Source organism: Ylistrum balloti, unplaced genomic scaffold, assembly GCF_031769215.1.
Source record: "Ylistrum balloti isolate Yb309-2 unplaced genomic scaffold, AGI_CSIRO_Ybal_v1 Utg369852, whole genome shotgun sequence".
NCBI lineage: Eukaryota > Metazoa > Mollusca > Bivalvia > Pectinida > Pectinidae > Ylistrum > Ylistrum balloti.
Window position 1 is genome coordinate 1,204,106 of NW_026782004.1, and position 120,963 is coordinate 1,325,068.

The 120,963-nt window shown below is 35.6% G+C and overlaps 5 protein-coding genes across 6 annotated transcripts; 3 read left to right on the top strand and 2 right to left on the bottom strand.

Moving 5' to 3' along the window:
• The first annotated feature begins 9,839 nt into the window (after positions 1-9,839).
• LOC132545705 (sodium-coupled monocarboxylate transporter 1-like) lies at positions 9,840-19,418 on the top strand. Its single transcript, XM_060209395.1, has 13 exons — positions 9,840-9,893; positions 10,079-10,159; positions 10,276-10,349; positions 10,729-10,866; positions 11,703-11,838; positions 12,245-12,333; positions 13,649-13,761; positions 13,954-14,024; positions 14,246-14,332; positions 14,436-14,647; positions 15,129-15,229; positions 17,476-17,594; positions 19,185-19,418. The coding sequence occupies exons 1-13, from the start codon at positions 9,840-9,842 to the stop codon at positions 19,416-19,418; spliced, it is 1,509 nt and encodes a 502-aa protein (XP_060065378.1).
• Positions 19,419-23,919: 4,501 nt separating this feature from the next.
• LOC132545688 (mitochondrial uncoupling protein 4-like) lies at positions 23,920-30,817 on the bottom strand. Its single transcript, XM_060209377.1, has 10 exons — positions 30,721-30,817; positions 29,121-29,249; positions 28,235-28,297; positions 27,645-27,729; positions 27,101-27,223; positions 26,500-26,612; positions 25,930-26,014; positions 25,703-25,792; positions 25,125-25,227; positions 23,920-24,557 (listed from the first exon to the last, which is right to left on the bottom strand). The coding sequence occupies exons 1-10, from the start codon at positions 30,815-30,817 to the stop codon at positions 24,486-24,488; spliced, it is 960 nt and encodes a 319-aa protein (XP_060065360.1). The 3' UTR covers positions 23,920-24,485.
• Positions 30,818-44,371: 13,554 nt separating this feature from the next.
• Positions 44,372-78,045, top strand: LOC132545681 (filamin-A-like). Of its 2 annotated transcripts, XM_060209369.1 has the most exons (17): positions 44,372-44,624; positions 56,211-56,349; positions 61,047-61,175; positions 62,986-63,156; positions 66,665-66,823; positions 67,093-67,296; positions 67,404-67,556; positions 68,077-68,205; positions 68,396-68,560; positions 69,646-69,747; positions 70,014-70,151; positions 70,247-70,377; positions 71,744-72,032; positions 72,505-72,720; positions 73,204-73,218; positions 76,803-76,994; positions 77,327-78,045. In XM_060209369.1, the coding sequence occupies exons 2-17, from the start codon at positions 56,217-56,219 to the stop codon at positions 77,512-77,514; spliced, it is 2,514 nt and encodes an 837-aa protein (XP_060065352.1). In that variant the 5' UTR covers positions 44,372-44,624; positions 56,211-56,216; the 3' UTR covers positions 77,515-78,045. The 2 variants fall into 2 exon arrangements, with proteins under 2 accessions (XP_060065352.1, XP_060065353.1); XM_060209370.1 differs by lacking the exon at positions 73,204-73,218 and having other exon boundaries at positions 44,373-44,624.
• Positions 78,046-89,276: 11,231 nt separating this feature from the next.
• On the top strand, positions 89,277-93,973 carry LOC132545720 (synaptotagmin-15-like). Its single transcript, XM_060209411.1, has 7 exons — positions 89,277-89,455; positions 91,599-91,814; positions 91,976-92,109; positions 92,411-92,544; positions 92,656-92,817; positions 93,000-93,120; positions 93,642-93,973. The coding sequence occupies exons 1-7, from the start codon at positions 89,277-89,279 to the stop codon at positions 93,971-93,973; spliced, it is 1,278 nt and encodes a 425-aa protein (XP_060065394.1).
• A 5,506-nt stretch (positions 93,974-99,479) lies between these two features.
• On the bottom strand, positions 99,480-111,119 carry LOC132545706 (cadherin EGF LAG seven-pass G-type receptor 2-like). The gene is made up of 12 exons (XM_060209396.1): positions 111,042-111,119; positions 110,262-110,369; positions 108,761-108,935; positions 108,259-108,353; positions 107,897-108,034; positions 107,582-107,681; positions 105,748-105,884; positions 104,367-104,529; positions 103,181-103,321; positions 102,239-102,375; positions 101,929-102,108; positions 99,480-99,572 (listed from the first exon to the last, which is right to left on the bottom strand). Exons 1-12 carry the CDS (start codon positions 111,117-111,119, stop codon positions 99,480-99,482), a joined length of 1,545 nt encoding a protein of 514 aa, XP_060065379.1.
• Positions 111,120-120,963: the final 9,844 nt, after the last annotated feature.

Genomic DNA, 120,963 nt, shown 5'->3' on the forward strand with positions numbered 1-120,963 from the left:
GTCCTTTAGTAATTTAGTCTATCGTGCTAAATATAGATATGCTTATTAATATCATTTATTCAGATTTGGGTTTTAGACTATATGTAGGTACTTATTTTTCTCTAAACAGTCTATATTTGTCAGATACGTTATCAGCATGTTGTGTATTTTTCTTTCCTGTTTATTTGGCTTAAAGTAAATTTTTACTTAATCAGGCATTATTTCGAATTTTGCTAATTCTTTGAAAAGCGTTATCTTTCTGTTTTATGTAAATTCCAGAAATTCATGCTTGATGGTTTCTGCTGCACCACAGTTCTGACAATTCGAATGTTTAGTTTTACTTGTTTTGTTAATATTGCTGTTTAATTTGGTGTGACCTAATATTAATCTTGAAATGACTTTATCTTCTGATTAAGTATATCCATATAATCTTGTGTTTTAATTCGTTCAGATATAATTGTTTAAAAAAACTGTTCTACAGGATCGCACATTTTCTGCGATTCTGTAAAAAAGGTTTACTAATTTTACGAATTGAAAATCAAACGGAAAGTGTAGTTTTGAACATACACATAATTTAGCGACTATAATCATATTAAATATTGATAAACGAATTTTCAGTTTGACAGTCATCGGAACCTTCCCTAGCACAGTGGACCTCAGATAATCCAGATACCTTCATTTCTTTCCAAATTATCTGGAGTTATCTCCCTTGAATACATGACAATAAAGACGTCACTTTGATGTTGTTAGTTGTTTTCTGAATGCGTATATAGCTTTTACTGTAATTCAGATGGTAGTTTCCCAATGATAAATTAGACGATTTGTTTGTTTGGGTTTTTTTGTCGCCTGGAATCAAGTGTCTCTTTTCAGCTTATACATAAATAGATTTATAATAGAATATTGTAATACAACAATTGAATATATATTTTCCTCTCAATGCACTGTCATGTGCATCACTGATACCACGGAAGTCTGTGTCGCGTTTTTCTACATACACAACTTGTAATGGAACGATGGCTCAATCGTTATTTAAATTTACTTTGTATATCTATGATTTGCATGGATATCAAATGTTTATAGTTTTATTTTTACAAAATGATAGAGGAATGCGAGTAATACCGAAGGAATGGTAATGATATTACCTTTTTGGTGGTGTTAGAGTTTAGATGATTTATTGCCGAGACTAAAAGAGATGTCAATTAAATGTTTACATATTGGTTTTATATGACGAATGTCTTTAAACTTTTATACTTGATCTCGCCTTAGTCGTCAATTTTTTTATCTTCTCAGACGACACTGTTTTGGCAGTGATGTCTATGGAAGACCTGAAGTGAAGATTCAACAGCAGAGGTTAAATTTGATGATCTTTATTCGGCTGCGGTCAGGGTGTTGAGTGACCCTGGCCCACACGACACATACACATAACCTCTCTGTCCGCTTCTCCACCCAGGGGTCCCAATAGGGGAAATTTGATACAAAATTTTATTTTCAATTTACAAAATCCCTATTCGAGGCCTCTTAGCCCTGTAAATAATCATTGCGCATGTTTCGCGTACCTGACACCTACACAGTACCTGTCCAATCTGGTTAATCTGTAAACAAGCGCAGTGTCAACACTCGGGCCCTATTGTGTGGCCTTTCTAACTAATTGCCCTATTGTTCACGAACTTCTGTACAAGACTTCCCATATGTTTGTATGTCTTTATTATTAAAAGAGTTATTGTCCTTGACCTCTAAAAATAGCTAAATGTTCTATTGAACCGGGATTTGTGAGAATTTGCGTTATTTATTCTTTTGTTACCGACTTATTCTAAGCCTAATTTAGCCCTAACAACTGTCACTCATAAAATTTATTTACTTTCTTTCCAATTACATCATGGCAAAATACAGCAAAATAAAACTTTCACTCCAAATTATACAAACTACACATTTGTTGATAAAAATAAAGAAAATTGATAATAAAACATTTATAATACATTTTTCAGCCATTTCTGGCATAATAATACTAACACTGGTCACCTGTAGCACTTAGTAAACAAAACGCTCTTAATTACGTGGGTATATAACTATTCATGTACCTAATGATAACACGTGTCTGAACGTTAAATATATGACTCGGGAAGAACATTAACCTTTTCCCACACCAATTCTTCAGTCATTTTTTAAATAAAAAACAAAAATAGGATGTAAAATCTCAGAATCAGTCCGTCTTGAAAAAAAGAAAGGACTCGGTCTTATCAGGATTAACAATAATTCCCCATTTTGTGTCCCAAATAAAAATTTTCTCATGTCATAACTCTGAGTAACAGCGAATTCTTGCCTCAATCAGACCTCATATTGACGTTTCGTCAGCAAATGATTTCACAATAGCGACTATTGCAGCACCGATATAGTTAATACAGTTATCGGATCGCACAATATTATACAATATACGATTTGCATACAATACATGCACGAAAAGTGCACGATAGAAAATCTGGACGAAATTTGCTATCACGCAACTGTGCGATGTGTGGTTCTATTGCACAGATTCTATCGCGGTATATATATATATATTATAAGTGTAATTGATTAAAACTTCAAGATTTACACGACAGGTTTGTTAATGTGCATGTAGATAAGGCCTTTGACAACCTGTCTGTAAACATTATTACATTTCCTGTACACAAAAAGCACAAGGCTTGCTTGGTAACGAGGGAAACCCCACATATATATTATGCAATCTTTTAAAAGACGAAATACTGCTTAATGATGCTGCGGCAAACCAATCATTTGATATTTTTCGATTGTTGATAAGGATACTGACCTCCACCGTTATATTGGATTCCTTAGCTTCACAAAAATCCATATAAACAAAGTTATATTGCTAGCTTGTCTAGCTTTATTACCTTTGTTAAAACTATATACAACCATTCTTAGTACTATCAAATATGGAATACAGTCTATTGTTTACTCAGGAAGTAGAAATAATATGTCGATTTAAAGAACTCCAAAGAGGTTTTCACTAAATCCTCAACATGTTCTTCCAGAACACATTTCTTCATTAAGAACATTTGATTTTCCACTCTGTACATAAAATACACCATTTTAAACTGAAAGAACAACTTCGTTCTCTTGTTATGAATTGCTGAAATGTATTTCGTAAATGAAACGACTTTGCTAGGTCATTGTGACCTGTTTTGTTTTATTGCTGGCTTGTCTATCGATTCAACTATTGTCAAAACTATTAACCACATCCTTATTAACTATGGGCTTCAGTCTTATTGTGATATTGTACATAAACATAAAACATCTACCAACATTATTCATGTTATTGAGTGTGCTCTGTGTAATTTAATATGTGTTGGTGAAACAAAAGGACAGTATTTTGGGAACAAAATGAACACCATACAAATGACCCGACATTGAACACACCCTGTCAATGATAACGTGAGGACTTGGCACTGCTACGGCATATAGTTGCAATGACAACGTGTCCAATTCTTGATGCAGAAACATCAACGTGATGGCTTTATTTGCTCTTCAAACTAGATGCTACTGACAAAGCATTGTAATAAATCTAGCAGATACACTGACAAGTTTGAAAAATTTAATGGATACTTAATATAAACCACTAGGTGTCCATCATGGTCGAACTACGATAACTATTCGCTCCCTCTCTTCGTGCTACAAAAGCTTCATTTGGATTCAGCTAATACTGCTTCTGGTGACATGTGGAAACTTGCTTGGAGTCTTCATAAAACTATTGATGTAGTGGCACAAATCAGGCATTTTACAGCCACGATCCTCCACTAACTCGACAATTTATGAAAGCTGAATTTGTAAACAAGGAAGTGGATGCGATCAACAGCAATATTTTATTTCGTCTATGTTTTATCTATAAACATCAAGAAAAGCGTCGTTCTCTTGTTATCTTCTCCAAGGAAGGTGAACGGCGGTATAATATATGGCTGAGGACAATACTGAAGCGTATTTCGTAAAAAGAAAGAAAGGAACATGTCCATGTCAAAGAAGAAATATATGGAGGACAAAATCATCAAAATGATCTTCAAGAGGGTATAGATACATTATTTTATATACAAAACACTCTAGGTGGTTGTTGTATACTGTTTGTGGTCTTTATATTATATCTATTCACTTCGGTACTCAGTATGAACGTAAACTGCAATACGTTGAGTTGGATTAAATTCAATTTCACCGTTCATGTAACCCAGCCAATCAGACACTATGAGGTAGTGGATGTGAAGCTTAAATAGCCAAGCCACAAGAAATGTACGCGTTCGGAGATCTAAACGCAAACAAGTCTATTGGTAGATCTAAGAAGGAAGTGTCACCACTAACTGCTAATATCCATTGAGATACCAAGGTAAAGTATACGTTATATATACAAATTATTTGTTTGTACTGTAGAATCACTGATCGACTATTACCATTGTTTTAAACCAATATCTGAACTCGGTTTACATCTTTCTTTTTGCGTTTTAAAGTTCTTATAGCAATTGATACTAATAACCTGTAACAAAATAAGATTTTTAATTAATGGTGGTATTGCCAGCAAAGTAATGTTTTTATCAATTAGACAAATATATTGTAATATCTTTATCAATTACACATGTATAATGTTATGTTATCAATTACAACTATTGTATAATAATGTCTTTATCAATTAAAGAGGAACATTGTAACGTCTTTATCAATTAAACAAGTATATGATAATGTCTTTATCAATTAAACAGGAACATTGTAACGTCTTTATCAATAAAACAAGTATAATATTGTCTTCATCAATTAGACAAATATATTGTAATATCTTTATCCGTTAAACAAGTACATTGTAATGACTTTATACGTTTAACAAGTATTAAACAGGAATATATCGTTTTTTAAAAGAAACAATAAAAGAAATTCAAATTTTCATTTTTGCAATCTTCTCAATTCAGATAGGTATAGAGAATAGCAAATATATATTAATGTAATCCAGTTACCAACTTAAAAGAGTACTGAATCGTTTCAGGACGTTTTTATTGTAATGTTCTTTGGGACAGATGAAAATATAATATACCAACACAAGTCCATTTTTATGCGTGAGAAAGATGCTGCAGAAGGCCAGTCATTAACTTTTCAACATGTATAAAATATCCATCACATGTATAATTATTTGATGTTGAAAAAATTGAATAAAAATTTGAAATTCATTTTGCTTTTAGGTGTGAATTTCTCATCTCATAAATATATTTTGATGTGGTTAAAATATATGAATTGATTGCAAAGATATATGTCCTTTTTATCCATAATTAACCACAGTTAGCGTTAATGCTTTATTATACCTGTGTATATCAGTGAAAAACTTGGCCGAGATATCTACACTTCTCAAAAGTGCAAAAAGCCAAATACCAAGAAACTATAAACGAAATAATTTATCATTTAACAGCTTAATTCTGGGGGAATATGTGTTGTATTGGAATGAATTAGGCATCATTGAAAATTGTTGTCGTATCTTGGGACAGTTTACTATGCAATTCATGTGTCAAACCTGTGAATTGTTTAAATGCTGTGGAAAAAATATGTTAATTATTGATTCAAAACCGTTTTTATATTTCCAAATACACTGCACTTTAAATGACATTTGAATATACAATTCTGACACTAAAAGGGGGAGGCAAACGATTTTATTGAGCTTGTAATTGAGTACTAAAACGCCTATCAAACCTCAGAACGGGTTATATTGACAAATGTATGTTTACGGTGGCATGGAAGGCTTCTATACAAGATAGAAGTTCTGTCAAAGTGACATTTACAGGACAATGTAACTCCTTTTATTTGAAATACTCTCTATAACGTTGGGAGTGGCTGACATTTTTAGTAGGTGCAAACAGTGAAAGGCGTTGGTTGGGATAGATGACAACAAAACTAACAGTATATCATACTTATTTTATAAACGTTTTAGCGAAGCAATACAAAACGTGAAGCAGAAAATGAAATACATGTAACACAATTTGTAAATCTGGGAGCTGAGATTGCAGCGTAGATACCGAGTTAGAGATGGTGAATTAAACTGGTATTGCTGCTCAACAGCTTGATTAACGTAAACTGAGGTTTAAGGTTAAGCTTGGTCTAAACCCACTGGAAAGAGTTTTCTATCCAATTCAAATTACAGCTGTCAGTTGCATTACTCGTCTACAACAAGTACATATCAAACATTTAGTGGTTATATAATTCAAATTCATATGGTCACAATTAGTGGCCCTATCTTACCTTTAAATCTGCCTGGCTTTATTGTCATGACTTACGGCTGGACTTACGTAATAATTCTGACGTATTTGGAATTATCACCGGCTGTCTGGACAAAATCAACTTACAAAAGTTAAATTCGGCTCCATCCCAACCTCTTACAAGCAATGTAAGCTGTCACTATAAGTGGTGCATCTAAATTGTCTGATCTTTTTTACGTTTTAATCGTTAAACTGATCAGTATGTGGAAAATTAGATAGAATCCTTTTTTATTTATATGTAGTCTTATGTTCATTAATAAAAGAAAATATGGCGTATGATATTGACGTGAATAGATTTATCGAAAGTATGTGTATGAAACGATATGACCTTTGTAATAATGGATTTGTTGTACAGTACAGAACATTATCCAATATATTAACATGTTCATTAGTAGTTATAATAACACTGCTCTCACTACTTGTACCTAGATAATTATAATGGTTTGTTAAACGGGCGTATATAAAACCTAGAAATGAAATTAACGTTTCGTCATTACCAACTCTATGTGTATAATTTCGATTTTTTGTCTAATTTGGAAACTATTCATTTTTGATAATCGCTCTATATCTTGTGCTATATTAATTTTATATAAACTATATAATATTATTGATCTATCATTGAATGTCGGGCAAACACTCATGTACACAAAATATGACACGTCGACCAGTTATTGCGTGTTCTTTGTTCCTATCTTCACATGTTTCTACTACTTTTTACTTGGAATTCTGGCATTACTTGTCAATAACTAATTCTAAGGATAAGAAAGTTGATCAAATATTTCGTAATTGAGAGTAATGATTTATCATTGAATTATTGCCTGTCGGACACTGAAACCATAGGTACATACAGGTACTTCAGTTATACCATATTTACTTAATATGACGGGGAACACCGCAAAAAGATGCTTTATTTTGAAAACATCGTAATACATGTGTTCTTGGTATATATCAAAACATCTCCTTAAGACATATACGTAACATTCTTTATCAACTAGTCATGATGTCCCAATACGATGTTCAAGGAATGATTGCTTTAGACTACGTCGTCTTTGTGTCCATCCTACTCGTCTCAGTAGGAATTGGGATATACCAGACTTGCTGTCAACCGAAACAGGACACAATTAAGCAGTATGTACTAGCGGATAGGAAGCTGCGCATCCTACCAGTAGCTCTGTCGATGACCGTCTCCTTCCAGTCATCCATCATGCTCCTTGGTAATCCGGCGGAGATATATGTTTACGGTGCTCCCTTCATGTGGCAAGCCATTGGACTAGTACTCTCTAACCTGTTCGCCATGTGTTCCATCATACCTCTCATCCATCCCCTCAAAATCACGAGCGTGTACGAGGTGAGTTAAAATCCACACTTTAAGGTATACATGATGGGTATATCTTTGTGTCTGCGTCCAATAACAAGAAAAAAGAGCTAGGCTAGCTTAAAAAACCTTACCGATACACTATACAACTTTTCTTTCCAAAGAAGACATACTGGCTTATCATGCTTCGGAATGACCGTCATTTAGATTGCCTATTAGTGATAAAGGAAACTGATCTCCCTCGTTTATAGTGGATTCCCAAAGTTTTTACAAAAGTCCATCTAAATAACGTTTCATTGCTGCTCGTCAAGCTGTTCCATCAAACCTTTCATGGTCAAAGCTACTTACAACCTTTCCAAGCACTAACAAATTTGGTTTACAGTCTTAATGTTATTCAAGATGTGGAATTCATAGTACGTGTCTTTAAAAAAAAACTCAAAGAGCTTTTGCGAAACTACCTTCTAAAAAATCTACATCCTATAAGAACATTTGATTTTGTCACTCTATATACCACAATATCCCATTCTTTACTGAAAGAATACTTTTTATTTTTTGTTATGAGAGAATTATACTGAGGCGTATTTCGTGAAAATCCGCTCAAATCAAAGAGAAAAACATATAAAGGACGAAATCAATGACACGACATACTCTTCTTCATCAGTCGCATATCTCGATCTTTTCCAACAACGAAACCAACATGGACAGCTTTCCACCAAGCTATATAAAAAGCGTGACGATTTCGATTTCCCTATAGTGATTTTTTTCCAGTTATGAATAACAACTTCAACGGGTCCCTAATCTATGATGTTTACGTGTCACAGTTCATTTGATGTTCAAACACCTGCTCCAATTATCATAACTGTCAACTTACTTGGATTGACAAAAATTTACATGGCGAGTGTGAGGCAGAAGATGCTTACTCTTCCGAAACACCAGTTTTTATTCTCTTTTCCCGTTTTTAATTTTTTTCATTTTTTCGAGAGATTCCATAGAATTCTTTCTTTTGTTCAAATCAATGTATTTGAGTTTGAATCATGACTATGTTATTATGTTACTGTTTTCTTGTTATTTGTTAATTTAGTATGAAAAATCCGTAACCGTAATATAATATTACTTTAGTATTTTCAGTTCCGATTCCGAAATAGGGGTCCTCGGATAGTAGCAAGCAGCATTGGAATCATATTTAATGTAAGTATTGTCAATAGACATAACGAAACGTAGAGTTATATACGAGAATGCCAAATGACATCCTACTAAAAAAAAATGCCAGAAACATAGTTATCATACATTTCATGTCCATAATCTTTGAGTACTATTCCTTTGTATATTGAATGTGTTATGGTATTCTTGGTTGCCATTAGAGGACCGAAATTCGATCCCTCATTATCAAAAGGTTAGGCATTAAAAAGGATTTTGAAATATGATATTGCGGATGTGAATTCTATAAAAATATGGAGAAAAGATGATGATGCGGATTTGTATCCTATATCATTATTCCTTTCAGATTGTTTACATGGGAGTTATTCTGTTTGGCCCTGCGACAGCTATCGAGACTGGTAGGTAATAATTTGACAGATAACAGTTTGAGTTGTATATCCTCCTTAAACAAAATTAACATAAATATGCCTTATCTCTTCCGGTGTGTATAGTCTCTATTGATTATTTACTTGGTATTGTCATATTGCCTTGCTTCTGTAACCCATTCTTTCTGACATGTTCTGACATTTCTCGACATACCAATTTCCATACTAGTCACACATTTGATCATATGGCATGACACGCGGATGTTCTCCATAAAACTCCAACTTTATAAATATGATAAGTAAAATAAGTACAAAAAGAATATCTTATAGTGTCTTGAGGAATGACCTAAATGTCTCATGTGTGAGAGAAAATATCTGTAATAGTTGAAATAAATGTAAACTCTCAGACTTAATACATTTTGATTATGTGTGTATTTTGATGTACATTTTTCTGATAGGCCAATTTTATAAGATGTGTGTTCTCTTTTACATCTATGCAAGTCTAAAAAAGTGTTATCGTAACTGGAAAATAACGTATGGGTTATTTATTCATTTTAAAGGAAAATATTAGCTGATTCTCGTTATTACCTTCACTGCGGTGGTGGTATCATCGTTATCATTTGTGAGTTACTATTGGATACCATTTACTTCACATAAAATAGCATAATGACCTATTGGAATTGACTGACAATATCTAAAAAAAAGAACTTGTGCATATATTTTGCTTTTTGTCCAGTCACCGATTTCCCGATGTGGGCCTCAGTCTTAATGGTAGTTACGGTGGCCATTATAAGCACTGCTATGGTGAGTTTTAACGTGTTAAATATATACATTGTATAATGTTACATATGAAATAGCATCAATAAATCAACAGCTGCAAAAATGTTTTTTGTGGTCTGGATAGTAAATATATTGCATTCTACAGGGTTAAAGACCAGCGTATCCCCAAATAGTTTTTTTAATGTTATTGATATAAATATGCATTTCAGGGTGGTATGAGGGCGGTCGTTTGGAGTAATGTGTTCCAGCTCTTGGTAGTCTCTATCGGAACATTCAGCATTATAATACAGGTATGTTATAAAACGGTTGACAGCTAACAGCTACTCCTTTGTTATCACCGTGTCCTTACTATTTTACTAAGTTAACCACTAACATTTGTGATACTTTATTATTTCCGATATAACAGACTACGATAAAGGTTGGCAGTGTGAAGTCAGTGTTTGATACAGCGTATGAAGGGATGAGGTTACGGCTTCCATTGTAAGTATCCAAATGTCTTTCGAAGTAGTGCATCAGTCAAAGATCCCCGTTGAGTTGTTTAACCTTGTGTACAATATATCCAATGAACCGATGTAAAACCCTATGCAAGTCAAGTGCTGATTAGAGATTTGAGGTCATAGGTCAAGTTCAAAGGTCACTGTCCACCACTTTTGAAAATATAATGCTTGTGTACAAGACGCTTTATGAAACCCCTAAATATGTTCAGATCAGAAGAAAAGCTTGAGGTTGGAAATATTACATGTAATAACCAATAGGGCGATATGTTAACTGCTCAATAACGAGCCACCACCAATTCGCTACGAACGGGGTTCGACCTCTGTGTTGCTTACAACGCGTGATATTTTGTTACCTTTTTCAGCACGAGTCCAAGTCCGACAGTACGTCACTCCTACTGGAGTTTGATTATAGGTTCATTTATCTCCCTCACCTGTCAACTTCCTACACAGTCAACCATTCAGAGGATTTGTTCAGTTCCCACTCAGAGGGACGCGCGAAAGTAAGTTTTAACTTTCATATATTAAATTTACAGAACTTAAATCCTCAAGTTATAGGTATAGGCTTCCCAAAAATTAAAGTAAATAGCACAGGCTCCATGTTGAAGTAAAAAGTGAAACACAGACTCAATGCTAAAGTAAATAGCTACACACAGGCTCAATGTTTAAATCAACAGCTACACACAGGCTGATTGTTAAAGTAAATAGCTACACACAGGCTCAATATTAAAATCAATAGCTACACACAGGCTCCAAGTAAAAGTAAACAGCTACACACAGGCTCCATTTAAAAGTAAACAGCTACACACAGGTTCCATTTAAAAGTTAACAGCTACACACAGGTTCAATGTTATCGTAAACAGCTACACACAGGCTCCATGTAAAAGTAAACAGCTACACTCACGTTCCATATTAAAGTAAATAGCTACACACAGGTTCAATGTAAAAGTAAACAGCTTCACACAGACTCCAAGTAAAAGTAAATAGCTACACACAGGCTCATTGTTAATGTAAAAAGGTACACACAGGCTCAATATTAAAATCAATAGCTACACACAGGCTCAAAGTAAAAGTAAACAGCTACACACAGGCTCCATTTAAAAGCAAACAGCTACACACAGGTTCCATTTAAAAGTAAACAGCTTCACACAGACTCCAAGTAAAAGTAAATAGCTACACACAGGCTCATTGTTAATGTAAATAGCTACACACAGGTTCCATTTAAAAGTAAATAGCTATACAAAGGTTCAATATCGAAGTAAATAGCTACACAAAGGTTCCATGTAAAAGCAATTTGTTACTTCCTAATGTCGTTAATAAATTACAAATATCCTTTCAGGGTGGTTATAGTTTCGGCAGGGACGACTGTTGTCAATTTCCTGCTCTCCTGTAGTGTGGGGATTTTCGCCTACTCTTACTTCTATAAAATCCAATGTGACCCCTTGGAGTCTGAAGCTATCGACAATCCAAATCAGGTAGGTTCTGTTTATCAGTCATGTATATGTTAGAAGCGCATATATAAAGTTATCATTATACTGATCCCCCGTAAGATACAGATTGAAACCCTAATAATCAAAGAAATTTCCTTCTTAATATATTATTGAACGTTAATGGGAAGAATAAATATGTTTTGAATTTGGTAAATATGTTTTGTAAAATGGGATTTGCATGAAGACAACCTTATACATCAATATTTACAATTGTGTTATTCTTGATCAATATAGTTAATAGTATTCCTGCTGACTAATATACTGCCAAACGCAAACAAGTTGTGCCTGAGAAAAAAACTTGGTTACTAATTATATTTTACTGCATAAAATATTGTGTCTGTAGAATTTTGCATTAACATGTATGATACATATTTTTTAATGAAATATCAAGATTCTACCCTACTTAGTGGTGATGCTGTTCCGGGACAAGCCGGGGATGGCCGGAGTGTTCATGGCAGCAGTCTTCAGTGCTTCGCTCAGGTAATGCTGTTGAATGTATGAGCTCAACTTGTTCGATATCTTTGTTAAAGATCAAGCCTAATATGAGTATATCTTAATATGCAATTAAAGATAATTACATAGGGTCGCTGCATGCAACAACGGGATAAAATTTATTTTTGTTTGGTATGTTCATATCACTATATATAATATATAGCTTAGATTTAACATGATTAATAAAAAATGAAGGTAGACTAACCACACGTGGTTAAATACATAGCAAAAGTATATTCTTAATGGTTGTTAAAAGTTTCATCACATCCAGGTACACCGATGAGCAAATCTATGAATGATTTTTACCAACACGCCAGTCCAAAAGCATTTCTTTTTGTCACAATTGTTTTCTACTACAGTGTATAGATAGACGTAGTTGTGTGTTTTATAATAGCTGGTGTATATAATTACAGCTTGAGAATTTCTATCAGAAACAGTACATTTGTCTTGGGTATATGTCCTTTAAATTAACTACTTCGAAGTCTTCATGCTGCTATGACAAGTTAGAGCTAATATAAATACATGTAGCATATTAGATAGACAACAACAGGAAAACAATGTAAAAAGTACTTGATAAAGATATATATCATATTAACATCATTAAGCTATTAACATCAATTCTGTGTGATAAACATAAGTTCTATGACGAGCAAAATTCCAAGGATGTGCCTCGGTTGAAAAAAACACATACGATTGCCAAAGATATTACCCGTAACCTTCAGGTGTTAGTTATTTTTACAATTGAGAAAATGACAGTTCTTTTCATTTTTTCCGTGAAACTTTTAAAATTCATTGCTAGAAAGATAAACAATGATGACATGCAGTGCTTATTTTGTCAATCTTACCTGGGTCTTGACTTCTTTTTGAACAAATCATATACGGATTTTCCTCGGCCAACTCCTAGGTTTCAACAAATTAGGCTCTTATTACCACTAATTAGTCCTACAAGGACGAAAACGCCTGTATGGTGCAGTTTTATCCAGTGGCCTGTACGGTGCAGCTTTATCCAGTGGCCTGTATGGTGCAGTTTTATCCAGTGGCCTGTATGGTGCAGTTTTATCCAGTGGCCTGTATGGTGCAGCTTTATCCAGTGGCCTGTATGGTGCAGCTTTATCCAGTGGCCTGTATGGTGCAGTTTTGTCCATTGGCCTGTATGGTGCAGTTTTGTCCAGTGGCCTGTATGGTGCAGTTTTGTCCAGTGGCCTGTATGGTGCAGTTTTATCCAGTGGACTGCATGGTGCAGTTTTATCCAGTGTAAGGTGACATTCACTTATATGTTGATCGTGTGCCTTTGTGTTTATAGTGTCATAGCTTCCATACTGAACGGTCTATCAGCTCAAACAGTAGTGGACATAGTTCGACCAATGGTCAGGGATATCTCCGATGCTAATACCACCCTCATAGCCAAACTGTGTGGTGAGTTTTGTCAGCGACATTAATCTGGTATTTGGTTGTATCAGACTATTACATGTGTTATTCTCCTTGTATTTTACGCATTGAAGTTTGAGTAGTTACAAGTTGTCAAAACTTTTTGGTCAATAAAATGACAAAGTATACCTACTTTGAGGCATTCTCCTGATTGATGCGTTCGTCTGTCTTCCGTTTCAGTACCAGTATACGGAGTCATTGGAATAGGTGTGTCCTTCATGATTGCTGAAATAGAAGGCCCGTTGTCAGAGGTATATCAGAGTGCATGGTAACGACAGAAATTCTGAAATAATGAAACCATATTTAATTATTGTAGGATTACAGCTTGGCAAAATAAAAATAATAACAATGATAAAATATGTTTTCGAGATTTTCAGTAAATAAATAATATAGAAAATAAATTCTGATACCTATTTCGATTTTAATGTGTTTTCTCGATACAAAGTGTTATTGTTTTTATGAATATCAACAGATCGTCTACAGCATGTTGTCCAGTTTCGGTGGAGCTTCAGCCGGTATGTTCTTCTTTGCGGCATACTGTCCTTGGGCCAACAGTAAGGTATATATATATATATATGGTTTAATGAGCACATAGTTACAAAATGCTAAAAGTAGAGTTGGCGAGATGCACACATAATGTATTGTTTACGTTTCTACTCCAGGGAGTTATCACAGGAGGGTTAACAGGTATGGGACTTGTAATGTGGCTAGCCCTTGGACAGAGTTTTTCACCCACCCGTATTAGAGCACAAACGTTACCGCCCGTCTCTACAGATTTGTGCTGGAATAATCACGTCAACCAGAGTCAGTTAGGAGGGAACATCACAGCACATAGCTCAGCTTCCGCCGTCTTTATCGGAGATCAAGAAAACAAGTAATGCTGATATGTTGCTTGTAAAAATAGAAATATATTTTAATTTATAGTTTTATTATAATAATTCATCAATTAACAACTAAAGTTGAAGTATTCTTTCATTATTGACGTCGAATTTATTTTCATTGAAAACCATAAATATACAACTCCGAGCAACTCTTTTGTGAGCAATACATTTTATGGGGGAAATCGTCTAAAGACAAATCACCTTTGATGGCACTATATAGAAAACATGAGACATTGATTTTATATAGCATAAGTAGTTAATGTGAAAAGTTTTACTTCAGTATTGTATTCGATATTGAATAAAAGTATGTTATTTTTTTAACAACATAATTTAACGTGGCGTTTTGTCAACAGTTCCCCATATAACCATATATCGCTTTGTTATTAGAAATTATTTTGACATCTGCTATGTTACTACCAATTGAGAAGCCAAGTGTGCCGACAGTCGTCTTACACTCGGGTTTATCTGTTACAGTGAAGGAATAGACGTGCTGTACTCCATATCGTACTTTTGGTTGATCCCAATATGTATGTTGACTACAGTCATTGTGGGCTCCGTGGTGTCTGTCCTAACAGGTAAACTACGGTCATTGTGGGCTCCGTTGTGTCTATCCTAACAGGTAAACTACAGTCATTGTAGCGTCCGTGGTGTCTGTCCGAACAGGTAAACTACAGTCATTGTCGGGTACGTGGTGTCTGTCCGAACAGGTAAACTACAGTCATTGCAGGGTACGTGGTGTCTGTCCTAACACGTAAACTACAGTCATTGTGGGGTCCGTGGTGTCTGTCCTAACAAGTAAACTACAGTCATTGTAGGGTCCGTGATGTCTGTAGGGTCCGTGATGTCTGTCCGAACAGGTAAGCTATATAAACTGTAAACTACAGTCATTGTAGGGTCCATGGTGTCTGTCCTAACAGGTAAGCTATGTAAACTGTAAACTACGGTAATTGTGGGGTACGTGGTGTCTGTCCTAACAGGTAAATTTTATTAACTATGAACTACAGTCATTGTAGGGTCCTTGGTATCTGTCCTATCAGTTAAGACATATTTGTAAACTGTAAACTAGTCATTTGGGGTCCGTGGAGTCTTATACATACGCAAAAGCATACTGATGTATGTGTTGTAAGCTATAAACTGAAAACTATCGTCATTGCACTGCATAACCCTAGAAACTTTCACACTAGCTTATGCTCTGTTGTACAGGCATAACATATTTGTAAGGTGACAGGAGAAATCATAACGGGCGTAACATACATGTATGGTGACAAGAGACATTAGAACGGGCGTAGCATACATGTATGGTGACAGGAGGCATCATAACGGGCGTAACATACATGTATGGTGACAAGAGACATCATAACGGGCGTAACATACATGTATGGTGACAGGAGACATCATAACGGGCGTAACATACATGTATGGTGACAAGAGACATCATAACGGGCGTAACATACATGTACGGTGACAAGAGACATCATAACAGGCGTAACACACATGTATGGTGACAAGAGACATCATAACGGGCGTAATATACATGTATGGTGACAAGAGACATCATAACGGGCGTAACACACATGTATGGTGACAAGAGACATTATAACGGGCGTAACATACATGTATAGTGACAAGAGACATCATAACGGGCGTAACATACATGTATGGTGACAGGAGACATCATAACGGGCTTAACATACATGTATGGTGACAAGAGACATTATAACGGGCGTAACATACATGTAAGTTGAGGGAGACATCATAACGGGCGTAACATACATGTATGGTGACAAGAGACATCATAACGGGCGTAATATACATGTAAGGTGACAGGAGACATCATAACGGGCGTAACATACATGTAAGGTGACAGGAGACATCATAACGGGCTTAACATACAGGTATGGTGACAAGAGACATCATAACGGGCGTAACACACATGTATGGTGTAAGAGATCATAACGGGCGTAACATAAATGTATAGTGACAAGAGATTATAACGGGCGTAACATAAATGTATAGTGACAAGAGATTATAACGGGCGTAACATACATGTATGGTGACAAGAGACATCATAACGGGGGTAATATACATGTATGGTGACAAGACACATCATAACGGGCGTAATATACATGTAAGGTGACATGAGACATCATAACAGGCGTAACATACATGTAAGGTGACAGGAGACATCATAACGGGCGTAACATACATGTATGGTGACAAGAGACATCATAACGGGCGTAATATACATGTATGGTGACAGGAGACATCATAACGGGCGTAACATACATGTAAGGTGACAGGAGACATCATAACGGGCGTAACATACATGTAAGGTGACAGGAGACATCATAACGGGCTTAACATACAGGTATGGTGACAAGAGACATCATAACGGGCGTAACATAAATGTATAGTGACAAGAGATTATAACGGGCGTAACATACATGTATGGTGACAAGAGACATCATAACGGGGGTAATATACATGTATGGTGACAAGACACATCATAACGGGCGTAATATACATGTAAGGTGACATGAGACATCATAACAGGCGTAACATACATGTAAGGTGACAGGAGACATCATAACGGGCGTAACATACATGTATGGTGAGGGAGATATCTAACGGGCGTAACACACATGTAAGGTGACAGGAGACATCATAATGGACGCAACATGTACAGGGGGTAGACATAACGTTGGGTTCCACTTGCGGTGAAAATACCTTTCTTTTTGTATATGAGTTTGATTTGTTTGATGGTATATACTTTATCTTGTATTAAAATCCGTGTGCCGAGTTTTGCGTTTCTCTTGATCAGGACGACCAGACCCTGTCGATGTTGACGTCCGTTACATCCTCCCATTCTTTGACCACTGTTTTCCTTGTCTTCCTCGGGCAGTTCGCACATTTCTGTACGGAGGAGTAAGATTTGAAGATGTAAGTAAATTGTATATGTTTGATTAAGTTATATTGTGACTAAAACCTCCGCCACTCCAGATCACTTATAGGTAGACTGAAATTTCTTTTTGGTAAATCTATTTGTTCCCAGTCTGTCGATACAAATTTCTTGTAGGCGATGTTGTATTTTTGCGTATATGGTAATACTTCGGTGTTTGTATGTGGTTTTAGTTTATATCCTCTGTAATTTGCCGATGTTTTGCCATCGTGTATGTTGTATTTTTGATTGTTTGTGTTGATGTTACCCTGTTTTCATCTATTCTGTTTGTGTGTTTGAAAACATTCAAATGTTCATTTTACGTTGTTTTAACGTTTTTCTGATTCTGTTTCGATTACTGATCGTTTTTCGTACATACAATGTCCACACTTGATTAAATCAACGTTGAACTTTATACTTGAATTCGAACGACTGGGCGATAATCACCACAGTAACATAATTTTTTTATACATGTTAATTGCTAATCTTTCAGGTTTCCCTAAAAATCAGGACACGTGTCATTCTATGTTTTTGCGCTATTTTACATTTATTTACACTATCCACTGATGACAATTTGATATCTCCTTCAAAACTAGACATGATCCATTACTGCGTATTAGTATATTCCGAACACATGATTAGAGAGTAATGTGCACCAAATATCCCAACTGTTCTGGATAATCGTAAACGACTTGAGTACACTTTTTGCAACGCGCATTCATAAGTTGATTCGATATTTTCCAACAACCAAACCACTATATGGACACCAAGCTGTGATGATTTCAATTTCCTTGTTGTGAATTTTCCATTTCTAGAAAGCGATATCCCTTTGTCCCCAGACTATGGTTTCACTGTTGGTTAGATATCCAGGATATTAAGGAACCTGTTTCCATTAACATGATTTTCGTGCAAGAAGTCGTCATCTGACACACAGACTTGTAACACAGGGTTTCAAAAATGCAGGTTCATGAAAATTATAGGAAAATTTTACGGTCGCCATAGTGATCTCATTTAGAAATACTCTATTTATTTATGCGATATGAAGCTCGGTGTTTGATGCTAGTTAGTTTGCCTGTTAGTACCCATAATGTATACCTTGTTCTCACTGAGAACGTGGCATTACTTACTTGGAATGACAAACATTTACATGCCAGGTGTCGTCGATGAAGCAGCGGACGCTTACACTTTCGGGTCTTATTTTCCTTGTACTTTTTTCAGGAGTCTCCATGAAAAGTATTTTGTTTATAGTTCACCCTAGGTTTATTGAATTTGAGTTTGCATTATGATCATGTTGACATGTTGGTATTTTCTTGTTGTTTATGTCATGTATCCTACGCTTTTCGTAAGATACATAGGAATTATTTGAACAAACAAAATAAACAAATTATGATTTATCTTTATCATGAACAAATTAATACGGAAAAAGATAACAGGTTTAAACAAATTTTTACACTGAAAACTGATATAAAAGAATGAAAATTGATGGGGCTGAAAATATATGAACAAATGAATTTGTTAAGTTATTTAGAAATCACAGCATCATGAAAACTGATTTCTGACGTATATGAAAATATCTAAACTTATTTTATCAGAGGCAAACCTGGTTAAAAGTCCTGGATCATAAATATTTACCGAACGGAGAGCGAGGACAGGCCGTTACCAACGCGGTCCCCTACTTAACAGAGGCATGCGTTAATAAAGAAGAGGCAGGAAATCGTAACCATGGCAACAAACTCGCACAAGCTACAAGAGAACGTGACGATAAGTACAACTCGTCAGTGGAACAACTATGTGTCAAAAAGCATACTCATTCTACCAAACTCTAGTAATTTTTTAATACTCTTGCATTTTAGATACATATATATATTTACTTTTATTACTCAAATAAGAATGTAGTTTGTATGATATCAAAATATAATGGACGATGTCTATATTTTTGAATTATTATTAACAAACATGTAAAGGTCCAGATAATTTAAAGATGAATTTGTATATTTAATACCTGTCAAAATACTGACCACAAGCTGTCGATCTGTTTAGAATATAATATTGCAGCTATGTTTTATGTAATAAACTGTTATATCAGAATATTATCGTTAAGTAGAGCAATTTTAGGGTCCGACCTGTGATAGTATGCATCATTTTTCCAGTGAAACCCCAAGATGGCGAATGCATATCTTTAATGCTTGCTCTTGTGATACAGATTATAATGTTATAGATTCGCCCTGTTCTTGATCTAACATTAAGAAATTGTGTGAATGAATTACACTCTATGACAACAGCCGTTATAATAGTAAATAAATTATTATGAAAATCATTGATAAAACAGAAACACCAGTAACAAAATATAATGCGTTTATTTTCTACATCATCGACAACCATTAATGTCACAGGTGAATGTGGCATGGAAGCAAGGTATATTACTGCAGAGACCACGTGTATCATAGATATAGAGACCAGGTGTATCATAGATATAGATACCAGGTGTATCTCACAGATATAGAGACCAGGTGTATCATAGATATAGATACCAGGTGTATCTCACAGATATAGAGACCAGGTGTATCATAGATATAGAGACCAGGTGTATCATAGATAGAGAGACCAGGTGTATCAATATATAGAGACCAGGTGTATCTCATAGATATAGAGGCCAGGTGTATCTCATAGATAAAGAGACCAGGTGTATCATAGATATAGATACCAGGTGTATCTCATAGATATGTCAAAGAGGCAATTTAGATAAGTATGAACTGATACAACATAGTGCCTGTAAGATTAACCTTATAAATAACTCAAACTAATATTTCCAATATCGACAGATTTTAGGTATTGAGGCTGACCATTAAGGAAGTTCTTATACGTTTAGGAGGCGTTTTACATGTAGTTAACAAAATTGTCTCTTTATATTACATAAAATGTTTACACTTTGCTATAAATCATATCCTTAACAGGTCTTTGGAAGCTACAACAATATCATTGGGATAGACCGGTACATTTTGGCCATTAATATACTAGTATGTATATGTAACCATCAATACAAATGGTAATGAGATTTCCAGACCATGAAGACAAAACCTTCTAGCACACTGCTTACAAAGATGTCAAATATTTGAATCTCTTTGCCTTTAGTAAGTGTATATATATAGCTCCAGTGCAGTCACCCCAAGTTGGTGTTTCTGGGACAAAAACAATATTTTTGTCAATTTTTACTTCAGTTTTTGTCAAAAGTTATTTAATTTCTTTCACCAATGATGATAATACAAAAACTATATAAACATTTCTGGTTATGAGTGATGATAGACAATTCTCCACATTATGAATAAAATTGTCTTTAACTTACATTTTCCCTTCATTTTTAATTTTTTAAATATGTGAAACTAAAATTTAATACACTATAATCAAATAAAAAGTATAAATCTGGTTAAAACAACTGATGTCGTCATCGTGACATAATGGGTACGAAACTATACCATAGTTAATCACCTGAGGTCACAAATCCTTGTCACAACATATCGAAAACTCCCCATTAGGTAATTTTTAAAAATGCTAATGCTATATTGATATAATGCTTTACCCTGAGGGTTATCTAAAATGGATGGAACTGTTCATTAATATTAAAAGACCAGATATTAGAATAATCAGATTTTAACCTACAAACTAGCCTTCCAATTCACACATACATCAGTATGCTTGTACATATGTATTTGAACATATAGTTAAAAATATCTATCATTGAATATACTCCATATTAATATCAAGTATTTTAATATTGATTTATCTGTACTAATGCAGAATGAGTTTTTGATTATTGCCATGTTAATGTGTACTTTATATCAATAATAACCAAGTGTTAGGTAATCAATGTAATTGGTAACAAAAACACAAAATTATTAATAAATTGATGTATTTGAAGGCTGATCACATCATACTATATTACAGTAAAACAAAAGCTGTTTAAATGTGCGTAATAATTTATGGACTCATTACCTAGTTTCTTAAATAGGAAGGAAAACTATTATCGAAGTATTCCAAATCTTGATTGCCATATTATAGGTGTGCAAAATTTAATCAACAGTATGTAAATATGTGGAAATTTTGGCTGCTGAAAAACTTTTTGATAAACTAGTTAAATGCAAATTCTTCATGAATTCAAATGCCTTAAGGGAAAGTAACATGTTTATCTCGGTTTCGCTCCTTCAAAGCAGGAAGACAAAAACTGAATCAATCAATACATTAATTTGTTGGCCATTCTGGACAAACTTATATTTACAGCTCTGCAGGCAACACAAAAATGTCTACAATAGCATCAAACCCTTTTTTCTATGACATTCAGTATCATATACAGAACCAACCAGGGATGTATAATACATAATAATATTATATATCCCTGAAGAGTTTATTTTTTCATAATTGATTTCCTAAGATTGTGTCTGATTACAATTTCTCTGTTATGTTACAGCTATTATATTGTATCAACGTTTGTGACCAGATAACAACACTAATGTTGTATCTTATACATTTGTAATGTGTTACACATCATTTGTAATTCTCTTGTTAAACTTACATGTTTCCATATTCTGCTTACATATCAACATTTAAAATAAAGGAAATTCAATCCAAAAATGTGTGAAGTTTGGCAGGACCTAGGATGATACAAACTATACAAATATATGATCATCCAGCCTCATCACACCTGTAAAGTACAACTCTACATGCATCACATCAAATCTTACATATATCAAAAATTAAACTTCTTGATTTTGATCGTATCATTAGCATCAAAATTTCATACCATAATATCACACAGCAATCTAACATAAAACATAATGATTTGACCCCTTGTACATATTATTGTGTAAAATCTTTATCATCATAATCATACATGTCACACACCAAACACTAATGTCAAGTTGACTGGATTATTCTAAAATTTATATACCTCCTCATTCTCACAAAAACTCCTGTTTTATATCAACACAGACTACTCTAGCCTCTTTATACTCATATATACACAGTATATATAAAACAACATTTCATCTACTCAATAGTGACCCATCTAAAATCTACAAAACTTGCCATACCCATTACAACAGACCAATAGTTCAATAGCAACTACCATCGTTACACTCATCACAACGTCCAGTTAACCAAAACTACTGTCACATTTATACATCGCATCACACTCACTTTTTATACATCCAAGTGTCCCTTGTCACACTCATCACAACGTCCAGTTAACCAAAACTACTGTCACATTTATACATCGCATCACACTCTCTTTTTATACATCCAAGTGTCCCTTGTCACACTCATCACAACGTCCAGTTAACCAAAACTACTGTCACATTTATACATCGCATCACACTCTCTTTTTATACATCCAAGTGTCCCTTGTCACACTCATCACAACGTCCAGTTAACCAAAACTACTGTCACATTTATACATCGCATCACACTCTCTTTATACATCCAAGTGTCCCTTGTCACACTCATCACAACGTCCAGTTAACCAAAACTACTGTCACATTTATACATCGCATCACACTCTCTTTTTATACATCCAAGTGTCCCTTGTCACACTCATCACAACGTCCAGTTAACCAAAACTACTGTCACATTTATACATCGCATCACACTCTCTTTTTATACATCCAAGTGTCCCTTGTCACACTCATCACAACGTCCAGTTAACCAAACTCTCTTTTTATACATCCAAGTGTCCCTTGTCACACTCATCACAACGTCCAGTTAACCAAAACTACTGTCACATTTATACATCGCATCACACTCACTTTTTATACATCCAAGTGTCCCTTGTCACACTCATCACAACGTCCAGTTAACCAAAACTACTGTCACATTTATACATCGCATCACACTCACTTTTTATACATCCAAGTGTCCCTTGTCACACTCATCACAACGTCCAGTTAACCAAAACTACTGTCACATTTATATGTCGCATCACACTCACTTTTTATACATCCAAGTGTCCCTTGTCACACTCATCACAATATCCAGTTAACTGGGACTTTTGCCTCATTTACACAGTGTACCATACTCACAGTTTATAAATCCAAGTGGTCATCAGCACACTCATCATAATTCTTACACTTGGAACAAGACAATATGTACACTTTCTAATGTCTACATTCTCATCAGAATTTTTTATATAAATATCAACCTGGTGTGTTTTTTTCAAATCTTTAAAATACAAATAAAAAAAATTATTGGACCTCTATCAGAATGATTGGGAACTGAATAAAACTGATGGACAATTAACATCAAGTATGTATAGACAAGGAATGATGTCATACTGTCAGCACCAACGATTTTATCAGAGTAGCCCTGATGAGGGTAATGTGTCTACTACTATTACTACTAATTAGGAGAGTATCCCTACTGTATGTTGAAACTTTGCTTACCAGTAAATGAAACTGTTACAAAATGATTTCTTTCTTGAAAAAGCAGGGTCTAGCCCCTATTCATTTGGAATGTCCTCCTCTTGTCAAGAGATTTAATATTAAAGATGAAGTATGTTATGTACCTATACATGCGTATTTGAGACTATATTAGCCTTAAATTATCTTAATGACATTCCATAAAAAAATAAAAATCTCATACAATGAAAAATAACTCTCTTACATCAAAAAACAACGCTCATCATCCTATTTCCATAATCACAATTTATAAATCACACCTACTACACTCCAAGACTGTACACATACCATACCAGAATGTACTTGCATTATGACATCATCCAGTGTCTGCATCACATCTATGGGACTATTTCTCCATAGTTACTAGTAACAGAGAGGATTTTTTTATTTGGCACTTGAACAGATATGTAATGATACTGCCAGATTCCTGAGTTGTATCTGTCAGGACAACTAGAATGAGCCCGCTCCAGTCCATCGTCGTACTTGTTCATACGTTAGCCAGAAAGTGAGGGACCAGGGAGCCTGTAACACAGGTAGTTTACTCAATAGTAGATTTACAACCTTGCATTGTTTCAATTTACAAGATTAACAATGACACATGAAATTAAGTATAATATATCACAAAGCTTCGCCATCAGTTATTGATGAAAATACCTAAAAGAAAAATGGGAGCTGTTGGAATTTTCTACCTGTATCTTCCACATATATCATCACATGAACTGTTTTGAACAAATGTACAACCAACTACTCCTTAATCTCACAAAAGCATTGGAAGTTACAATCCTTCTTTTCTCAAATTTTGAAAAAGGATATGCTATACATGTATACATAGTTTGTACAAAAGACACACAAGTTAATAGCACCTTTTCATAACTTAGAGTGAGATACAGTAGAGCCAAACAATAAATTAAACTGCATCATACAGCTGTAAACTTAGTCATATAGAAAAAGTTCATATCATTTCCTAATGGGGTGGGTGACACTCAATATTATTTCAAACACCTCTGTTTCAGAGAACTTTTACATATATCATTTTAAAAAAATAGTAATTTCATGAGTTTTCATGTCATGGTGAAAAAAGTAGCCTACCATTCGTAGCCATATAGGGACAAATCCGCGATACAGAGCCCAGAATCCCTCCTGCTGCACTGTTGTTACTAAGCAGTCTACAGAGCCTTTGTACTGCAAGCCCCTACAACATACAAAACAGTTCACAATGAGACAAATCATAAAATACATCATTATCTTCATCAAGGAATTCCAGTATTATAATAACTGTACAACTATATTACACAATATCTAGGTCTTGGTTTCAGGAATTATCACAAACACAAACACTTAAGACTCTTTATAGTAACTGCTGCAAATTCTTCCTTAACACTGATATAAATTTGTCCAATTATAATGACCTTATTAGTAAAGGCCTTTAATACATCTCAAAATATACAACAATAAGTATATTATATTCAGAATACAGACCTGTATTTAATATTAGACATGGATCTGCAGTATATAATATATACATGGTGAAACATGTGCTTGCATATAAGATCATTACTACCAGAACTACAGAACATGTAGCTGTGGATTACCACTGTAGTGTGAAGTTCAGTTAGAAAACTACCATAACACTATAGATGGATATGTCTAGTAAAAATTTGCTTCACCTGCCGTTTTCTGTAGGTTGGTTCATGATTCGTGTCTTGACGTTGTCTGCAGGTGTTCCTAGAATAGCTGCTACCAAACCAGATAGGACACTATAGCAAACACACAAAAAAAAAGGGCAAATGAAAAAGTAAAAAAAGTATCAAAATATTACATTCCGCCTAAACCACACACAGTTCTACAGCATAAAGAAAAAAAAAACTGGTGTAAATGAATGGTATACACATACCTGGCTATTGTGTGTGTAATATAATTATCCTTAAGAGTTGTCCACTTCAATAGATTCTGCTTGGCTGTATCATATGTACATAAATCTGGAAAAGAAGATATTTGAAATCTTAAAGTACAAGCACATGTAACTAAGAATATTCTTTATGCAGAAAAAACAAATTAAAAATTGCTGTAAATTGTATCAAAGGTTTACATTGTCTAGGAATGCAACCCGCTTATACTTATGTTCCAAGTGTATTACTCCACATTGTTGCCCTCTTCACTAAAAACTTACCTCCCTTGTTAAACACTGCAGTCTTCTACATTTAAGATTGAATTCTCATGTTGACTAGTGCTGCCCTCTATACCATAAACTTAGCTCCCTTGTTAACTAGTACTGCTCTCTTTACTATAGACTTACCTCCCATGTTGACTGGTACCGCCCTCTACACTAGAGACTTACCTCCCATGGTAACTAGTGCTGCCCTCTACACTAGAGAACTACCTCCCAAGTTAACTAGTGTTGCCCTCTATACTAGAGACTTACCTCCCATGTTAACTAGTGCTGCTCTCCACACTAGAGACTTACCTCCCATATTAACTAGTGCTGCCCTTTGAACGTTTGGAACACATCCACGGTAGAGTCCTTTAAATCCTCCCTCAGCAAAAATCTTTTTAAATGCATGCCAACCACCTTTCACTCTTGAAAACAATAGCAACAGTTATTTGTAAAACTTCTTTGCATGTTATATAGAAATTACCAGGAATATGTCCTGTAATCATTCATTAAGAATTTTGTACCTTTATTAAGAATCACATCTTCTGAATGAAGACAATTATTGCAGAGCTGAGATGACTTCAATTTGGACTTCAAATCAAAGATGGTAGTCTACTGACCGAAATATTTTTTCTGATAACTTCTCAAATCAAGAGGGCTAAATTAGGGACCAAGGGGAACCTACAAAATGTACACACAAAATTTCCGATGATCCATCACGTATTTTTCAAGAAATAGTAATACTAAACTTTCACTATCAAAATCCAAGTTGGCAACCTGACAGAAATTTTGTTTTTGAGATCAATCGCAAAATTAAAAACGGACCATGGATATCTGGCATGAAAAAGCCACCCATCTGAAAACTGTTTGTCACGTATAGAGTCATGTAAATGTTTTTTTAGAGGTAACAAACCTGGGGGGTTTGCCTTCAAGTCTCCGTCTGCCTTCCATCTGCAACTGAACTTTGACTAGATCTGTTGGACTGACGATGAACTGACTCAGGGCCCCAGCTGTTAGGCCACCCAAGGAAGCTTTCCTGAGTTAAAAAAAAATATCAGTTATAGTCTATTGGGCAATGAAGAGAAAGGTCTTTTTCAGTTACTTGTACAGTATTTCAATTGTACACTGAATAGGTCATTGACCAACACTGGTCACATAATGACTATTTACAAACTACAATGTGTCAGTATAACAGAGACAAATGCCCATTTTGGTTCTTACGCTTGACCTGACCTAAGATGGTCCTACAGTTACTTATTTCATTTTGATCAAACTTGCTTTACAATGTCAGAAAAATCCTACCTTCACAATGGACTCAATGACCTACATTTACAGCAATGTGAATTCTTCCTTCACTTTGTGATACAATGTAATGACAATATCACTTAGTAAGATAAAAATAATGACTTTCCCTTAATTCATTTTTTTTTTTATCTCTGGCAGTTTCTGTAACTTACCAGACAGGGTACGATCCATCAGCTTCTTTTTTTAAAATACTTTCTCGTATCACTTCATAGAATGACATACGCAATCCTGTATAAACTAAAAGAAACCATAAATCAATTCCACGTCAGAGTAATATCGGATAATTTGCTTTGTACAAAGATGATCCGCTTAGTCAAATACTATCTTTTTTATCATTAAATTACCATACCTGGTAGACTAGAGTGATCACTGTAATACATGTGGCCAGTTTTGGTTGAATATTCTTTAGAACATAAAACAACTATTGTCTGAATAATTACACGCCAATATGTAGAAATGCAACAGAGGTGAAATTATTTTTTGTTTGGTTCATATTAACAATACAGGGGGCAAACAATAGCAGTCTTCTAGTCGTCAGACATCCTATATACACCCAATTGTGTCAATATTAAGATATCGGGTATAAGTGTGCCTTCATTAATGTATGGCATAGAGATGTAATTGTGCAACCATTAATATATGAGGTGTACCATTATAAGGCACAGTTTTATGATATATGTGACAGCCCTACCAATAAACTTCATAAATGTCTGAAAAAAACATACATGTACAGTGTACTTACAAACATGTCTGGTGAGGGCTGGCATTAATCCCTGATATATACTGCTGAAGCCTTCTTCTCGGACTGTTGGAAAATAATTCAAGATAAAAACTATCACAAGCACAAGTATTAGTGCATGGTATTCACTGCACAATGTTTAGGGCATACGAAACAACTTTCTGCACATATAACAAAATTATTTCTGCTTGTTGTACATAAACATCTTGTATAATACATAATCAAAGTGATTATAAATATGAAAGCTAAGAGTATGTAAATCTGCTAGGGATTGATATGGAAATCTGTGTTTCTGTGTTTAGTCTGTTTATCACGAAGCTAAAGGGTCTAATTCCAGGACCACTAAACAAAGCTGATATTGACATATACAATATAAACAAATCACAGTACACTACGCCATGATGACCCAAGATAAACCATTTCTTAAACAAGCCTTTTAGTTGTATCTATGCCTTGCTATAGTGGCTATCTATGACATGTTACAGTGGCAATGTCTGTGCCCTGTTACATTGGCAATCTATGCCCAGCTTCAGTATCTATTGCTATGCCCTGCTACAATAGGGATATATGCCCTACTACAGTGGCTGTCTATGCCTTACTATGTACACAGTGGCTATCAATTTGTATTAATGCCCTGTCTATGCCCTATTACAGATGCTATCTATGCCCTGCTATGTATACAGTGGCTATCTATAAACTGCTACAGTGGCTATCAATGCTGTATCAATGCCCTGTCTATGCCCTACTACAGTGGCTATCTATGCCTTACCACAGTGGTTATCTATGCCAGCACCTATAGTCATCCCCCTTTAAAATCCCAGGTTTCTGCTCTTGATGTGCCATTCATCATGTGACAGCAGACCAATGCATACACAGTGACTTTTCTTACCAATGCCAACAGCAGTGGCCACCATACCACGTTGTGGCATAAAGGTTCCATGACTTCCATTGCTGCTGGCAAGTACACCCTCCCTTTGTAGTTGTAATCTTGTCTTTGTGATGTCAAATGGATAAGTTGCTGCAAGAAAGTAAACAAAACTTTATCAGATTACATAATAATTACTATACTTATCTTTCAATATCTGCATATTCATTTAATCTGTAGATTTTTATCACTTATCAGCTTGTGAAATAAGTTATTATGGTTTACAGGAAATTTTTTATTATTTATTAAGGCTAGTATGAAAAATATGGATTATACCATATATCAGATTTCTATCTGGGACATTAAATAGAGAGATAAACAAACTAGGTCCACCAGACTTCATTGGCATTAGCTTATCTGATTGCTCATTCATGATCTGTGAATTCAATCATCAAATCCCCATCACAGTTACCTAATCTTATCTACCTGTACCCATACTGAGGTAGGTGTGGACTTTACACTCACTGGCCTGACCAGAGCCATTTTGTTGGAGAAGTTAATCTCATTAATAATAAATATACTCAACTTTTTAAAAGTATTTCATTTAATGATGATTTTCTTCATATTTTAGACTGAAAGTGGTATACAATAAAGGGTTGTATTTCATCAGTTAAATAGCTTAAACATGCGTTATTATTTCATATTGTCAAATTTTCTAAAGTTAAATTATTTGTAACAAAAGTTATCACCATCAAATAAAAATTATTTAGCTTTCTAATGCTGTTTAGTTTGAAAAGATTGGTTTAATTACTTTTGAAGAAAAATGGTTTATAAAAACAGCAAGGACAGTTAAATCAAATTTCTTTGCTATATTGTTAAAAACTGATATAAGCAGTTTCTCCGCACTCTGGTTTTTATTCATTTTGAGTAAGTTCAAGCTAGATACATGTATATGGGAATTTTGTGGATTTCTTTGGCTCGACATTTCACTTGAAAGCTACAGCAACAAATACACTGAGTGAAAGATAATGATGGGTATTCAATTGATTACATTGTCTTACGACATAGAAACATACACAACTATTTTTTACATTTGCAACATAAATGTTTTTCGTTTAGTCTCGGACGTGCGACATATTACATGTCCCTTGTTAAATTTTACATTTATTTACATCATGCCTGTTGTTTATCAAACGTGGAGACAATCTAATCACTATACGGTTTTTGCGTCAGTTGACACAGAAAACAATAGAAAGAACTTCATATAATCAAGTAATAATCCCATCTCAATACAGTCCTCAGCTGTATACTGCATGCCGAATCCCATTACTAGACAAACAAGGTGCCCTTAGGAAATATCAATTCGTCATTGTTCAAGTACAGTACTTTAACATTACAGTAATATAATTTTGATAATCTTAATCAACTGTTGCAAATACGTAACACTGTTCATAATTTTTATTTATAAGGAACTGATTTGCTCCAGGCATTCTATAATCAGCTCCGATCAGCTGTTTGAGAAGGGGAATAACTCCCATTTCTCATTCCGAGATCAAAGTACACAAAATTTAGAACACGCATAATCGTTAATCTGTTCTTTAATGACACCCACAACATTACTCACCTGCTTCTGCCACAACCGCTGAAAATGCTGAAAGTGCAAATTTAAATGCAAACGGTTCTGGATTATCTTGTGTCGTCTGTCTATTGCCACCCGTCATGATGTTGTGGCTTCACCTTGTCGTATAACGACGTCCTTCACGACCTATTTGAAACAGGAAATGCAATCTACAATAGGATTTGTTGTTCTGCATTTTACTCTGTATTTATCTTTATTGTTCAATTAATGACTTATGTGTTATTTATTTCATTTCGTGCTCACGTATAAAGTCAAGTTTCCTATATTTTACAGAACAACAAAAAGAAATATTTACGAAAAATACATAAACAGGAAATGCTTTCCCCTAAAACCGGATATACAAACATTATATTAATAACAGCAACATTTGATCCGGACTGGGGACGAAATAAAACGTAAAGAATTAAGTTGAAAACTGCAAAATTGCTTTTATCTGGTTTACGGACCAAAAGTTGATCATTTAAGTCTGAATTCATTAATCGCGAACTTGAAACAGTGTTTAAAACTCGAATTCATCGGCTCTAATAAACATGTTTTTCTATTACAGTATGCTGTATATGACATGTATCATGTATACACAATTTTGTTGTCTTAATTGCTCTCTCTCTCTCACACACACACGCACACACGCACACACGCACGCAAGCACACATACACACACACGCACGCAAGCACACATACACACACTCACATTTGCACCCCCCCCCCCCCACACACACACAGAGATATTTTGTCAGCAAAAAAGTTGAGAATGCTGCTTTTCTATAACGCATAACCAGTCTAAATAACATCGCTAGGATGATGTTTGAAAGTCAGTAACCCATTCGGAAATCAATCAGTATTGATTTTATGTCGTTGACAAATGAATGATGAAATACATGTGGGTGTCTAACAGAGAACATCATTTATTTCAATGCCTCCGCTAGGCGTTATAGTGTCTATTCTGGAATAGAACATTTATGTTACAGTGATGAAGTTACCGTGTGTGTCTCCCTAATGGAATATGACATATGACACCGCAAATCTTGCTTTTTATTTTTTAGATTCAAGTGTATGATTTTTGTGATATTTTCTGTTGTTCTGTTGTTTTTTTCAAGATTTTTACTAAACTTCAGGTCAACAGCAGTTAAACTGTTGGTTCTGCATATGCGCGTGAGAGCCTACGTCATCATGAGGTCACAGAAAGTGAATGCCTGGGTGTTCGTTTTTTAAATGATATATTATTACACAATGCAATAGTATTTTTGTAAAGAAAACGGATGTTTACCAAGCTGAAATGCAAACGTGGTTGGATGAGTAAGAATGATGGCAATGTCATGGATGAAATCACATCGGCAGGACAAGCAAATCCGAAAATATGTATTTGTAAATCGAAATATACACCAGATTACTCATTCAATGATATCATAAATGTGGAGGACACGTTGTCTTGTGTTAATTTAGTTGTTTATCTACATTTCTAAGAAGCACATGCATTTTTCGTTGATTTCATGATGGTACGCTGTTTCCAGTCGAAGGTTTGTGCAAATTTGACAATATTAGTATAAAAAATTAACGTGTTTAAAAAGCTACGATTTCAATGACCATACCCATCAACCTGTCTTTTTTGCTACTCTACTCTGTGTGTATGTGTACATGTATCCTTTGTATGTCCATGTTGGCCGAAACTCGGAAAAGGCTCACTAATTTTGTCTTTCGTTACCCTCGACAAAATACAGCTTATATGCCACTGACCATGTATTCTCTTTTTATCCTACAACTAGTTCTGCGATCATCGGAATACACCTATTAAGTGGTTTTAGCACGTGCGTTAATTCGACAGAATTACTTCTTAAATTACTTTAAAATTACGTTGAACAATAAAAATATTTGTTGAAATAAGCAATTTTACATGTTGTAATGGACAAGCTTATTTACGAAAATTAACAAAAATCGTTGTCATATCCGTTGAAGTTTAGAATTATATTTCTGCTCTCTCTATATAATTATTTTGGCGTACGCTCTCTCTTTATATATCAGGCAAAATTCAGCTCTCTCTATATAGCAACAAAACTGTTGAAGCTCTCTTCTGAGCTCTCTCTTTATAGCTTATGTTTGATATATTTTATATAGTGCTCTCTCTATATATATAAAAATATTATATGCTGCATATTTTTGCTCTCTCTATATATATACATATTATATGTATACATAGTAAGCTCTCTCTATATATATACCTATATGTTCGCTCTCTCACATATTATTGTTAATATTTTAAGTTCTCTCTATATATATAAATTATACAGCTCTCTCTTTATATATATTTATATGCTCTCTCTCTTATATATACATATTATATGTATACATATTTTAAGCTCTCTCTTTATATATACATATTATATGTATACATATTTTAAGCTCTCTCTATATATATATATTTTTTATGTATATATGTATATCAAGCTCGGGTACAATTACGATAGGTAATTTAAATCTGGAGCCTTCACATCAACAACATAACTGTATATGATGTATTGTGTTAATGTATTGATATTTGTTTGTTTACATGTTACAGTAGGGATATTTGCTTGCTTTGTAACGGATAGCTCTACAGGTCGAGAATTTTTTCGCACAGCAGTTGCTCCCCTTTATGCAGCAACGGCTACATGTATAGCTGTGATTGTCTTTAATTAGATGTGAAAACTGACAATAAGAAACGTTTTACAGCGTAGTCATCTCAATTTACAAAACATTATATATAGGGATTCCAGTGCAACTTTTCACCTTTAAAGTGGTATATGTTGTATGCAATACAGTTGTTTCGACGACGTTATCAACAGATTTGGATTATCATTCCATTAGTTGTGTATCATGGTACGATTTGAGCGCGTATCATAATTTCAATGTGTTACGTAGTTATTTCAATGTGTTACGTCATGATTTCAATGTGTTACGCCATTATTTCAATGTGTTACGTCATGATTTCAATGTGTTACGTCATTATTTCATTGTGTTACGTCATGATTTCAATGTGTTACGCCATTATTTCGAAGTATCATGCTATGCCTTTAATATATATTTTTATGATTTTGATTTATAGCGTCAAGATTTCAATGTTATGTCATGGCGTTGATGCACTCCGCATCCACTATTTTAATTACGTTCTTGTTGGAAGCAACGTACATGCATTTAATTTAAACTCAATAATGTATGTGAAGTTGAACTAATTCTGTTTTTGTGTTCCTATATACGGACGCTGTGAATCTAAACTAAACAAAATTTGAATTGAAGAAAACAGGAAAACAGTTTCAAGAACATTGAATTAATGTTAATTTAAAATAAACTTTCTTAGAAAAAAACATCGATTTTTTTCATTGTGAAACAATCATAATCATGGACACGCCTTGGAAGGGTTTCAGCAAAGTTGGAGACTTGTAACAGGAACTATCGCCCTGGTAAATGTTGGAATTTATACAGCGATGGTCATAAATCAAAAATAGGTCTGCTTATCTGTGACATTGCTAAAAATATGAGGGATTTTCCAGACTAAGTCTTCGCTTTCTTCTTAGGATATGAGATAATAAACGACATAGTTTATGAGTTCTGTAGAATGCGATAACATGAAACTCGGATATCGAAATCTTAAATCACAGATATGCTGTAGACAGCGTGTATTTAAAGGTTGCACCAAACAAGCATAAAAGTTTTACACATTTTGCCTTGCACTTTGCACTGGTATAACATACATGATGCATTTTTGTAAAACGATGTGATTTCTTGTTATCAAATCAGTTATCAAAATAAGTAATGGTTGTAACATTATTCAGCACAAGTTCCTAATAAATATCACAACAGGGATTGAGAATATATTATCGCTTAATGAAATCATCATGGTTATAACATCACAAAGTTGGGGTAAAAGCCATCAGAACCATTAAAATGTAGTATGAATTGTTGAACGCAAACATCACAAATTTGCTGACCAGGGATGTTACTAGTGAGAAATAAGAAATACAAAATAGTGGAAATAATCGTGTACACAAAATATGTAACTTGTCACAAGGCAGAGGCGTATCTAGAAATACTTAATTAAAAATTCACAAGTCGATAACATCAATACATTTTCTTTAATTTGTAAGGTAAGAATGATCAGTTGCAGTGTTTGACAAGTGATAAGACCTATTATCCTTAGCATTGTTCGGTACCGGTCGTCTCTCTCGACCGTTCTGGTAACCTACCGGCATTTTATGTCACTTTCCGACTTTATAACTAAAGAGAGGTCTTGTGTGGGATAAAGATATCTAAATATAAGGAGGAGAATGTTACCTCCGTTCAGCTACAAAGGACATTCATCACCTACTTAATATTAGTATGTTCTGGCCAAACACGTCCAGATAGCAAGCACTGCAACATGTTCGTATAATCCAAAGTGTCGTCAACACTGTGATCGTTATCCGGAAGAAGATGTGTTTGGTAACTGGGCCGGAGTTGGAGAAAGTGCCTATAAGTTATTAATTATAACGAACAGTTTACGAGGTCGTACAGGCGAGAAATGTAATCTCCCTTGGAGAGACCCAAATTAACCCTGATTGGTGATCTCGATGTTTCAAGGTAGTACATTCTTGCTTGCGTTATTTGGCATGCACTGCGTTCATCCTTGGACAAACTAACGATTGATGACTTTTATTAAAAGTGAAAAGGCTTGGTCAGCCCAACTGCAAAGATTACCTAAAGATAAGAGACACTCCCACAATTCCCAGCAATATCCATAAATTGCAAGTTTGCGAAATTTTGTTCATTCTTGTTTCACGGACACGGTTAAGAAAATGGCGAATAATCCAACACTGCCTTGGCCATGGAACACGAACCCATCTCTACTGGCGCAATACCAGACATCCCCGGTAAGTTCACGCACTGTTCGACATGTTGTTGAATGTCGTTAGCATGTTACAAGTAGTTTTCCTGATCTCGTACTACTCATAAATATTATTGTTATCTCCATATTACACAAAGAAAACGATTTAATAGAGTCACACAATGGTCAGAGAATATTTACATGATGTAAAACTACTCTCCGGAAGTTGGCGAATAGCAGTTTCCTTTTCCGCTCAAATAGATCGTGCATTACGGAAGGGAAAAAAGCCATAATTTGGCACAAAATACATTTGACGCTTGTTATTTATGTTTCAAATCAGATTTCCCATTAACTCGGTGTTAATCTGGTGGTCTTCATAGGAGTATAGATACATTTTAGACAATATGACGTCATTATGGCGCCACGTTAACCTATGTTACTTTAACGCTTTGCAAATCGCCCGAGATTAAAACGCATTGTAGATTTACGTAATTACTTTGATAGTTACAATCCTAAAGATCTCTTCTAGTAAATAATCAGATAAGGAAATGTTTTATACACGATACTTGATCAAATAGACACGATGATTTTGTCTTTTACCTTTTGGTTTATTTAATGTTATTTCCTTTGGCTGTGTGTTTTACCGGTTGATGGCCCTAATGACCTTTCATGTGTTGACGGACCGTTAAGAATGTCATAATTATGATAATGATTTAGAATAAAATAAAAATGCATACATAATTCATTTTCTGTCACTAAAATTGCATTTATTTTAACAATAAATACAATCCGACAACCATTCAATTTGTTACTAGTTCCTATACTTGAATGGGCGACAAAACGTCGTTTATGTAACTCTCTACTGTTGGCCAAAGTCATCTACATTGATTAAAAATATTTATACGGCCATAATTGTATATTTCGTTCACTAGGATTTCTACTGTCGTAATTTTAACTCTTCCTACAGCCCGTGTGTTTGTAGATGTCCGTCCCTAGACTGACAACAGTCCGTATGTTTGTAACTGTATGTCTATAGACTGACAACAGTCCGTATGCTGTATGCCCTATATTGACTTCAGTCAGCATGCCTTTAGCTCTGTGTCCCTAAACTGACTATATTCTTAATGTTTGTAACTGAATGTCCATAGACTGACCACAGTCCGTATATTTGTGTATGTCTGTTTACAGACTGACTGCAGTCTGTATGTTTGTCACTGTCTGTCTATAGACTGACCACATTTCCGTATTTTTGTAACTGTCTGTCCCTTGAGTGTCTACAGTCCGTATGTTTGTAACTGTCTGTCTATAGACTGACCACAGTCCGTATTTTTGTAACTGTCTGTCTATAGACTGACAACAGTCCGTATGTTTGTAACTCTCTGTACCTTGAGTGTCTACAGTCCGCATATTTGTGTATATCTGTTTACAGACTGACTGCAGTCTGTATGTTTGTCACTGTCTGTCTATAGACTGACAACACTCCGTATGTTTGTAGTTTGTAGCTGTCTGTCCCTTGACTGTCTACAGTCCTTATATTTGTGTATGTCTGTTTACAGTCTGACTGCACTCTGTATGTTTGTCACTGTCTGTCTTTAGACTGACCACAGTCCGTATTTTTGTAACTGTCTGTCCATTTACTGACAACAGTCTATGCTTGCAATGTTTGCTCCTAGACTGAATAAAGTCAATACACCTTCAGCTCTCTGTCACTAGACTGTCCGTACGTTTTTAAATGTCTGTCCATAGACTGATTAATGTCATTATGATGTAACATTCTGTAGCTGTCTGTCAGTTGGGGTAGCCATATTCTTTTTAGAGCTCCTTAGCTGCAAGGATGTTGTCCAATTCTTTTAACTGTCACGAAATAGACTACAGTTTTAACGTTACCAACTGCTCCCAGACACACTATAGTTCCAATGTTACTAAATGTCCCCAGTAACACTACTGTTCCAATGTTACTAACTGTCCACAGACAGAGTACAGTTCCAATGTTACTAAGTGCTTTCAGACGCACTACAGTTCCATAGTTACTAACTGTCCAAAGACAGAATACAGTGCCAATGTTACTAGCTTTCCCCAGACACACTATAGTTCCAGTGTTACTAACTGTCCCCAGACAAACTATAGTTCCGATGTTACTTACTGTCCCAGACAAACTACAGGTCAATTGTTACTAACTGTTCACAAACACTCTATAGTTACAATGTTACTAACTGTCCCCAGACACACTATAGTTCCAATGCTACTACCTATCCCTCGACATACTATAATTACCATGTTACTAACTGTCCCCAGACACACTATAGTTCCAATGTTACTAACTGTCCCTAGACACACTATCGTTCCAATGTTACTACCTATCCCTCGACATACCATAATTACAATGTTACTAACTGTCCCCAGACACACTATAGTTCCAATGTTACTAACTATCCCTCGACATACTATAGTTACAATGTTACTAACTGTCCCCAGACACACTATAGTTCCAATGTTACTAACTGTCCCTAGACACACTATAGTTCCAATGACACACTATAGTTCCAATGTTACTAACTATCCCTCGACATACTATAGTTACAATGTTACTAACTGTACCAGACACACTATAGTTCCAATATTACTAACTGTCCCCAGACACACTATAATTCCAATGTTACTAACTATCCCCAGACACACTATAATTCCAATGTTACTAACTGTCCCCAGGCACACTATAGTTCCAATGTTACTAACTGTCCCCAAACAGACTACAGTTCCAATGTTACTAACTATCCCCAGACACACTACAGTTCCAGTGTTAGTATTTGTCCCCAGACAGAGTACAGTACCAATGTTACTAACTGACCCCAGACACACTATAGTTCCAATGTTACTAACTGTCCCCAGACACACTATAATTCCAATGTTACTAACTGTCCCCAGGCACACTATAGTTCCAATGTTACTAACTATCCCCAGACACACTACAGTTCCAGTGTTAGTATTTGTCCCCAGACAGAGTACAGTACCAATGTTACTACCTATCCCTCGACATACTATAGTTACAATGTTACTAACTGTCCCCAGACACACTATAGTTCCAATGTTACTAACTATCCCTCGACATACTATAGTTACAATGTTACTAACTGTCCCAGACACACTATAGTTCCAATATTACTAACTGTCCCCAGACAGACTACAGTTCCAATGTTACTAATGTTACAACTATCACCAGGAAGTTTCAATGTTACAGTTCCAATGTTACAATGTTACTAACTGACCCCAGGCACACTATAGTTCCAATGTTACTAACTATCCCCAGACACACTATAGTTCCAATGTTACTAACTGTTCCCAGACACACTACAGTTCAATGTTACTAACTGTTCCAAGACAGAGTACAGTTTCAATGTTACTAACTGTTCCCAGACAGAGTACAGTTTCAATGTTACTAACTATCCCAAGACACACTATAGTTCCAATGTTACTAACTGTTCCCAGACAGTCTACAGTTCCAATGTTACTAACTTTTTCAGGAGGTTATTTTAGTTTCGGAACAATTTCAAAGCGAGGATACCATTTATTTGTTATTGCGGAAAAGATTGAGATATTGCGGTGGTAGACTGTACGAAGTGAACGTGAAGGGATGTTATTGTTACCGACAGACTATGCAGGCATGAAAGGTTTAATGTAGAAAAAATCTAACACACGATATGTATGGTGACCTTCATGTTCATACGATGTAATACTAAAGCCCACCCCTTTTATTTGATCAACAGCTGATGGTTAGACATTGTACACTTGTTTTCTATTTTTCAAACGGGTGGCGGATAAATGTGGATGGTTTCTGGCAACTAGTATTGTAAAATAATATCCCTAATGAAAAACATGATTTTTATTCATGGTAAGGCAGAACCAGGACCCAATTATCTTCGTGACGTGACACGAGCGGAACTCTTGCTTTCCTGCGATGGCCTCGATGATACCAGTTTGATAAAGTATTATAAGATGTGATATATAACTGATGCATACAATTAAGGACAAGATACATTGGAATACGTTTACAGACATAAGAATAACTCCACAGATGTGTACTCAATACTTCCTCAATAAACACAGGCCCTTTGCTGATATACACGATTTGACAGCGATCAGGAACAGCCTTGTAATGCTCGCAGGACAGCATTCCCTGTGTTTGTATGCACTGCAGGTGTGCACATTCCTCTACTGTTGAGGATCAGACTAGACGTGGTAAACTCGACAAGAATTCTCGGAAAGGAACAAGAGTTGTGGTGGGACTGGCAGAACTTCATGTATCGCTCATACGCTAATGAGATATCGGGACGATATGATCTGAAGCATTAGAAATTTGTGTTTATCATTATAGATTATAAACGTAAAAGTTGTAAATGTCAGTGGTTCCATCATGGAATTAAGGAACCCTACACCATGACGTCATTTATTCTTCTTCTAAACAGGCATTTTTGTGCAACAGTTAATAAAGGGTTTCCGGTGTATCCTAGAAATATATCTGTAATACTATTGTGATGTGAAATTACGATGCAATACAGTCACACCAAGCCTTCTTGTACCACGCAGCGGGGTTAACCAACGTGATGATCCACAGGAGATTAGTAGCCTTTCAAATCATTCCGAACCCACGTGTTTGTACCGATGACTCGCGTTTGTGCCGATTACTGAGATGTTTGAAATATACAATGTATATATTCTATATAGCTCACACCTCTGTAGGTCACAGTGCACAGCTGATGCTTACATAAACAAGTACGTCTTGCCTTTAAAGGATGACATTTAAATTTTAAGAACGCTGTTGGTTTGTAGGCACGAAGGTGGAAACTTCGCTTCTACAATTGCTCAAATCGTATACATGTATTGTTCCCTAAATCCTTTAGCATATTTCCACAAAAGTTGGGAGTCGTTACATATCAACACTTTCGGGAAACACTTGATCTAATTAAAATGACTGTCTTTTAAACACGGAGAAACAAAATCCTTATCGTACTGTATGTTGAAAGACTTAGTGCAGGGAAACACCTAAAGTGAAGAAACTTTAAAATAACATGACCCAGACTCTCTAGTTCTTTATATGTTAAAAATAAATGTGTTCACAAAATTGTAACATTAAACGATAAAACTATTGAGATCGGAACATAAACAAAACAACACAGATATATGTATACATGTGAATTACTGGTTTTGTTCCACCTTTTCAATGGTCTCTCATTAAATTCTCATCTGTTCTGATTTTGACCTTGTTTTGTCGAATTCGAGTCTGTAGGAAGATTTTGATGACATTTCTGTACTTTCATTGTTGTATTTGCTACCAGAAGTGTACATATACATGTGTATTACATGTTTATTACGTGTTTGACCGTTTTTTCTCTCTTTTCATACTGTGTTTTTAAACAAAGCCTAAAAGGAGCACCAGGTGAATAGTTCCTTCCATCTTGTTACTAATGTACAATTATTATGGCTAACTTACCTGACGATGTATTGAAATCATAAAGTAAATAACGAAATATTTTTTTATAGTTTTATAGTCAGTGTGGCCTGAATCTGTATTTTGCTACTTCTTCTCAGACTTCTAAACTTTTATAACACTAACGAGTCCTTGAAGGACAGCTGTGATAAAGTTCAGGTCATTAATTGACTAACTCTCAATAACGTACAATCATTTATAATTACCTAACTCGGTAGCATAGGAGGAAATTTTAATTCTACATAGGTGTGGAGAAAGACTGTCGTTGATATCAAATATGAAGTTGTAGGAATACAAAATATGCTTGTAATGTAAGATTGGGTTGGTTAAGTCCTAGTGCCTTTCAACTTTTTTACATTTGTACATGCCGTAAAGAAACGTTTAATTTTCCTAAGACCACTTCCAACTTTGTACAATATTTCAGAAGTCGTTCCAACGGATAAGCTCATTTAAATAAGGTTTGAAACAATGTTTTCATGGTAAATTGAATAAATTAAAACACATGCCCTTTTATAGCAAAATCATTTCAATATTTTCAATTCCAGTACCGACTCCTATCTGCTACCTTTACGACAAAATTACGGACTACGCAATTGTTACAACTAAAATATTCATAGATTGTAAATTAATGTGCGTGCGCATGGATATATTATTTGGAATGCTAATGGGGTTTTGAAAAACAATGATATAAAGCTGGTCAGTTTTTCTAATTTTCTATGCTTACAGATCCTTCTTGGTTTTGCTATGAGGAATATTATCTCAACAAATTTTTATGAACATTTATTACAATATCGTTTCTCAGAATTATTTGATCGAAACGAAAGAAATTGTTTCCCTACATGATTTAAAAAATCTCTTGTTCGGTAGTTATTTCTTTGTTTTCATCTTATCGTAACTGGTTTAAGAAACGAGTTTCGGGTTTTCCCGTTTGTTTGTTTGTAGGAGTGTGTGTTTTGATAGACAGGGAATTACAATATCATGCCAACACGAGGAAGTGTTTATCCCACATCCTTTAAACTGTGTTACACAGTTGTTCTTTTCGATATTAAAGCATCTGGAAATGAATTACATATTTTTCGTATCTTTACTTAAAACTTAAGTAATATGCCAACAGCGCTACAAATACTTTGTCAAAATATTTATTAAGTTGATTACAGACAACATCCCTCCGTTTATAAATTGTACACAATGCAGCAGGTGCATAAACTAACAGATACTACCATTAATTCCACCTGTCGGACATATTGCTGTATAGAGCGATTGTTTAACTGAACATTTCATAAAAAAAAGATCATATCTCTCATGTTCAGAAAATGAGTGGCCATCCCCTTACCAATCTATAAGACTGTAAACGTACCGTGACTCTGCAAACCAGGTTTACAGCTCATTAGGCAGATAACAAATACATCACACCACGAATCTCTCCAGCCCTAATAAACTGTTGTATTGAGTGAGTTTTGTTTATTCTAACCATCATTGCTCCTTGACCGGACCGTCCATAAGCAAAGACCTAATTTCTGTAACGTAAACCATGAACCGCGTGCTGACTTCCCGCCACTCTTGAAGTCAACCGCCGTCTGCATCTTGTTAACGTACATTAGAAATAAAACGAAATCTCTTGAACTGAGTGTTTGCTCTCCCTGTTTGATCTGGGATCTTATCGGGCCGTCCATCAGCACGCGTCGCTTTGGTTACGTAACAATAGTCCATTTGTCTGTTGATTTTTGTATAACAATGTTCTCACAGAGCTAACGATAACTGGATTATGTCTTTCTATAGCAAGCGCCAGATTCTATCTCAGAACGTGCTCTATAATCCAGGATAATACTGTAATCCCTCTCCCTACTGTATGTCCTATCGTCCGTCATACAAAGTCCACAATGAGATGTAATTTGTTATGAATTTATATAAGTTATAAGTATTTACGTGGATTATTAACGAGCCAGTTATTTGCGCGTGAATTTATCTTACGGATAAGTATCACAAACCAAATGTGACAGACCAAATACGGCATCACTATCCCTAGGTAACATAAAGCCAGAATTTCACTTGATAATCAAAACTATTTATTTACGTGGTGACAAGTCTAAATATGGAGGACTCAAGATAGGATGAGAATAACAAGAGGATGACGTCATTTGTACTTTTAAGCGATGTTTCTGTTTCTTTTGAAAAAAAAAAAAAATCCCCCGTCCTTCCGGTCTTGGTGGAGTAAATGTTATCTTGTACACTAGTAGGGAATTTGATGTTGTTACACTAATCCTCAGTGGTGCTATTAAGCTGAAATTTTACGGAGAATTACATTTGGTACATCTATTCATTTATCATGATAGAAAAGCCTATTTATTCACGGCATTCTTTTTTATTTGCCTTACACACAAAGAACAATGATTTAACAACGCTATAATTAGCACTAATTACGAGAGAACAGTGGCATATTGTTTAAAATCTGTACTCAATATCTTGACCACCGATTTAACATGGCAATGGATATAATAAAGTTTCTACAAGTAGTTTTAATTGTTCATTGTGAGCCATGTACTTAAGCGTGGGTTATTTAAATATCATTAAAGATAAACTGTTTTATTGTAGTCGTTAAATAAAAAAAAGAACAAAAACTAAAACGCTCTAGTGATATTAAGTATGGAACAATCAAGGGACTTAAATATATACTCGAATCTGGGGTACTGATTTGGATACAGAGATGTAAACCCATGAGAACTAGTAGATGATGCTGACTATGGTAGAAATATGTGGTCCGTGAAACATTTGTTTAGTATTACATCATTTCATTCTATAATACCTTTAAAATGCTTTCAAAACCTTTTTTATTAGAAAGGCCTGACAAGGTCGTTTTTGCATGCACTTTGGCACGAACGTTACACGTAGAATTCTATTCTAGCCAAGGCACTCTCGTTCACGTCCAAACGAGTTAGTCTCACCCCTCCACAACCGTGTTCCTTTGACTCTGTACAAAGTCTCATTTATTTCTCTTGGCATGCATGTTTTCTAAACAGCTTGCAGTATATGTTTGTACCTTTTTATCGCATCATTCGTATCCAATCACACCAAACCATGGTTCCGCTTGAAAAAGTAGTCCCTCAAAGAAATGCATAACAAGATTTCAATAGACCCCTGATATGTTTAAGTTTAGGGTTAAAGTTTGTAGTGGTCGTGTAAATGATTTGCCAGGAGTTGAGTGGGAGAAGCATTTGAAGATAATGTATGGTATTCCCCCATCTTGATTTATCTAACGCAAGCGAAATTTGGTACAAGGTATCCATGGCAACTTGAAGGATGAGTCGATCGGTAGGGAGGGTAAAGAAGTGCCCGGCAGCTCACCACTGTGTTGGTAAAGGTGTAGGTACTGGTATTGACACTGTGCGGGGGGCGACACAGGCGAAGACCGGGTAGGACCAGTATAACGATATGTTACTTTGATAACTCGCACATTGCCATCATTACAGCTATTAGCATTGAGTGAATACCTGGTAGCCTTAGTAGCTTCTCACAACGTGCACACCAGTGGACGGCGCAGGTACCAGGCAGTAGACTTTAGCCACTCCAAAGGTAAGCGGAATGACCACTTAGGCCTATAAGTTTTTGTAACATCAATTTATTACACTATTATATTAAGCCGACATCTTATAAATTACATACAATATAAAGTATAGCGACGACATCACTTAAGGATTTCAGGAATGGAATTTCTTTTCGGCAAAGTGTCCAGTGATAAATACATATCATTTGAATCTATTGGAGCACGTGACTATTGGTAACTTCTCCAAAAATATGTTTATTGGTATAGCTTTTCTCTGCTTCTGGTAGATAAGGTTGAAGGGGAGTCCAGCATAGATGTTTCGTTACAGAGATAAGCTCACCTTCACGGTTGTATGTATATGATATGGCGTTTTGAAAAAAAATATACGTTTGTGGATATAGAAGGGTTCTGATACGTATATTACAACATACAATGTACAATACTGGCGCCCTAGCCTTAACTACACGGGTCTGCTTCGTGGACATTGTCATGGCTGAAATATCTTATAAAGATAAAAAGTGTTTAAGTTAATTACACTTACATCATGTTAGAGTTACGAGTAACCGGCAAAGACTTGCATAATTAACTCTCGGGAGTATCATCTCCAAATCTTGGCAAATGTGCAAGGCAGTAGTTAAAGGTCAAGGTTTACTTGCATTTAATCATCTTTATACTTCACTGGGGTACCAAAAGGAAATTTAACCTTCAGGTTTATTTTCTGAACATGGTGTACTGAATGAATAGAACAAGGGGTACCATGAGGGTGCTGATGGTGAACGTGAGGGTACTAATGGGCTAGTGGGTAGGAAATTGATTGGTAAACGAGAAAGTACTGATGGAATAAAGAGGCTGTAATGATGTTTGCAAGAGGGCGGTGATGGGTTTTCAAGAGAGGTTCTGATGGGTTATGAAGAGGGCTGTGATGGGTTTTCAAGAAAGGTTCTTATGGGTTAGCAAGAGGGTTGTGATGGGTTTTCAAGAGAGGTTCTGGTGGGTTACTGATATGTAAGCAAGATGATACTGATGGATTAGAAAGTGGACATTGATGAATGAGTGAAAGGATAGTGATGGGTTAGTAAGAAGATAGTGATGGGTTAGTGAGAAGATAGTGATGGGTTAGTGAGAAGATAGTGATGGGTCAGTGAGAAGATAGTGATGGGTTAGTGAGAAGATAGTGGTGGGTTAGTGAGAAGATAGTGATGGGTTAGTGAGAAGATAGTGATGGGTTAGTGAGAAGATAGTGGTGGGTCAGTGAGAAGATAGTGATGGGTTAGTGAGAAGATAGTGATGGGTCAGTGAGAAGATAGTGATGGGTTAGTGAGAAGATAGTGGTGGGTCAGTGAGAAGATAGTGATGGGTTAGCGAAAGGATAGTGATGGGTTAGTGAGAAGATAGTGATGGGTTAGTGAGAAGATAGTGGTGGGTCAGTGAGAAGATAGTGATGGGTTAGTGAGAAGATAGTGATGGGTTAGCGAAAGGATAGTGATGGGTTAGTGAGAAGATAGTGGTGGGTCAGTGAGAAGATAGTGATGGGTTAGTGAGAAGATAGTGGTGGGTCAGTGAGAAGATAGTGATGGGTTAGTGAGAAGATAGTGATGGGTTAGTGAGAAGATAGTGGTGGGTCAGTGAGAAGATAGTGATGGGTTAGTGAGAAGATAGTGATGGGTTAGCGAAAGGATAGTGATGGGTTAGTGAGAAGACAGTGGTGGGTTAATGAGAACGATATTGCCGGGTTAATGAGAGGGCACTAATGGGTTAATGATGTTACCACAGTGCTAGTATACCACTCCAGATAGATACAGAGGGTAACCGCTTACAGCATTGAGTGCAGTACTAGAAAAAATGTGGCCATGCCTTAGTGAAACTCACTGACGCTTTGTAACACGTATAATGTTTTTACTGAGCCATTTTATCAGCGATCTACATTTGGGTAATTAAACTAAACTGAAGCATTCCTCCTCTTCCATATGTGTGACGTCACACACACTGTGCTCATCACTGTGTTCTATCTTTAAAAAAAACTATTTACGCATCAGGAACTTTTAGGGAATGTCTTTATCATCAACAAAATATGATTCAACTTTAACAGTGGACCTGATGTAAGCTCGCTACATAGAACGCCTAGTGACTCGTTTTAAACACATCAAACGGTTTCCCAACATTTGTCTCTATTTGTTTCTCTCTACGTGGTTTTCAATCGGTATCAAGTGATAAGTTCATGCATCCCTTATTTTGTTTTCTCTATATCCAGTTTCTTCTCGTTCTGTCGGTCTGTCTGGTTCATCTCTCGCGGTGTGAATGTATGCGGAAGCAGGTCGGCACCAGTAACAGTAGCTCGGGTTACCGCTACCGCCTTGTGATGATATCTGTAAACTCAAATTGGCACAAGTTCGGTTATTATATTAGTATATAGTTTTAATTCCGACTAAAACCTCTGTAATAAAACAAATATCTCCACTCTACCAGTACATGAAGTTTCTTAGACACTTTACAAAATTCAACTGATGAGGCACGCCCCGACGTGATAGGCGCGTGCCTGTAGCTATAGCTGCCATTTATCATGTGTCTGACGACATAGTTACGGCAACTCGCTTGTACTCCCTGTAAGATTCCCCATGTCAAGAGGGCCCACCCTCAATATCTCATCATATCCACTCATCATTAACATGTCCGTGGTGATGCAGTGAATTAATAAGTAATAATACGGGGCGCGGGGTGAGTGGAATCTTGTTTGTGACAATGGTTATGTCAATAAAAAAAAGTCATTCACGTCATATACCACTCGTCAACACGTGAACACCATGGCGATGTACTGCAACTATGTCGCAATATAGTCATCATGTTAGGTAGTCTTAATGTCAATCAGGACTTCTCGCTATCCTACATGTACTAACTCCTACATACATGAAAGTATCTCTCCAGTGGTATGTCACCAACGTTGTACATCAATCATAACTGTCAATAAGACAACAAGTCCAAATCTGTTCAATTAAACCGAGGAATTTAATACAATATAAGCACGACGGCAAGTAATTACGTAGTCCCTCACTTTCATGTTTGAGGATATATACATATTTCTTCACACGTGACTTGCCAACATAAAGTTGAATCATATTGATATATAAGAATATATAGATAGCGGCATATGTTCCTCCTTTAGATGTGATTCTATTGTAGATAGTATTCCTTTATGAAGGGTGATCCTATTATAGAGAGTGTTCCCTTAATTAAGTGTGATGCTTTTGTGAAGAGTGCTTCTTCGTTAGGGGTGATACTATGATAAATTGTTTTCAACAAACGTAATGTTATGCAAAGATGCGCTGTGGCGTGTGTTCCTTCTATAGACAAGATGCGATTGTGTTGTGTGTAGGTGTGATGCTTTCGTGGAAGATTGTGTGTATTCGGTAGGTGTTATGCCATTTGGCGTGTGTTCCTTCTATAGACAAGATGCGATTGTGTTGTGTGTAGGTGTGATACTTTCATGGAATATAATCTTTCAGTATGTCACTGTACATTGTGTGTATTCTGTAGGTTTTATGCCATTTTGGCGTGTGGTTCTTCCATGAGCACAATGCCATTTTGACATGAGTTCCTTTTGTAGACATGCTGTCATCGTTACGTGCGTTTCTTCAGTTGGCGTGATGCCACTGTGGTATGTGTGCTCCTGCAGCAGGCATGATGCCATTACGGCATGTGTTCCTTCCATGATCACGATGCCATTTTTGCATGCGTTCCTTTAGTAGGCATGATGCCACTGTGGTATGTGTGTTCCTGCAGTAGGCATGATGCCACAGTGGCATGTTTACCTTCCGTAGTCATGCTGTCAGTAATGCGTGCGTTTCTTCACTTGGCTTGATGCCACTGTGGTATGTGTGTTCCTGCAGTAGTAATGATGCCATTATGGCGTGTATTCCTTCCGTAGTCAAAATACCATTGTACAAAATCTACATGTTGGTTGTGTTGCTGTCGTAAGCCTGGTGCCGATGTGGCACGTGTTCCTTCCGTAGGTGTGATGCCATATGGCATTGTGGCACGTCTTCCTTCCTTCTGCATGCATGATGTCATGGTGTTCGTTATGCTAATTTGTAATTTGTTCCTGGCATAGGCGTGTTGTGAGTGAGGAGTGTGTTACGGCTGAAGGCGTTATACTGTTGTGGAATGTATTGTATCGGTAGGCGTGAAACTATTGTGATTTTTTTACATTAAAAATGAACCGAGAAAGAGTAACGCTATTACATAACGCTACAGTACATACCACAGTCATTTATCTTGCTACAGAGTGACGTACAGAAAAAACCAAGTCATTTTCTGCATGTAATGCTTTTGTTGGAACATGTACTTCAAAGTACCTTTCTAGCACTTGGGGTAGAAACTAATTATAAGCCTTAGACGTAAAGCGGAACCATATTCAGTACTTAGTGGTGTGGATGACGGAGCATGACATTAAAGCTTCCCCTAACAAAGTTAGTTCGTGTATTTCACCATCTGTTCAATGATCGCAAGTTTATATCAAACATACACACGTTAGGCAGATCGTCAATAAGTTCGCCGCACCTACCGGCACTAGGTTTGTAAGATACTGGAATGCCAAGTGATCATCGACAGTGTTTGTCTCTATTGATAGACAATACGTAAAATATCATGTAGAGCCTTTTCTTATTTTGTTCTAAACATTGATAATATTTTGATTGTAAAAGTCGTGTTGTATGTTCGTCATCCTATGATTTATCCTGTAAGACTTGTAACATTAAAGAATTACCTCAACCAGTGAGCGTCAGACTAGACAGCCAGAAGTGCAGAGATCGAAATTCCAATGTTTCTAAACTATTTTAATCGAGTCTTTTTGCCATTCTTGGAAATTTCGTGGCCATCTTTGTGATTAGAGACACCTTGGACGTTACTATAGATACTTTGGAGAGACTTGGGTTAATAGCCGTTTGAACGATTAGTACTAAGGATTTTTATTGCCACCATTAGGACCTCTGACTTATTGACAGCCTCTTAACGATCCTGAAATGACCAAGCTATATAACATATGGCAATATCCTAACTGGAAACACGCGATTCTCTACCGTTTGATTACTAGGCGTTCGTGGGGGGATTGTTATAAATTGCATCAATATGATAAAAACTTTTGTTTTACGCTGTAGCAGATGTCTATCATAATTTTGTTTTCAATCTTTTGTCTATGATAAAACAAGTACATTACAGCTTTATACACTTTACCCGACACCACGTTTTCCATTAAGAGTTTGACAGATATCGTTTAATATAGCTTTTGGCATAATAAAAGTCTAAAGCTGGCAATAACCATAGACAGTATTATGCAAACTGGAGATTGCTGAAGGGATGTAAATTACCGGTAGTGAAAGGTGGCAAGTTGAAGTGTGGTTTAAAGTCAAACTGATTTAAGATGATATTCTGTACATAGGGAACTGGTCAGGTATTTCACGATTTCCTCTGGAAAACACTGCACATTCTAGCTTTACGTAAACATAGGCAGCTGATTAGGAACAGTCTTGATTTTAGATGGTTCCTGGCTCCGTCTGGGTATGGTCGATTGAGACAGCAAACGGTTGGCGAAGAGAGAATAACATACAGGGGTCCACTAAGATTCTTGTTTGTACCAACAGATGGGGAGGTCGGTAGTAAGTGTCTGTGGGTAGAGAAAAATGATGAGGGATATTGTGGAAATAGTTATCTTTGAGGACACGAAAGAGTACTTGTAAGGAAATATTGAAACGTGTACATACTAGGTTTAAATGAAGACCCCATGATATTTTGGTACCGACAACTAACTTTTGTTAGTAATTAGGTAGTTAAATTCTTTTCTCCACCTAATTTGAAAGTTACATCCAAGATCCTAACACGAATGAATCTATGCATAATATTAATATTCTAGAAACAGTGTGGTGGACAGTATATAACTGAAGACATTTATCAGACAGGTTTCATTAACTGAGTAAATGTATACGTAATGTGTTACACTAGGGTAGTTAAATCAATATTTGGCTCTGATGAAGACAATACAGCTTAAGTTAACTAATTTCAAAAGGAAAGATTTTTACTTTCTCTACCGGAATTGTCGTCAAGTGTCATGATTTACTAATATACAATGTACATGTAATTAAAGTGCAAATATTGATTGCATTTACTATTGTCAAACAATATTTACCTTAATTCCCATCACCAGGCTTTATTATTTTTACTTTCAGTTTGTTTCACATTTTTATCTGATGCAGTTATTTTTCTGGTTAAAAATGTTTTGATTACGTCATCAGTATGTTTGTGTTTATGCATACCAATGAAGGGATAGGACTTTTAATATCCTCAGGAAACTTTGTGTCTGTAACTTTCGATGTTTTTGTCATTTAGCGAGACGTTTCTGTAGCATGTTTTTTTCTTTATTGCAACTTCTGTCAGCAAGAAAATGTAATTCATAACATTTCTTTGATCTTTTTTTAACTTCTCCCTTTATTTTTGTACTTTTCAATACTTTTGCCAAATTACCTGTATCAATACTTCAGTTAGGAAATCACACAGAAAGATGAGTGTGCATTAGGGTATATTACGTAACGAGAAATAAATATTATGCAGAAATGAATATAGACAAAGGCGCTCGGCTTTGATCAATTATTTCTGTACTCCATAATATCGTTTGTTGGTACAGAGTAGCATCTGTTTTTCCACGAGACCATGTAAATGTTACTCTATCAATTTTGTTTTTTTGTTTTTCGACGCCTTGTTTCCATTTCACGACCACATCAACATTTCGATAGCATATCATAACAGTTAGTAAATGTATTATTGTATTTCTTCAAATAAGCCAGATATGTGTCGGTCGAAAAAGACGTTGTATACCGGTATATTGAAAGTAACAAATGTACACAAGTCCTCCTGTTAAACGTTCATGATCATAAAGAAATCAATACTATTTGATATAAGAGATGATTTCTACTAATTTCTAATTGTAGATGGCAATGTTTGGTAGTTGCAAATGAAAAGTTTCTAATGTAGGCTGACTTTAAAGTTCCCGAGGGAAGTTAGGTATTGGGTACATGGGGTTACATGGGTTTATTTAGTGATGTTGTATGACAGACGGTCCAGCCCAGACAGCAGTTATTTGTGTCTAGTGTAACTGAGAAACTGGCTGTAGTTATGGAGGTAACGTCAAGGTGGAGGATTTAGGACAGGCCATAGACAATATGCATTTGTGTATAGACTCTATAGGGTAGATATTTAGAGCGGGGGAGAGAAACCAGTTGTAGAGGTATTAGGATAGAACACAGGGCAGCTGTTTATGTGTACGGAAGGAGGAACAAACAATGTTTGTGTAGGTTGACGTGTATGTATTCAGAAGTATGAGGGAGATCTTGTCGGTGTTTGTCAGGACGAGCGATAAATCCGACTGACAAGTTCCGTGTGAGATCCCATATATCTGTATAAGGCCAGTGCCTCGGTGTAATACTACACCAGCCTGGGCCTTATACACGCAGTCCTCAATGTCCTCCTCTTTAATACATCAACACTATTTACATATTGTAAGTATATATCGGCTATCACTATGGTATTGGGAATAATATATCAGAAATATTGTAAATTTAATAGTTCTCGAGTTCTCTGTGAAACCCCCATTACTTTATATGATTGTACAATCATCATCATCATCATCATCATCATCATCATTGACACCAAGAAGAGTGAAGTAATTTTAAGAATGACGTAAAGATATACAGTTCAATTAGTTCGGGCAAACATTAGTACACCTTTCTTTTATTTACACGTAAAGTGTACAAATACAGAAGCTATCCGATGTACTTCACATTCTAGTGTGTCGGCAACTGTTTCTTTTTATTGATGCCTATATCAACATATTCCCTACTAAACGATACGCTTCATTGCCAGATTTCTGCAACAGAGATGTGTTTATGACGATTTGACTGTCTCGGTGCTATCGTATGCTTTCCTATAGGTTTATAACACACGCGTGTGTCTGTATGAGTAGGACGTGGCCCAAACGATACTAGTATGATTACGCATGTTCACATATACTGGTTTTAAAAAGTTTGATTATTAAAACTTGGTCCTAACATTTCTCTCCATTCATCGACGTGTTATTAGATGTACAAAGTGTGACCCCACCTCCAAACAATGTCTAATTCTGAATAGGTTGAATAATTAAAAACTGTTCTGGAGACATGCTGTTCTACAACAGAAATTTTACTCTGACTTCATCAAAATGGTCCTGATAAAACACCTTTGTTTTCAGTTTAAAGTTTACCGATAAGATTGTTTGATTCCAAACCTTGTCCTTTTGAAATGTCATGTTTCCGAACATTGTCCTTTTGGAATGTCATATTTTCGGACCACACCCGTGAATCAAAGAAACCAGCATGTATCATTTCCTCTTTGTAATAGATAAAAAAATTTTCCCTATGGTTTTTTTGTTATCAAGCCCAACCTCTGAATGAATGTAAGCCACCTTTGCCTATTAATGCAATATTCTATAGATGTTAATATCAAATATGCATTCGATGTTGCTGTGAAAGTTTTGAATTCGTAAAATGAGGTTGAAACAATTACAGTCTTCTTATAACATATGTTTCTATTATCGGTAATTAGAAGTTACCATTAATTTACTAATAACAAGCAATAACACTTGGGACTGAGATAAGTACGATTTTGGCTACTCTGCACTCGAGCTCTTTAGAAATGGATACTTAGCAGTTTTCACGTTACATTCATTATTTTCTACAATCGTAATAAACATGTTGGAAATGATTCAAACAGCTATATCTTCGGTTTGTAAAAAAGATATATTAGCGTTAGAATGAACATCACATGTCTGATTGGGGAAGTCACGTGTGGTTGATGTGCGCAGACGTATAACCATTGGATATCAATCCCACTAATGAAGGCTTGATTTAAAACTCTATTTTGGGGTAGCCATTTTAGTGAAATACACAAAAACAACTCGTACGAAGTCTGCTATTTATGATTTTAAATTGAAACGACGTTTTCATCTGAGCAGCCACTGGTGATGTTAAAAAGGCGCCGTCAACATGTTGACTAAAGCACTCTGGGTCCTGTCAGACTTGTTAACGTCGTGCCTGTTACCGCCGTCACTCTCAACATTCTGTCTGTTATCATATATAGCACTTCCTTTTCCGTCTTTTCAAAAAAATGCGATTTTTAATGTTATTTGTAATGATATAAATCATTCTAGATCTTCGCATTTGAAGGGAATTACTTACCAGCAACACATAAGGCTTACACTTACTACGACATGGAGATGTTTGATGAGAACATGTTTTACTGCTGAAATTCCTAAAGTCCTGCAAAACATAATCGCCAGTTGCTTATATGGCCAAACAAGTAACACCCAGTAGTCTGTCCATTCCACACATATTTGTGTATAGACAAGATATTAAAATCCTCGATATGATTAACCTTTCTATACTTACTTAGCTGAAAATATTCTAAGCTGTTTGCGTTTATCATAGAAAGGTTTTGCTGCCCAGGTGTTCGTGGGAGCCAGGCAGGGGCGCTGCTAGATTACCCTTAACTATCCGCATATCAATCCCTTGTAATACGTCAAAGTTCTAGCTTTTAACGAATATACACGCTTCCATAGTTACCAACACATACTTGTGCTGACCGAAATAGAATAGTATTTGGCCATCGCGTCTTCCGAGACGTGAGCACAAAATGCATTATGCTATATAATGTGCCCGATGGACATAAATTACGTAGTCGTTTGTAGTGTAAACACCACCCTCTTACAACGACCCGGGCAAAAGTCAAGCTTTTTCAATCCAACAAAATCGTACTGTATACTGGCAATCATCTCATTTCCAGTGATCTGTTGAATCAGTCTTAGATTTGAAACAGTTTCCCACCAACAATGACATAGTTTTTCTTTACAAAGTTTTTTTGAGGGACAAATACGCATATAAACAAATGTTTGAAGAATTGTCTGATATATTTAGGTGCGATTAAGAGAGACAGTAATCGGCACTTCCTTACAATAGGACGCGATTCCATTGATGTTGAAAATGTAGTGGTCGAGTATTTGATAAGATTTCTGTCAAACACTGTAGTTCGAATTGAAGAGGTGTATTTTCTTATTTCAGTCGAAAATCAAAAGAAAACATAGCTATGTCAACAGACTCTTATATCACGATCCTAAATGACGAATTACGGGCAAAATAAGAACAATTTTACACTGAGACATGTGAAAAAGAAAATCCGACCCGGTGTATTGGAAGAGTAAGCGTCTTCTGCTTCATACACGATGCCCAGTATATAAATAACGGTCAATGTAAGTAATTAACGACACGTTCTCATATGAGAACCAGGGTTTTAACAAAGGAACCACGGGATATACTAACGAGCAAATCAAATACACCTAATTTTATATCGCACAAGAATACGGAACAATTATATTTAAGTATAAGAACATGAAAGCGACCATAGAACGTTCTCCTGAAGTCCTTTCATGTATCGTTTTCCTGATTTTTATTTTTTAAACACGCTGGTGCTTTTTTACTTTAAAAAAGGCACGATACACCTGTCTTTAATGTAACTTCATTTTGTCTGAACGGTTTCAATCGAAAATATCTTTACGTCGCTTTCTAGACCCTGTTTCATTTATTAACTGGTATCTATCTCCCTGGACATCATAGTGCAACATGTGGTGAGGGATATTTCGATATAAGGATCAGTTTCTCATAATCACCTAGTCTTTCCTGTAGCCCCCTCTTTTCCGAGTTTCTCTCATTTTCATTTCGTTCCAAAATTTGCTCATACATAAATGTCGTTGAGGCGGAATGCTGTGTTCAATAAAATTTTGTATTAAAAATTCTTTTCATGTGTTATGTGTGAGTATCAGAATATTTCTTCATATGAAGTAGCTATGCCGAGAACCTGGCGACGATAATATTTGACTACCATTTGACAATTGCTTTCGCAACTACATCTAAGTGGTAGATGTATTGCCATACGCATAAACAATATTCCCGCAAACTGAAATACATTTCTAAAACCGCCCACCTACCTAAGTCATTGCTTTGCTCCAAACAGATATACGCATCAACGCGTAATTGAATTATGTAACTCTCATGTGTACGTTTCAGACGTAATACAGTTAACTAATGTCGGGGTATGTTGCAATAACATGAACATGACGGAAACCGTATAAAAACAACGCCTACTATATTGTTAATGAATGAGCTAACAGTAAGATAACGTATATCTAGTTACTAAGATACATGGTGTTGTACTAGATACCAGTCAACATTTTATATTTGCATGGGTTCTACCAGACTCCGACCGGTTTGACAAAGGTACACTGACTCTAAACACAAGGACAAAAAAGTTGTATGAATTAGTTACAGCTGGAAAAGAAGTTTGGAATTCAGAATATCTTGACCGAGTTTTATGTAAGCAGACAGTAATAAATATGCACTAATTAGCATGGTTAATTGCGATTGTTATTTGATATAACGAGAATTTTTAGCATGAACAACACTAATTAGCTATGAATAGAATGTTTAGTATGTAATGTGGTGTATAATTTCTAAATAAGTCGTTAAAGTAATTATTTTTTATTTCAGCACAAAATGGCGACAGTACCTTCAGGTCTAAGACCAGAAATTAAGGACAACGCTGATGGGTCCATCCGTGTGGAGTACAGCCCCGTGGCCGGAGGACGTCACGAGGTCCAGATGTGTTATGAAGGAAACGCTGTGGAAGGTATGTTGAATGTTTCACCACCAATGATGTTTTTATTGGTACGCCATTAGTACGGAAATGCACATGTAGGCGTCGAATGTATAAAACCATCCGATATTCCGAGGTAGTCTTCTTTTTCAATGTTTGTCTTAAAATCATACACTGACACAAAGATTGCAACGAAACCTACAAGTGTATAGATTAAGCTGTACGAACTACTGAGGATTGCATTCTTGAAAGTTGAAATATGAACCCGACCAGAGGAGTCACAAATGCAAATGGTATTCAGTTTATCAACATGGTAAGGGAACATTAGTTTCCGAAGCTTGTGCGTTATTTCATGGATATTATGTCAGGTTTCTAAATGACAGAGAACCTTCTTATTTTGTTTCATTTTTGTCTTTTTTTTTAGATAACAGTTCCCGATACAAAGAAAACATTTCTGTAGTCTTGGTGATTTAGGGTTTTTTTTCTGCAGAATTATAAATTATTGGGAATAAGTAGAAAATAATAGAAAACAACGCATAGGTAATAATCATCTACTCAAGTCCCCTCATAAAAGAATGCCGACTTATAGGAAATAAATCACCGACATTTTTTCACGTATGCACCATAACGCCAATGAGTCGGAAGCAGAAGAAGCTTCCGTAACCCTCCTGATTGAACACAGATGTAGGCCGATTTTGTATAGACCTACGAACGTGTACTACATACAAATAACGTTAATTCAGGGCAGTCTCTATCCCAGCACCGGTTACAAACACGGCAAAAATATTCACTAAGCAATACCACTGTGTTCATCCAATTACCACTGAATTACCATTTGTGAAATGTTTGATGTGATTTTAATGACAGAATTCGACTTATGTCTATTCACGAGATGGCATTGTACATGGCAAACCTTTACTCTGTAAGAAGTAAGGCAACGAGAAAGGAATTCAAAGCCAAGCGAGTATGGCCTTCTGTAATTAGTGCTGCCATCGGTCATCTGTTCAAACAGAGTCGCCTTGTTCATTTCGTCATAAAGACAAAGAGGTATTAAGAAATGAAAAGCACACTACATATGAATTTAGTATTTGCTAAAAACGATGTACGTTACTGGGCAGAATGCCACTTTGCCAATTGCAAGTTGAAGCTCAGCTCACTTCAAACAGTACAGCTGCGCGCTGCTAGCCCTGCAGGGTTGGTACACACAGCTGTGGTAACACTTCACTAATCAGACGAGAGAGGTCTATATCATATATATTAAAGGTGCCCGACGTGTATCACTAGCAAGCACTAACTATACCAAAATTAAACACAAACAAGTTAATTCCCATGAAATCCTGATGATATTCAATAATTCAAAATTACACGGAAGGAAAGTTAACGGTAATGTAATAAGTTGTACATGAAATGGGCTGTTGTTGGGAGGTGATTATCCCTAACCTGGTGTTGGTACGCCTACTCAATTACGGCGGATTTGCTCATCGCCGGAAACATATAACATCACAAAACGAACTGCGATTTTGTTATGATTCATCAACAGCGAGTTAATAGTTGTTTATATCAAAGTGTGTATATTATGGACAAGACAATACGGCAGACAATTTACAGATTCCAAACACTCTATCGACATTTCGCTTTTCATTTAGAACTTACAAAGAAGTATTTTATAGGTCAACGACTTTTATATTTACTAAAAGGCCTCATCCATCATTAATTGATAACTGCAGATATATTCTTTTACCTCCTACCTGATTTCTTTTTCTGTAAACAATTACTACTTGTGAGGTACAAGCGGTGTGAGATATATAAGCTTACACTCCTTTGTATATAATAGTATGTATATTTTACCGCCACAGTTATGTCTTACTCGGATACCAATGCCTCCTTGTAAATAAGGAAAAATTACCCTGCAATTAGGGCTTTAAACTGTACAAGCTGATTCTTTGCATGAACATAAGATGCGATTAAATTTGGGGTCTAATACGTGAAAAGAGACATCAGGACGAAAAATGTTGTTTATTCTATTTTATTCTTTGCGTTTCATTGACAATGACTTTTTTCATTTTTGATTGATCGTTCGCGCCTGTAAGAAAGGCTTGGATTATGTCCCCTGGCAGAGATTCCACCACTTCTGTAACGCTCAGCGATGCCAGTTAGTGTGACTGGTTCACTCAGTATACTTCATTTAGATAACACTATAACAGTGTGGCTTTCACAATGATATCGCACCCTGATCAAAATACACACTCAAAACACGCACACATCGCAAACATAAGGAGGCCGTCTTTCAATGACAGTAGCGGTCAAAAGGACTTTAAACAATAAATAACTATGATATCAAAAACCAAATCACCTTGCAATTAAGGTTTTTATCCTTTTGAATGTCAGAATGCTAGCTCGAAAGGAAATATGCTCACAATTATAATGTCGACGAAATGGATCGCATTTCTCTACATTATCAGTGATTACTTTGGTATGTATCGGTAATCTCTTTGTGACAGTTAATATATGTTTGACCAGGACAGCAGCATCATTGGAAGACCAACCCTAACAACAGAAAACTAACAAGAATTCATAGTGATTTATGGTAGCGATTGATACCAGTGGTACCTAGCATGTTGTTCGTATCCTTACTACTTGTAACAGTTGATGGTGCGGGTGAACTAGGACCTCATCAAACAAAAAGAGGGTTGCCAGTTTACCGGACGAAGTTAGAATTTTGAGTCAATGAAGTTGTTACAACGGATTCCCCGCCCCCTGTCCTATCCTGATAATACACAGGCTAATGGTGGAGTAACCATTTATAGTTTGGCATTATAAACACGGCTGACTCAGCTAGTAGCAATCAACTGGTTTTCGCATCAGGCCAACAAATACACAATACCACAGGTATCTGGGATATACATGTTGGGAATATAACTCACGCCAGTCTACAAGATATACGCAGATATTTGCATACAAAAGAAAGAACGCACCTAAAACATCTTCAACAATTTTGTAAGCCTCCTGGTAGCATTGCCTGGCAGCAATATATATTGGCATCTAGTCCCTATTTCGTGTAAATGATGTAAATATTGGATATCATTATTTTACAGTTCAGCGTTCTCTGATGCATACCGATTTATATATAAACAATTACACGAGTGTCACTAATGGGGTAGTAGGGCGGGGTACTAGCTTACATCTCATGAACAACCAACTTATAATAGATAAGATATCCATATTGGAAAATTCCAGACGAAATAAGAACATATATAACATCTATTATAATGAAGGTTCCAAACTAAACGTATTCCTGAATTGTTTGTAAAAGCAAGATATATGTAAATTGATTTATGATTGTGCACGTCACTAAATCAGCCGAATTACTTCAGTGCTTTCCCATTAAAAAGATATGACAGACTTTTATAAATGTGAAGTCATATCACGGCAACAGTTCAAAAAGTCAGAACAGCCAAGCACTTGAGCCAATGCACTTCCGCCTTTGAGTTTCTCTTCAAAGCACAGACATATGGTTAAATTTGATCATATCATCGCTTCATGTTATGTTATTTTTTGTTACAGGTAATGTGTCCAAATAAAGATCGGTGGGTTTTTAATTTTCAATAATTGCTCTTTGATATGCACTGCAGGGATGCTTGTGACGTTACTTATCATGCTATGTTACTCGTCACTATTTTGACACGTGTTAAGTGACTAATGACCTTTAGTAAACAGTAGCAGGACTTCTCACACTTTCTAAAAAATCTACGTGACACTGATTTTAAGCCGGAGCGCTATGTTTTTCTCTAGTTTAAGGGCATATCGAATGATTACCACTAAATGAATGCATTAATATACTCATTGTGTGCATTGTGTGTGTGTTCTCAGTGTGTGAAGATAACTTCTCTCCGAGATATAACCCGATGTTTGTTGAAGAAATATCCATTCCTGAGCTACATCTGTTTTAATCATCTATGCTGCAAAGTCATGTAATACACCGAATCACATGATCACAGGAGGTGGTACATCTCACGCGCATTGTCACATCATTAAGTAACACTGGTGAAGTGATAAAGAAAATACACCACTCAGGCGATGGCAGGCTCATTAACATCTCGTTGAGGTTGATGTACAGCCTATGAGCGACACTGGCTTTGACATCATTCAGTACATGCCATGAACGCACCATACGTGCCATGTGGATGTACTGCCATTCCATACATTTCAGATAAGACAACGTCAGATGAACGTCAACGTTAGTTAGATTGGAGTACTTATTATATCGATAGACGAACCGGTACAAGGTGCTTCTATCACTGAACTAAGGCATTTATCTCCGGGTGCATCAGTAGCTTTACATGTATAATACTTACAAAACACAAACTTCAACACAAACAAGAAAATACCAATATGCCAATATTATCATATTTCAACTCAAATTCAATAAAACTAGGGTAAAATATAAACAAAAGTCATATTTAGAAGAATAAGATCAGGTGTTCCGGATAGTAAGAGTTCTCTGCTTCATCGACGACACCAAGTATGTCAATCCAAGTAAGCAGTGTCACGTTCTCAAATGAGAACGAGGTATACAACAACGAGACCAAAAAGCAGGCTATCGAACATAAAAAATATCCAGCCTTATATCGCACAAAGAAACAAAACAGGGATATACTTATTATTTCATAAATAAGAATAATTGACATTATCAGAGCCTGCTGCCCGTTATATCAAGTTTTGTGTTACAGGTAGCCCTTTCTCGTGCCTGGTCGACAAGGTCGATGGCGGGTATGTCACAGCCTTCGGAGGTGGTTTGGTAGGAGGAATGAGTGGACAGACGACAACCTTTACCATCACCGCGAAAGCAGGAACCCTTAGTAAGTACACCAATAAATATCCTGTACAGCATCTTTTAGAATTTGTAAATGGATGTTTTATAAAAAAAGATAAATAAACAAATTAACAACTATCATTTATCAACTTTAAATGTTGTTTATATTCTTTGTATTTGCTTGCCATGTTATGATAGTCGATGCATTACTTTCACATTTCTATTGTACATTTCTCCTTAGAAACAATTTATGACACATTTGTTTGGAACAGATCCCCTAGAAACAGCAGACATTACAATTGTTTTGTACAGATCCCCTAGAAACAACAAGTGTCACATTTTCCTGTCTCAAACTACTTTAAGATACTTTAAAACTGTTTGTATCACACTTGTTTGGTATAAATCACCTACAGAAAATTCGATGCCACTCTTTGCATATATCCCTAAATAAGCACCTTTGATAAAGACCCTCATCCTATATAATGTGCAACCAATGATTGACAATTATATTTGTATTATATTTTAGTTTTGATATGATTATCCATTGAAGGAACACCTATTGGTGTGATGTACAAGCATTCATTGTTATTCCTTACATTCAAAAATATTTAAGATACAAAATATAAATATTCTCAACGTCGTCAAAAATATGTTAAAAATGTCACGAAAGAAACAGCAAGAGAAAACCAACATGTCAATATAATCATAATCTAAACTCAAATTCAATCAAATTAGAAATTAGAAAATAGAAGAAAGATTAACACGAAGACTCATGAAAAGTACAAGAAGAATAAGACCAAGTGTTCCGGAAGAGTTACCGTTTTCTGCATCATCGACGAAAAAAATTAAATTGATTTAATTGTAATTAAAGAAAGTTAGAATGTGTAAGTAAAACTGAAATTTATTTCAAGCAATGTCCTAACCATTTTATCAGTCATGACTGCATGTATGTATAATGCTTTGGTATCAGTTATGATGAAGGTAATGATTCTTGAGTGGTACTTGGTATCTGTTATAATGATAGTTGTGATTCTAGAGTGTACCATCTCTCCCCAAAAACAACCCACAAATAATCTCTGACTATTACAATAACAAAGGAATCTCTTTATTGTGTCGGCAATATCACCCTCCCGTATAAACATCATTAGTAGCTGGACATACTGTAATTGTGAGAGGTCATCACAGAAACGTTAACCTGTCTGAGGCCATCGGTCCTATTGACTTTGTCTACATCGAGTACCGTCAATATTCTATTACTTTTGCCTTCTGCAATAAATGCCAGGATGCCATAGTTGTGATACCGTCTGGTAACAATTAAAAGGCATTACTAGTTAACGGATGAGGCTTACAACATTAGACACGATGGGCTGGCTCCCATTCAGCGCGACCTGAAAAGAGAGAAAGCTTAACATCATGGCCTCCTTAACTAATAAAAAAAATACTAGGGAATTTTGATATTCTGCAATTTTTCAGCGAGTTGTTCCTGTATCAGAACTGAAATGATCGTTTAGTCGTTTATTATTTCTGTAATAATAAATATTTTCATTGTCTTATCAATCCAAGCTATGAATGAAGAAATGGACAGTCAATTACACAGACAAGTAACTATATGTTCCTTCTTCCGAATTCTTCCTTTCCAATATTGCTTTAGGTGTGGCGTACATACAACAGGGTTAAAATTACCATTTCAGATTCAGTTTTTTTTTTTACTTTTTCCGCCGAATACTACTCAATTGTTGGTAATTCAAGGTACAGTCTATACCTACACGTCTGTTTTTATCAATTGCCTTTAGAATATGTTTTCCTCGATACAATGTATGTAGGATATGTGTTAAACAGGTTGATTATTTTTGCAGAGGACGTATCTATAGAAATTGACGGACCAACAAAGACGGACTTTAAAAGGAAGGATAACTCGGATAGATGTGATGTGTCCTTCATGCCAATGACGCCCGGATTGTACAACATCATTATCAAATACAAAGGAAAGGAAATCAAGGGTTCACCCTTCCAGTCTAAAGTTTCAGGTAGACAGCTTAACTTCCCTCCTGCACGACGCTGTTTCAGCACTTTATTTTATGCATCAATATATGATATTTCACTGTGTACACTGATTGTGGACATATACAAGTACTTTACTGTTCTATGCGCATGCGCGGAAAGTATTTGGCAATAACAATCCGCAAATATCAAGTTTCCTTTTGATGTACTTGTGTTTTAGTACAGTTCTTTTTACACCTTGCTCGGATATTGTCGACCTGTGGTTTTTTTGCTAGAGTATGAGCGGTATTTGTGGTAGGGATACGTACCTGTCTCCTCTCACTTCCCGTCTTATTTCGTGTAAATACACGTACTACATCTGAATCTCTGTAATCAGTTTACGTTCATTCATATATAATAAGAACTTTGCTCACTAGTAAATTCATTGTGCTGATAAACTTTGTACATAACCCATAACCCCTCTATCCCTGATTTTTTTCTAATAAAAATAAATTATTTTCCTACCCTTGATGTTTTGTACAATGAATTCCTGCCGTTTTTGTTTCATAATTTATCCCATGGTTTGAAGTATTGCTACATTGGAGAGATTGAAGTTTGTTGTTTTTTATAGATATGTCTTGAATTATATACAGTGTGCCAGATTGGTTCAAAACTGTTGTTGTGTAGCTTGTGTATTTATATTGATAGTAAACGATGCTATCGGACGAGATTGAAATCCGAGTCATTATATACAAATCAACATGACCTCTCTAGAATTCTTGTTTGTGTTGGGAATTGTAATAAAATGATAAATATAGACACAACAGGCACATATTCTCACGGTTTTGAGCCAGTCTTTCCCCGTATGAATGTGTTCAACTATTACTATTTATTTCCCACAATCAGTGCAGGCAGACGGGGTTTTCAAAAAGGGTGAGTTTCTTGTCTATTGATCTGGAACTGCAGATAAACTGAAATAGGACAGCATTATTTCATTATCAAGGAATTTTATAAAATGGCTGCGTTTTGAAAACAATCATTTGTCTTCATACTACATCATACGTGGCAAATAGTAGGAAGAATTAAGACGTGCGAATGTAAGGGGGTTGGAAAGGAGCCGACGTAGGGAGTCTGTTGAGGGGTTGATTTAAAAAAGAGCTGATACGTGCGGATGTAGGGAAGTGCAAGATGAGAGGATGTAGGGAGAGTGTGTTGAGGGGATGATATAAGTGACTAAAGGAAGAGTTGAGATGAGCGAATGTAAGAAGATTGGAAATTAGACGATGTAGGGAATGTGTTTAGGGGTTGATTTAAAGAAGAGTTGAGACGTGCGGGTGTAGGGAAGTGTAAGATGAGTGGAGGTAGGGAGTGTGTTGAGGGGATGATAAAAGTGATTAAAGAGAGAATTGAGATGAGCTGATGAAGGAAAGTGTAAGATAAGTGAATGTAGAGAATGTTTTGTGAGTGTGTTATGATCGGGTATGATATGGGTTTGTTCCCGAGAAGTGTTGAGTGTAAGTAGATATAAATTTTAGTATTTCACTGATATGACATGTTTTAACAAAACCTGGCCATTTTGTGAAATGCCTTATTCCTGGAATAGGTATTGTTAACGTAGTGAATGAATTACATTAACGGCAAAGACTAGAGACCTGTGTCGTACATGTTTACCGTCAACGTCACATGTGTGACGTAATTTCGGGCGCCGAATGCTTGTAGACTAACACCCATTTCGGGGCTTTTCTAGTGTATGCTTCTTTTTAACGTCTGTGCTTGGCACATACTTCCATCATTCCGGTGCTAGTGATAACCGTTGTATCAATACATATCTTACAAAGCAATCTTTAGGTGGTAATTTGAATTGTCTCTATAAAAGCATTTTATTTCAATTCAGCGTTTTCAGTTACATGTAGTGCTTACACTAAGCATGTAATAAATATTTTGTTCAGGATGGTAACAACAATGATTATTTGATTTCGATCTTGATGATATATTTGTCGGAAATGAGCAGAGATGATTTATAGAGAATAACTTAGATAGTTAACAACACGTACAGAGTTATCTCCGCTGTAATTTTCCCTCGTTGCCAGAAAGGTGAACGTGGATACTGTCTATAGCTAATGTGTACATTCTAACCATATTCTCTCGTGTAAACCAAATACTAGCATAACTTTGGCGTGCACCTGCATCTCCCAACTCAGAGGAGTTATGTAGACGATAAAACATAGATAACGCTCTGTAGTTCTACATATAGATCCCTAACTTAGTATTGACTGTATGTGTGGGTGGTATCGAAAGTTCGTTAGAAAATGTATATCAAAGCAAAACCAGCTTACAAACTGAACTGAATCGTTAACGTGATGATACGCACGTACACATGGACATATTATATATACTAAGGACTAATATATTTGACAGGACTTGACATATAAAGTCATTATTAGTAATTAATATTAACAACGTAATAGTGCATGCTGTATAGCTGGTCGTATATCTTATAACATTGTTTATTAGTAACAGGTGCTGATACATGTCAATTGTCGGGATGTAATGTAAAATTATGCAAACACCATGACATGCACCCAGAAAAAGAGGTTCGAACAGGCGCATGTGATGTGTTGAACATAGCAGTAAAGGTGTGGTTTACATAGCTACAATGACGATGTAATGATCGTCGTTGATATTCAATGTATGCGATGGAATTATAATATAAATCCCTCCTGTGAAAATTTTGAAACTGATACGACAGGATCAATGAAGACATCGTCATATTGGAACATGTTTTTAATGATTGCTATTTTGTTTCGGATAGTTAATGGCCATTTAGTCTAATTGTTAATTCATATTTTATTCATGGTATATCTTAAAATTACCTTTGCTCATGAATGATGGTAATTAAGAATATATATAAAGAAACTGTTCTAATTAGACCACTTGTAGCGCATTTGGATGTATTCTGTGGAACGTCATTAGTTTGGTCGGCATCGTTCTTAATTGCTCCATGAACCACTGTTCAAGGACACGGATTTGTAGTTCCAGTATTTCAGACTCCTAACAATATATTGCTGGTTTGTTGGACTTCCGAGGACCCGTACTGCTGATGGCTGTATGTTTTCTGTACATTTAAGGTCTAACTCTAAAGCATGTCTAATACATAATGATTTGACACTACTAACTCATCAAGGTATGTGATATCTCCTCAAAACTTTCACTACATTTGAAAACATTTGTGCTCATGGGTGTAATACAATTCTCTCAAATATGTTTTTGTTCTCGAATATTGAAAATAAACCATGATGAATCCTGCATACAAGTGAATCCTGCATACAAGTATATATGACGCAATGTTGAAATTACCATCATGATAATTTTATACATTTATTTTTTATGTATAATGTTGGTAACCCTATTAGTAACAAATAAATCTAATGATGTATTGACTTTTTTATGAAATAATCTTAAACATTAGCACGCTATTTTCTGTGGTATTTTTGCATTTTTCTCTAAACACCACTTGGTTATGGACAATTTGACACCATCTGGACTCTGCTACAGGTGAAGGCCGTAAGCGCTCTCAGTTGTCACTTGCCAATAGCAGTGACTACTCCCTTGATGTACTGGAACCAGAGATCGTAGATTTAGCTGGTCATCTGAAGACTCCTAATAACACCACAGAGCCATGCATCTTGAAGAAACTGGCCGATGGGCATTTAGGTAAAGTTGTTTGTCCTAACAACACATTTATTCATATGTTTTAGGGGTAATTTTGTCTTTTTAAAGTCTCCCGAGTAACTGTCGTCTTAATCCGCCTTATTACCTCTACATTAAATCTTACATATTGCTATATTGACTTATCAAATTCTTGATAGCATAATCCGTTTTCAGGCACAATGCGACATTGCTTAATACACTTCGCCATATTCTAACGCATGCAAATATAATGGGACATAACCTGACTTATCATGAGTCTTCCTGAATTACAGGTTTGGCCTCCTTTACGCCCCGACAGAAGGGAGAATACAAAGTACAGGTATATAGAAACGAGAAACACATCAAAGGAAGTCCCTTCTCCATCAATGTCGGCGACGGCGAGATCGCTCATGCAGCGAAGGTGAAAGTCACTGGACCAACCACAGAAGCCCTTGCAAACCAGTCCAATGTACTCAAAATCGACACCAACAGTGCAGGTAAGTTACAAAAATGTTAGCGATGTTTTAGATTCCCGAAATGGACGGTTCTTTTCACATTTTAAGAAATCAACACGTATTAACTGTGGTTGTGATACCGTTGGCAGGTTATGGAGGCTTGAGCATGGTGATTGAGGGCCCTCACAGGTCAGAGATCGACTGTGTTTCCTCCGAGAACCGCCTGTATGAGATACATTACAGTCCTCATGAGCCTGGAATCTACATCCTCAATCTCCGTTTCGCCGACGAGCATGTCACAGGTATGGCTTGGCATAAGGTAACAGACCTGGAATAATGTAATGGCACTGACCTGGTAGACAATGTCACATATGTACATTTAGTAGTTATTATATCATCGTGGCAGTATCTGAATCTCGTTTAATCTAGAACATCATTTTAAATAAAAGACGGATTTATACGACGACCCTTGAAAATGTATAAGAATAATGCGACCATGTTTTTTGGAAGGGTCAGCCCCATCTGCTTCATCTACGACACTGTCATGTAAATTGTGATGTCAAATTTAGAATTACGTCAAAAGCAACGAGCAAACCATGAGAATATCGATTTAAACATATTTTCCAACGAGATCATATTTTGGTAAGCTGGATTATACTACAATCTTATAATTGTACATATTAACGAAATTGTAGTTCATATAACGATTGACTTTGTCTTAACAATATATGGTTTCAAGTGCGAAAGATGTTGATGTAGATTACATCATGTGTTTAAACTTCATAAACTCATAAACGATACTGAAGACTAAATTTTGTATAGGGAGTCCGTTCCTGTTAAATGTGGTTGGAGACCCATCGGGACGTGTCAGGGAAACTATCACAAAGCAGATGGAACAGGCTGAACCAGTGAAAAAGGGAGACCACTGTGAATTTATGTTAAAGATCCCAGGTAAGTCTGAATTATGATGTCTTTAGATGAGCTTTATGTGAAGTATAACAATTTTCAAAGTCGTAATACAGGTGCGATGCTAATTGATATACAAATACTAAAATTAAAATAATGAAGATTTTATATGTTTTTATACGGTTTCTGTCAAGGCAGTGATTGCCCTAACTTAATCGATCTGTTCTGTAACTAGGTACTAATCCCTTTGATATGGAGGCATCTGTGACTGACGGAGACGGATGTACCGAACTTTGTGAAATTATGGATGAGGATGATTTCCACTACAGGATGAACTTCACCCCTCAGATGACAGGCACTCATATTCTTAGTATCAAGCACAAGGGCATGCATATCTCAGGTACAACGACATAACTGTGCATCTTTATTGGCATCCATACGAGAAATATGATAATATGTAGAGGTTACACAACAATTCGTTGATATAAATGACATTTCTCTCTTTCTAGTTACTTGCTTTGCAAAGAAAGGGTATTGTAACTTTTGAAAAGTTATTAACGAGAGTGAAAGAAATACCCTTTACAAGGCGAGTTCGTGTTACTTGGTTCCATCTTTTCCGAAAATTAATTTATCTGTTCCGTACTCACGTGTATTTATAAACGATATCAGTTAGGAGTAATAATATGACCTGTAGTGAAATGCCGCTTATATGTGGAACTGACAAATTCAGAAATATGCGGAAATATTTTGATTTATTACAAACCATAACAAGTAAGGTTATCTTCAAAGTGAATAAGTAAATAGCAACTTAAAATTAGAGTAATATAAAACAGAACTATGCAATTACCGTCATACAGCAGTCCTTCAAGGACTCCCCAGTGATGCTAAGGACCTAAATTTTGAAGTCTAGGAGGCGACCGAGGAAAACCGGAAGAAAAGTCAAAATATAGACGAGGAGGTGCATTAACCTTATTATTCAATATATCAATAAATCTTCATATTTTTTTATACTCTTAGAAGAACTACATGTACATGGGCATATTCTGAACATTCACATTATTCGAATGAGTTTAGACGTGATATTTAGGATACGACAAAAGTGTTTACTGCTTGCGATATCGAAGATTGTGCAAAATGCCAACAAGTGCATAACGCATTTTAAAACAAATGTAACGGCAGATACAGTAGAGCCAAACAATGATGTAAGCTGCATCAAACTTTAAATGTCAAATCATTGCGCGTGTTAATTTCTGTAATTGCATGAAGAGCCTTTCGGGCCAAGGTTCATGGTATCGGCTATTACATGGTGCTAGGGTTGTTATTAAAAAAAGAAAAATCTGAAAAATTTCGTGATATTTATCCTTACCTGACTATACCAGCAATATCATCATAAACCCTCTTTGGTTACCAAGCTACCAGAGAGTCATCTTATGATGGTAAAATAAAGACATCTTTGACAGATAGTGATGCCTTTTATGTTTTTAGGTAGCCCTTTCATTTACTCCGTTGGACAGCTTTCGTCAGGCGGTACTCACAAGGTCCAAGTAGGAGGTCCAGGCATTGAGCGTGGAGAAGTGGGAATCAGCAGTGAGTATTAGTTCTTTGTTTTACGATTCAGATGTGTCATTCGTTACTTTTCTTCGAGTGCTATTAAGCAACATTGCTACTGAACGAATGTGTATGTATGAAACATTTTTATGACATTACGGCATCACATAATAGTAATGTTTATTCATGACTTTAGATGAATGAAACATGGTCATTCAGAATCACATTTTGACTAATATGACAACATTGATAACGACGGTTTTGACTAGTTGCTTGCGGCAATAACGCAAAACTTTATCTTATAGATGACTTCAACATTTACACACGCGAGGCTGGAGCCGGGGAGCTCGGTGTAGCTGTGGAGGGCCCATCAGACGCCAAGATTAAACTAGAGGAACGACCTCATGGTTTCTTAGGCATTTCATACTTTGTCAAAAAACCAGGTACGTTTGTCTGCTTACGTGATATTGTCTTCGTATCATCGACAATTTAAACGTCAGTTAATTTTTTTCTCAATTTTACTCATTTCTTGTTCCAGGAATGTATGGTATTCACATAAAGTTTAATGATGAACATATTCCCAACTCTCCATTCATGGTGAACATTGCCCCCGATAGTGGTGCCACCAGACAGGTCACGGTACATGCTCTCAAGGACAGGGGACTGGCGGTATGTACCAAACATTGATAGCTCGATACTCGTTCACATCTTATACATTTAGACGTATATATATTTAAAGAAATGTACCATTGAACTCATATACATCCTAGCTTACATTATTGAACACACATAATTATACATTATCGTACATCTCCAAAACAAATGTGTTATACACTGTTGATAACAAGTAACACAATTGTACTCTTTAAAGTTTAAAATAAGCTGTCATCATCAATTGATTAACTGGTAACATAATTCAATAATTTTAGCAGTTCTGTATTTTCGCATAGACGCTAACAATCAAGAATATCTACAGCAAAAGTCATCCACCGCGTGGCCATTTCGATCTAAATCTTGTTTTCGTAAAGACGACGACGGTACACTTACGACATTGTTGATCCATGTGAAGGATCACACTGCCAGGAATGAAATAATTTGGCTTTAGTTTACCAACTGTATTAAGTATTAATATCACCCATTACCGACAAAATACGATCGGTGTGGACATCGTCAGGTGGATTAAAAATAGGTGAATAACAATTTTCAATATAAATGTAGAATCAGACGCAGCCAACAATACACTAAGCTACATAATACACATGTTTTGTCCCTATAGGACGAATTGTCAATGGTGAGTTTACCTACACCATACATCTTTCCAAATGTTCGAACTCATCCTTCAACCGTTTAAGCTTATGTTGTGTAATGACTAGAAGTAACGGTACTAATCATTTACAAAAAGATGTAAGGATTAGCCATGATATTGGATTTTGTTGTTAATAACGATTGATGTCTGAATTTAATTGCGGTTTTTTTTAAAACTCTGACGTTGCGATCGATGCAAACTAAGGATATTTGATTTGATAAGTACAACTTGACATCATAAATAATAAAAAGTTGTAAATAAAACCATTACATAAAGGTAAGAAATTATATACATAAAGGTCAGAAATTACATACATAAAGGTCAGAAATTACACGTAAGTTTCGTTTCCGATACACTTTAGATAAAGTTATTTTCCAACCTTGTGAAACCAACAGTTCAAGGAAAGAATATTGCAATTGCTATGTCAACCGATTCAACTGGCAACCAAGGATCCAACTAGATACAAATGGTAATTGGAATCCATTTATGAATTTCGGCCATGCGTTTGCTTGACATTCCGAACAGATTTAGATGTGAAATCTTCTTATGTGAATGTCTTGAAGAATGACAGCAAACGAAAAAGGCAGTATCAATGGAAATATGGATGATTGGTGTAATATGATAGGTTATTCCTTAAAATATCCATTACCTATTTTAAAACATAGAGTAACTCATACATAACAATGTGCATTTATTACTGCAATGCTTGTTATTTTCAAATATTTACAGGTGGATAAACCAGCTACCTTCACAGTCTCCTACAATGGAGCCACCGGGGCAATCCATTCCTGTGTCAGGACTCCTTCGGGAGCCCACGAGGACTGCTTTCTGCAAGAAATGGACACAGGTCTGTATGCGGTGCGGTTCATCCCAAAGGAAAATGGTGTGCACTATGTGGATGTGAAATTAAACGATCACCATATCCCTGACAGTCCCTTTGCTCTGATGGTCGGGTCTACCGCGGCTGATCCCGCCATGTTGCACGCGCACGGAGAAGGTCTAGAGCACGGCAAATGCGGTAAGTGTAATACCTCAACTTCGGCTTGATATTTTGTTTTTGATTTCCGGGATACGGTGCTGTATCTTCGTTTGATCAATGCTTAGGAACATTATGTCTTAATCGATGGCAATACAAATTCAAAACTCACAACAACAAAAATGTAAAGAAAAAAACAGCATATTCATAAAGTCTTCATTCCTAAGTAAAATCGAGGAGGGGAAACTATGAACAAAAGAAAACTTTACTCAAAGACCATAGAAAATGATATTATGACGAGATGTTGCGAAAGCATTTCCGATTAATAGTTATTGATTTATCGCAATATAATGAAAGTATTATTGTAGGTCTGACTATAACGAAAGTGATGCACCTTAGTCTCCAGTGGGCAATCATACAACTTATTTAGTATATGTAAAACAAATAATTGACACAGTATGTTTATCACTGTTGATAAATTCAAAAGATTTTTATCTTATAACACCCGTTTCAGGTATGAAAAACAAATTTGTGGTAAGGACGGTGGGATCAGGTTCTGGCTTCTTAGCTGTATTCATCGATGGTCCCTCGAAAGCAGCACTCAGCTGTAAAGAAGTTGACGAAGGGTACGAGTTCAGTTACTCCCCCTTCGCTCCAGGAAAATACCTCATCACAATCAAGTACAGTAATATCAACATCGCCGGAAGTCCTTACGCTGCCGTCATCACAGGTAAACTGATACATTGGGTTGTATACACTTGCTTTTACATCACATATCAACACGTGTATATTCAGCAGGGATAGGTCGACAACCATTTAAAGGTTTGTCGTGTTTTAGACTAGACTAGATCTTCACCCACAGAAACCCCTGAATACCAATTAAATAACACAGCTTATGATTAATTGAATATAATAACCATACATTCCTTTTTCACTTGACTACTTGCACGGAGAAATTAAAATTATTCCCCTTGATTCCGAACTACTTTTCACAACTGTTTTCCTGGTGTCTAACCTCAGTATACACGTGTAATAAGATTACTACGCTAAAGTGTGTTATCAGTCACTAATAATTGGTGTCTTACTGACAATTGCAAACAAAACTATATACACCGCATATAATGCATACTTTTCTGTCAAACCTCCAAAAGCAAGTGACTGAGTAGCATTAGTGTGTACATGTCTTACTCTTTGTTTTCTGTTTCTGACACAGCGTCTGGGGGCTCAGGTAGGGTGCTTCTGCCCTTCTCTACCTCCACCGTAGTTCAGTCCTATTTATTTAGTTGCTTATTGCGCTCGCTTAGTTTTTTTGCTGTTTAAAAGCCATGGAGATCTTGTATATTATAACACGAATCAAAAATTGAAAATCCGTCTTCTACATCAAGCATTTGTTTATAAAAATGAAACAAATGACTAAGGCAGAACAATACAGTACAAAACAAACTTAGTTATAACGAGAAGCGTGGTATGATATCATGTAAAAGTTTTCCATGGCTTCTTCAACAATGGTTTAAAGCTATTCCTTTTAGACGTAAGTGATATAGTTAGTTTTGTTGTTTATGGGCAATTTGATGAAATGTTTAAGGACGTGGTTTGACAGTGTGGTATGCCCTTTCATATGATTCCCTGCACGTATGGTTTACGATTATTAAGTCAGAAAATGTAGGCGAGAGGTTGGAAATATTTACCATGATTTTGTGTTGAATTTATATTTCATGAACCAACCTTTGCATGCAACCTGGATTGACATATCGTGTGCTCAAGTACAGCAACCTGGTACACATGTAGCTGAATCCCGAATTCTCGATTCACGCTAACTTTGTAAATGCGTATTCGGACTTTATCTCGCATTTATGAGGTTTACAAAGGTATCCGGTGCCCAGATGTGACAATATCAACTGTGAATAAGTCAACGCGAATGTTACTAACTCGATTTTCGTACGAATATTGTGTGTTTTGATAAATAATTTCACTAACATGTGATTTACCATTATTAAACAATATGAAAATTTCTCCTAATAGATCGTAAGACATCAATGATGCTTCTCAACCATTCTATCAGGTTTAAGGACACGCACCTCCACGTTACTGTGTTATCAAAATAACTATTCACCTAGCAGAACGCACATCATGAAATCTTATATTGACGTACCAGCGAATTATTTCTTAGATGAAGCGACATTCATCTTTCACAAGGCTAGATCCAAACTTTATGTAATATTTAACGGAATTGAAAACTAGGTTGTGAATTATGAGAATGAAAACTGCGTTTAGAATTAGCCTTAAAAGAGCTTTAGTACATCTACATTTATAGATGTATAAATATTTTGCAGATAAGCATAATTTATTGTTTGCCATTCATTTTAACTTCCATATTAAGACTGATAATCCTTTTCTTTAAGATATACAGCAAACTATATTTATACATGAGTTGTTGTCACCCTACCCACCCTTTTAAGGCTGTTGTGCTGCCGTTGCGCCAGTTTCCAATTAATGTCTCATTCTGAGTGCGATTTAATCAATTAAAATATCCTGGTGTGACCCCGTGACCCCGACTAACAACTTACTCCTGACATGTATATTAAGATATATAACCCTTTGTGTTGGTGACGAAACTGATATGTAGCTCACCATCATCAGGCTGCTATAACAATTGTCTTTCGTCCGCAGCTCGTCGTCTATTATCATTAATGTGGTCAGATGACCTTTGGAAGATCTTTCAGATGTTTCCAATCAAGGCGTTTTCTGTTTCCTTGTTCTGCCGTACCAACATTTTAAAATACAGAAACCAGATTATAGTTATACAGAGTTAATCAATATTCGTAGGAAATATTTTTGTATTGATCCACGAATCCATATGTCCACGAACTGTTTAAATAAGTATAGTTGAATTTATTGAGATATGTTTATAAAATCAAGTGTCACTGAAATAGACATTAAAAATGAGCTCAATCAAAAAATACAAATTTACAGTTATTTCAAACTTTAAATTGGTATCGTTTTTACTTGAGAGTTCTTAGATGGGTTGCCATTGTCCTTAGCAATGCCAAACAAATATTAAGTTGATGCGAAACATGAAACGGCCGAAAGGAATGAGATTCCGTATAGTGGCGACCATTGTAAATCCCAGAAAATGTCAAGAAAATTTTGACACCGATCAGTACAAATAATTATCCAGAATCTAAGTAAATTTGCCCCAGACTACACGTATTTCTGGGGATCGAAGAATAATATATTAGCAAGAGGGTTTTATTTTTGCCAAGATCAAATTGCTGAAAAAACAGGGATCACCGGGAAACACAGATCCGTTATTTGGCCTAATGTTTTACCATATTTTACCTATCAGTATAACCAAAAATAATGCTGATGGAACTAAAGAGTGGAAAAACGGAAGTATACATAGTACCAAAAGATCCGGGATCTCTTGATTAAAAGGCAGATATCAGATATTTCAGATATATAAGAATTATGTTCTTTGATTTGGCGATTCAAAATATTTCAACCTTAGATTAATTAATGGAATATGAATAATTTTCATTTTGAATGATATGATAGATGATGGTTCCATTGACTGGTAATGTTTACACACTGGTACGCTGCAGAGCTTCTGCTAATATCGGTTTGTCCTACCCCACTGCTAATATCGGTTTGTCCTGCCCCACCACAGGAATTTTGCAAACTCTTCTGCTAATAGTCTATCTGACCAATCGCCGCTGTCTATATTATTCCGTGTTCGAAACCCTTTTCCAAACCTTGTTCCAAATCTTTCCCAAACCTTGTCGCAAACCTTGTTTTATATTCTTTTCCTTGTTCATATCCATTTTACATGTCCATTTCTATTCCACTCGGTGAATTGACTTTCTTAGCTTGATACCTTTCTTTTAATATGTCTTTGAGTTGCAGATGACGTTATCGAGCACACAAATATATTGTGCATCTTATTCAACAACCAAAGTATACAAGAATATCGTATATGGACTGAACTTGTTCTATTCCAAAATGACAATATGTTTTTTATATGATGAAATACTCGTTTTAGTGTACGAAAGTAACAGTATATTTATCTTAACAAATTCTGGCAATATCTTTGTCTACACCGTTATGTTCACTGTTTCATAACAATTTGAATTTAATATTTCACATAAGTACAGTATATCTAGGATCTTAAATGAGTTTTCAATTCACATGAGATTTTATGCAACAAGTCTTAGAACTTTAAAAAAAACGAGGCTTTTGCGAACTAAAACTAAACTTAAAGACGAGTTTCATGAAATTTCACATGAAACAAAACCAAATAATCATTTTGACATATTTTAAAGTAAAAAAGTGGAAGACATAACGCTGTACATCAGTGGGCATGAAACCACAATCAATTTCTGACGGTATATAAAACTGGTGACACATATGTACTGGATAATAGGCAGATTGTGTAATAAAAGATAATTCTGATATTTTTTGTTAACATTATCATTTTTTTAAACTGATGTATAACATTATAATGTATGTTGCTGATAAGGATTGTATCCATTGATTGATGGAAATTCTATGTTGTATATATTACTGTGAATGTTGTTATATGACGATACATTGTTGTTGTTGCTTACAAGACACTGATGTGTTGATTGTTTGATGATTTAGAGGTAAGCGTGATTAGAGCTTCATTGTCAATATGATTTTATAATTTACTTAGCCTTAACCATATTAATGCTTTCTTAAACGATAAACAAAAATTTTAACCCAAGAATCAGCTTCAACCATTGCTGTCATGTATAGGAAAATATTATATTTGTATATATTTTGACATTTCTTGAGGATCTGGACGGAAACCACTTCCAGTTAACGAACAAACTTCAATGGTTGTGGAAACTATGGAAAAGAAGCATGGCGGCAAATCAGTGAAACGCATGCGTGGTGACGCTAGTAAAGTAACAGCCAGAGGCGCAGGTTTGAAGAAAGTGCGAACGAACACGGTGCAGAGCTTCTCCATCGACACCAAAGAAGCTGGTAATTGTTGTGCTATCCAAAAATATTCTGATGTGATATGAGAAACCAGCTTAGGCTTGCTCATTTTTTATCATATTTATTCAATATCTATCGTTCAGATTAGTTTTTTAAAAATCTAAATAGCGTATGAGATGGACACATAATTAAGAATATATCAAGCTACATGTTTCAAAAAGGTTAGTATTGCGTATCACAGTAACCTAATATTGGCGTTCAGAAGCAATCGTTATAGAGCATTATCTCTTCTCTGAAATGATTATCACAAAGTAATACAAGTATACTTGCTAGACATGCGCTCTGAGTGACCACACTGACATTTTTATCTTTCACAGGCAACGCCATGTTATTTGTGGCAATGTGTGATCCCAAAGGTATTCCCGAACCCGAGCTCACTGTGAAGAAGAATGGTCCTACACAATTTACAATCAGTTATAAATGTCACGAGATCGGCGAGCACACACTCATGGTGAAATGGGGCGATGAGGATATTCCCGGAAGTCCCTTTATCCTATCAACATAAACTAAAACTCCTATCAGTTATAACATTTCGATTTTTCTACACAAATAACGTAAGCGTTATTGATTTATACAAATATTTTGGTGTTGTGCAATCGCTTATCATTACGCGTTGAAGTTTGTTGAAGTGTGATATTCCCGACCCGGACCGTCCTTCAGATGTAGACGCCAACTTCCATCACCACACCTGTACTATACTTTGCTCCAGATACGTTCCGGTTTTTGATTTATTTTATAATAATATATTTATTTCATTGTTTGCTAATTTATTATTCGTAACATTATATATAAAGACGTCGATTGTAGTTTATGTTGTTAATCAAGTATTTCTCTGTAGCTTTTAGAACAAAACTGTACGTGATAAGATTCGTTATCAAGAAAAAAGTGAAGTTGTAAAACTGCAAGGCTTCGGTAAAACGTATACATGAATTAGAATAAGCCATTCATGTTTCCAGTTAAATGTGATGCCAAAAGACAGGGACATTCGACTTCGTATGGACTGTTGAAATAAACACGATGTTTAGATCATTACTGATGTACGTTTCTTTGTGTTCTTTATGCTACATGTATTACGTTACGAGCGATGGTTTGATGACGACTAACCGTGTTGTGTGAACATTAGGAACCGACACACTCATCCTACACCTCTCGATTAGTACCTACAACTATGTTTACTCGCTGTGGACGATAAACAATGCATGTTCAGGATCGTCAATGATTGTGAAAAACTTGTTGCATGGAAAACAAAAAATGCCGATAAAGTGCAAAACAATTTGCAGCAGAAAAAAACATTGCTAGGAAATAACAAATCTTTTGCTGGCCTTAAAAAGAACTTCTCGATAAAATATGATAAAACATGGCTTATGTTACAGAGAAAACGAAATGTTGCAAGCAACGAATATATTTACATATTGTTACATAACTTTTTGATGCTCAAAAATTTGGAACTGTGTGAGAAATAAAATAATGAAGACAAAATATAGCATTACTTTAGACACGCATGACTACTTGTTGCATTTCGGTCAAGAGTAACCATACCATTTTAGAAATATCATAATGCAGTGAAATACAAAGCTACTGTTTACAACGTACAAGTGTTTACTAATACACCTTTGTTGACAATATCAAACGGATAAGAATCTGTGATGCAATTAACAGTCAAATTTTCATCACTATGTATCTTTGACATCGAGTTTTATTTTTTTTAATATCAAGAAAATGGCAACACAATCATAATTTAAACTCGAATTCCATAAAACTAGGGCAAAATATGAACAGAAGAAAGATTTACACGGAGACTCCTGAAAACGCACAAGAGGACCAAGTGTTCCAGAAGAATAAGCGTCTTCTGCTTATTCGACGACACCCGCCATGTAAACCTCCGTCAATCCAAGTAAGTAATGTCGTCACGTTCTCAAATGAAAACAAGGTATACAACAACGGAACCAACTGGCAAACCAACGAGCATCAAATACGTCCGGCATCATGTCGCACAAAGAAAAAGAATATTTCTTGGTGAGATCACTCTGGCGACTATAAAACTTATCCATACTTTTCATCAATCTGCATCTTTTGAACGTTCGTGTTTCGAGTTTGTCAGTCAGTTGACGACTTCTTGCACGAAAATCCTTGAATATCGAATCAGCTGCGACATGTAAATACCATAGAATGGACATGCAGGGATATTGCTATCCAGAATGGAAAATTCACAAAAGAGTGTTGCTTATTTTCTGTACCTGCATCCTAATCGCTCCAAAATAAACAACAATTCTTGTATTTACTTTTCATTATCACGTATTTTCATAACATATTTTTTTAAAATTACATATAAACATATTCAGAACAGCGGTGAGCTCAGCCTTCCACACCGGAACCAAAAGATGATATAATTTGGGAGCCATTGACCACGCGAACATACAAAATAACTCAAAAAGCAATTGAAACTGACAGTTTTGTTTACGTTTTTCATATTAATATCATCTAGATATGTTATCGATAAATGTAAGCAGTAAACATTAGGGGTTAGTAAGCTTCATCGTAAGACTATATAACGTAAGTGTAAATATAGAAATATATATCTTGTTTACATGATTTGCAAAATTGATAATATATTCGCTTCATAGTTCTTTAACGGTTGAACGCCCCAACATGTTGGAAATCTCTCGCCACACTGACAGATATCTGATATCAGATATCTTAAATATAAAATGTATTTCAGCTCCTATTGAAAACACAGAAAGACACTTTTCATTGATAATTTTTAAAATATTTGTACTTAATAAATCTAACCTTGTAGAAAAATGATACTTTCTCAAAAACTTTAGATATATTTTTGTCCGTAATATTTGCATATGTTATGCGTGCAGATTTGTTTTTGAATTCTAATGATGCGGGATTTTACACAGTATGTTCAAAGCTTTGACAGTATAATCAAACACTGATCAGTTGTGTCTTGCTCTTCCGATTTCTTTTGAGTTATTTTGTCTGACTGGTAAATATTGAATTATATTGGAACTGTTATATCTTCTATCTAAACATATACTGATATAAAAGTAGGTAGACTCCTAAAGTAACATACAAATACATAGTTTCGCTGATGGCAGTCACATCCTCATTTTCTTATTTTCAAATGTTTGCTTCATAATCATTTTCTATTTTTAATTTGGGCTGTTTAGTAGAAAAATGGAATATTTGAACGAAAAAACCCAACAAAACAAAAAACAAAACCAAAAAACAAACGCCTAAACGAAAAGCAGAGTAAAAGTGTCCTTTTATTTATTTAAAGGGCATCTGCTTTGAAATAAATAAAACAACAACTAGAAAAGGAAAGTGCATTAAAACACCAAGGTCACTAATTCATTAGGTAGCGCCCAGTTTTTTCTTTGCATGCGAAAAATTGACAAAAACTATGTTTAATACACTATATAACAATGAATGAAGTCAAGAGGTTTTGTACATGTATATTATCAGTGTTGTAGTTAAATATAGGAAAAATCTCCAAAACAGTGAAGTGAAATGAAGTAAAAAACAACCCAAAAGATTACAGGAACATGATTAACAGAAAAAGTAAAGAAAGCAATGTTTCTACTGAAACCTTGTACATTATTTTGCCGTTCACCTACTACATGAATCATAAAATGAAATCGATACATCGATTCACAATAGATCAATGAAAAAGTTAATGAGAAAATATCTGTTGATCAAATAGATCTATGTATTTAATTTTTTAAAAACAACAAAGCTATCAGCAATTATCATATTAGAAATTGATGTATTAGAGCTTTCAATGATGTCATTTTACCCTTATATGAAAAAAACCCTTTTTAATGTTGTATTTTTAACGGGAATCCTTCCTAAATATTGGGCCGAGGGTAACATTATTCCTATTTTCAAAAATAAAGGCTTAGAGCCAGATCCAATCAAAACCAGAATAAGATTTTGGTCAAAAATTACAGAAACTGATGACAAATCAGTAATTTGTTATATAAAGTATGAACTGATTACGTAAAGAAAAAAATGTTGATTTAATTGCATGGACCGAATGTATAAAGATATATTGAATAGTTATGGACTAATGATTAAACCAAACTACTATTAATCATATTGATATACATGTGTACTGTATTACTTATACTGTATATGTATATCTCTGTATAATAACACATGCGCACTGTATTACTTATACTGTATATGTATTGTATATCTCTGTATAGTCACACATGCGCAATGTATTACTTATACTGTATATGTATATCTCTGTATAGTCACACATGCGCAATGTATTACTTATACTGTATATGTATTGTATATCTCTGTATAGTCACACATGCGCAATGTATAACTTATACTGTATATGTATTGTATATCTCTGTATAGTCACACATGCGCAATGTATTACTTATACTGTATATGTATATCTCTGTATAGTCACACATGCGCACTGTATTACTTATACAGTATATGTATTGTATATCTCTGTATAGTCACACATGCGCAATGTATTACTTATACTGTATATGTATATCTCTGTATAGTCACACATGCGCAATGTATTACTTATACTGTATATGTATTGTATATCTCTGTATAGTCACACATGCGCAATGTATTACTTATACTGTATATGTATTGTATATCTCTGTATAGTCACACATGCGCAATGTATTACTTATACTGTATATGTATATCTCTGTATAGTCACACATGCGCAATGTATTACTTATACTGTATATGTATATATTGTATATCTTATACTGTATATCTCTGTCACACATGCGCAATGTATTACTTATACTGTATATGTATATCTCTGTATAGTCACACATGCGCACTGTATTACTTATACTGTATATGTATATATCTGTATAGTCACACATGCGCAATGTATTACTTATACTGTATATGTATATCTCTGTATAGTCACACATGCGCAATGTATTACTTATACTGTATATGTATATACTTATCACACACAATGTATTACTTATATGTATATGTATATCTCTGTATCACACAGTCACACATGCGCAATGTATTACTTATACTGTATATGTATATCTCTGTATAGTCACACATGCGCAATGTATTACTTATACTGTATATGTATATCATCTGTATAATCACACATGCGCTGTATATGTATTGTATATGTATTCACACACTTATACTGTATACTGTATATGTATATCTCTGTATAGTCACACATGCGCAATGTATTACTTATACTGTATATGTATTGTATATCTCTGTATAGTCACACATGCGCAATGTATTACTTACACTGTATATGTATATATCTGTATAGTCACACATGCGCACTGTATATGTATATCTCTGTAATGTATTACTTATACTGTATATGTATATACTGTATATGTATATATCTGTATAGTCACACATGCGCAATGTATTACTTATACTGTATATGTATATATCTGTATAGTCACACATGCGCAATGTATTACTTATACTGTATATGTATATCTCTGTATAGTCACACATGCGCAATGTATTATATACTGTATATATAGTGTATACTGTATGTATATGTATATATCTGTATAGTCACACATGCGAAATGTATTACTTATACTGTATATGTATATATCTGTATATCACACACTTATACTGTATATGTATATATCTCTGTATATCACACATGCGCAATGTATATGTATATCTCTGTATAGTCACACATGTATTACTTATACTGTATATGTATATCTCTGTATACTCACACATGCGCAATGTATTACTTATACTGTATATGTATATATCTGTATAGTCACACAATGTATACTGTATATGTATATATCTGTATAGTCACACATGCTGCAATGTATTACTTATACTGTATATGTATATATCTGTATAGTCACAATGTATTACTTATACTGTATATGTATTGTATAACACTGTATAGTGTCACATGAGCACTGTATTCCTAACACTGTATATGTATATATCTGTATAGTCACACATGCGCAATGTATTACTTATACAGTATATGTATTGTATATCTCTGTATAGTCACACATGCGCAATGTATTACTTATACTGTATATGTATTGTATATCTCTGTATAGTCACACATGCGCAATGTATTACTTACACTGTATATGTATATATCTGTATAGTCACACATGCGCAATGTATTACTTATACTGTATATGTATATATCTGTATAGTCACACATGCGCAATGTATTACTTATACTGTATATGTATATCTCTGTATAGTCACACATGCGCAATGTATTACTTATACTGTATATGTATATCTCTGTATAGTCACACATGCGCAATGTATTACTTATACTTATACTGTATATGTATATATCTGTATAGTCACACATGCGCAATGTATTACTTATACTGTATATGTATATATCTGTATAGTCACACATGCGCAATGTATTACTTATACTGTATATGTATATCTCTGTATAGTCACACATGCGCAATGTATTACTTATACTGTATATGTATATATCTGTATACAGTAACTCATGACAAGTGTATTCAATGTATTACTTATACTGTATATGTATATCTCTGTATAGTCACACATGCGCAATGTATTACTTATACTGTATATGTATTGTATATCTCTGTATAGTCACACATGCGCAATGTATTACTTATACTGTATATGTATATATCTGTATAGTCACACATATGTATTACTTATACTGTATATGTATATCTCTGTATAGTCACACATGCGCAATGTATTACTTATACTGTATATGTATATATCTGTATAGTAACACATGCGCAATGTATTACTTATACTGTATATGTATATATCTGTATAGTCACACATGCGCAATGTATTACTTATACTGTATATGTATATATATGTATGTATTACTTATACTGTATATGTATATATATCTGTATAGTCACACATGCGCAATGTATTACTTACACTGTATATGTATATATCTGTATAGTCACACATGCGCAATGTATTACTTATACTGTATATGTATATATCTGTATAGTCACACATGCGCAATGTATTACTTATACTGTATATGTATATATCTGTATAGTCACACATGCGCAATGTATTACTTATACTGTATATGTATATCTCTGTATAATCACACATGCGCAATGTATTACTTATACAGTATACTTACACTGTATATGTATATATCTGTATAGTCACACATGCGCAATGTATTACTTATACTGTATATGTTTATATCTGTATAGTCACACATGCGCAATGTATTACTTATACTGTATATGTATATATATCTGTATAGTCACACATGCGCAATGTATTACTTATACTGTATATGTATATCTCTGTATAATCACACATGCGCAATGTATTACTTATACTGTATATGTATTGTATATCTCTGTATAGTCACACATGCGCAATGTATTACTTATACTGTATATGTATATCTCTGTATAGTCACACATGCGCAATGTATTACTTATACTGTATATGTATATCTCTGTATAGTCACACATACTGTATATGTATTTTATATATCTGGGTACCATTTGTAAAGGTGTAAATAATAATAAAATTGGATTTTTGACGGGAGGATGATTCTTTAGACAATCAAATGACTAGCCGTATGGAAATAGGTTTTCTTGATTTGTCGTAAGGTCTCCAATAATATTCTCATTTCATTTATCGTCTAAAATTCATTGTAAGGATCTAGCATCCCTACTTAGGATGTTGTTATACATTTAATATAAGATGTCAATAAAACGGAATTTAATCTGAAAAAATGTTGATAAGGCCACAGGGATTAAATGCCAAGTCTCAGCGGAGGATTGGCGTCTCTTTTCCGATATACGAAAAGCAGATTTTAACGAGACACACCAGCAAAAAATGGTTTTGTACTTTACTTCGAACTCAAATGAAAATACGAAAAAGGTGAAAAGGGCCGTCATCAGTGAACACATGAACCAAGTCACAACGGAGTCCGTGATAAATCTTACAGCAGCCCTGACGTCTGACGACGAGCCAAGTAATCAGCGTTTTATGTGGTCCTTACCATTATAGCCACTTATTCGTGTTTAAGTGTGGCGACACCTGGTGACTGTATACGATTAGACAGGCATACGTCGGTTGGCCAGGTATATTGTAGTGGTATATTTTGCCCACACTGACAAGTGGATCGATAAGATAATCCGTTGTAAAGGACAGATGGGAAAACCGAACGTGGACAAACCTGGCCAACACAACATTTGTACCTTTGGGATGTAAAACCATGTATTATCACTGTTCACCCTTACGGCCTGTCTCTGGCCAAATCTACTGACAAGGTCACACTAGAAAATGTAACAATGTCAGGAATAACAGGTAAGTCTTATACTTGCGGAAAAGCATTTTTCAGTTACATTTGTATACTGGATTCAACTTGTGAAAGACTCTTCCCAACCCAAGTGAACTGATCTGTACGAAACAGATGTTTACGTAAATATATCGACGATAGAAGATATACTATTTTCATCACTAAAATTCACATTGATGTCAACAATTTATATCTGAGTATATAAAGACAGCTTTGCTGGCCATTTAGGATTAATCTTCAATAACAAAAGATCCCATGTAATGGTGTTTATTGAATAAGGTTTCTGATACTTCATATCAAACGATTTCGTTTCGTTTTTTCGTGCTATGCTATCACACTATCTAGATCCTAGCGGTGCGATTGGATCACATTGGAACTATATTACTATCGTATGATTACATGAATGCTTGCTTTGGTTGACCATGGCGCGTGCTTTGACCTCTCGAAAAAAATGTTAAAAGGAATGGTTTATTTTGTGAGAAATGAAAAACTTTAGTATGAAGCCAATCCATTTATGTCATCATATTGACACCAGTGTCCCATTTCCAAAGTAATATTATAAAAAAAACAAATCACTTTCAGGTTTTTACATTTTGGTGTGGAAAGTTAGCATTTCAGCTATTTGATATGCATTTGTAACATCGCTATCAGAACATTACCAATTGAGTCTGAAAACATTCTGTGATATTTCATTTCAACACATCATCTGAATTCAAGCTATTGGCTATGAATCATTTTTTCCTGTACCCAGACCTGATCTACAACTGATCCCTAAACAATAATATACTTTATCGTATGCTGAAAGAATGGAGAGAGAAAACAAAAAACAGCAGTCAACCGGTTTTGGAGAGTCTGCTTCATGCACAATTTATGTGGTATTTATAGTTGGGTGTCACCTCAATTATATTTCTGTTCAAAGATTTTCCCGAAGTCGGTATTTAACCGTTCACAGAAAGTGACAGCGACAATTTTTCAAATAATTCATAAGTGACATTAACCCGAAGGAATAGTCACCAGAATCCTTCAGGGATTCTAACTGTGCCTGGCACTTTTGAGGCACGTCACACGATGTAATATATTTAGGCACAGTACCGACAAAAAATAATGCAAATGGACCAGAATATCGGAATTATTTTTAAACGTTTGACGTGGATTTTTAGTGTCCCAGATACATATATAACACCAACAAAAGTACACCTAACAACACTAATTTAATTCCTGTTTTACTATTCTGATTCAAACATACTTTCGGTAGTACTTACATGTACCGGGCTTATATATCAATGACACAGTGCACTAATAATTATCATCTTCCAGAATTATCACGGGTGCTGTGAGTTATAGGTCTATCTAACACACTTCCATCTAGACATACATACACCACACGACAGTGCATTTAAACGCAAATTGTAACTTTTTCGAATGCAAAATACTACTTTTCAGAAAGTGAATTTGTAATGTTTTATTTTGAACTTCAACACATGCAGTAATTGAAATGGGATATTTTGAATGAAAATGAAATATTTATTTTTATCTCCTGGTATACCACGGAAAGGTGATTTTGTTCATTAGTATTAAGTAAATCACAAGTATCCCCTTAAGCAGAACCTGAGCACCCGCCATACCATACAGTAGCGGAGTGATGTGGCAATGTGGCTATGTATACCTATGTACGTATGAGATTCTGAAGGCAATCAGCCGAGCTTAAAGAAATTATAAAGACGGACTCCCCTGGGCGCTGTTACCGTAAATATAGAAATAGTGTTTTGAGATTCGTTCACGCACCATATAAAGATGCAATTTAACAATGAAATATGTTTAATAACACATACGTATCTCAACACTTTATTGACCTAGATCGAACGAAAACTATTAACTTTTATAAAACGTTTGATAAATATAGCTAAAACGCAAAGGAACGTGACAGTCAATCATGTGGAAAGTTTTAATTCATACACATAGTAAATAAAGGTCTACCTTCCTACATTTACTCTGGGATACGTGTATCAGATGTGAAAGGCGGAGAATTATACACAATCTGATCAAAAAAAAAATCCAGAACAAACCTCATCGCCTCTGTTAACACATCCACGTCACTAGAACTTGACCATGTTTTGGAAACAGGAAATGTTGTAGACCACGGGAAACATGAATGGTAAGTTTATCATTGAATGAAGTCAGTTTGAGTATTTGTTATACTGTAGTAGCAACCAAGGTAATCTAGATAAGACTTTAAACACTACTGACAATTAAAATTCGTGACGTTGTGGTCTCACGACCATGTGATAAACGACCATACGCAGCAGAGTACAGACATGGCAAATAAGTGTATGACGTCACCATCACCATTGACAGAAAATCGTGATGTTGACTCAGCAATATGGTATAACTGGACATTTTGAAGGTCATACAAATGTACAACATGAAATAGAGTGACTTATGTAACTGATTGAATAATGAGTTATTGAATCTTCTCGGCTGCTTTTTGACCAATACGAATGTTTTTTTCTGAGTCGCCTCTAAGGTTGTAACAGTATACATGTAAACCCTTAACATGACCGCCGAGTCCTTGGCGTGCCTCACTCTATATATGTAGCGAATGGTGATATTAACTTGTGTATTTTTTTAACAATCTTCTTTGGTAACAAGAGGACTAACGATGTGCCAATTCTAATGAAAACGTCGTTTTAACACCTACTTATGTGCGAGTTTAACTCTTCATATTTTGTCTTAATTTCACCGAATTTTAGTCCGTATTAAGACTTTGTAGAGATGACTTAGTATTTTTGTTTTTTAATTTTACATTTCTCACCAAAAGCATGTGATATTTAGATTCGGACTTTTGATGTCATTACATTCGGACTTTTGATGTCATTATACATCAGTTTCGTTACATTTTCCAGCTGCATCTATACTTACCTATTATCACATAATTACGCAATATGTTCATGACGTCGGGCGTGTCATCACACGAAATAAACTGTTATAGACGTATTATCATATTATGTCTTTTTGGACATTTCCTCATATAAATTACATACTGAGAGATGTGTTACCAAGTAACCTCATCCCGTTTGATACTCAAAATACAAACTACCTTTGGCATTACTTTCACATACACTTGCAGTTGTACAGTTGCTTTTCATCGAACATTTTTAAATATATTGTTAAATTGAGAACTTCCAGAAAAATTAAGAATAAAAAACGCAGATGAAGTTTTCGACCAATGAATACGTATATGACTGCTATTTTGTCTTTTCAAATCGAACGTTCTTCTCAAATGTCAAATCGGTCTCATGTTGCCTTACGGATGAATTTCAAATAAAATTTGATAAGCACCACGAAATGTAATTTAAATCTCTCCCATTATGTCTTACGTTTTCCTAGGTACACAAGAACCTGTCACGAGATACTGGTCTATAGGCCCCTCATAATAAACAGGCCACTTTAATTGATATTAACGGTGTACTTTACTTACGATAAATAAGTTGCTGGCGTTATAATCAGTATAACAGAGGTAAGTTGATGTTGCTAGGTGTAGAGACTTGTGATGGGACAAAGTGTTGACGATCTTCCAACTCCTGGCCAGGATATTACACTGATAACGGGCACATTAATACAAGACATTATAACATATCGACCATCAAGTCAACAACCATGGAAACAGATGTTTTAAAGTAAACATCAACAAGGCAATAAAACAACCTATATGAAACAAGTACCTCTAAGAACGGTATCAACAATCTTCTTAACATCGTCATGTTTACACACATATGGATAACGCCTGTGGGAATTTACCAATAAAACATCTTTAACAATTTGTAATAAAATGTCACCTTTTCAAACCAGGGCACATAAATAACATCTGTGTAAAGTGTGGGTTTGGACGGATCTGAGATCATTGTTCACGTACATAGATATATGTTCTGTCTTCTACTATGTCAGATGAAACGCTGGGTGTCATCATCGGCTGTGTGACAGGAGGAGTGGTCCTCGTTGTCCTCCTCATCATCAGCATTGTTATTTGTCGGAGGTTAAAGCAGAAACGCAGGCCATGGGACTACGACTGGGAAAACTGTGACAAGGCTAAGATCACCAAATCGGCACCTATCTCCAGGTAACCCTGGCGTGTACTGGTAACTAAAACATATAATGTAATCAGTTGCGTGTTCAGGTAACCGTGAAGTGTACTGGTAACTACAACATATCCATGTAACCAGTTGCGTGTTCAGGTAACCGTGACTTGTACTGGTAACTACGATATATCCATGCAATCAGTGACGTGTCCGGTTACCTCGACCTGAGCTGATAACTTCGACGTATCCAAGTTATCAGAGACGTCTCGAGGTATTCGTGACCTTTACTGGTAACTACGATGTATCCATTCAATCAGTGACGTTTTCAGGTAACTACGAAGTATCCATGTAATCAATGACGTGTTCAGGTAACCATGACGTGTACAGGTAACTACGATGTAACCATGTAATCAATGACGTGTTCAGGTGACCGTAACGTGTACGGGTATCTACGATGTAACCATTTAATCAATGACGTGTTCAGGTAACCTTGACGTGTACAGGTAACTACGATGTAACCATGTAATCAATGACGTGTTCAGGTAACCATGACGTGTACTGGTAACTACGATGTAACCATGTAATCAATGACGTGTTCAGGTAACCATGACGTGTACAGGTAACTACGATGTAACCATGTAATCAATGACGTGTTCAGGTGACCGTAACGTGTACGGGTATCTACGATGTAACCATTTAATCAATGACGTGTTCAGGTAACCTTGACGTGTACAGGTAACTACGATGTAACCATGTAATCAATGACGTGTTCAGGTAACCATGACGTGTACTGGTAACTACGATGTAACCATGTAATCAATGACGTGTTCAGGTAACCATGACGTGTACAGGTAACTACGATGTAACCATGTAATCAATGACGTGTTCAGGTGACCGTAACGTGTACGGGTATCTACGATGTAACCATTTAATCAATGACGTGTTCAGGTAACCTTGACGTGTACAGGTAACTACGATGTAACCATGTAATCAATGACGTGTTCAGGTAACCATGACGTGTACTGGTAACTACGATGTAACCATGTAATCGATGACGTGTTCAGGTAACCGTGACGTGTACAGGCAACTACGATGTAACCATGTAATCAATGAAGTGTTCAGGTAACCATGACATGTACTGGTAAAAATGATGTATGGTATACCCACATATCTATATGTACGTCATGTTCTGTATGGTATACCCATGTATCTATATGTACGTCATGTTCTGTATCCATGGTATACAAGTATCTATATGTACGTCATATTCTGTATGGTATACCCACATATCTATATGTACATCACATTCTGTATCAATGGTATACCATGTATGTATATGTACGTCATATTCTGTATCAGTGGTATACCCATGTATCTATATGTACGTCATATTCTGTATGGTATACCCATGTATCTATATGTACGTAATGTTCTGTATCTATGGTATATGTACGTCATATTCTGTATTGTATACCCATGTATCTATATGTACGTCATATTCTGTATGGTATACCCATGTATCTATATGTACGTCATGTTCTGTATCAATGGTATATGTACGTCATATTCTGTATGGTATACCCATGTATCTATATGTACGTCATATTCTGTATGGTATACCCATGTATCTATATGTACGTCATGTTCTGTATCTATGGTATATGTACGTCATATTCTGTATGGTATACCCATGTATCTATATGTACGTCATATTCTGTATGGTATACCCATGTATCTACATGTACGTCATGTTCTGTATGGTATACCCATGTATCTATATGTACGTCATGTTCTGTATCCATGGTATACAAGTATCTATATGTACGTCATATTCTGTATGGTATACCCATGTATCTATATGTACGTCATATTATGTATCAATGGTAGACCCATGTATCTATATGTACGTCATATTCTGTATGGTATACCCATGTATCTATATGTACGTCATATTCTGTATGGTATACCCATGTATCTATATGTACGTCATATTCTGTATGGTATACCCATGTATCTATATGTACATCATATTCTGTATCAGTGGTATACCCATGTATCTCTATGTATGATTTTTGTTTGTTTTGTTTTGTTTTTGTAATCATTGCATATCAATGTATTCATATGTTAATTTTAATGTTGTAATCTGGCCGACTTATATGAATGATCGAGTTGAAACAATTGCAGGAGTTCTTCCCCAAACATAACAAAAAGGAAGTCTTGTCCAGATACGGCGGTGTTTAAGGGAGTTATGGTGCGTTCTATGACAACAGACGGCATTCCTGATTTCTCTCTTCCACCGGAAAGAGTTCAGCCGTATACAACACCCAAGAGGAGTCAGAGTATGGCGCCTCTCCAACATCAGCAGAATCTGCTTGGGGATATAAAACCTGATCTTTACAGGTAACAGGCAATTCAAGTCCTAACTCTTCAGGTTCTAGTGCTTGCCAGCTTCCTTGCAACTTATCTTCCTTGTGTCGTCTTTAACATGTAGTCTATGTAAGCTACGATGTTTGTGTACTGGAATTACATCAGGTATAACCGCCACATTCATTATAACACAGGTCGTACGGCGGATGTGAAGAGGACGATTTTCATCTCCCTCCAAGTGAAAATGGTCGGCTCTGGTTCAGCGTCATTTACGATGCGGCCGTGGAACAGCTGCATGTGACGCTTGTCAAGGTGAAAGAACTTATAGGTTAGTTCACATTTTCAAAAACATATATCAGTGCCAACATTGGTTTTCACATCTTTCGATCATCACATCCATGCTGTGTTACTGTCTTTTAACCTTAAAATAATGTCTTGTGAAACGGGACGAGTAAAACTATTAGGGAAATAAACATATACAAGTTTGCTTTGTATCAAACTGATAACATGGTTCATGTACAGTTGAGTAGTATTAATTATATCCGATATTACTGATAGTTATGCAGTAACAATCTCAAATCTAAAATGCTGTAAATTTGAATTTTTTACTTTGCATTTTCTCTTAAAAGGACGCGGTAGAGAAAACAGAGCCCGAGACCCTTTCGTTAAAATTTTTCTTCTACCTGACGAAAGAAACTGCAGAATTTCCAAAGTTCGAAAGAAAACACTCACTCCTGTCTTTAATGAAAACTTCGTTTTTGAGGTAAGCGACTTTTATCTTAATCATCTGTCATTGCTATACAATGGTAGAAGGTACGCATTAGGAAATCGGACTATACATATAAATGTATAATTATGCTGTATAACCCGTCAGGTTAGCACCGAAGATATCGGCGAGAGCATTCTGAGGTTCTCGGTGTACGACGTGGACAAGCGTCGCGTGCGACACTCACTCGGGCACGTGCTTCTGGCCTTGAGGGACACTGACCTCACCAAAGGCGACACTGTATGGAAGGATCTGGAGCAGAGCCATCAGGTACATATACGGACAAAGAATGACAGATGTTGTGCGAAGAGAAATGTAAATTACTGCTTATTAAATAAATAGATATGGGATATGTGTCTGAAACATGTTTATTCCAAAATGTTATATATATAAGTACATATTGCTTCAAGATATCATCCGAACTTATTACCACATTTCCATTGATTGATCAGTTGTCGGACACTCCAGGAGAATTGTGCTTCAGTCTAAACTACCTTCCCAACTTAGACAAAATCAAGGTGCTTATTCTCAATGCAAGGAAATTACGTCAGCTGTCGTTCGACAAGGATTCGGGTAAGTTTTCAGATCAACAAATTTATTGTCCTTTTTCGACAAGCTCCTCATCTCTCCTTAAACTTCCTTTTTCTAATATTCTCAACTCGTATTGCAATATTTTCAAAATAGCTGGATTGCCAAACAGCATTCCAAACAGCGAATTGTAGATTAAGGCACCAGTTCAAATTGAAATACTGAAGATCTATTGTTATTTTTAGGAGTGTTTACATCCGCTTTGTGACTGAACACTTTATAATTACCTTAAAACCAGATTTTGTAGTAGTATGGCTCAGGTCAATTCAAGGGCAAACGTTCATTTCGAAGTTGTAATCAGATTTGATTACTTTAACTAGGTAAATGTTTATATTGTATTTTTGTATTTCTTTATAATTAAGGAATAATACAATCTTCGTTAAACTCTCATCAATTGCTAGGAACTGACGATAATTAAGGACAAAGTCCTGAATAAACACCGTGTGATATTTAGATGATACGAGACACATGCTACCATTGCTTAGATAAATTCTTTGTTGTCAAAGGAACGTACGTGCGAATACACATGATGCATGGGAGAAAGCTACACAAGGTTAAGAGGACTGCGACCTACCGCGCAACCACTGATCCCACCTTCAATGAGTCCTTCTCTTTTTCACTGGTCGGCAAGGTCCTCGACTCTTGCAGCTTCGAGATCAGCGTCATGACGTCATCTAAATCGCCAAGAAGTCATGATAATGTGTACGGCAGAATTGTGATTGGTTCTTTTATGTTTTCTCGTGGAGATGAACTATTACATTGGCAGGAAATGATGTCCCAGCCACGCACGCCCATTCAGAGGTGGCACACCCTCGCCGGTATCAACAATGGACACTAACAAATTTCTAGAGAGCTACCATTCCAGTATCGAACCAGGCAGGCCCTGGACTTCGCCGTCTGCCTTCCGGAAGTCACAGTAATAACTTTACCGGTGATATGAAAGGGAGGCAGCCCCACTATCAGTGGTATCTTAGGCTAATCTGACTGCGTTATTTAAATCGGTCGTGCAAACATAATTGATAGGTTTTATAAGATGAGAAACTGCCATGATAATGTCACAATTCTACTAAATATGTGTTCATCTGTTCAATGACTGAACGGCTGGTTTACATCGTTGTAGAAAATTTTGTATTTCATCTTTCAAGATATTAAATAAATACTCAAATTTTTTGTATTATTGTGTTGGGAGGAAGTTGATTATCGTGAGATAGGACATGAATTTTAATTGATACACAGATGTCTATCACTTAAACGAGGCATAGCGAAGCGTGATAAATTGATCTACAATGGTAAAGTTATAGTCGCACACATGATTGACCTGATGTGACGCCAATTATCCTGTCTACGTCAATATGAGACCATACAGTGTTTAGATCAAGCTTTATTCAAAATATACACTAGAAATGTCCAATATATCATATTTGTATCACAAGTAATCTACTATATTTTGAAAAACCTAGATACTTGTTGAAAAAATGTATTTTATAATTATTTGACGGACGAAAATTATGAAATTTATTGAATGATAGGACTGGTGTACCTTTCCATCTAGATTATACCATTTATTTCGGTCAGTTTGGATTGTTAAAAAATCTAGGCCCTTAGCATTACTGACGAAGTTAAGGTGGATGGAACAGCTGTAAAATCAGTTTGATGATTTTTTGCTCTACTGTATCCAACTCTAAATTTGTATTAAACGTGTTAACTACTTGTCTTTTATTTTACATTTTATGAGAATCGAGACGAATATTTTTCATCAAATACTAATTCAAGTGTTGAAGGCAAGACTGTTAGTAGTAACCGACCTTACAGATATTTTTCAAATATATATAAGGTGTTTCCCACTACATACGATCGAAATAAAATAATGACGCCATATTTTAAAATAAAAAAATATTTTAATAATCTGATACTACACTTTGATTCAATATTTGATCAAATACTTGTACAAAGAATACAACTTAGAATAAGTAGTGTTAGTTCCATCATTAAGCTTTCCCCTCGGACAGCTTCGCTCTGTTTACGAAGCTTCAATAGTATCCACTGCACGGAATATTTGGTGCATATGAAATGCAATGATAAACTTTTATGACGATGACATGAATTGATAATTGTTTTTACCTTTTTCATATTATTAATTTTAGGCATACGACTGTTGTACAGACAGGAGTACTATAAATACTGCCGAGTGATAAACGTGATGTTATCAATACATTAAGTGACGCGATATTCTCGACTCACGAGGTATCCAGTTACGGCGTGATCAACAATACCTCCAACATCTACACTCTTTTGCACACATCAAAACAACTAATCAGTCAATCGTTAAATTCAAATATTCACAGAAAATGGCAGCATACATTATCAGCATAAAATTATTAAAATGACGTCACCATTTCCTCCTCCGTATTTTCGTCTGGGGATTCGGTGTAGTGGTCATTGCTAGGAGTTTCGCACGAAACTGTATCCGAGTGCACACTTGTGGTCTCAGGCGCTGAGGTGACCAGAGTTTGGTCATTCTCTGACGTCACAACTCTTAATGATTTATCTGATGTTTCGGAGCAGACAAACTGATCAGATATATCCTTGGGTTTTAAGTCTATTTCACTTAAGGAGGAATTTTCCTCATTAGAAATATCTAAGTCATCGTCACTCGTAGCCCCGGTGTCCATGTCAATATTTAACGTTATTCTCTTCTCTTTACCAACACTTGTATTTTGTAGTACTGGTAACGATAAATTGTGCTCTGTAACACCTGAGTCTGACGCATGTTGATGATGCTCCGTTCCTTCCTCCTTTTCCATTGAAGTTTTTTCGGAATATGCCTCGGTAACCGCTGGCTCGTTGTCATCAACGTTACTTGAGCTGGTGGAGTCGTTCTCCACGCCACTGTCAGCACCACTTGCTACGCGAGGCCCATGGACAAACGCCTCATTATCAAAACTCATCGACAGTTCTTGTGATTCGTAAAGTACGGTTCCCTTTTTGTTGGTAGCCAGACTAGAAAATAAATCAACATTGTAAAAAGTAAATAACATATTTTTTCTGTGAACAATAAAGAACATACTGTAATTTAATCACGTGATGAAACAAATCATAAAACAGACCATACAGTATATTATTCACTTGATGAAACGGACCATGCAATGCATTTAATCACTTGATGGAACGGACCATACAATGTATTTAATCACTTGATGAAACGGACCATACAATGTATTTAATCACTTGATGAAACGGACCATACAATGTATCTATTTAATTATTTGATGAAACGGACCACACCATGTATTTAATCACTTGATGAAACGGACCATACAGTGTATCTATTTAATTATTTGATGAAACGGACCACAAAAGGTATTAATCACTTGATAAAACGGACCAATCAGTTGAGACTTTGAAATATTTGATTATGTCATCAAAAGGAAAATATATATGTACATGTATATATACAATATAAGATATATGTATAGCAGTGTCGTTGAAAAATTGTCATATATAAAGTGTACAATAAAGATTATCCTTTCAAAGTTTACATCCTGCACACCAACACTTATACTGTTTAGGAAAGCAACAAGCAAATTCACCTGTATATTATTCTATAGCAAAAACGACTGAAGGCTCATACGACAATCAATAAAAAAATGAAATAATTGCATTAAGCAAAACATTTATGCAAACTAAGGAAAAGAATAAACAAATAGATAAACAATAGACGTACATTTCGTATTGAGATAACTACAATACATAATGCATATTTTAACTAAGCAATATAATAAACGGGTAAAACTGAGAGAATGGACCTGACAACAATAACAACAATTATTAACGGGGTGTTTACCTGCTTCAGTTGTTTGGGACGCTGTAACGATGAGTGGAATCCATAACTTTATAACGTACATTTAACAGGAGAGTTGTAAAGACTGCTGATATTTTTTTCACAGCAGTTATTTGAAACTATTATTGATTTATACAACTGTAAATACTACTTTATAGAACATATGGGATTTACTTGTATGTTACCGATACAGGAACCACTTTGCTCTCACCAAAGACGTGGTTTCAACGAGAAGATGTACCAACAACGCAAAAATATAGGAGGAAGAAGTCGTCTAGGAGTTGTGAAGTTGTCATTACAATAAAACAATCGACTGCACTAGTGATTTTATAACATACAAGGGGCGATTTTCTATAAACATATCGGTATAAATGAAATGATATTGATGCTTTATTTTTATTGATTGAATCATGGGTCGTTTTACTGCATTTCTTCTAAATTGAAATGTGGGGTTTCATGCGAAGCAGTTTTAAAAACAATTTTGCAGACACCCGAATACTGTTTAAAGAAATTCTCAATAAAACTTTATTAGAATTATAAATTGTAGTCGGTTACAGGTATATATTTACTACGAGCCACTGTACAAATTAGATATAACAGAAGATTAATGTATGAATATTCCGATATCCTGTAATAAGGGAACACATGTTAGCATGATACACTAGCGGGTATGAAAACTAAATCTTTATCGTAACGAGTTATATATTCACTGAATTAATATTTAAGAATTGTTTATCTCACTTGTTGTCTAAAGAAGCAAAGGCAGTCTCTTGGTTAGGGTTGACTGCTGTAACAGGAGCTTGACTTCCGCCACCCGAGCCTAAGCTCTCTAGTTCCCACATTTTCACCTCTTGTTCCCTAGCTGCGTGGAATCTGTGGAAGCAAATCATGTTGGCAATGCAATGGTTTGTCGTTCAATGTTGATAGACTCACAATTTGATCAAACCAACTATATTCTCGGTATCAACCATCTTGTACCTGTCTCATACTCTGGACACATCTTTTTGACTTGCCGTGTCACTTTAACAATCACATACATCAAGTTTCATAAATTGTAAAATACTCACTGTTTCCAAAAATGGTTACCGGCGATGATGACCAGCACGCACACAACAAATATCAATACAGCTATAGTAAGAAGTGCTATTTCAGGAGCAGTCATCACATGCGAGGTATGATTGACGGGGGTAGAATAAATATAACAAGTGTCACCATTACATCCAAACAATTTAAAAATGTCAGCAAACTTGGAACTAAGGAGGCTGAAATATAATATAGAAAAGAAATTATGTTTGGTAAAGAAAAGAAAAAATCGAATTCATTTAAGCAATGTTGTGTTATTTTATTAGCCTTACAAACTGTACTGTTATATCATTCACTGCTGTTTAAATATTGACCTGTTTAAGTCTTGACCAGTACATATCATTCACTCCTGTTAAAGTCTTGACCAGTGGGCTACGCAGTCTTATTTAAAGCATTTTCCCTAGAAGCAGTCATGAATAGTGACAGGGTATTGACATACCCTATACGATATGGAGGATATATATTACATGACAAGAAAAACCTTTAATTTTGAATATGAAAGCAGCGTTTTTCCCTAATATTGGCTCGACTTATTGCGAAGTTTTGTGATCATTTTACCTGCTTAGCTGGTCCCGAGAGAGTAGGTGGCCAGTGGTCTGGTTAGTGGCAAAGAGTGAGAGATCTGTCCTGTTACGGAACGTAAATGTAATAATCAATAAAAATATATTACTTAGTGAATAAAAAAATGATAAATTACAGTCCATTTTTAAATTGAGATGACTTAAGAAATTAGTACAAAAAAGTATAATATTCCAATACTGTCCAACTTCATAATGATGCAACTGCATTAAGAAAAGTTTCGTCAAAAGAAGAAATAAAAATAAAATCTGGAAAATGAAAAAGACATATTTTGTAAATGTTATATGTAACTTTGGATGGAAATAATCAATGTATTTGATATTGATAATTGAACATCCTGAAAATCTAGGACACATGTTAAAGGTAAGTAATTTGTGTATACATATTCTTTCTAACATTTTCATTACGGTCCATGCATCGTATTACATACATTATATAGTCATATATTATGAGATAACGAGGTACTGACCAATCTTCTCAAATAGGAAATGTATAAATGTTGCAAATTATCCTAGTATTACCTGGAAATGTTTAATGGAAAATATCAGAATATATAGATTTGTACATATGCATATAAGATACACATATATCATCAAATTACACCTTACTCGTGACGTAATCAAGTATACATACTTGCTTGGCTCTACTTCAGCTGATATGTGCGCTTTGTATCCCTCAATCGTGATGTTAACTCCGAGCACTGAACTCAAGTTCCTGTAAAATTATATATTACACAGTTGATGTATCATTAACTCTACACAGAGAATAGTATAGTATATTCTTTCGCTTGGTGTCTATCTTTGTAACGGAAATGTTGTGATAATTAAAACGTATTAATTTCTTACGCAATCAGCGCCTTTTCCGTTTTTTCAAATTCTTGAGTGCTCATCGGAATCACATAGGTAAGTCTGTCCTCATCAGGTATTGTTATAATCTGCAACCAAAATCGAATATTAAAATCAATACGTATTTCTTGTACCTACACATCTAACCATCAATCCATATACATTTACACACGGTTTTAAATCACTTCCTGCGCATCGTAGTTAAAGTAATTACTTTTTTTATTATGAAATCCTGGTAAATACAAAGAAATCAGAATCTATACCAAGGTATTGAACTATATCATATACTTCCAAATGGAATAGTTACCGATACAATCATGACACCGACCGTAAACTTCCCCCTAATGTTGATAAACCTGGATCTTTAGAAATCGAGCAATCACAACCAAGCTTTAGACTTCAAATCTGAATCGCCTATGACTTATAAACACGAACATTCGGAGATGTAAGATTCACATGTAAAACATATACACACTCTCTATAATTAAAAAAAATAAAACAGTCCCTGGTTTGTGAAGAAAGACAGATGCATTCGTTATATGTAGAAAAGTTTGCCATGTAAAAGCTTTATGGTTCGAGATGTTGTGTCAGATAGAAGTTATCAATATATAGAATAGAAGTTCTCATAACAATACCAAAAGAAGATTCAGATGTATGATTCGATGACTGCACTGTCTCCTTCATCAAACAAAAGACCAGTGTGAAGCGTACTAACACTGATGTACGTAGTGTGTGAGATGGTAGGGAATCGACCGACTTACCATCTTGTACACGACAAACGTCAGCGTTAGTATGCGGCATACTGGTCATTTGTCAAATGAAAGCGACGAAGTAGCCATTGGAACGTCAAGTTTGAATTCTCTTCTGGTTGTGTTATATGACTTTCATTCTATTGACATAATTAATCTGAAGAAAATGTCCCGAAATGATCATTACATGAAATTAAGGTCAATGCCTCTTAAAAGCTTTTATGATACACTTCGGAAATCAAGTTTTGTGAAAGTGGTTACACGGTTGTTGATAATATGTAAGGTTGTTTACAGTATTCTTTGTGTTGTCAAAATACACTTGAAACGTCAAGTACACATTCGGAATAGTTGTAAAATCAGCTGTTAATATTGTCGGGAAATTTGTCTCTATTAAACTATGATTTTACCCAAAAATTCGCTGGAAGATTAATCCGATTTCTGTTGTGAACAACACAAATAATGAGGTCTTGGGAGATGAATCATATTCCAAAAGTAGAATACTAGGGAATGGAGTCGCATTTACTACGTTAACGTCTGACGGGAGATCGTCCTCATAAGTAGCCTTACCGTGATGTTAACGTCTGACGAGAGACCGTCCTCATCAGTTGCCTTACCGTGATGTTAACGTCTGACGTCAGACCGTCCTCATCAGTAGCCCTTACCGTGATGTTAACGTCTGACGAGAGACCGTCCTCATCAGTAGCCTTACCGTGATGTTAACATCTGGCGAGAGACCGTCCTCATCAGTTGCCTTACCGTGATGTTAACATCGTAAGAGAGACCGTCCTCATTAGTAGCCTTACCGGGATGTTAACGTCTACCGACAGATCGTCCTCATCAGTTGCCTTACCGTGATGTTAACATCTGACGAGAGACCGTCCTCATCAGTTGCCTTACCGTGATGTTAACGTCTGACGAGAGACCGACCTCATCAGTTGCCTTACCGTGATGTTAACGTCTGACGTCAGACCGTCCTCATCAGTAGCCTGATCGTGATGTTAATGTCTGACGAGAGACCGTCCTCATCAGTAGCCTTACCGGGATGTTAACGTCTGACGAGAGACCGTCCTCATCAGTTGCCTTACCGTGATGTTAACGTCTGACGTCAGACCGTCCTCATCAGTAGCCTGATCGTGATGTTAATGTCTGACGAGAGACCGTCCTCATCAGTAGCCTTACCGGGATGTTAACGTCTGACGAGAGACCGTTCTCATCAGTAGTCTTACCGTGATGTTAACATCTGACGACAGACCGCCGTCGTCAGTAGCCTTACCGTGATGTTACCGTCTGACGAAAGACCGTCCTCATCAGTTGCCTTACCGTGCTGTTAATGTCAGACGGGAGATCGTCCTCATCAGTTGCCTTACCGTGATGTTAACGTCTGACGTCAGACCGTCCTCATCAGTAGCCTGATCGTGATGTTAATGTCTGACGAGAGACCGTCCTCATCAGTAGCCTTACCGGGATGTTAACGTCTGACGAGAGACCGTCCTCATCAGTATAATTACCGTGCTGTTAATGTCTGACGTCAGACCGTCCTCATCAGTAGCCTGATCGTGATGTTAATGTCTGACGAGAGACCGTCCTCATCAGTATAATTACCGTGATGTTAATGTCTGACGAGAGATCGTTCTCATCAGTTACCTTACCGTGATGTTAATGTCTGAAAAGAGACCGTCCTCATCAGTTACCTTACCGTGATGTTAATGTCTGAAAAGAGACCGTCCTCATCAGTCACTGACACAGTTAGATGGTACGAGTCTGACTCCAATGTGCTTTTCAAGCGTAACCTTGCGTTGCCGTCCAGGAAGAATGGAAGTTTGGAGTTATTTTCAAGACGGTAAGAAATAGTGCTGTTTTCGTCAGGGTCAATGGCCTGTTTACAAAAACAAAATGAAAATGTGAATCTTCTAAACCATCAACAGATATGACCTTTAAAAATGTAGAGATTAACACTAAAATATCAACACATATATTATAAAGACATTGAAAACAACACCACAAACCTGTAGTTCTGCCACTTTCGCTGCTAGTTGCAGACTTTTTGGTACTCTGTACACAGTCTTAGTATCTGTAGGGAAGCGGGGAGGGTTGTCATTCACGTCCCCAACGTTGACAATTACTTCGACCTGACCAAGGGAGTCTGTAACAGAGGATGGACATAATAAAGTGCAACAAGGGATGGAAAGATAAAAACGACTGTATGATCCAAGTAGGTAAAATCTTCTAATTAATATCTTTTGGTACAAGGGAGACAACTCTTTGTTTTCTGTTACAAACGTTAAATATGGCCGACAATACACCTATACAGGCGTCACCATTTCTCAGATACATACCATCAGAAGGACATACTTAACTATTGATGCATAACACCTCTTCCTGTATATCATTTCTTAAAGGTGATTGTATCTACATATGTACATATACGTTTACAGCTGTACATGTCGCGTGTTCAAGTGTTTAGTTTTCAAAAAATTATACTTTCTTTGGAAACATTAGCTCGGAAAAACTTAAATTTTAATCAACATATAAACTATATTTGCCTGTAAACAGTCTTCACATTAGAATATAAATAAACAAGTGAGTTATATATCATAACGAAATGTAGGTGAAATAATACACTTAATTACATATCATAGATAACACAACCTCGCCGATGTATAACGATTCCTTTTATGATTTATATCTTTATGTATGTATTAACGGGCGGTATGCATATTTGCTATACTCCAATGGACAATATATACACGAACACCTTCAATCTTCAACTGATAATCTTTTAAATTGTCATTTCGCTTTAAGTACCTGTTCATAGATCAGTTCACATTTGCACATTTTTATTTCCTTGCGGTTTGACATCCACGTTAACAACGTGTTTGGAAAATGATTTCGCATATTACAAAAGATATCAATATTGAATATCTAAAATAAACATATTAGCATGTTACCATCGATTGATCGTTTTGATCTCTGACCACTGCGTATGACCTCTGCAGACACGTGTAGAGTGTAGGTGTTCTCCCGTTCTCTGTCAAGACTTTCAGAACAGTAAACTTCTCCTGTCATTTCATTCACATTAAATGCCGTCTCTAAAAAGTAAACAGAACCTCGCCATATTTACACAATTACAAGAACTGAAAGCAAACCAAGACAAAAGGGATGACTTTAGAAGCAGACACAAACCTACTAACCAACGTTTGGTGGTATGAATGGGGTCAAAATAAAGATTCTTCTTAATACAGAAACGCTATTACAGTACAGCGGGTAATTTTCGAGGATCAAAATTATCGCGATTTCCATTTTAATACGACTGTATTATACTTTCAGGGATTAAAATCTTATACAAACGTCTCATTATTTCACAGATCAAATTTTCGCGACCACTTAAATGTACCGCAAAATAGCGAAAATATACGGCTATACTGTATTATATATATGATGACTACACATATACTTTATATTACAATATCTTTCCATACCACTACTGCATTTTCTACGGGTGAAAATATCACGGAAAATTTGACACGTATCACTCATTAATCAAACGTTTTAAAATATCACGGAAGAAACATTATTAGCTAATTATGTTTCTTGATGCGATCTGAATAATATACTTTTTTTTTTATAAATCATGCATGTTCATTTCTATATCTAGGCATTTAAAAGGGAATATACAATTCATTAATATTCACACTGTTTCTTCTACGTCGTGCGTTATCACACCGAGTCTAACATAAAAGTGTAATTATGAACAAACTAACCGATAAGACATACTATGCAAATTACTCATGTGTAATCGATAATATTTTCAATCACTCGATATTGAAAATAAAGAGTCCTTTCCTGTTTCTGACCTATATTGATTTTGCTCAGTCACATTCCGAGTCCATTAAAATTACTGACGAATCCAAGAAGAATTAAGTTAGTGTATAATGTAGTTAAATTGTTTCAACATACTGTATCTTATTCTAAACTTTACAAATCTATTGAAGTCGGATATTTTCTTGTGTACCGCTCGAACACAATTCTGTACATATACTGATAGGTAACATACTACAGTAGGATATAGATTATGGACCAGTTGTCAAATTGTGAAGAGAATACATCAATAAGTACGATAATGCTACCCGTTACCTGGTGGTTGAACTGAGATAAGGGTATAGTGGACTGGAATTCCAGACAACTCCTCAGTAGTATTTAGATCTAAGAACATCCCACCAGGACCGTTTTCCATTATATCGGCGCTAAATATATTTTGGCTGAAGCTGGCAGGTTCATTCCTCATCTGAATGACGACCTGAAGAAATAGAATTTGGTATATTATAACTCCTCCTTTAAGTTCCTGATCACTTTTAATTGTATAACACAGCTTAAGTATAATGGCTATTTCTCAGTTAACTCTCTACTCCACGATGTCTCCCTACCACACGATGTATATTTACCACGCAATGTCTGTCTACCACGCAATGTCTCTCTACCACGCAATGTCTGTCTATCACTCAATATCTCTACCACGCAATGTCTGTCTACCACGCAACGTCTGTCTACCACGCAACGTCTGTCTACCACGCAATGTCTGTCTACCACGCAATGTCTGTCTATCACGCAATGTCTCCCTACCACATAATGCTTCTTTACCACGCCATGTCACTCGACCATGTGATGTATCTGTACCACGCGATGTCTCCCTACTACATAATGCTTCTTTACCACGCCATGTCTCTTTACCATGCGATATATCTGTACCATGCGATGTCTCCCTACTACATAATGCTTCTTCACTAGGTCATGTCTCTCTACCATGCGATGTATCTGTACCACGCGATGTCTCCCTACTACATAATGCTTCTTTACCAGGCCATGTCTCTCTACCGTGCGATATATCTGTACCACGCGATGTCTCCCTACTACATAATGCTTCTTTACCAGGCTATGTCTCTCTACCATGCGATGTATTTGTACCACGCGATATATCTGTACCACAGGATGTCTCCATACTACAAAATGCTTCTTTACCACGCCATGTCTCTCTACTGTGCGATATATCTGTACCACCCGATGTCTCCCTACTACATAATGCTTCTTTACCAGGCTATGTCTCTCTACCATGCGATGTATCTGTACCACGCGATGTCTCTCAACCACACGTTTTTTCTCTTCCACACCATGTTTCGCTACCACACGATGTCTTTCTCCCATGTGATATATCTCCACCTTGTCTTCTGCCATACGATATCTCTTTACCACATGGTGTCTTCCTCCAACGCAATTTATCTCTACCGTGCCTCATGACTGTTGTATTCATTATTAAACTACAGTGCGATGATTGGTGTGTTTCGACAGACCGATACCGTTTACCTCTTTGGTATTGTTTTGATTATGGTAGTTACAATATATACATATACATAAGGGTATGACATTTTCAGAAGGTATTATCATTTGCATACTGTATCTATAAGAAAGAAAATGCAAACAATATTGAATTATATATGTCAGTAAAGTATTCTCTACATACTACTGCCGTGTCTGTCAAATTGGCGTCCTCTGCCTTCACCGTCAGCACGTATGTGGGCTTCTGAGAGTCCACCATCGACTTACATAGAGATATCTCACCAGTGTTATTACCAATGCAGAAGGTATTAGTCGGGCCGTCTACAGAAGATAAAAGCCTTGCATTATAGATAAAGGATGTGTCTAGCCACTTAGGAAAAACAATAAAATGAATAAACCACTCGTTGTATCAGTCAAGAATGTATCTGACACTTAATGGTGTCATGTTAACAAAATATTATGTAAATAACGATTTAGAATGCATCTAGTACTTTATGCAGATCACTTATTTCAGTAGATCTTAATACTATGTTCATTATTTATAAGTTTTTAATTCTTTTACGTAGAAATTTCAAATATTTCTAAAATTTCAGTGTTGACGAAATACAACTTAAAACGAAGTTTTTATTTTATTTTTGTTTTGTTAAAACCACACTAGGGCGACACAATTTATGAAGAAACGTTTGTACTACACAAATTCATGAACGAATCGCAAACATAGATATACATTTAATGTATCCAAATAAATTTGAAGAAAACGTAGATTTAAACATGATAGCTCTGGTTTCTGAATATTCATGATGCTTAAGTACATAAATTGCCTAGATACATTGTTACTAGGCAGTATTCTATGGCGTTATAACAAAGGTGACTATACGTCATCATAATTTAATTGGAGATAATTATTCTTTTAAACAATACTGTCTAGTCCCGGCCTGATAAATTAGTGCATTTCACTTCCTTTTCTTTAAATGGGATTTTCCTGAATATAGTTTATATTTAATCGGGAAAAATAAATGCTTTCTTTGCTTTGTCGTACAGATTTTCCGATGTAATAACACTCGCTCCATCCTGGGCATGAAATCCAGTATATAGAATTTTTAGAGTCAAAATACATCTTACATCCATAGTGAATTTGGTACCTCTAAAATAGTGCTATCCCCCTCTTCCACAATATGCATAGACAATTTATGCAGTTAAGCATAACGAAGATTCAGATATAAAAGCACTAATGCTTAACCAACATGTTCTTCAAGTTTATTTTGATATTAAATATAGAATTATAGATATGTATTGATTCATAAATGTGAGGTTATGAAACAGGAAATCGATTCTTACTGGAAATCATGTAAGTGATACCAGTATCTCCGGCTGTCACGTTCAACACTGTGGTATGTAGAGGTATGAAAGGAGACATGTACACGTTGTATAAGCGGCTTGTGAACTTAGGGGCTGTATCAGGCACATCAATTATAGTGATTACCAAGGTCACATTTGAACTTCGCATTGGTGACCCCAAATCACGTGCTTCCAGGGTCAAATTATACGTGTTCTTCGTTTCAAAATCAACAAGTCCGGACTTCCAAATAGTCCCATCTATATTCGGAAAAGGATAATAAAAAACATGAATTTTTGAAGCGCCAACACAAAAAGAAGAAATACCAAAATTGGGATAATTAATAAATGATCAACAGCTAAGCAGCAAGAGAAAGAAACACCAAAAGCGATATCTGCCTGAAAGTATAAAAATTGATAATAGACGCGATAAATACTAATTCATTTATACTTCTTAATATCTTTATAACAGATAAAGGAAGTGCATTCCAAGCATCAAAAAAATTTCAGACAATGCACCAACCGTAACTGATTATGAGATCTCTACATGGTATTGTAAATTTGGACATTTATTATCAACCACTTGTGAAAAAGTCTTGTACTCAAAGTGTAATCTGTTCCAGTACAGGTTATAATATATGCATTAAACTACATGTACCTTATAACTGTAGCAATCAACCTACCGATAGGATCGATGTAGAAGGGAATGTTGCTATCTTGTATACTGTATACAATCGTTCCGTTATCACCCATGTCGTCATCCGTTGCTGTTACGTTACAGATCTGTAAATAATTCAATTAAATGTCACTCCGTTGCTTTCTTATATACCCCTGCCTACAGCAGTGTAAGATGTCTGTTGCTGCGATAACACAATAAACGTCTTTTCAACAACACAAATACCACAACACAACGATTTCATACACTACCAATAAATTAATGTTGTGTCATAATATAAGAAAAATAAGTTCGCTTTGGCAAGGTACTAAGAACGAAATACCTGAAGGTAAGGCGCGTTCTCTTCCACAGAACACATGTAATTGTTCCGTTGGAATTGTGGCGAGTGGTCGTTGGCATCCTGTATCTCCACTCTAACGAAGGCCGTAGCGCTGAGAGGTGGTGTCCCTTCGTCTTCAGCCTGACACAATGTAGTAACATCACAGAGTCATGGCAACTGACCATTTATTTATCTTTTTAACATAGTGAATCAGTATCTTACGTGATGGAATGATTACATTTTAAAATTCAAAATAAACAATGGCAAAAGGCGCCATATGTCAATATACCAGTCCATTCTCACAGAGAGTTAAAGGAAAACATTACGAGTTATTCAAATTAAATTTTATAAACAGTGAACAGTACCTGCACAATCAGGTCGACGTATGAGTTTTCCTCACGATCAAGTGTCCCGTTAATCGTAAGATGACCCGTCGAGCTATTTATACTAAAAACGTGACCTAACAGGAAGTAGAATGCAGTTGATTAGTAGTGAAAATAAAATTGATAGTGTATATTGTATGTGTAAAAGGAAAAGGTTATGTGCATAGTCTCCCTGTTTAAATGTGATTAATTACATATGAACAGATGTTAGTTTTAACTAAGGTGGCTATCTAAACATGTATGATAATTGAAGATAAGGTATTCATAAGCACATTTCAATTTTAAAGTGAGGTATTGATACAAATGTAACTTGTAATATAAGTTATTCATGTACATATGTATACCTCAGTAAACATGACAAATGATATATTCAACATATATACCTTTAAGACATTTTATATCATTAAATTTGTAATATTTCAGTCTGTTGTGTATATCTCATATACAAGGTGTAGACCAGAATAATATTTAATACATATGATACCTGTATAGTTATATAGACTGTATTGTATTGTAGCATTGTTTCCGGCGTCCTTGTCAGTTGCATTAAAAGTTCCAATGTCTGACATGGCATAGGTGTCCTCCATTACATAAATGACGTGTGATAGTTTCTGGAATTGTGGCGAATTATCATTGACGTCAGTTACGTGAATGTTGACCTGTGGACACATGTTCAGTGTAAATACAAAGCACACGAACTGGTGTATCATATTTCATGAAGGATAACTTTTTTTTGTTAATGCATTAACGCATTAAACAGCTTGCAGCTCACATGGGTATATGGATATCAACACGATATGGAGGGATTCGAGGAAGTTAATTCGATTTTGCTAGTATATTCTTGACATTAATACTATTCAGGAATCCCAGAAAGACCATGATTATACTTATCATACATTACTTGCAGTACTCATAGGCTGTTGGCGATCCATTAGCTCGTTATAAACAGCTGACTTTTTAAATGTTACAATGCTATGGTTATATGAACGTGTGTGTCGTTTGTATAATCATAGAAACAAGATGGATCTTCGTTTATTCTTTAAATATTGAATATTTACCCGTCTTCTTTTCTCTTCTTTACACAGAGTTTGCAATTAATTATATGAACTATGAAAATCCTCTAAAGTAGTGGAAATAAAAAATCTTTAACTATCAAACACGAGGAGGTCGCCTGTCGACCATTTCATTTTTCTTAGAAACCTCAGATGGAAAGTGCACAAAGGAGTAAGGGTAGATACGTATGAAACTTCAGAATCATCTGAACAGTGTTTCTCAAGATAAAGCGAATACAATCTTTCAATGTGAAAATTTATGACGGCCATTTTGTCTGATTAGTCAAAAAAAGAAAATGAGAACAGCACATTTAAGACGAATAGAAACCATCATGTGAAACTTGAAGAAGATCGATTCAATTCTTCTCAACGAACTTTCACTATCTAAATCCAAAATGGTCGCCAGACTACATTTTGTTCTTCTGATCTGTCTCTATATCGAATGGGCACTACCATGGACATGCATAACCTATTATCAAATTTGCGACAAATCAGTGTTTCTCAAGAAATAGCGATAAGGATAACGAAAACCAAGACAACCGCTTGTCAGCAATTGTTTTTACGATCAGTCCAAACACGAACATGTACAACTGGGGACTTGGGGGAACCTACATATTCAGTAGTACTGCAGAAATAGCGATAAAAATATATGACTTTCGAAAGTAAAGATGGCCACTTGTCGATTTTATTCAGATGGTGGGCAAATAGATATGATTCGTTAGGTAATTGAGTCCGCAGCTCTAAAAACATTGAATATATAAAGATAAATGTTTACCATCAAAATAACAATATTTGCGTTTCACGTATTAGTATATGGAATTTAAAAATAGATGATTCAGTGCTATTTGGTTTTAGAGGAATCATAACGATAAGGGATAATGATACGTTAAAAGGGTCGAGTCGTGTATTAGGTAAACATGTATTATTACGAACCATTGCAAAAGCAGTTCTCTCTGGAGTTTTCCCGTCCGTCACTTGAACGGCAAAGTAGTGCCATTCATTTTTCTCTCGATCTAGTTCAGTATTGAGTTTAAGCATTCCCTGTAAATGAATGCATTTATTAACATTTCTATCAACATATTTAAAGCAAACGTTGCTATTTCACACAAGCAAACAATGTTTCATAGTGTAAATATGTTCATAACTATGGTCAGGACCAACGTTTCTATTTGTTTTTATATATTAAAAAAACCCATGTAAATCTCAATATAGACTAATGTTTGCCAATCTCAAATTAGATTGTTTGAAGAGTACATTCTGTTTTTGTGTTATGGATCAATAACATGAATTAATTAAAAGTTAATCATTATATCAGGGTGCAATATTTAAACATCTATAACGACTTTTTTCTTCGATTGCATAGTCGCATGGAATTAACTAAACGTGCTGTTCCAAAACGACGTCGAATTTTTAATGTTATGGTATGATATGAAACATGTAACTAAAACTGGTTTTGTAGAGGATCTTTCATTTGCTCATAGGCGCAAAGGTATTATGAATGTACACTGAGTAAGTCGGTTGACAATACCAATACTTCTCAACTATCCGCATTCTGTTGGCTGATATCATTAAATTTTGTATCAGTCGATACTCTTTTACACACCAAGACAATCTACAGCTAGTGATATCCATGCCTACCTCGTAAAAATATAAACTTAAAAGTTAATTTCTAAAAATGTATATCACGTGGGTGTTACTTCATGCAATACTCACCGAATCCCGGTCAAGTAAGACAATGTCGGTAGGTATGACTAGAGAGTATGATAAGTGGTAATTTGTAACATTAGGCATCAACGCTGTCACCACTCCCACTGTAGATCCTACACAAAATGAATGGACTGTATTTGTACATATTCCAATTAATAGCAATATACTTACATGTAACATCTATATTTAAAGTTTGTCAAGTAAGCTGGCAGGCAATGGCAGTGGCTTTGTATAGACATCATTTATAATAAATACGTGATATCTTCAAGAACACTTCTTATTAACTTGTGGTAATGTATCATGTGTTGACAGTTTGACTCCACATCTCTGAGTCTCGGTGGAATTAAAAAAAAAGCAATTGCTATCAGAACTGTTATTGTTATAGGAAATTACGAGCTCTACTGTATTAACAACTATATATTATGTACGTAAGATGAAAATATTATCCAACCGTTAGATGTTGCCTCGGAAACGTTGAAGTTATACATAGTGTGGTCGAATGCTGGGTTTTCATCACTGATCTGTTCCACTGTCACAATTAGGGAAAAGTTGGTACTTTTGGGTGGGCTGCCTTCGTCCGTCGCCTTAATTGTCAGCGAGATGTCAACATGGTCTGTTGTATCATTCTTTTCTTCATTCCCACCAAGCAACGCATTTATCTCTATTCTCTTAGAAACGGTGACCACACCAGTTTTAATGTTGCACTTAAAGAGATCTTTTTCAGCGCCCAAAAGTTGGAAATTTACTGTGCTGTTCAAGCCTAAATCTTTATCTCTGACATACGGGAAGAAAACAGGCGAGTCAATCGGTGACTTTTCCAATATAAACGTCCTATATTCAGTAGTTTTATTGCCATTCGAATCATAGAAAATTGGATAATTATCGTTACTGTCCAAAACATGACATATCACTGTTACACTAGCAGTCAGAGAGGGCATCCCGTTGTCGTGAGCGAATACATGGAATTCGTATGTGTCATTGGCCTCCCTATCTAACCCCTTGCTTGTGTTCAGAATTCCATCTTCGGAAATAGAGAATATTGCGTAATCTGTATCTGGAACAATGGAATGACAAATTTCTGATGTATGTTATCGTGATTATGACATTTTGTCTACAATGGTTACATTCAAATAATAATTCAAACAATGGTATTGAAACTGCAATAGAAACTAATAAATAAAAAAAAATAATCACGTTTCTTATACAACTGTGCATTTTGTTTTTTGTTTGTTTGGTTCTTTTTTTCTTTTTCCTATGTTATAGCTTAACTTGACTCGAAACCGTTTCCTTTTTCTAGTGTTGAAATACCGTTAGCATATCTTAAAGGGAAATTGATAGGTGAGGCGAGATATTTAAAAAATGCCTGACTCCGTCAGTTTTCATTGAGCTTAATTTAAGAATAAAAAAAAAATCCATTAATTTTGTCTTATGGCATCTGTATCAGGAATTGTGATTTTAAACCTCACGACTCCTTGTATCAATAGTTTTAAAATAAAACATACCATTTTCGTTGATAAAATAGGACAGACGAGCATTTTCACCAAGATCAGCATCATGTGCCTTAAAAGTATATATCCCTGAAAGACTCCTTGTACTCTCGGTGACATTGATAACAACTGGGTTCGACGAAAACATTGGAGTGTTATCGTTGGCGTCTTCCAGGATGATGTCAACTTCCGCAGTGGCGGAGTTATGACCATCCGATGCTCGGATGGTGAGGGTATAGTTGTCCTTCTGCTCTCGATCTAACCCTCCAATTACTATTATTTCACCTGAAATAATGAACATATAATATCCATGAATCCTCACTCTATGGACTTTTACTCTTTGTACTGCATATGACAATCATGAGAACGAAAATTTAAAAAAAAAATGCTGATATCAATGTACGGCTTTAATCACGAATAACAGTGAAACATAAAAAGATTCGAGCTTTTCTTCTTTTTACAATAACACAACCGTTAAAAGTCTTTGTCTAGAAATTTCATAGATATTTATTTTCAGTCTTAGTAAGTCGAAGAATGAGTACTCTACACAATGCTGAGTATTTCTTGCATTTTGTACCTGAAATGAGTGTAAATTCTCACCTTGTATCGGATCTATGTAGAAGTGACCGTCTCCTCCACTATCAATGTCATATCGTGTGGTCAAGTTTCCAGTGATATCCGCGTCCGTAGTATAGACTATTCCGACAAGGTAAGAACTCGAAACATTTTCCATTATGATGAAGGAAGAAACGTTGTGAGCAAATATAGGCGCTTCGTCGTTAGCATCTGCCAAAGTTATAAGAAGCGAAGACGAATTCTCATTTCCTGTACCTGACCGGTCAACTGCCGTCACCTACAAAAGTTCATTCGAAAGCAAATTCAGGTAGTAAAGTGAGAGACAAATATACAAAAGAAAGGTTGGTTTCGATATTATACAGTCGAATCTGTTCGAGGATAACTTGTGTCAGCTAAATATTGACGTCATTTATTATATCCTCAATAAGGTTGTGTATTTGAGGCGGGCATAACGAAAGACACGATAAAATAATCGTACAGGGGAGAATACATGGTAAAACATCCATTTACCTCAAGTTGGTATGGATACTTACCGTTAGGTTATATGTGTCTTGTTCCTCGCGATCAAGAGTCTCACTCTTGACATAAATTCTCCCAGTTTGGTTGTTGATTTCGAATGGCGAATTCGGTGACATGTGAAATACAATACCAGCTGTTCCGTTTTCTCCAGCATCAACATCATAGACGTAAATCGCAGGATGCTACAAAATTTACTTTGTTTTCATTTAATCATTTCACTTTAGAGCCTAGTTGCATTTATATAGAATGTCTTAACAATAAATACAAAAATACCCCTCTCTTGATTGTCATTTCTCATTATATTATCGAATTAAATAATTATAGCTCTGGATACAATAGCACATAAAAACACTTGCGACACCATGATAACCCAGTGAAGAATATGAAGTGACAATATTTCATTTGTTCGGTTCACACAAAAACTTTCTATACTCACAATGTTAACTTCCGTTCCAACCATCGAATTCTCAATGATATTACCATCATAGTGCGTGCTAGTAAATTGGGGTGTATTGTCATTGATGTCACTGATTGTCACGGTAACCTCCACAAATCCCTAGCAACAGAACAGAACATAAATAATTATTGTATATGCAAATGTAGTAAATGCATCCATGTATGCATTGCTCTTATTTGCAAACCCATTTGAGATTAGACTTTGTCGTATTTTTGAATTTGTGGTAAAATTTACAAAACAAGAAATAAATCCCAATATAAAATTTTCATATGGTAGCATTACGATTCAAAAGAAAAGATATTCACAGACGACGGGCAGGAAAAATATATATTGACATGGCAGCGCACTTGACAAATTTTGTGACATTTTATGTATTTTATATCTAACTAACACTGTACTTACTGTGCGTGTGGCGTTGCCGCCGTCTGTGGCGATGACCGTGAATGTGTACCTACTGTTGACACATCGATCTCTGTCAAGAGTTCCATTGGTTACTATAGACCCATTCTCCTGTTAAAGGAAAGACCATACCAATTGAAGACACAGAGAGACTCTCTTCCGTTCCTATTATAGCCACATTCATTGTTACGATGTTACAATAGACATCCGCTCTGCTGACATTGAAAGGCATGGTTTATGCTATGATAATTAATTTTGTGTAGGTTGTCTTTCTTCTCTAAACCCTCTAAACATTAATTAAAAGCGATAATAACAACAGATTCAATGCCTTTTTCGAAGGACTTTTCATTTTGGCGAGAATAATAGTTTTGAAGAAAAATGATTATATCAATGTATACGATATTGGCGGTTTGTTTAAGAAACTATATTTTATGGCTGAAGTTTTGCCATACTAGAACTCGTTAAATGTGAATCTAATGTGTGAACATTTAGAAGACGAGTAAGGAAAATCAAACCAGCCGTAAACAACTAATGAAATAAATGCTTGGTACGTATTTCATTAATTCCTAATAACCGACCAATAATAAATCACATTACCAGTGACGTAGAAGTAAGAAGCGAATAGTTCCTTTCAATGTATAACTTCATGATGCAAATACAAGTATGGCCGTGGAATGAACTATTGTTTATCAGCAATTGCATGACCTAGGAAGATTCATCAATGAGTCTAGGGAGCTTAATGATTTTTTTTAATTGGAAGACTAAAAAGAAAATAACCCAGTACATTTGCCGAGTCATGGCACAATTTTACAGCGTTTAAAGGAGGACAAAGTATGCACATAGGTTACCATGAACATATGAAACTAACCTTTGAGATAGCAAACACTGGCACGTCTGAAGAAAGAATCCGGTAGCTAACCTCGCCGTTCCTCCCCGGGTCAGCATCACTAGCTGAAACCATACCTACTAAGACGCTAGGAGGATTCTGTAAATTGTCGTTCTCGGGAACAGAAAACCGATAGAACGTTTCGTTGAAGACAGGGTCGTGGTCATTCACATCGATGACACTTATTGTGATATTCGCCTGTGAGAAAATAACCAGTTAGCATAGAGTTTGACTGTTTAGATAAAAGCCATAACTAATCGCTTAAAAGTGTTTATGAAGATGAAACTTCGACGTGTGTACGTTTCCCACAAGAAGAATCCTCACGCCAGTGAATCTGACTATGCATTTTTAATAATACATCATTTAACAGAAAACTCCAGCAATCACCGAGAATTTGATCTTTAACCTCGTGACGTCATCAGAGGGGCATCTCCCGGGCACCACGCGTGTTTATACTGGTTTTTCCATTCAGGATGTCTTTGTGTAAACACGTTATACAATGATGTATTTCGGGTTATCTTTCAAAGCCAAATGTAATTGTAAGCTAGTGCCTCACATCGATAGAAGTTATTCGATATACATCCTTTTATTTCGATTTAGGTATATCAAAGATCCAGATATAGCAGTTGTCGGAAGATCAAAAGGGAAATCCAAATCCTTGATTGAGCCTGTTGTCTTTCAAAATTCGGGGGAAAATGCCGTAATTATAAATATTTTCAATGCGATTTGACTTAAGAAATCAATGGACTCGTCTTTTCTTAATTACATGATTAAACTGCAGTTCTCTAATTACATGTTATCTACAGTTTGTGTATAGGTTTATTTTTCATCCATATATAATGTACGGGACATGGTGATATGTATGTAATACTTACAATTTATATAAAAACTTGTAAATTGACAGTTAATATTGAACTGCTTTTGATAAGGGTTTGGGTGATTATAGTTTATGAAATAAAAACTGTTATTTTGCAATCAGGATGAATTTTTACGCGATATGCTGAAAGTTTTCACAGGTGTATTCAGATAAAAGCAAAAATGATTAGAAACAACGTAATTTAAAGCCAATGAAGAAACTTGGGAATTTTCTATTTACACGTGTTAGATGATCGTTAGCATACCTGCTGATTCTTTTATTATTTGCCATGTTCTCATTTGGTTACGTGACATTACTTACCTGGATTCACCTAGATTTACCTGGCGGATATCGTCGATGAACCAAGAGACGCTTACCTTTCTGGAACATTTGGTTTTATTCCTTTTATTCTATCATAACTTTGTAGCGTTTCGCCCACTGCTGATGCGATAATCAATCTTACCGTTGTATTGTATTCTCCATCAGATGCTTCCACCTGTATAAAGTATGGTGTGGGATTGGTCTCGAGAACTATTTCCTGCTTCAAGGTTAGCACTCCATCCGTATCGACTTCGAATAAATCTGCAAGACATATTTAACTTCTATAATCGTTCTGACAAATATTCCGGATTGAGCAGTTATCTATTTTTTCTGTTTGTACATATACATACATACAACGTATTTGGCAAATGGATTGTTGATTACATAGTAAACACTGCGGTTGAAATGTAACGTGGTTGATGTAACAACCACTCCGGAAATATGCAAATGTGATGAGACAATCAAGGGACCAGTTTATGACAAAGAAAGATATGTCTACCTGTGTGATATGATATGGAGTACGATACATTCTTGTTTCTCGGACGAACATCTTTGTCAACGGCCGTTAGATGAATTATGGAGGTACCGGATGGTGATCCTTCCATAACAGAAGCGCTGTAGGTTGTTTGTTGGAACTCGGGGGCACAATCATTGATATCACCAACATTTACGTAAACCTTAAGGAATGATATACACAAAATAGCATCACACAATAGTGCATATCCAAGAAAGGGGTAAATCAAAGCTAGCTACATAACAAATGAGTTTAAAGCAGTTTGGAATTTAATTCTAGTTTTTAGGTCTCTAGGTTTTATGTAAAGCAAGTCATCCATTACATATATAGGTAAATACAAACAGTTGCAGTTCCTGACAATTTGGTGTCGCCATCATCAGCCGCTTCTATCACCAGTGTATATATAGGAGTATCCTCTCGGTTAAGTGGTGTCAACACATTTATATCACCCTGAAACATAGGTTTATATATATTTACATAACAGCATTGCTTTGTATGTTATAAAATGGGAGAATTCTATCAACAGAATTAGTCTAGATTTATTTGTAAGAAACCAACCCAAAAAAGAAATACGTCATTTGTTCACAAGGGAATATCTTACCGTAGTGTTATTGATATCAAAGTGATGTCCAAAGTCCTGGGAGATGATGCTGTATTCTAGCACAGAATTGCGCCCCTCGTCGCTGTCTCTAGCCTCGGTAGGGATTGTAAGCGACATACTTTCCGGACCTTGTATCGAGGAAGGGAATTCATAACTTATAACACAATACATTAATGTTTAAGCGAGGGCTTTTCGAGTAGTTATAAATGGAATACTCTTTTTTAATATCGTGCTACTTTTCACCTTAACAAAATATAATTAGCTGAATGCTGAACATATATCTTTACCTTGTGCTTTCTGTGAGAGCATGTGTCTTTGATCCTCAAAACGTTATTACTAAAAAGAAAAACTGCTCTCTCAATGTGTTCGCTAGCGTGTACCTGAATGGCACATGTATACAAAATGCAGATACTTAGTAATTCCGGGTTAAGATGTAATAACATACCTTCATTCACTGTGAGATTGTATACATCTTGTAGGAATGCTGGCTTGTTGTCATTGACATCCAGCACGGTTATTTCCAAAGTTGTTGATGCCTACAGTCAATATTGTCCCAAATATAACATTGCACCAATGGTGTCAAACGAACATTTTCCAATTATATACCACGGTTATACTAACATTACAACAGAATGATTGTTGAATTATCTACATTAATATGAGGTTTATTTGAAGAGTAATAACAGTCTGGAATATCAATCTGGTAGCTATAGAACATGCTTACTTCAATCAAACGACTAGAGTGTTGATATCAGTGTGATTAGCTGAGTCTTATATCTATATCATAACCTCATATGATTTAATGAATCATCGGGATCGTTCACTTCTCCATCTAGTTTTGATACTTGGACTTTGGTATCCAAATGTAGTCACTTAGCATCACTTACGAGTCTTTAAAGGACGAAACAGCTTTACTATGCAGTTTAGTTCATTATTTAACCCTACTTCTCTCTTCTGTTCAATCTGTGAAATGTCAGTTGGAAGGCACTATTGATGGACGAAATGTTCCCGATGTTTACAGAAAGTCATAAATATCTCACGTTTTGATTAATTAAGATAATACTGAAGGACTTACAGTGTGATTGGCGGAGTCTGTAACATCAACGTCTAAGCTGTAAGACTTGTTCACTTCACGATCTAGGTGGTTATTTAGAATAACATAGCCTATGCCCTCTTCACTCTGTATCGAAAATTGGCCATTGCCATCTGAAAATATAACATTAACAAATAACAAATGCCTTTGGAAGGAACATCTAATTATGACTGAACGCAGTAATGTAATAATGAGGAGGACGCATTTCAGGGGTGTAGGACATGTTTATTATATCAGACCGTTGACAAGGGTGTACTGGAGCTTTCCGTCGTCCAAGGTATCTGCATCGGTAGCATGAAGTTGATAAAAGCTGGAGCTGACAGCGCTGTCCTAAAATACATGAAGATATGATATGAATTATTGGTATGTTTAATTGACATGTTGGAATGTGTTTCCGTTTTTCCAGAATCTTTACAGACTTTCATTCTTAATACAGACACAAATTATTCTTTTATTTCTTTTACAATATGCAATATCAAAACTCTTGAAATACCGTATAATTTATGCATTTCATGAGTCATGCATATACTTGTTACCATATATACTAATATGAAAACAAATATTGATGACTTACCTCTGCTATCGATGTTTGGTATGTTCGATTTGAAAAGACAGGAGGGTTGTCGTTGACATCTAGTACCACAACAAGTAAGCTCATTGTATTGTTAAATTGTCCGTCATTGACTTGTAGCTGTAACCAAAGTCAAACTCAACTACAATCGTATACTAATAATACTTTACTCTATCAAACAATAGTTAATAAATCAAACAGGTAAATTAAAGATGTTTTCCTAAAATGTCATTTCAAACATTTTTAAAGTAATTTTCTTGCAGTCTAAAAGATCTCAATCTCTGGTCTAACTTTTTACTAAATTATTTTTTTTCTTGTTATACTTACCGTTAAATTGTAGTTCGTGACATTTTCAAAGTCCAGCGATGAGTCAATAAAAACGCAGGCAGAAAGAGAATCGTTGTTTTTCTCAATTCCGAAAGAACTGGTTTCGTCATTAAGAATCGCAAAAGTAAGCTGTATTGAATAAGAATGTTTCGTTAGTAACAAGGTGTTGCAGAATTTGAAACCCATGTTTGTTGGCAACTTCTTTATATTGCGTTTTAATGTTATTAAGATCATAGGGATGTTCCTATCGTGAATACCAACGTCTACATTTGGTGATAAATATATCTCTGCATCTGGTAAATCAAACCATTTTGGACATTTTTTAAGATGACCTTCGGTGAACATTTTAAAGACAATATGCACATTGATTTAATCTTGAAAGAATATTTTCAAATATGTTAAAAAAAGAACTAAATGATAAAAGAAGTTTCTTAATACTCTGCAACATATACATACACTCTACGAAAGGGCAGTTTTAGAAGGGCGTGGCCAGCAGTTTTTGATTACAAACAACGTTTGTCCTAAGAGAGCTGATAGATAATTAGTGAGCCTCATATTTAACAGTTTGACTCTTGGCAGACATATTGCATTATTTTTCCAACATAAACCCCTCCAGTATGAACATACGTTTGCCAGCGATGTTTCAGGACCTTAATATAACTTTTGAAAAAGTCATTTCCTTGACCGCTTCACTGGATCTATGCCGTTATCATCTCAATGAAAGTCGGTACCTAAATAATTTTGGAAATAGATGAAAGTCTGATGGAGCGAGGTCAGTCGCATAAGACAGGTGTTTAATTGATTCAAAGCCACAATCGTGTTGAAAAATTATGCATAATATGCGCTTTTGATTGTTTCTCCCTTTTGCAGATAATCTATCACCAGAATACTATCATCTTCCCCGAAAAACAAGGCCATAACCTTTCCAGCTGATAGAATATTTTGACTTCTATCGCGGAGGTGAACAAGGGTGCTTTCATTGTTAAGTGTTGCTACCATATCAGTTTCAATACCCTTAGGTGCTAGACCTTTCTAATGCAAATAATAAATCACTTCTCTTTCTTTTCAGTAATTTTGACCTTTTTTCAAAAGACATCTTGTATTGTTTACTTTAAGAGTGCTACCTCTTCGACATAAATTGACCTAATGCTACCAGTCTGCGGGTACACAGCCTTAAACAGTCATGGAATAGTAGAGCTGAAAAAAGATCATCTCTTCAATACAAGGCTCACAACTTATCAATCAGTCCTCGTGATAAGACCTGCTGTGTATACCATTGTACCTGGGGATCACTGTCACGGTCAGTAGCAGATACTGTTCG

Bases quoted from the DNA above. Each gene is read 5' to 3' on its own strand.
- LOC132545681 (XM_060209369.1), top strand. From the start codon at position 56,217: ATGGCGACAGTACCTTCAGGTCTAAGACCAGAAATTAAGGACAACGCT. The intron at 56,350-61,046 runs GTATGTTGAATG...TTTGTGTTACAG, and splicing joins TGAAGGAAACGCTGTGGAAG to GTAGCCCTTTCTCGTGCCTG. The intron at 67,297-67,403 runs GTAAGTTACAAA...TACCGTTGGCAG, and splicing joins AATCGACACCAACAGTGCAG to GTTATGGAGGCTTGAGCATG.
- LOC132545705 (XM_060209395.1), top strand. From the start codon at position 9,840: ATGTGGGCCTCAGTCTTAATGGTAGTTACGGTGGCCATTATAAGCACT. The intron at 10,160-10,275 runs GTATGTTATAAA...CCGATATAACAG, and splicing joins CATTCAGCATTATAATACAG to ACTACGATAAAGGTTGGCAG. The intron at 10,867-11,702 runs GTAAGTTTTAAC...ATATCCTTTCAG, and splicing joins ACTCAGAGGGACGCGCGAAA to GGTGGTTATAGTTTCGGCAG.
- LOC132545706 (XM_060209396.1), bottom strand. From the start codon at position 111,119: ATGCCTAATGTTACAAATTACCACTTATCATACTCTCTAGTCATACCT. The intron at 108,035-108,258 runs GTACTGTTCACT...ACATTGTGTCAG, and splicing joins ACGTCGACCTGATTGTGCAG to GCTGAAGACGAAGGGACACC. The intron at 104,530-105,747 runs GTATGTAGAGAA...CTATTTCTTCAG, and splicing joins ATTTGACAGACACGGCAGTA to GTCGTCATTCAGATGAGGAA.
- LOC132545720 (XM_060209411.1), top strand. From the start codon at position 89,277: ATGTCAGATGAAACGCTGGGTGTCATCATCGGCTGTGTGACAGGAGGA. The intron at 91,815-91,975 runs GTAACAGGCAAT...ATTATAACACAG, and splicing joins ATAAAACCTGATCTTTACAG to GTCGTACGGCGGATGTGAAG. The intron at 92,110-92,410 runs GTTAGTTCACAT...TTCTCTTAAAAG, and splicing joins CAAGGTGAAAGAACTTATAG to GACGCGGTAGAGAAAACAGA.
- LOC132545688 (XM_060209377.1), bottom strand. From the start codon at position 30,817: ATGACGGGTGGCAATAGACAGACGACACAAGATAATCCAGAACCGTTT. The intron at 28,298-29,120 runs GTAAGAAAAGTC...ATTTTCCAACAG, and splicing joins GGCCACTGCTGTTGGCATTG to TCCGAGAAGAAGGCTTCAGC. The intron at 27,224-27,644 runs GTAAGTTACAGA...TTTTTAACTCAG, and splicing joins GATGGATCGTACCCTGTCTG to GAAAGCTTCCTTGGGTGGCC.